This window comes from Aythya fuligula, chromosome 24, assembly GCF_009819795.1.
Source record: "Aythya fuligula isolate bAytFul2 chromosome 24, bAytFul2.pri, whole genome shotgun sequence".
NCBI lineage: Eukaryota > Metazoa > Chordata > Aves > Anseriformes > Anatidae > Aythya > Aythya fuligula.
The window spans coordinates 2,252,722-2,389,670 of record NC_045582.1 but is presented as its reverse complement, the minus strand read 5'-3'; the positions used below and the strand labels follow the sequence as shown (position 1 = coordinate 2,389,670).

The window sequence follows — 136,949 nt, the reverse complement described above, 5'->3', positions numbered from 1 at the left end:
AGGTAGGTAATAAGATCCCATGAAAGAGCTGAGCCTTCGCTGCTGCGGAGAAAAACAGCCGTACGGCTCCTGCCAGCCCAGGCAGCCCCACACTGCGCCCCGGTTCTTCCTCTGTCTCATCCCTCAGCCGTGCTCTGCAACATCTGCAAAAGACAGAGGCAAGTCGAGAACCCCAGCTCCTGCCACGGGCACCCTTCGCGATTTATTGCCTCCTAACAAGCAGGAGGAATGGGAAAATCATTGCAGAAGCCAGACCTGCCCGTTCTGGTTTTGATTTATACAGCTTCAGAAGGTACCTGACACTTTTGAGAAAGCCTGTTTTTACTTCATTGCCAGGTCAATTTATAGCATTGGTAGCTTTAAATAACCACTTCATTTTGGGGAGTATTGTTACGAACTCATATTTTAAATATTTTCTATAGCTAAAAATACAAATATCCTAATAGCACTCATATTAGTAACAGCAATAAATTCCTGCTCTACTATCTACTACAACAAGACTATTGAAACTGAAATATGACTGCACCTTGAATCATGAAGAAGAATCAGTAGAAAAGACTGCTCAGTATCTAATTCTCGTGTATTTCTATGGGACATAGGCAGCTGAAAGGAATAGCTGAGCCTGACTCACTTTGGACTGGAGTTTAGCTAAATGATAGAGCTTGGTTAACTTCATTAAAGTCTCATGTCTCACACAGGCTGAAGCTGTTTGCTACGCTAATGACAGCTTGATAGGACATGCTGCGTTTCAGGACGCACAGACTGCTATAGTTCTAAAGCCTGAGAATTATGACAGAAAAAAAAAAAAAGGTTCTGGGAGACCTGTCCCTGCCCTAGCTCTCCATGTGTTCTGTAATGGGTGATATTTCCCTTCAAAACGGGAAAATATAATGTATTTACTAAAGGGTTAGAAAAAAAGTTTGAAGCAGAGCTGATCCAGTTCCACACCTACTGCTTTTAGCCACACCTCACAATTATAATATGAAAAGAGAAGAAAAGAAAAAAAAAAAAAAAAGAAAAAAAAAAAAGAAAACAAGCAAAAGGAAAACAATCCGGTATGTGGCTGTGATTCCAAATAATAACAACAGTGTGTGCATGCTCATAAATGCTTCAGAATTGACCAAGAGGAAGCACGTTTCATGATGACACAATCTTGTTGCTGTAGTCATTCATCGAAGGGAACTCCCACAGGAAAAGGCATAAAGCTGCTTAGGGAAGGCTAAGAAGCTGCTCAGTGCTAGTCAGTCAAACATTGGGTTAGATCCATAACTGAGCTAAACATGAGTACCAGCCAAGGCCCTTTTCAATTTTTTTCTGCGTCCCTCAGGGGTAGTTCAGGGTGTGGTTTGGCCCAGCAAGGAACTTCTTACAGACCTTCAGGTGCAGATGGTGGTGCCAGCAGCATACACACCTCTTTCTCCTCTGCCAGACCCCTCTGTCTGGCTGCCGGAGGAGAGGCATCTTGGGGATGCTTCGGCGAGCACCACAGGGAAAGCATCTTCCTGGGTGGGAATGAGAAACAGACCATGCAAAACCTGAATGACCGTTTGGCTGCCTATCTGGACAAGGTCCGCTCCTTAGAAGCAGCCAACGCTCAGCTGGAAAGCTGCATCCTAGAGTGGCACAAGACAAAGTCTCATGGAGAGAGGCATGACTTCAACCAATACGAGCAAAACGTCACTGACATGCAAAGACAGGTAAGTCAGAGCTATACGAACTATGTCATTCTGTGCTCCTTTAAGGAATCTGGGTGCTCAGTTATGCTGATGGCTTTCCTTTAAAGAAAATTAAGTAAAACATTTTAAATGCTAGAAATAGAAATGAAAGTGGTAGCAGGAGCTGGGCATAAACATTCTTCGCCTCCACAGGGAGCAGAAAGGGGTATAGGAAAGTCTGGAAGGAGACAAAGGGGATTCTGCAAAGACTGATAGTATAAAGAGACTTGTGTGCTGCCAAGTGTTCATTCCTGTACATGAAACTGTGGTTTGAGCAACTATGTCTGGCAGAATTTGATCTTTTTGACTGCACATGTATTCAAGCAAATTAAAAAGCAGGCAAACTGAAGAGACTTCCTTCTTTCATGCACGCTGCCTTTAGACACTCTGTTGACTTTCGTTTCTTTGATTCTTGTGGCAGCAGACGATGAAACTACAGGAGTTTTGGGTCCTAGGAGTTTATGTAATCAGATGGAAAATACTTCATTGTAATTAAGGAAATAGCAGTGACAAATTCCTTGTGGATGTTTTCACTATAATTAAAAGCAGAATTTCTGGTTCCCGCCAGTAGTTAATATTAACGTTCAACAGTAACTCTTTCAATCTCCCAAACTCACGTGTCTTCAAATTTAAGCATAATATTAATCTGTATTCATAATGAACATACTTAGCTCTGTAACCATCTCTGTGACTAATCACTGTAATTAACTTTACATAGCCATATGGGGCAAAAAGCAGAGCTATTCCAAATGCGATGCTCTTGTTTTCCCCCTACTTCTTTTAATATGATGACTTGGCATTCTCAAAACCCTGAGAATTTTTTTTCTAAAGGGCTTGGAAATGGTGTTGTCCCACACATTTGCTGACAGAGGTCAGGGACTTAATCAAACTCCCTGCTCACTGCTAAATGTGTTGCCTCCAGGCAGAAGATGAGGCAGTCTGACCACAGGCAATGTGCAAGGAGAGCCAGAATTGTCATCACCTAGTTCTATTTTAAGGATAAAGAAAGGTCATCAGTCTCCAAACCTATCACTTAAGCGCTTTTTTTTTTTTTTAACTGATCCAGAGATGAATACTTGTTCATCAAGAACATAATGTGTTCGCGTTGATATGGAATTAACAAGTCAGAAAGATTTAGAAAGACGACACGACTAAAAGCACAATGCAGATTGTAGGAAAGCCCCCCTCCCTTTTGAATAGGTTATACTTAAAATACTTTTTTTCTAACACCGACTGAAATAGCTACGTGCTGGCTGCAGGCACCGTTAGACTAATGGCCATCGCAGCCAGTTTAATGTGGTGTTTGTACTGGAGAGGAAGGGCTAATAAAGGATTATTTACAGGGGACAATTCCATGATTAACACAAGATTTTCACTTTCTCTATAAATTATTGCAATTAGCACCATGACTGCCAGTAAAATGAGTGAGAATATAGTATCTAATTATTAACCATAATTAAATTAATTGCCCACAAATTAAAAAGGTGAGACTAATTTAGCACCCAAAGTGAATTTTAGACAAAATTTAGGAACCTTTATCCAATAACCCAGAAAGTGTGTGATGTCGTGGCTATCTAAACTTCGATGTGTGTAATCACCTGGGTCCTACATTTGGAAGCACTCTCTTCCCTGGGTGAATTCACGATGAACATGACAGGGCAGCAAGTTGCTTTGCTCCAGCCCCACTCCATTTTAGCCCAAAAGTAAAATAGCCTCAGTTCTTCAGGCATTCCTGGCTCCATTTTCACATAGATGCCAGTACAGCCTATGGTCATATTCAAGCATCTGGCCCTGCTAAAAATCCAAACTGATTTACAGAGGATTCAGGGAGGCAGGATCCATGCTGTGGACCAAAAGACATACGGCGTACTGAGGAACAAGCCAGCGCAGGAAGCCTTCCTGAAAAAAAAAAAAAAAAAGATGTTTTGAAAAGGAATTTGAGTGCATTTTGTATATAATAATGTATGAGTTCTTAAATAAGACATCTGTAAATTTGTTGACTGGTGTTAGTGATACATCTGTATCCACGATGCATGTAGTGAAGAAATCAGTGTAATTATAAACAGATAAATATCCACATCTGGAACGCGCTGCTAAGTGACACAGCAGCAGTCATACAACAGTTGGCAAAACAGTGATGACTGTAACTCCTCTGTTGGATTCTTTATTCTTTCAGACTGCACAGAGAGTTACAAAGCATCTATATATATTTCTATGTGTAGCTGTGTTGCATTGTTATGAAATGGCACAAAATCAAAGAACGCAAGTGGTGCTTTCTTACGGCCTCTCAGTTATTACCTTCCATGGTAGAATTTACTATTATCTAAGGATCGGTTCAAGAACTGCCTCTTCTCTGACAACAAATTTCAGGCAGCAACACTTTTACAGTCTTGTTATAGTTCTTTAGCTGGCCTCCACCATGTCCCAGGGCAGTATCTGAGGTGTGCTGCTAATCACTAAGAACGTACAGTTTGTTCTGTCTTAGAGATTAGTTAAAACCTTTCACAGGCACATTCTTTTTTTTTTTTTTTTTCTTTTTTTTTTTTTTAAGAGAGGTAAACTTTTGACACTTCAAGACAATTTTGTCGTTTCCTGGTGTCTTTGTGATTCATTTAGGTGTGGGAAGTTTTGATAAAAAGTGCTGAGAGCTCTCTAAATAGCTAGAGATATCTCTGTGGCCATAATTCACCTTGTTTCAGTATGTAAGCATCGAGTGGAAGCAGCTGCAACCATGCATCTTTTTCCTTTTTGGTAGGAGAGGACATGATGTCCCACAATCAGTAGTTCCTTCTAATTACGCATGAGGTTCTAGAGTACTTCCAAAGATTCTGAACGGAGTACTGAGATTTTCATATTCAGATTTACAGCTCAAAAGCTGCCTCACTTTAACGCGGACTTACAAGTCTTTTCAGCACACCGAGTACACTAAACGAAGGACGTGGTGCACTTTCTCTTTCACCTTTTGGAGCAGATTTCAACATTCCAAACCAAAATCAGAATGACAAATTAATCACTGTATGCTGCTGGAGGTTTCAGTATAGTGGCAGGTGAATAATTGACTGGATCATGACAACTGGCCGGTGCTGGTCTCAGAATGACAATCCGTACAGCTCCAGACTTAAGCACAAGAGGGGTCCTGTCCTGCTCATGAGTTGCTTCTATCATCATCATTACACCTCTGCATCTCAGCACTGATTCAGCAAGGTGTTTATGCACATGCTTATTTTTGAGCATATGATTAATGCCAGCATTTTAACTGTACTCAGACAGAACTTAATGTTGAGGAAGACAGTGAAATTATTCTGTAATATGCCATGAGATTTGTGTACTGTTATCCGTATCCTTTGCCTGCCCACACATAGTATGATTCCTACTACTTCATAGCCAGGAAAGACAAAGTAAAATAAAAAAATTAAAATTAAAATTAAAATTAAAAAAAAAAAAAGAGTAAGGTTATGGACAAAAATAGCAGAAACATCTAAGTGACTCAGGAAATTAAGTTTCTTTATCTATATTCCTTAAAACAGGACTTCCATTTTTCTTTCATACAAGCAGCAGGGAATCTTAAACAGCACAGGTTATTCATTGTCACCATGTGTATGGCAACACCAAGTCTGTTGGATTCTCTGTTTTGCAGATTGAGGATGGCAAGATCACCAACGCCAGCATCCTTTTACAAATTGATAATGCTAACATGGCATCTGAAGACTTCAGGCTCAAGTAAGCTCTTTTTTGGTTTCCTGATTAAGTATGAAAGAGAATTAAGCAACATTTCTTTTTCTTGAAAATGCAGTCTGATGCCGATTTTACTTTAGCTTTCTGGTGATACTGAATAAATAAAACCAATGTGGAACACATTTTTTAAAAAAAGGATAAAAAAAAGGATGTAAAACACAGAAATGATTGCTGAACAACCTTGAGTCACCCTGTTTATGATACTTAGTTCAGGTCCTGAAGAGCAGGTTTTACAGCAGACACTTGATACTTGTGACAAAAGGCATTTAAAACCATCATCTGGGAGTACAAATTAACCCTTCTCTGCACCCTACGCTTCCTTAATCCAGCCCAAATCTACTTCCTGCAGTTATCACTACTTCCATCCAGCTCCACAAGAAATACCTGTCCCTCAGCATCTTCTGCTTTGGGTTCTCAGTAGTTTTGCCACAGTAAATGGGCCAGCGCTTCCCCGGTTACCAGTGCACACTTTGATTGTTCAGGACATTGCTGAAAGACTTTTCAGACCATCTAAAAAGCCCAAATGCCTGGACTGAGATCTTCCAGGTAGATCTTTGCCCAGGAAAGGGATTTACATTTCTGTAAATCAGGCTTCTTAGGAATCATGAAGATCTCGTCTTATTTTTAATAGACATGATCAGTTATTGAAAATCTCACAGCTTTTGATGGTATTGTAGTAAATCTGCAGACTCGGAGCACTCCATTCCCAAAGCTTTCATAACTAGGTGAATGTTAAAAAGGAAAAATAAAAGAAAAATAACTAGTTCATACCATAGAGGAGCTGTGACAAGGAAAAAAAAATACAATAATAATAATGGAACACATCCACTTTTTAAGACTATTCAAGAATTTATCAAAGAATGTATTTTACAAACAGAATCTGTTTTCTTGGGTTTTTGTTCCCTACATAGAGGACTTAAGCAAGTCTACTTCTCTGTGGTACTGCTTATACACGAGGCAGTTTGTTCTCACTAAGCAGGCTTTCTCTGCTCCTTCCCCATAAAGGTACGAAGCCGAGAAGACTCGCAGGCAGGGAGTGCAGTGTGATGTTGAGAACCTGCGTAAGGAGCTCGACGGCCTGACTATTATTACAACAGATCTGGAAATGGAAATCGAAGGCTTGCGAGAAGAGCACATCCTCAGGAGGAAAGACCATGAGGAGGTAGAAAAAGTTACACTATCACACAAATCTTTGCTACTGTGTAATTAACTTTGAGTAAGATCCACAATCTATAAATGGGATTGATGATTCAGAACCCAACCATGTTTCTGACAGAGCCAACGAGAGTCGGATGAGGCACAAAGTTTGTGTGCTACTTTACCAACTAAATCAGGATTTCAGGAAGGATAACAGATTGCTGTATTTTCTCCCAGGCTCTTTTCTGGTCAGCTCCTCATTTGTCGCACACAGCTAATAATAAGTTACGTATTTGACAGAAATGTTCTCAGAAATACCTAGATCTATGTACATAGAGATTTGGATAAACAGGAAGCATTTCTGGTTGCTGTGGAGTTTTTCAGACCGCAGCCTTTCCCCTCACCTCGGGATATATCATTTCACAGTCACGGAGTGCCTGAGATGGAAGGGACCTCTCGGGGTCACCTTGTCCAACCCTCCGGCTCAGGCAGGGTCCCCTAGAGCAGGCTGACCCGAACTAAACAGATCTTGAATTCACAAAGGATCAAAACTGAAAAGAATGGTTAGCAAAGCCACGTGAGACTACTTATTCTTGTAAAACTCTAAGCATAATTAATTAGATAACACTCAATCCCTGTCAAAAAATGTGCTGCTGTCTTAATACAGAGCTACACCAGAGTAGTCTCTGTTATTCCATTTTATGTAATACCACTGTGGGACAGCATGCTGCTTTCACTTTGCTTGATCTGGTGTTGTTTTCAGTTAATATCTAATACAGAACCAAACACCCTACTCACTACCTGTGGATAAAGCAGAACAGGAACACAAGGGTTACACAGCAGCAGGTGAAACTTTCTTTGGCTGGTCCCCTTACGGCCCAGGATACGAACCAAACAGCTGTCATAAAACAGCTTTGGGAATCAAGGCAACCAACAGAGACATCAGCATGTCCAGCTGATCTACATTGCAGAGGCCGTGATGTCATGCCCAAAATGCTGCTTTGCCTGGACGCTTTTGAAAATGGTACCTAGCACATAAGGTTGTGCTACACCAAAAGGAATGTTACCGTACCTGCTCGACTTGTCCTGTAATTATGTTGTTTACACAGTAATTATATGTTTTAATCCAATTATTCCTTTAACAATTACATAGAACTTTTATATTACTCTCCTGTAAACTTCGTTATAGTTCCATAAATATTAACATACGGGGTAAGAAAGATGAAATTACTGTTAGATTTTCATGAAAAGTTCTAGGCTCATAACAGATAAATAAACTAAAAATCTCAGTGCTTTATTAAATATATATCTTCCAGAAATATAATTTGAACAGATCTTCTGCAATGATTTTACTGAGCTCTCTAGCACAGATCTGCCATGGAAGCAGGTATCAGTCACTGGTTTAAGTCATGTCGCAGTATGATCCATGTGTACATTTTCAAAATAGTGTTAACTAATCTGTATAACAGACTATTATAATGAAAAAAATATTGTGGGTATTTTGAGAGGATGGAACTAAGGAAAAAAAGCCAGGGACAAAACTGTTTCCCTTTTCATGAACAAGTTTCAGAGCTTGAGCTTGTTTCATCTGCTGATATCAACAGGATATGGAAGCAAATCGCTCATCACAGGACTTCAAAGTCAATGTAAAAGTAAATGCACCACCTCCTGAAGACCTAGCCAAGATTCTAGCAGAAATAAGACAAGATTATGAAGCCATAATTGAAAAGAATCGTCAAAGCCTCGACAGTTGGTACAAAGAACTGGTAACAGCTCTTTCCTGTTCGTTTCAAAGATCCCTGGTGCTGTACCTGACTGCCAAAATCAGTAAACTTTTCTCTTGTTTTGCTCCGCAGAGCTCAGCTGTGTCTCTGGCAGCAGCCCCTAATCCAGAACAGATACAGAGCAGTGAGAACGAGATCAAGGATCTAACCCGTACTTTACAGTCCCTGGACATCGAGCTGCAGGCACAGATGAGTAAGGTATCTACTGCAGACATCTCTGGCTGGCCACTGTTACATCATAAATTCATAGGACCTGCCTTGGACCAATTCTTTGCTTAAATTATGCCTAGTGTAATTTTCGTGTAGTTATTAAAGTATACGTGAAATTGGAATTTGGACCATACTTGATTTTGCCAGGATATGTAACATAGATTCAGCAACCATTGCCAGGATGTAAAAATTGTCTCACTTTACAACAAAATATGGGGAGAAGAAAAAGAAAATACAGGAGAATTGACTCCATTATCTAAAAAGAAGACAGATAATATAAATTTCATATTTACAACCCCTGTTATAACACGTGAAATATCTGAACTGTGACAAATACTGATGGGGAACCTTAAAGCTATTTCTTCAGCTTTTGTAGAGGTGAAACCTCACATATCCATGTCTTTGAGGTTTTGAAGCAATCCTGTACAGCAAAAGCAGGAACTGACAAAAAAGTCAGCAGTTACAGGAGCAACAGCTTTTGAGAATAAGCATTATGGCAGGGACAAATTACTCAGTTTTTGCCTTTCATTATGCACACACAACACAGCTTCATGATTCTGCTGTTTTCACGTGAATAGTCATGCAAGTGGCTAAGTGCTTAAATGACCACAACCTAAGTTTTGTAATCATCTGGCCAGAGACCAAATTTGCTGGTATTTCTGCATTATACCTGCTACATAAATAATAATCATAGAATTGTTATCTGCTGTCAGAAACACATGCTGGAAGACACCTTGGCTGACACCCGGAATTACTATGCTGTTGCACTTCAAAACATGCAGCAGATCATCTCCAAATGTGAGGAAGAGCTAAGCCAGCTTCGTCATGATATCAAGCAGCAAAATAACCAATATAAAGTTCTTCTTGGGATTAAAACACGCCTGGAGAAGGAAATTTCCACTTACCGCCTGCTGCTGGAAGGGAATGTAGACGGGTAAGGCAAAGCTGCCCTGACTGGAATAGATGAGAAGAGAGTTCTTGTTTTCAGCTTATTTATTTGTTTGTTTATGTTTAATCAAAGCTTGTGAGTTCCATGCTATGTGAAGGGCTGGTATTTTAATTTGATGGATCATAATACAAAGCTTGAGCCATTTAATATAATGAGAAACTTCATTCTGTGTAGTCTAGATTACCTAAATTAATATAACAATATATTTTTTAAAATAATTTCTACATTCCCACAGCATGTCTATCTCTGCTGAGGAAAAAAATGTCAATTTCAGTAAAACTCATAGTCATTTCCAATCTTCAAGACAAGTTCTAGATCAAAATGAAGCCCAGAGTGAAGTGCAAAATGAAGTGCAGCTGAGTTCTGCTCAGCCACCCGCAGCTGCAAGTACCAGCACACAAACCCACACAACGTGCCCCTGTGCTGAGGGGCTGCTGGGTTTCCCCATCTTTTTTTTTTCTTTTTTTTCTGAATCTCTGCATTCAGAAATCTCTGGCCCTCTCTACTCTTTGTTCTCCCACCTGATACACAGAGCACGGCTTATTTACACGAAATAGAAAAAGGAAGGTTAGCAATAACTGAGCGCCTCTGGAGGCAGGGCAATGGGGCACCAAGTCCAGGGCTGGGCATCAGGAACCAGGCAGGGACCTGAGCAGCTCAGGGCGTACGAGGAGCGATGTGCCCGTCCTTAACAGAAGTGATACTGAATGCACAAGGGGACAGCTTCAGCTGAGGGCATCTGCACCTACGACTAATGAAAAGTTTGTATACTATAAAAAGTCCCTTCTTAATTTCTTTGTTTTCATCTCTTTTCATATTGGTATGAGGCCTCCTTAGAATCAGTGAGTTGAAGGGGATGAATAAATTCTTGAGATGAGTATATTCATTACTTTGTCTCTGTTTCATTTTCTTTACAGGAAAACAAAAAAATCTGAATCGAAAGCTAAAGGTAAAAGTCCCTTATTTTGTTCTCTATAGTAGCTTTTAATTATTGTCATTTCCAATCAAATTTTACTCAGAATAATTTTCATCTTAAGGAGCTATGAAAGGTTTGCATTGCAATTAATTCTCATGTAGGCCACATTTGAGAATAATTTCAGTGATTCACCTGCGAAGGACTGCACTTCAGAGCACATTCTGCTGCGTCTGCCTGCTCACGGGCTGCTCTTCACACTGACCTCTGCCAGTGAAGCACTCTGTCCAGAGCTCAGACTCAAGCCTAAAGCTTTCATGGTATATGAGGAGGCAAAGAGACTCCATTTGGTGACTAAAACAGTCTTAGGGCTTGAGAGCAAACAAAATCTGCATGTCTGGAAACTCATATTCTGGTATGAGCATGACCTACAGACATGCAGGTTAATTTGCTCTGAAGTTAGATTTGCATTGGCTGGGATGCAGCTTTATTATTCATTTGCCCTGACCTGGACAAGGCCCAGGGTGACTTTGTTAACATTTCACAAAGAGCAGTAAGTATTGACTTAAAGGGAAACATGTAAAGATAAATCAGTTGAAGAAGCAGCTGGTAAATTACTGTAAATGAAGTTTTCCCTGCATCATCTCTTCTCAGCATTGCTTCTTGTATAATTAGCCTTTCATTTTCTTTCAGAATATGCCGGGCTGACCAATCGAAAGATCAAAGCAATTGTCCACGACAGTGTGAACGGGCAGGTGGTATCCTCCACCGTCAACGAGATCCACCAGCAAGCATGAAGCAAGAAGTCCTGCCAGCTCCTGGCTCCCCCGGCAGGCTAACAAGCAGCCTCTGGGAACTCCCCTGCACAGCTCGTGCTCTGCGTTGGTCTCGGTGTGTGTGAAAAGGGGATGCTGTAGTGAGCTCACTCCTAAACTGATCTGCAGCCTAACGCTGAAAAGCGCCACACAGAGCTAGGTAGAACTGATATGCTAAAGGGCTTGTAGTCATCACAACGCTGAAGACAAACTACTCAATGGAAATGACTGTCTGAGTTGGTAATATATGTATTATGCACATCTCACCGGGGCATGAATCTCCATCTGTGGTTCAGTTATTGCTCTGCAAATTAACTATAATTTAACGTGAATAATCTCTAAACTTTTCTCCCGGTCTTATGTCTCTTATCATATACCTCACTGCTGCCAATAAATCCTTTTCCATTACTTGTATTGGTCGTTGGTATTTCTGATTTTACTTTTTCTTAAGTATGCACCAGCCCCTGGCAGTGCTATTGACGCAGGTCCAAGGGGCTGCAAAAGCCTCATTGTTTCAGCGAGTACGAAAGTGGAAGGACACAAATAAGAACAAAAGCCGTGACGCAAGCTACAGGTGGTATTTATATAAGCAAAGCTATCAGACTTCCTTACATAAAACTTTTGGTTTGCACCATTTAAAACAGGGTTATCAGCAGTACTGTTGTAAAGTGCACTTTACTAAAATATTCATCCTGGAAACAATCATTTATTCTTCAGCTCTAGAGAAATTTTGTTCAACTATCTTGACACGTTTTCTTTCAGACTGTAAGTACTTTTCCAGCCACTCTCATACATTCCCAGTGACCTATTTAATTCAAAACACCATTTCAGCAATTTGCTTTCATATTAATGCTCCTTGGTTTTGTTGACGGGTTCTGCAGTCAGGACAGACTGGTAGATGCAGTGCATACCGTGCTGCCAGTGCTGGAAGGGGACAGGCCCAAGTTCTTCAGCCAAACCCACTCTTCCCCTTTCTCACGTCAGCCCAGTCACCACTACAACAGGAGACCCTAACAGCAGTATGAAGATTTCCAGAGATACACAACACTGAAAACTAAAGAAGAAAAAAAACCACAGTATTATTAGGACTGTTTAGACAATGGAGGCTGGAGAGCAGAACTAAGAGAGCCAAAATGGAGCACCAAGAGTGTCTGTATACGGATTTGCATTCCAAAGTCTGCATATAAAACAGTATGTTCTGGGCAGTCTTATATTCAAGAGTGAAATTGCCATTGTACTCTTTCATACCTACTCATAAGGGACCTTCATAAAGAATTCTTGCTACCAGCTTTGCTTTGAAACAAGGTTCACAAAAGAAAGTGAAAATTTCAAAGAAAATGCAGATTTAAAATAAACAAAGTCCATCTCTACAACACAAAGCACTCTTACTGGCATGTTAAGACCAGTTCATGATCCCCCCCTTGTCCCTCCTTCCCCCACTCTCCACCCTTGTTGCACAAAGAGATCCCGAAAGCATTGAATGGATTACCTAATGGTTTCTTTAAATTGGGTAAAACTTGTAATACAGGACTGGTAACTCTTGGCTAATTAACAATGTCCTTCCTTATGGCTTACCAGATCCAACAAGCCAGACCTGGTGTTTGTAGCATCTGGACAAAATGTGCCTAGGTCTTGTACGATTTTCTGTGCTATTTAGAGATACATTTAGTTATCAAATGTACACAGCCTATCGGCATTGCTGTGATATAAATAATTATAAAAACTTGTAAGTGGTTCCTTACTTCTAAATCAAAGCAAAGGATCTGTCCTGCACTAGGTTTTGATTGTGCTAAACTACAAGGAATGAAGAAAGAAAACTCAGTAATTGCAGGCTTTTACAGAACAAGCCTGTTTTTATTTCACATTCTCGTGCAGTGCGTTGGCTTCGCTCTGCCCGAGCATCCTCCCATGCAGAAGCGAGAGATGCACTCCCTGCACGCCTGTGCTATGCTCAGCTGTGGTGCAAACAGCACTGGCAGAGGTGTAAAGCACAATTTCCCTTCCACCCTACTGCTCTGAAGATGTTAACCTTCTCTTGCAGCTGTGTCACTGCAGCCTGTAATGGTCAGAGCGGTGTGGCTCACTACGCTGGCCTCACAGATCATGCACTTTACCAACATCATCACACAGCGGTGGCTCTAATACCTCCATTCAGACTGCTTTTAATAATTTAAGTAAACCAATTAGTCCTGAAACATATAAATATTAGTCACACTACACTCAATTTTCTAAATGAAGGCAGGTATTTAATGACAAAAAATGCTTATTCTGGGCATTTCTCCTGTCTTCAGAACGCTGCGTTTCACTGCAGATTTCTTTTTGTTGGACAAGTAATGAACGATACTGTGTCACTGGCCACGTGCTGCCCTGTATCTGGTGGTTATCCATCATTTCTGAATTTTGGTTCTGTGCCCTGAATAATAACTAATGATTCTAATATCCACCTCTTACATGCACTGTTCACATTCTCACAACACAGAGAGATGAAGTTAGGGCGATAATGAGCGGGATAGTATTATCATTCCCATTTTATTGCTTGAGAAATTGGAAAAAGAGATGACACAACTTGCTCAAGGCTGCAAAGAAAGTCACTGATAGCGACTAAATTAGAATTCATCACTTCACAGCTTCTACTTAGCTCAGCTATTAGATAATTTGACTTCCGCAAAGAGCCACTCTCGGTTCCAGCAATCCCTTCAGTACCTGATCATGCTGGAGAGATAATCTGACTGTTTTGTTTCAAGGGTGCACTGCTGGTCAAGACCCTGCACCTAATTTGATCACGTTCTTCAATTTACATGAGTCAGTAGCGCTACTAAAATTAGTCATGTAAAAAACATTATGACAGTGTGGGTTTGCTGATTTTGTGGTATTTGGGACATTCTAAAAATGAGACGCCTTACGTGCCTCTTTCTCTAAGTCTCACATCAGTGTCCTGAATGAAAGGAAATCCTCACGAGTGTGGTTCTGTATGACTTTATTTTATTATTTTAAATTATCTTGTAATTTTATTGTAGTTAAACTGTTTGAACAGTCTGCTAGCTGCAGTTTCTCAGTATTTGACATCCACAGAAGTGCTGTTTCAGTGTCAAGGAAGTGACTGACCCAGGCCCAAAAGAAATTGCAATTTTTTTGATTTGAAGTATCGTAAAAAATACCACACTCAAAATGAATGTCCACAGATAATATTCCATAGATGGAATAGGAGAGCAGAAAAATATCATTGGGAGATAATGTCATTTCTAAGTCTTAGTGAATGATGTAACAAAACTTCTGCAAACTGACAAGACAGAGGAACTTAGAGTCTATAAAAGGAGGCTGAAACCATCAGCATTCTCAAAACACTTCTTGTAGTTTCACCTGCCATTTAAGGAAGTCCTGCACTAAATAATCCTCCAACGTGATTTATAACAGACTTGAATGCACTCCAGAAGGTGTTATGACTCACAGCTCATTTCACTTGTAGAAATGTTAAAACTTATTAAGGTGTATTACAATATGCAGCTTTGGTAAGTGAATTGTTGATCCTCTGGAAGAAGTTTGCAATGAGGTAATGCAGTAATGGTTTGTGCTATTAATCACACATTCTTTCTGGTGATGTGGCCACACATTGGCAGGTTTGTTTCTTATTTATGAGCGAGAAACTTCTCTCGAATGCAAAATTTTGCTTTGTACCTGCCTTGTTAATACAGATGGAAAATTAAGCCAGTCATTTCAGTAAGAGAAGAAAACAAAATCTAGCATTTACAACACTGCTAAAAACACTGTTTGCATACTGTTATTGAAGCACGGAGAATAGGTGGAAGAGCCAGTAAAGCATTTCACAATGTCCACACCCTGACCTATAAAGGTGTCTAAAGTTTTGCTGTGAGATGCCTGTTCCTGTGTATGAATCACGTAGAAAAAGGAAGAATCTATGAACAGGAAAGCAAATAAGAATAATGCTGGAGAGGCTTGCACCCCCTGCCCTCCACACTTCCTGTACTATAAAGCAAAAGCATCTTAATTACCGACTCTAATGCGCACTTGGCTTCGTGAAATCAGAACTAATCTGGGGCCTGTTTTACTACATACTGATTCCTCTTCATTCCTTCCTCGGTATAGTTCTGTGTTTCTTTCCAAGTTACGTTTTAAAGATATCTTTAATTGTATAACTATACTGAAATGACCTATTTGAGCCATACATCTAAGGGTTGGCATAAAGGAATTGTTTGAAAAAAAAAAACACATTAAACACAAGTATCAATACGTTACAACTGTATTTTGGACTGTCCTTATGACAGAAACTTAGAGCTGACAAAGTACTAGACATGACCTCATGGTGAAACAGGTGCATGGCTGCTTCTTCTAGACATATTAAATTGCCTTTTGAATGTCTGAATATGCATCAGAAGCTTAAAGGCATAAAATCATAACATCAGCTGTGGTAAAGACGCTTTCAATAACTATCTAGACTTCAGGGGTAAATTTTTCTGCAGTGCAACGTCCTAAGGACAAGTCAAAAGGATTTAATTTGATAGGCTGTTATTAGGCTCTAATGAAAGCAACGAAAAGGAGGAATATAATTTAATTAAAGAAAACTTAATTTAATTTAGAGGAATAATTATTTGCAGCAGGCAGGGAAAAGAAGAAAGAAACAAGCCAACAAGTAGCTGACAAACTGTACAGTACTTCTTTAGTACTGATAGTTCCAGAGAAAAAGTACCCATTTTGGCTCAAATCTACACCTCCTGAATCATGCATGCAAGAAACTAAAGCATAAAAGGCATAACACAACTAAACTGGAAGCAACTCTTAGCAGAGCAATTTCAAAGCAGGAAATATGTAAATGCTCTTAGAAGCAGACAGAAAACTGTGATTTTAAAGTTACTGTAATACACAATAAATGTTTGTTCATTGTCTTTTGTATTATAAAAACAAGGAGTTCTGTTTGAGGAACGGGAGTTGTGAAAACTCCTTTGCTAGACACTATGAAAATTCTTTTGCTTAATGTAACAAAAAAGAGAACCCCCTCCCCTTCTCTCCTTCTGCATCTCAGTTGCCTCTTTTGTTCAAAGACACTGCTGCAAAGTTCATGTAACCATCTCCTGATAAGTTGCTAAACTAGTGTATCAACATCCTGCATTCCTGTCTCACGCTGGGCCAACATGACCAAATAAAAAAAAGAAGTTGAACCACAACGCGGAGGAAGACTACGGCCTTCATCTTCACGACCACCAGAGGGACAGAGACGACCCCCTAGCAACAGTGCGCGCAGTCGCAGAATATACCAGGATGTGCTGCGTAATCCCGGAATTACCAAGATATAAAAAGGGACCCTGGCGGGGGTGAGGTGCGCGCCGTTGGAGGAGCCGAGACTCCCCGGCCGCCCAGCGCTGTTTTGCTTGCTGTTGCTTACTCAATAAATTCCTTTCTATTATTAATGCAATGCTCTCTGAAAATTAATTAAGGGGGCAACTTATAACAAAATTTGGTGCCGTGACTCGGATGAAGGCAATCTGATTGAAAGACCTTCGGAGGGGGCGCCCCGCTGATTTCAGCGGCCTTCGCTAGGACTGCTTTCATTCAAATCCTTCACCGACGAACCCTAAATTCGGCAGCAAGCAAATAAAGCCGGCAACCCCTAGTAATCTTTGTGCACGAAGACCGAACGAAGACTCAGGAGTGAGTAAGTATAGGCCGGTGATCCGTTCGGTTGGGGTTGGGTATCCTGGAGCGTGTCGCTGTGAGACGTCCAATTGCGGACGAAGCGAGTGCGGACCCCTCGGTAGTGCGGTTCCCACATCCCGCGAGGGACTGGGCCACGAAAAGGGGGAAGCGATTTGTGTGTGTGTGTGAAGGCGCTCCAGAAGATGGGACAGAAGAAGAGTAAGCCTTCTGGTCCCATGGGCGGGGTAACATCTGATGTTAGGTTACCCCGGGATTAATGATTAAAAATTGGGAGGATTCCCCTTTTAGGCGGGGAAGGAATAAAGTAAAAATGATACATTATTGTGTTGAAGTTTGGGGTGGTAAACAGATTTGAGGAGACCACCTTTACTGGCCCGTATTTGGGTCCTTTGAAGATTGGGTTTGCCAGGCCCTAAATATTTATGTAAACTCAAAAGAACCTTTTAGTTTGGAAGAAAGTGAATATGCACATTTGTGGATCAGCTCGGAAACTCGAGCCAATTTATATCCTCTAAAAGAAAAAGGAGGGGATGGGAGGCACAAGAAAAACCGAGAATTAGAGATCCCAGCCCCACTGCCTCCCTATATTCCACCATCCCCACCTGCAGCCCCTCCGACTCCCGGGCTTCTTAATCTGCAACCCCAGGGGGATGCCAATAACAACTCTGATTCTAGCACTCAGGGATTAGTGACTAGGAATATGTGGCAGTCCCCATTAACTCCGGGGACGTCTGAGATTTTAAGAAAGAGACAGGAGGAGGGTAAGCGATCTTTAATGGCAACTGGCATAATGTTTGCAGCTGCTGAGGAATAATTCTAACTGGAATAATAACTGTACATTGTATATTGTATATATAAAAGCCCGGGCATTTTTGTTAAAGTGTTCTTTTATACATATGTTAATATGTAAATATAAGAACTGCCATTGAGGTGTATGTCTAAGGGAACAAAATTTGCCCAGGTATATTATCGGCTCATCAGGTTTAAATGTCCCCAGTGTAATTGTCTACAGGCAGTTAATTTACAGTGGTCTGTTTTTACTTGTGTATCTGTATATTGTGGATTTTGGAGGGATTGGGATTGACTAGTAAAGATCTTCTAGGAAAACGGTGGAATATTAACCACTGTAGATTACAATAGGAAAAGTTCAAAGCAAAGAAACCCCGAGGAAAAGCCTCCTAGGATGTATACTAACACATTGGAGGGATATAGTGGGCTGAGAGGGTACAGTGAGTAAAAGAGCCCTTATCAAATATTGTAATCAGTGGTGGCCACTTTATAAAGTAGAGGATGGAGCGGAGTGGCCCCTAAATGGAACTACTAATTATAACACCATACTACAGTCAATGTTGTTTTTGTGGAAAGAAGGAAAACAGGATGAAATGTTGTATATTGATGTTGTTTCAGCATCTTGGAGGGAAAAGGTACGGAATTAAGTTGGCCCCTGACTGAGCCTTTGATGTCGGCATTAGAAAAGTAAAGGCTAGAGAAAGATAAAGGAAGTGTTAAAAGGTTTGTGGAAAGTGTTAAAGGTATTCGAAGTTGAATGAGCAGGGAAAGGTGATGTAGGTATTATCTAAGTAACAGTCTAGAAGTTTTGGTATATTTGCATATTTGCTGTGGTGTTTGTTCAGTTTCCCAAGCATCAGGGAGGGGGGAACAGCCTGCTCCACCAGGGGCCTCTCCAGTGGCCGCAGGGGGGCTTCGGCTCCAGCGCCTGGAGCGCCTCCTCCCCCTCCTTCTGCACTGACTTTGGTGTCTGCGGGGGGGTTTCTCGCTCTCCCAGCTGCTGTTGAGCAGCAGGTTTTTGTTTGTTTGTTTGTTTGTTTGTTTGTTTTCGTGGATGTGCTCTCACAGAGGCACGGACTATGTTGCTATGGCTTGGCTCTGGGCAGCAGTGGGCCTCTTTAGGGCCAGATGAAATTGTCCCTTATCTACCACGGGGAGGTTTCTGTTTTTGTTTTGCTTTGTTTTTCACGGGGGCTGCCACTGCAGTTTCCCACCCCCACACCCCTCACACACCCTCAAACCTTGCCATCAAACCCAATACACTGGAGCAGCTAAATCATTACTGACTTGTAAAGCATCAGGGATTAAATTAACTAATGAAACCCTAAATGTGATGGGGGTAGAAGGGACTGGGATAACAGTGCCACTTTTGGGGGATACCAAGCTGAGACCAGGGGATAAAATGATCACTGGGCAATTATTGTATGTATCCAAGGCGGAAACTAACTTGTTGGGAAGGGATTTGATGATTAAATTGGGCATTCAACTAGTAAATTGTTAGACTGGAATAACAGTGTTATTAATGGAGTGCTCTCAGGCCCTGAGAGCAAACGTATATTCACCTCTGACTGGAAAGACCCTGAAATGGGGGCAGAAGCAACAATATAGGTGGACAATTTTACCTCAGGGGTTTACAGGGCCACCTATCTATTTGGGTAAATTCTAAAAAAGATTTTGGGGCAATTACAACCTCCCAAGGAGGTATTATTGTTACAAATATGTGGATCATTTTAAGGAAAATCGATACTCCCTGATGGGAGAGAAATGCTGAATAAAGTGATAATGAGGCAAATAACTGTTTTACATCAGAAGAATCATTGGGAGGTGCAAGCAATGTGTGATGTTGTTCTAAGAAAGCATGTCTGTGTAGGAATATATACTTCAGGGAAGCACACATGCAGAGGATGTACTATATGTCAAAGGGTAAATAAAATGGTCTTCTGTAACCTATCTAGAGGGGGACGGGAGACAGGGCTTTGACCTTTCCAAAGTATACAGGTAGACTTTACTGAGTTACTTGTTTGTCCTAATTGACCACGTGACTGAATGGGTGTAAAGCTTTACTGCAAGGATTAAAGCAGGCCTTAGAGATTGAGTGGGATTTTCACAGCCCTTGGCACCCCTCCTCTTCTGGAAAGGTAGAGCGAATGAATGGTGAAATTAAGAAACAACTAACAAAACTTGTGCTGGAAACTAAGGCTTCTTGGGTAAAATGCTTACCTCTTGCACTGTTAAACATATGGACGCAGCCCAGAACTGATATAGGAATTTCTCCTTTTGAAATGCTATATGGTATGCCCTATGACTTGGAATTGCCACTTGATCACTCTCAATTCTAATTAAGACTTGGAAAGAGACTTTTTTAACACCACTATGGGGAAGGCCCCTATGTTGTTTTGCTTACCACAGAAACGGCTATTCGAACTGCGGAGAAAGGATGGACACATGCCAGCTGTGTGAAAGGACCAGTCCGGGAAGGTAAACGGGAGGCAGCTCCAGGCCCTGACGACTTGAAGCTGACACTAAGGCGGACTCGATAAGTATTGTGTATTATCTGTGTATCGTGGGAAGGGGAGGAGGCCCTGTTTCGGAGGCTCCCTATTAGGTTCCCCTGAAGAACACTGCTGCTGCCAAGAAGAACTGATACCTTGTAGTTCGCTGCAACCGAACTGACAAGCGAGGCAGAGAAGTGAAAACGGTGGGGGACTGAGGGGTCGACAATTTAGATGGGCTCCGACCACCTCCTACGATACATGGGAGTCAGTATCATCGTTTTGGTCAGCTATGGGTCTGCGCATCCCCACCAGCCTTTTAAATGGAGCTTAATCAGATGGGAGGATCAATTCATCATCCAGCAAACAACGACAGCGGGTGCTCCCAGTTTCCGCATCACATTATGTGACCTGGCGTCAGTGCAGCCATGCTTTAACCTATCAGGATTTTATTTCTGCCCAAGTTCTAACCCAGGAAAGGGGTACTGTAATTATCCAAACGCATATTATTGTGCATACTGGGGGTGTGAAACCATTGCTACGGACTGGACACTCGGGGCTGGTCGGAATAAATTCTTACAAGTGGGATATGGGCCGCAAGGTTGTAACTGACAAGTGGATCCCCGTTACAGGTGGCAAGTGCATGGTATAGGGTATACAGGAACCTTCCACGGAAATAAAGAAATTTGCAAGGTTCTATATATAAATATAACAAACTTGGACGATACTAGCTGGGTACTAGGAAAATGTCAGATTTTACGAACACGGAACAGATAGGGGAGGACTCATACTAATAAAAAGGAGGATGCTGATGGGCCCCAGGCAGTAGGAACAAATGAGGTATTGTCAGAAAATGTCCAGGGAATCCAGCCTGTGGAAAATACTACAGTGCCAACCCTCGGCAGCCCTACAAGCTCAGGTAAAGCTGAGAATGATAACATAGTTGAGAATAACATATGGGGGGGTCATGAATGCCAGCTACCAATTATTAAACAAAACAAGCCCAAATGTAACAAAACACTGTTGATTATGCTTTAGTATAAGGCCTTCATATTATGATGCTATTGGGGATCCTGGGGAGCCCACCTGCACAAAGAACAGCCCTCTACATTGCAGTTGGGGAAAAGACATAAGGGTAAGACTAACACAAGTCACTGGAGGTGGTAGGTGTGTGGGCACGGTTCCTAGTGGGAAGTGTCACCTATGTAATACCATGGAGAATGGAAAACAATCAACCGAGTGGCTAATCCCAGCCAACAACGCTAGGTGGGTTTGTTCGTGAGTGGGCGTAACTCTTTGTCTATCACTAAAACTCTTTAATGCGTCTCGTGATTTTTGTATACAGGTGATAATTATACCAAGGATTCTATACCACCCTGAGGATTGTATGTATACCCAGCACACAGTGGCAAGTTATCATCTGGAAAGACGGGAACCATTCACGGCTCTAACTTTGGCCACCCTAATAATCCTGGGAGGAGCTGGAGTGGGGACCAGGGTAGCCTCATTGGTTAAACAAAATCAAGAATTTACTTACCTGACCCAAACTGAACAATCCATCTCGGCCCTGGAAAATCTATCAGGTCACTTCAGAGGTAGTGTTACAAAATCGTAGGGGATTAGATTTGGTATTTTTCAACAGGACGGGCTGTTTGCAGCCCTGAAAGAGGAATGCTGTGTATGCTGATCACACTGGAGTGGTAAGAGATACAATGGCAAGACCCAGGGAAGGGTTGGAAAAAAGGAAACGGGAGAATGAAGCCCAACAGAGCTGGTACGAATCTTGGTTTAATTATTCACCTTGGCTTACTACTTTATTATCAACAATAGCAGGACCTTTGTTGTTATTAATAATAGCACTAACTTTTGGACCATGTATTTTTAATAAATTGATTGCGATTGTAAAGGGATGTTTAGAAGCGGCACATCTAATGCTCATACATGCCAAATACGAGCCAATAAGTACCAACAAAGGAATCAAGGAAACATTAGTTCTTAGTAGCCAGGCATTGCAGAGATTCAATGAACAAAATGAGTAACTAAAAGAAAAAGGAGGGATTGTAATACACAATAAATGTTTGTTCATTGTCTTTTGTATTATAAAAACAAGGAGTTCTGTTTGAGGAACGGGAGTTGTGAAAACTCCTTTGCTAGACACTATGAAAATTCTTTTGCTTAATGTAACAAAAAAGAGAACCCCCTCCCCTTCTCTCCTTCTGCATCTCAGTTGCCTCTTTTGTTCAAAGACACTGCTGCAAAGTTCATGTAACCATCTCCTGATAAGTTGCTAAACTAGTGTATCAACATCCTGCATTCCTGTCTCACGCTGGGCCAACATGACCAAATAAAAAAAAGAAGTTGAACCACAACGCGGAGGAAGACTACGGCCTTCATCTTCACGACCACCAGAGGGACAGAGACGACCCCCTAGCAACAGTGCGCGCAGTCGCAGAATATACCAGGATGTGCTGCGTAATCCCGGAATTACCAAGATATAAAAAGGGACCCTGGCGGGGGTGAGGTGCGCGCCGTTGGAGGAGCCGAGACTCCCCGGCCGCCCAGCGCTGTTTTGCTTGCTGTTGCTTACTCAATAAATTCCTTTCTATTATTAATGCAATGCTCTCTGAAAATTAATTAAGGGGGCAACTTATAACAGTTACCAGTGCAGGAAAAAACACCACCACTTCTCTCCTTCCTTATTATAGAGACAAATAATATTTTTTAAGCCATTTCAGTGTCCAAGCTCCATTTCTTTGTTAATCTTCCCACAGAACAGTTTCAGAGCGGTTACCTTCTTGTGAATTATATGTTCCACTGGAAATAACATTGCCACAAAAACATAAAAACAGAAACAAACAGACAAACAAAAACCCAAAGGAACAACGAAAAAATCCTTTAATGTCTAGAGCTTTCAGCTCTCTAAAAATTAAGATATTTGAGTATCAGTCATGAAGAAAGGGGCAGCATTCAGAGGGGTAATGAACACGCCTATCACCACAAATTCAGCTTTTGGGATTTAGAAAGATAGATAATCCTCGTTGCCATTGCTTACAAGCTCCCTGCCGTACACAACGCTAAACTCTTTGTAATTACAGCTTGTGGCTGTGAAGATAAACACAGCTTCACACATTTGGCCGCAAGAGCTATGCAAAACATTTTTCTTCTGGACATAGGAACAGAAAAGTGGGTAGTATGTGAACTTTTGTTATGTAATACGCCACTTGCATTAACTGTGCTCAGCTTCCAGCACGGCTTCTCCAGCTGTAGCTGTAGCTCTTTTCAGAAGGCGTGTGGTGGCCTCTAGTGACAGCCAGCTATACACGCATTGCACCTCTGCTCCAAATGGCACGAAAATGGGACTGCTACGCCTACGGTATGACAGCAATCTGTGCCTTCTGTGCGATGCTTAAGGCTAATGGGGCATTTTTAACTGGACGTTTCTGTTGAAATATTGGTGTATTGCACATTCCTGAAATGACAAGGATTGCTTTCTTAAAAAAAGCTAGGGAAAAATTCTACACAAATGTGAATGCGTGCGATGCAGTGTGTTCATACACGGCTTTTATGGTGTACTATCAGTGTGTGTATATATTTGCACAGGGCCACGAAAATGGTATTTGCTTACTGAATCATACAGATAGGTTTGAGGTAGTCCTGTGTGGAGCCAGGAGTTGGACTCATGAGTGTTGTGGGGCTCTTCCAAGTCGGGATATTTCATGATCTGTGATCTCGGAATATCTGCTCATGGTTACTGAACTGTTCCAGCTTTATGCTAGCTGTAAATGGTTTGATATGACTGTATACAAACCACACATTTATGTTCACAGATGTTCAGTAAATGTTGCTATTGGCTGTTGCCACACCTAGGAAAAATGCAAAATTCACCGGCTTACTGCTTTTCTCAGTCCACCGTTGCACATGATTTTTACAAGGGAAAAATTCCTGCTGATAGACTTTTAGATTATATTAGAACTGATATTCATGATACTTTTAGGGGAGAAAAAGAAGAGAAGGCTCATTTGTATGGCCTGGAGCTGTTTTCCTTGGCACTGAAATCTGATTCTGCTCGAGGAGAGCAGCTAAGACAGGAAAGGCAGCTCCCGACTTTCATTTGCAACCTGTGGTTGGGGAAGGATGTATCCTACACACTGCCGTGCGCACCACTCTGAGATCTGGAGTACTTCTACAAGTATCACACAATTTAAAGGGATGTTTTAAATTTACCTCTGCTCAAAAGCTCACCACAGAAAATAATAAGGTGAGGTGTTTTGACGATTAGGATATTTTCACTGGACAAAAGATAAAAAGGAGAGGGAAATAGGGAAAAACTATATATGTGAGGAAGACAGTGTAAGATCTTGGGCTGCAGATGTTCAGGGCTTATGTGCCGCTGGTTAATTAGTGACATCACCTGGTCCTTGCTCTCATCTGATTTGGTTACGGTGCTTTTGGAGCTTGTCCAAGCTCCATCCACTCGTTCTGTGGGAAAACCTCTATTCTTTCAAAAGACTAAGCAATGACAATAGTGAGAAATCTTTTTTTCTTCCCATGAACTTTAGTCAGACCCATACATTTCCCATTTAGTGGCTCCCAGGTAAAAGAGACCAGCATGGGACATATCCTAATAACAGGTGCAAAGGGAAATTTCCTGCAGACTGCAGGGATTATTGCTCCCTGTAACTTCAGCGATCAGGGAAATCATGCTTTCTCAATCTATATTGCTACACAGTGCTCCTGGATCACAGTCTGCAAAACACAAAACACCTCTGTTTACTGTTTGCATTCTAGGGTGCAGCATTTGCATTAACAAATGGTGCAAATATACATTCAGGGTGGAGAATTGTCCTAAGAACTTTTTCAGTCTTTCAGGAAAAAATAAAAAGAAAGAATTCAAGATCTGCTATTGGTTCATATCTACATAAGAAAATTATTTAATTTTTTGCCCCGAAAGCTCATGTTACATGGTTTCCTTTGTTGTAAACTGGATGACATAAATCAGGAAGCAATGTCTTCTCGTAAGTAGGCTACGAAGAGAAGAAGGGGAAATTCTCAGTCACAGAAATACTGAATAGTGGAATATGGCCAGAATATTGAACATGGAATTCCTCTTCCTTGAATGCACTTTGTACAGTGGAAGTCTTTTTACGACATCATTATAAGAGATCTTCGGGAATCAAACTCTTATGGCACAAAACCCAAACTGAAATCAACAACGTAGTTACCAGGACTACTGAACGGGCACTGGATTTCACTGTGAAAATGGATCATCGCTAAAGCCCGAATTAAAAGGCTTTTCTTTAGTTAAATCCTCAAGTCAGCCAAAAGGAAAGCGTATGTTCCACCTAAAGGCTGCAGAGACACAGAACCAAAGCTGGGTGTGTCTTTTTTCCTTGAACTCTCATGACTGGTTACATATAACTTGTTAGTAACGGTGAGTAATACGAAATGGCATGCACACGTTATCAAAACCCTTCATGAGTTATCTTCATAGCTCTGTAATAGGCACTAAATGTCTGTCATATAGGCAAGAGATCTTCAGGACATCAAACAACTCACTGATGTTGCTATGGACATTTTGTTAGGACTCCACACCAACCCTTCAGACTGACCACACCACCGCAGGCAGCGTTACGCAGGGTTATCCCCAGGCTGTCCTCAACGGAAAGCGCACAGCGGAGTCTTGAGTTGGAAACTGCACTACCAAACTGAAGCACTAGCAAAGCATTAACAGCACCTCTTCCACTGATCAAAGCTGCAGATATCAGACAATATAATATTTTTGATGTTTCTCAACAGCTATTTAGATTATCTCCTGTTACAATCATTTCTGTGAATAAAAATAAGGCGGCCCCTATTCTTCCAGATAACACCTGGGCATAGTTCGAGTGGCAGCAGGAGCTATCAACCACTCCCAGCTGAGTGTAACTGTGCAGCTGTGAGCCATGACAAGTCAAATGCCCTCCAGCCAGCTGAGGGACACAGCCCACATTACATTTCTGGTACAGATACAGCCTTTCCTGTTCACTCTTGCAGTTTTCAGTGGTTTATATATTCAATGATTCATTCAACATATTCTGTGAAAATCTGGATTGAGGGAAAAAAAAAAAAAAAAAGGAGTAAAACCCACCTGTGGTATGAATTATACCTATACCAAACCTCGTAAATATTCTTACAGATATTCCAGGTTATTTTTTGGAAGGAGAAGCATATATAAACTGATAAGACCGGAGAAATTGTCAGTAAGCAAACTGGAGAAGAAAAGAAACAATGCTAGGGAAATTCAGCCTGGTATCTTTCAAAGCTATGTCAACTTGACACTATTGCTCTGTACATCCAGCTGGGTATGCCTTGAACACTTTTGCTTAAAATCAAGAGGATTTTGGAAGAAATAGGACTGCTGAAGGTTCAGCTCGACCTTAAAGAGCAGAGCCTGTGGCCAAGACAAAAGTCTGATCCAATCCTGTTGTCCATTTTTATTCAGGTCACAGTACAAGATGAAGTCAGAGCAAAGTTTAGAAGGTTTTATGTATTGGTGAATTTTATTTTGCTATCAATCTGAAATGTATTTTTTTATTATTCTTATGTTTCTAGATAGTCTCCAACTTCTATAAATTTCAAACATGTGACATTCATTTAACAACACATGCAGTTAGGTTTTGGTTTTTTGATATTTAAACTCTGTATCTGCTTCCCCATATGGAAGTACGGTAGCTGTTAATAGAAAGATTAAGAATTTGACCCACAAAAGCCAGTCTAGGCCTTTGATGACATCCTGCTGCATTTATACGCAAACATGAAAGTTAACAAATAGCCTTTGGCTTTTCCACAATGAAAGAAAGAATGAAACCTTCAAATGAGGTTTAGAAAAAATACCATCAAGGTAAATGGAAACTAATTTTAATGAATACTGAGAAGACAAAGCAGAATGTTTACTATCAAATAGGCTATCAGAAAATATTGTAAGAGATCCAGGCAGTGAAGTTCATAGCCAAGAGATGTAACCGTAGCAGGATATTTGCTGTATTCTTCTTACAGTTGTAAAGATGTAAGCTCTGCCCTGTCCTATCTAGTCTGAATGCTTTCAGTAAATAAAAGACCCACCTTGAGTTTCTATAGCAACAGCCCAAATGACTGGGCTAGTGTACTTTGATTTGAACTGTCATAAAAGTTTTTCAGACATTTATCCTTATCGGTTACACCCAAAGATGTTCAAGGTCCGAGACAATTCATACAGCTGAACAGCATCTTCATGCAAAAAAAAAAAAAAAAATCTGCCCTGCATGCTGATCACTGTGGTTTGGAGACGTGTACTTTCAGAACAGCTAACGATGACACCTTAACTCTTGCCTTGCTACAGTACTGTTTAAACTGATCTGTTGCACTGTGATCTAAAAGCAATTTAGCAGAATTGGTTCTGCGATATCCCAGGCTTGGCTGTTCTCAGAAACCTAAGGATGCTTCCAAGATACAATCCAATGCCCCCAAGCTTTGCGTCTCACCCATTTCCTTGCCCCACGGTGGAAGACCACTATGTTCAGCAGCTGCTTTCCACTAGCACAAAGAGCACTTGTTAACTGTTCTACGTGACTAGCTGTACATTAATAATACACTAAGTGCAGCAAATGCAGTGCCCCAAGGAACTACACCTCTGCTTTGTCCTGGTGCACACCTGCTACAGGCTTTCCTGCAGCACTAATAACCCCCTCAGCAACCAGCTTTGTCCCTTGCCTTCCATTTCATCTCAGCATTGTGCATCTCAAAAGCACGCACCACCCTGGCTTTAGGAACTATTAGAAACACAGCCCGTTGGGTTTCTTCGTGCACTGAACAGAGGCAGGTGGTTTCCTGGTAATGACTACAACACCTGTGTTTGTGGCAAAACAGCCAGCAGTGGAACAGGTCAGCTGGGGGTATCTTAGCCCAGCGCACTGACAGGGCAGAGGCACCCTTGCTTTGCTTTAACTCCAGCCATGCAGGAGGGATGGGAGCTGTGCTGGGAACAGAATCTCAGGGCCTTTTATCACTCCATGGATGTCAGCATCTCACACGTAAAATGAAGTGGGCAACCATGATGATTTATGATACTCTGATTATTTTATCTCTCCACAAAGCCATACTCTGCTTAGTTTCAACTGCACTGAAACCCAGTTCAACTTGTAAGGGTCTTCTAATACTCAGTGACGATACATTCAATGCAAGCTAACTACAATGCTGTTCATTTTTAAAACTGAACTCCACTTTGTGCTTACTAGGAAATGAATCAGCAGGGTAGGTACAGATGCCACCTTTCTAATAATTTATAGGCAGTTCCAAGCTGTCCTCAGGCCTAGACCATGGCTCACTCAAGAGAAATATATACTTGATTGAAGATATAAATATTTGAAGTCTCGTCACATATAGTCAACTCTTAATTTTATAAACTGCACATAGGGGTAAGAATTGACTTGGTTGTTCAAAAGGGCTATAGAGACAATGGGTGCAGATACACTGCTATAAATGATTCAGCAGTTAATTTGTTTTATCGTTTATTCAAAATGGTAACTAAGCAAGCCAAACTATCAAAAAAAAAAAAAAAAAAACACCACCCATTGCATTACCCAGAGTGCGGGGACAATATGCTGTGGGTTATTTGCGCTGACACCAACTACTTTATGTGTCAATAGAGGTGGGGTTCATGACATTGTGCTTCCTCTTTGAGATACAGTATAAAGGTTTACGGAGCACACGCCGTTCTTCACTTCAGCTGCTCTGTGTGTGTGGAGATTTAGCCCTTTCATTTGAAGAGGAAGAAAATGGCATTCTCTAACCGAAGCTTCCAGATGGGTTCAAGCACCCGCTTCCAAACTTTTGCACCCAGTGTCAGTGGTTTATCTGTTAGGAGCTCAGCCATCCAGAAGCTCCAGGCACCCAGCGTCTATGGTGGAGCCGGGGGCTATGGCACCCGCATATCCACTGGCAGCAGCCTTGGACAGAACTTTGGCAGTAGCTTCCACCTTAATGTTACTGGTAACGATGTGCTGCTCGCTGGCAATGAGAAATCGACCATGCAAAATCTAAATGACCGGCTGGCTTCCTATCTGGAGAGGGTGCGCTCTCTAGAAAAGGCAAACTCCTTGCTTGAAAAGCAGATCAAGGAGTGGTATGAGAAGAACGTCACACACGTAAGGCAGGACCACAGTGCTTACTTTAAAACAATTGAGGATCTTCAAAATAAGGTAAGATTTCATACAGCTATCTATAACAATATGAATTGCAATTTGGGTGGAGATGGGTAACAATCTGTTGTGTTAACCCTACTTGTTCAAATTGTAATTGTCTGACCAAGAACAATAAATGCTTTACTATGACCAGATACAAATTAGTGACAGATTATACATAGCTCATACATGCCTACAGATGTGAGTAATCTAATATGTGAAATACCTCAGAATGAATTAATTCTATTATATTTGCCTTAGGTGATTTTAATAGTTTTCTGACTATTAAAGTTTTCTGGTGATCAAGTGAGAAAGGGCTTTCATTTACATTAATTCATCTGCTGGATTTTGTCCTCCAGATACGATAAGTCCATTGGACTTACATCCAAAATCCAGACCCCTTTTATGCACTTTAAAGGGAATTTAGCTTAAACCCAGACGACTAACAGACTGCTAAAGTTTAGAGGATGAAGTCCGCATGCAGAATTAATTTCTAGGAATAGATGTGTCCGTTTATGTGCACAGATTCTCATCCTCTCCTTCTCCTGCCTCAGAACTTTTTTCTATTTTCAAGCAGATTTGCTTCTATCAGTACCATAATGTGCAGGAAAATATAATACATTGATAAAATAATGCATTTCTCAATACATCATCTAGATGCATTATATGCACTTCACTGAGATTATATATATATAATTTTCTTTTGAGATTAAAAATATTTTTGGTTGCTGATGCACATTCAGTTTCATAAATGCCAAACAAAGCTATCTTCTATAATATTTAAGAATCACTCGGTATCCATTGCAAGTCGTGCTGTCAATGCTTCATCCATTTCCAACCATTCCTTTCTAGATTAGTGCTGCACAGTTGGAAAATGCAAGGCTCGTCCTGCAGATTGACAATGCCAAACTGGCTGCTGATGATTTCAGACTGAAGTAAGTTGCATGAGCATTTCATACTTTCTCCTTTTTTCTGTTCATGAAAGCTTCTAGTTACATATATCAAAGCTGAGAAGTAAACCTTCTCTAATGCAAAGTTTAGTAAAAAGAAACATTTTAGGACTAAGGCAGTAGTAGTTATTGATTCTGTCATTTTCATCAGACAGCTGCGTTTTGGTGATGACAAAACAAGCCTTGTTTTCCAGGTTTGAGAATGAACTCCTTCTCAGGCAAAGTGTTGAGAATGACATCAATGGACTGCTGAGAGTTCGTGATGACTTGACTCTGACGAAATCTGATTTGGAGTCACAGATTGAAAATGTGAATGAAGAACTACTTTTCCTTAAGAGGAACCATGAGGAGGTGAGAGCAGCAGAACACTGTTGTGGAGAGCTTTTTTTGTCAGTGGCATACATAAACTCAGCCGCACTCGGAATAATGAAATCTTCATGAAGAATACGAAAGAATATTGCACTTACGGTGGGATTCAGCTCCAGATTAGCACATCAAAATTTAGGTGTCTATTCATATATTACCTATGTGAATGCTATTGCCTATGTTTCTGTTACAATCAACTGAGAGACCAACAAAATAGACATAACCTGGAGAATGACTCATCTTACCACAGAGCAAACACCCACAGGCTGCTCGGCTGAGATGCCCTCTGGTCTCTGCTGGTTGTAACAGGAGCTCGGCTCATGCAGAGATAGCTGCGAGTCAGATATCTGTACTGGGTATCTCCTAGGTTAGAAACTAAGCAGTGAAGGTTTTCTTTAAGAATAATTTATGTTTTATGAGTTGCTACCACACAAAAGCATGCAAATGGGAACTATGACTTCTACACTCATTCCATGGATCTGGTCCTGAGGAAATCATCTTTTTATAATATGTTTATCTATTATATAACATGTATTGCTACAGAATAAATAACGTTTTATAACGTTTTCTAGCATGGCAGGTAGTAAACAGTATTTACAAGGCGATTAAGTTATCTTGCCCTGAGAAGCAATTTAATAATTACTTCTATTTCTGTAAATTTTGAATTTCCTTCCAATATTCAGGACTGAAAGTTCCCTTTAGCTGATGCTGATACCGTGCTCTGTGTTGTAGGAAGTGGGCAGACTGCAGAAACAAGTGGGAGGCTCAGTTAATGTAGAGGTGGATGCTGCTCCAAGTATTGATCTTGCAACTATTATGGAAAACATGAGACGGCAATATGAAGAAATGGCAGAAAAGAACCGTCAAGAAGCCAAAGAACGATTTGAGAAGCAGGTAAGGTCAATGACTTAAACATCAGCAAGAACCTCAGTCATGTTGAGTTCTAGCTTACAGTCCTTCTATTTCTGTATTTCAGACTGAAGAACTGAACCAGGAAGTCGCAATTAATATGGAACAACTGCAAGAGCAAAAGGGAGAGATCACAGAGCGGAGACAGATCTACCAGAGTCTGGAGCTAGAATTACAGTCTCATCTGAACATGGTAAATAATAAACAGTACTTAAATTTCACAGAATTTCACAGAATTTTCTAGGTTGGAAGAGACCTCAAGGTCATCGAGTCCAACCTCCAACCTAACGCTAACAGCCCTCCACTAAAAGCTTGTGTTAAGTAGATAGCTACAGAGAAAAATACAGAAACCAACACATTTTTCAATCAAAATGTAAGGACAAAATGTATCCTCTTGAATAATAATACATCTCTGTTCTTTTCACCAACTGTAGAAGAAGGCTTTAGAAGACACGCTGGATGACACTGAAGCACGTTATACTTACCAGCTAAATCAAATACAGGAAGCAGTTGCCAGGTTAGAGGCTCAGTTGAGGCAACTCCGCTCTGACATGGAGGCTCAAAACAACGAGTACACCATACTGCTGGACATCAAGACTCGCCTGGAAATGGAGATTGCCACATACCGCCGCCTGCTGGAAGGAGAGGACAGCAGGTGAGGATACACGGGCACGCTGTCAGCTTCGGGCAGGGTGACAGCTGACAGCATTGCAAAGATGGTCTGTATTCATGGATGGTGAAAGTGGTACAGTCTGCTCCTTGGGAACTGGTTTCTGAAGGAAAAAAACTTTCTATTGCCCAGCTCCCAGCTGTAGATTCCAAGCAGGCTGCAGTTTGTGCTCGGTTTCAGAAGCTGCCGTGGAAGTTGGTTGAGTCTGTATCTGTCATCCTGTGCACAGGTACATACTGTGACTCTTCCTGAGCTGAGCAGCTTGATAGCTGTTCATACTCCATAACGTCAGTGATGGGACTTGCGATTGACTTTTCCATGACTATAATGACTGTAACCCAGGCTAGATATTTTTTAAAACTCCTTTAGACACAACAGGCACCTGGTCACATTACAACAAGGCAGTCACACTGACCTCCCGCAGCCTGCAATGGATTCTGTTCTGCTGTTCTTGTGTCACTAGCAGCCAAGCTACTAAAATATGTAAGGAAGTGCAAGTGAGCCCACACTTAACATCTGGATGCTCCAGTATCCCATATTCCATAGTGGAAAGAGCAGAGATCTGTGAAAGAGCACAGAGCAAGACAGGCAGAGTGATGTTTCCCACAAAGACTCTACCTGTTCAGCAGTTCTGGCTCAGGAACTAGTTGGGGCATATCTGCATGAGCTGAAGTTGTAGCACTGCAGGAACTGCTCTGCAGGTTAATTTCACCTACAGTTTATGCTTAACAAATTCTACTTTAACTGAGAAAACTCATTTAAACACATGGTTTCACATCCTGATGAAAGGGAATCACCTACCTGAACGTACAGGGAATGTACAAGGTTGTTTCTTTAATATATTAGGCACAATATATTTACATTTGTCAATTTATGATTTGAACAGGTCTGTCCAAGTGAATTTACCTGCAGAGGAGACTGAAAAAGGTACGTCACACGAACATACATATTTTTTGATGGCTTCCTGTTGAAATGTTATGGCATTAAGTAGCCTGATGTAAAACAACACAGTTTCAGAGCAAATTATTGACCAGTGAAATATTACGTAACATATAGCATGTTAGAAGGAAGATAAACCATAAACTGAATCTCCCAGAAGTTTACTTTTTAGTAACTGCATTGAAAAGATGCCTTTGTCTGTTTTCTCATTAGTGGAACTGCTGAGAGCACTATTTTTCTGTTAATATAGACTGCATTTTATTAATTTAGTGTTCAATTTCATTAGCAGAATCAAATAAAATTAAGAAGATCAAAACAATTGTTGAAGAGGTGGTTGATGGCAAGGTCATCTCCTCTGAGGTAAAAGAGATTGAAGAGAAGATATAAACAGCGCCAGCAGAAGCGAGACAGCCTCTGAGCTCTAATTACATCATTAAACTTTATACAGAGTCCAATCTAATTCTCCAATTCTCCCTGAAATCAGTGGTGGAAAAATGCCAAATTATCAAATCTCAAACATTTTTTTTTTTTGTTGGGGGTGTTAATAAAAATTATGTTTTGCATCAGGAAGTTATGAAGTGCAAGGTTTGGAGTTTACTTATGCAGTGACTAAATATCTTGATGAAAGAAAACACAGATCAGCCTGTTACAAATGTGTTATTGTTTCCAAGACAAATAAAAGCTGAAGTGTTAGTCTTCATTTACATCAGAGTCTTAATATTACACTTAAAGAGTTGCTCAGTATAAATTTGAAAGTCAAATGTCCTGTAGTGTGAATTTACTACAGCTTTGAAAATCATAAAAATTGAATTTAGAAAAATATCGACACAAGTCTTCATTACTGAAGTTCCAAAGCACTGAACTGGTGCAAGCCATTAGATGAAGATATGGGACAAAATTTGTTCATGTGCTTGACAAACTGGAAGTTTTTAAAAGATACCTGTTATTTCTGAAACCTTAATGGACAACTTATCAAAACTTTAAAAGGAAGAATTAACTTGATAGGTATGATATGCCCCCTATCAAATGTGCTAGTTTAACTGCAATCCAGAGGTTAGCAATCTATTTTTCTCTAATGTACTAGAACATTTAGAGTAGGTATTTTTAAAAATATATTAAAATGCTGATTCAGTGGATCTTTTCTGAACTTGAACTACCATCCAAATGCAATGCAGCCTCACTTCAGGAAAAAAATGATTTTCCAATAAATAAATGTCCATTTACATTTCATAATAAAATAAAATGTAAAATTTAATACGTCTTTTTATTATTTTCACTCTCTTTCATCAGGGACTATACCAAGCAAAGGTATTTCATCAAAAGAATATATTTTGCCTTTCAGTTCAGGAATAAGGAGTACCATTTCTGTTGAACCCCTCTCTATCAAAACCCACATGAAGCTTTTCCCATGCAGTACAAGTCTCCTATGCCACACCCAGATCTTCAGTCCAAGGAGTCTACTTTTTCCTCTTCACAACATAAACACAAAAGCTCTTCCTTTTGAAATCTCACCTGTCCAGTACATTATTTACTGTACATATAAAGCTGCCAAACAAAATAATCTTCTGCTTTCACAATCATGAGTCACTGATACCAGGCTATCACATCATTTCTACACAAATGCTTTACTTAAACCTTTGATCTACTGCTCATAATACAGGTCTGCCAAAAAAAAAAAAAAAAAAAAAAAAAAAAAAAAAAAAAGCATCTGTACTTTTAGACGGAGGTTAATTAAAAATGAATAAATTTCTGTTGACAAATCCAGTGGTATAATGAAGCCAGGACAAAGAAAAAGCAATTTTCCATTTATCAAAATAACTTCAAAAGGGAAGTATAATGATTTGGAAGGGTTTCCATGCCAAAACTTGTAACCTGCAAGAGCTATCTTTGATCTTTAGATTTACATTATAAAAGGCACAAAAAAAACCTAGTCAGGTGTTTCTGTGATGGTCTTTCATGTCCAACTGCATTAGACTTAAAAAACCATCAGTGACAAAAATGCAGTTGTAAACCATCGTGCTGTGAACTTACACAACACCCTCAACTGAGTTGTCCTGTGAACCCTAGGTAGAGGGCAGCAGGAAAAGACCTACGGTCAGATTGATTTGACAGCATTTATAATTTCTGCATGGACCACACATGGATCCATACATCATAAAGGCTGAGGAGCAGACATACTGTTGGAGCACCATGGATGAAAGGTGCAATCAGTGAGCCACTGCCAGACAGAAGTCTGATGGCTCCTTCTTCTCTCCCTGCACTTGAAAAGGTGTCTGGAGGTCCTTTCTATCTCTTTAAGCACAAAGAAGATGTTGTAAGAGAAACATTGGTTTCGGCATTAGATGGGTATTTCAATGACTAAAGCTTTAGGGAAGAAAACAACTATAAATTATGTCTAGTGTAATCAAGAATATTTTGTGTTTTCGTATTAATGACCAAGCTGAGGATCACTGCTTGTCCGCGTCTCCCCACATACAAAAAGTGTTGACCGTTTTTCTAACTTCTTATCAAACGCACCGAGAACACTAATCCGGCAGAGGTTCATGCCAGAGAAGTACTGTGAAGAGAAACACATTTCTGACACGCCAGGAAGTCTGATATGAAAGGCATCATTCTACTGCCTTAAGCATACTTCTACAATAATAGCCCCAAACCAAGAAAGCAAAGAATATGTAATGACAAAAAAAATTATTTAAGATGGATTTAAAAGTGAAAAGAAATTTCTGTGCTCCATTACACATGGCAAAACATTATCAGGATGTCTTAGCTCTACTCCACCCATTCCTCCTCATACAGCAAACACCTGGAGGGTGCCAGATTTCTGCTCCCATGGGCAATTTAGATTTGCACGCATTATTTAGCTTGGTCAGGGCATACTAAGCTTACCTCCTTCCCCCCTCCCCAAAGAAGAGAACAGGGAAAGAATGAAGAATTTTGGTAGGAGGTGGGGACTGCTGCTGCAACACCCACGACATTCCCTATATAAAGGCTTAACGGTTCCCCGCTCAGGTGTCTGCTGAGCAAACAGAGCACCTGGAGCACCATGGCCCTTTCCGTGCGCACCAGCGGCGGCTCCCGGCAGTTCTCCTCTCGGAGTGGCCTTGGCGGGGGAGCTCTGCGGATGTCCAACGCTAGCGGCGCGGGAGGCTTCGGTGGCAGCGGGCTTGGCTTTGGTGGAGGAGCCGGGGGAGGTTTTGGTGCCACTTCTCTGCTTGGTTATGGCTCCAGCTTCAGTGGGGGATTTGGGAGCAGCTTAGGTAGTGGTTTTGGTGGGGGGTTTGGCGGCGGTGGAGGTGGTGGCTACGGCAGTGGCTTAGGCGGTGGTTTTGGGGGAGGCTTAGGAAGCGGTTTTGGTAGCAGTTCAGGTGCTGGTTTTGGAGGTGGCTTCGGTGGTGGCTCAGGTGCTGGGTTTGGAGGTGGTTTTGGTGGTGGCTCAGGTGCTGGGTTTGGAGGTGGTTTTGGCACTGGTGGCGGGGGGGATGGCGGCCTTCTTTCCGGCTCCAAAAAAGAAACGATGCAGAACCTCAATGACCGTCTGGCTGCTTATCTGGACAAAGTACGATCTCTGGAGGATGCCAATACAGAGCTGGAGCGCAAAATCCGAGAGTGGTATGAGAAAAATGGCCCTGGAACTGGTGTTCCTGGGTCTGGGAACGACTACAGTAAATATTATCCAATAATTGAAGATCTTCGAAACAAGGTAGCAAAGCAATGTACTTAATGCATCTTTGCATTTGTAATTCACCTAATAATAATTGGAGACAAATAACAAATTTCTTTCAGAAACCAAGCACAAAATTCTTCTATGTTAACGACTCTTGTAATAATCCTCCGTCACACTGCACTAGTACGTGCTGAATTTGTCTTGTGTATTGACCGCAGTTCTGTAGCTGTATCACACAATGCTGTGACATGACTTGGTTTAACTGGAATAAAGGAGAAGGCAGTGATAGAATCCAGTTGTACTAGCTCTTGTTGATTGAAGTGTTTGCATTTTAGCAAGTTTCATGTTTTTTATATTACAAATTCAGTTCCTGAAGCTGAGAGACTACCTGGCAAGCTCTTCAGAGATTACAAACCACAGAACACAAACGTGTATTCTTCCATTAAATGAAACATTCTGATTTGCGAAGTTGAAAATCTGTCCTATATATTTTCATATTTAGCAAATTCTATGAGAGTCTAACAACTTCCTTTTATTACAGTCATATTTAAAATTACAGTTATGTAGAAAGCTCTATCGATCTGCAAAGCCACTAGGCTATAAAATCACTCTCTGGACATTGCTTGCATTCCAGATCATTAATGCAACTATCGACAACGCAAGAATCATTCTGCAGGTCGATAACGCCAGACTGGCTGCCGATGATTTCAGACTGAAGTAAGTGCATTGCAAACTTGTAATAAAAAAAATACAATACAAAATACAATATACTATAAAAATAAAAAAAAATGTAATATTGCAAAACCTGTCACTATTATTTTAAGGGAAAAAATCCTATGTATTTAGAAGTATCTCATTGCAGAATATGTTAATTATTAATATTGTAATAGTTTTGTGTATTAAGATTTCATATTAAAAGCTATATAAGCACAGAGTAAGTTTGCATTTGACCTCATCAACCACATAAAAAGCACATTTAATTACTTTCTTCACAGATATGAGAATGAAGTGGCTCTTCGCCAGAGTGTGGAGGCTGACATCAATGGTCTGCGCAGAGTTCTCGATGAGCTGACCTTGACAAGAGCTGATTTGGAGATGCAGATTGAAAGTCTGAATGAAGAACTGGCTTATCTTAAGAAGAATCATGAAGAGGTACTTTTTTTATTTCTTTGTATATTCATAACAAGGTAGATGGAAGTGCGAAACATCAAATTATTCCCTTATTTATGCCAGTGGGAGTTTCTTGGTTCCATTATTTGGTTTGTTTGCTGTTCTGAGTTTGCTAAGAGAAGGAGGGAAAGAAATAGGCACCCAAGCTATGGGCTCTAGATGATGCAGGATTACTGTTCTTCTAAGTTCTGCCACTAGAAATACTGCCAGGCCATTTCTCTAAGAACGCAGAAGATATCTTCATGTACACTCAGGGCTTATGGAGTGCTGGCCCCAAAAAGTTGCTGTTCTCTTAGCTCCTGGCTTAGCAGAACTAAACTTTTCACATTTTCCTCTTGACAAATCAACTCAGATGCCAGTTGCTTGTTTTATTCTGCCTATACACTACCACCACAGCAGTCACTGTGTTGCAGAAAGTTGATACAAAATTTGCCATTAAAAATTATAAAGGAAATGGGAGCCAACTCAGATGCTTATCAGTCTTCCAGTTACTATTTTTACTCATAGCCTAGGTGTACAGGCTAGAGAAGAATCAAAAAGTTAAATAACAAGACTATTGAGACAAATGGAACAGACAGGCAAGATCTTTATTAATACTTCACTGTTTTATATTCTTCAGAGATGAAATAAAACTTAATTAGGAAGGATTCTTGTTGCAGAAGAATTTACATCACTCCTATTTCTCTATACATATTTCTGGTAGAACTATTTTGCCTTTCATTAACAGAATCTTTTATTTCTAATCTCTCCAGGAGCTTCAGGGCTTCCAGAGCAATGCAGTTGGCCAAGTCAGCGTTGAAATGGATGCTGCTCCAGGAATTGACCTCACCAAGCTTTTGAATGACATGAGGGGACAGTATGAAGTCATCGCCGAGCAAAACCGTAAAGAGGCTGAAGCATGGTTCAATGAAAAAGTAACAGCCACATAAATAGCAAATGCAGCCAAATGCATGTAAAAGAGAATTGAGTATTCGAAACAGGAGAATTACAATCTGCTTCTTGCCATTTCAGAGTGGGGAGCTGAAAAGGGAAATCTCCACCAATACCGAGCAGCTTCAGTCAGGAAAGAGTGAGATCACAGATCTAAAACGGACTCTCCAGAGCTTGGAAATTGAACTACAATCCCAGCTTGCCATGGTAGGTTGAAAGGAAACTGCTAACTTTACAATTTTCCAACTTAAAAGCATTTTTTATATCTTGCACTATTCTACGGGATTAGTGACTTGCATTTATTTCCTATTAAAATCCACACTCTTTTAGTTCCTAAATAGTAGTCATATATATATAATTGGATTGCAAGTAGCATGTTATAAAACAAATGAGCTTTTATTTTCACATTCAGCAAAGTAGCAGCAAAGGCCAATTACCAAACTAGTATTTCAAGAAAAAAATAAATGTCTCTAAGTATTGAGGCCATAGTTACTCCCATAAACTGTTTCAGTTGTCTTTGCATTTGTAAAGAATCCTGTTTTCCTCAGTCAGATTATTTAAAATCCTTCTTACACAGAAAAAATCCCTTGAAGACACTTTAGCAGAAACGGAAGGAGGTTACTGCGCTCAGCTTTCACAAATGCAACTTCAGATTGGGAATCTGGAGTCTCAGCTGTTTCAGGTCAGGGCTGATATGGAACGGCAGAATGCAGAGTATCAACAACTTCTAGACATCAAGAGTCGTCTGGAAATGGAGATTGAAACCTACCGTCGTCTGATGGATGGCGAGTTTGTGTAAGTAAATAATTCATATAAAATATCTGTTTTACTTTCTGTAGCAATATCCTTTCCAGGAAAAGAGAAGAGGGATAAACAAGTGCTATGTTCACCAGAAGACAGGAAAGCACATACAAAGATTCCGAATAATCAGCTCTTCTTTACAAATACAACAAATGAACCATTTTGCTCAGTGATTATATTAATCAATGAATGGCAGCATGAAAAGGGAATAATACACGTTCTCGTGCACCTGACAAACATTCTGCAATATAGCATGTCTCTCATTCATTTTTAGGAGTGGAGGACAAGGACTCACATTTGAAAGCTCATCTTTGACAGGGTCTAAATCACAAACACAATCACTGGATTCTTCTCAGGGTAGGTAGAAATCAACTGAATACATATTTATCTTACAGCTGTTATAATAGTTCTGACCATTACCATTCAAATAAATGTGTTCCCATGTTAATTATATGCACTGCTTTATATAACCATTAAAATTAGTAGATACAGAATCATTAAGTACTCATTTAGAATTCTCAATACTGTCTGAATGAGGGATGAAATGTCCCAATAATATTATTTCTAAAGTCATTATTGTAAGTAAAATAATGTATGCTATTCTGCTTAACTACATCATAGAGTTCATCATAGCAAGTAGCCAATTTAAAAGGAAAGAGGATATAATTGTTGATGCAAGGCATGTTAACAATTTCATAATTCTTTTGTCTTGTTTATGCTGTTTAGATCCTACCAAAACTAGAAAGATCAAGACAATTGTTGAGGAAGTGGTAGATGGAAAGGTTGTTGCATCCCACGTTAAGGAAGTTGAAGAGAAGATATAAGGCACAGCCTGATATTGCAAAGGATCCATTCATTCCATGTTGCTTTCAAAGCAGAAGTGGATAAATAACTTTTTTCATTAGTATGAAGTAAAAAAATAGATTGGCTTTTTAACTAAGATTCTTTTACATAAAACATGCATTTTCATTCTTAGCAGGCATGCAATGTACTTTCTACTTCAGTCTATTGGTGTTACCTGCATTATTTTCACGGTGTTGTTTAATTCTATCATCAGTTCTTTGTTCAGTAACTAGAAATGTGATACAAACGTTAGGCATTCATTTAGATGTGCTTCTCTATATTTTTGAGCTAAAATAATTTCGCTATTCTAACCTAATTTTCCAGATTTCTTGGCTAATAAAAAAGGACTCAAAAAGCTTTAAGGTATTAGCCTCCTTTCATTCTTCATGTCATAATTTAAGACTGTAGATCCTGAGCTGTATTTGCCATTTTACTCTCATTTGCTCTACCATATATTGTGCCTATGGTACAGTGCACCCCATTTTAAGAAGTTAATCCAACAGTAGAAAAAGCACATGCTAAAAAAATACTGTTTACATGTGGGATTAAAGGAATACTTGATACCATACAAATTAAATATACCAATTTACAGCAATACAAAAGATTAAGAGGGAAGTTTTTTTGCAATCAGAACAACGTAACGTAGAGACCACAAGTTCAGTGGAAAAGAACCTATATGCTGGTTTCAAAGCAGCTACAAATGTTGGTTAGATGTCCCGGAGTGCCATCTGGTGGGAGCCCAATACAATATTTTGAATCCTACATTGGACTTCCGGTTGTCCAACTACTTAAAAGAACCTCTTATCCAGAACAAAATTAGGAACCAGAACACAATCCCTTTACAATATATGTCAGTCTTTTTTCTTGAGACAAAATGTTGACAATTTTTGTGTGAATACAGATACGAGTTACTGTGGCCTCTTACATGCATATCATTGTTTCTCTACAATACAAATGTTCTCGCATTCTATCACATTCCTTAAACAATTGATTCAAACTAAAATTTTTATGTGAGCACGGCTTTCGTACCGCACTTCCTTTTTCCCCTTTGCAAACCCAACCACTAGCATTTTTCTGCTTCCTGTTTGGAACCAATAAAAGGCAGGGTAGTTAAAACAATAATCAAAGAACTGGTAGAATCACATCTAAAATCCATTCAGTTAAATAAAAACCAGTGTGATAAATAACACAAAGAAATTAAATACAAGATTCTTCAATATATGTCAGTATGAAGAGGGAAAAATGTGAAACCCTCGAGTAAATGCACCATCTTCAGCAGTATGAGGAATTAGTTTTCTAAAAGCACGCAACTCAAATGTACCTCTTTAATTTCCCGTTAAAAAACAGTGCTAATAAGTAAATGAAAAGAACGTAACTACAAGCAATGTATTTCAATAACATTTTTCTTGCTGCAGGCTGTATTTTTATTATTAAATAAACACTACATAAAATATAATAGTGATAGCAGAAGTAGACAAATTGAAGTTGTTTATGTAGCTGCATTTGATTAACAAGAGTACCATTACAGACAACGTTTTTAAAATACAGACTAAAGGAAATTTTTTTCTCCTCCTAAAACAGGACAGCATTTGTCATCTTTCTTTCCTACCCTAAAATTTTCTCTTGTGTGGAAAAACTGAAACCACAGAATCTTCACCATTATTGACAGCATCTCCATTCTAAAGAGAAAAATGTGTCTCTTTTGCCTTCCTGCACAGACATATGTATTTTCATTATAACTGTTTATAAAGAAACATGAAATCTATCCACCCCTTATTCCATACCATTTATGTCATGCTCAGGTTACACTCTTTTCCATACATTCTAATTAGTCACCTATAGTAGTCATGGTAGTGGTAACATACAGTATTATATAGTAATTAACATGGTACAATTCAGTTCATGGGCTATTCTCACCCAGTATTAAATCTCCTTGTGGTACACACCGAACCTCTCCGTTCTTTTGCATCACCCACCAAGTGTATCCAGGTCCCTGAGCAAAAACAATTCCACGAATAGGTTTGCCTTTTCCTGAGGCAGGATTAGCCCAAACTGTTTTACCCAGCTTATTTCTTACACGCACTACAGGAACTTTATCCCCATCTACAGTACGTAACAGGTTTGATTGGGCAGGTCCAGCTCGGTTGGCAGATCCCCTAGTATTGACTAACCAGGGGGCCTTTGCCAAGTGCGTATCCCAATTTTTGAATGTCCCAGCGCCCATTGCTTTCAATGTAGTCTTTAACAGTCCGTTGTATCGTTCAACTTTCCCGGAGGCTGGTGCATGATAGGGGATGTGATACACCCACTCAATACCATGTTCTTTGGCCCAGGTGTCTATAAGGTTGTTTCAGAAATGAGTTCCATTGTCTGACTCTATTCTTTCTGGGGTGCCATGTCGCCATAGGACTTGTTTTTCAAGGCCCAGGATAGTGTTCCGGGCGGTGGCATGAGGCACAGGATATGTTTCCAGCCATCCGGTGGTTGCTTCCACCATTGTAAGTACGTGGCTCTTGCCATTGCGAGTTTGAGGGAGTGTGATGTAATCAATCTGCCAGGCCTCTCCATACCTCAGGGGCTGCGACTGTGATTGCTGTGAAAACTTTCGCATCATTAGGAATTCAAATTTCCGAATTTCAAACACGCATTTGTTTTAATGTAGATTATATTTACACTGAATAATCATGCACTTTACCTACATGCACAATCATCCTGAATTTAATATTATGATCTAAAAAATAATTTATATATTATTATATTATAAATTGCTTAGGATATGTAGAAACCACTCCAGCGATGGTCTTGTGTGAAACCAAAGCAGTTTGCAATCCCAGTAACATTATCACAGAATCCAAATAATTGACATATGATATCTAAACTACAAAGTTAACTCTCAGACAATACCTGTGATAAAATACAAACTTTGAGAGTAGCTAGGATTGAGAATTACATAAAACCTAGTGAAGATACAGTTGCTTACACCTACCTTAAGGCTTCAAGCATGTCGCAGCTGGATGTTCCCTTTACACCTGGAAAAAAAGAGGAAAAAGAAAGCATTGGTGCCAATTTATTTTTAAAAGCTTTTAGAAATGTTATCAACTGACAAAATTTTAGGTCCGGTAATAATAAGATTCATCCACAGACACTGATTGAAGCATAAATTTTGGTTTGTGTGAACAAATCCAGTATCCCTACAGAGCTCTGTATATTGTGTTTCAAACTGATACATTTCTGGGTTCATTTCTGGATGCTAGACAGCCCTGACTTTGTCTGATGGAAGCAGAAGTGATTCTGAGTCCCAGGGAACTGAAAACAAACTGCAAAGAATCAACATTGTGATGAAAAGAAAAAAGGAAGATTTTAAATTACATTTAAAAGTTCTTATTTACTTAGATACATAGGCTCTTCCTTTCAATGTTTGGATTCCTGTTTGTTTGTTTTTTTCCCTAATATGATTGTTCTCATACCATCAATGAAAAACACTGTTGATATTTTGTTTTTAGAACTATGGAAAATTAGAGTGATTAACACAGTTGTAGAAAATGTAGTGGACAACAAAATGTTCTCATCTCTACCCAGGCCAGCAGAAGAACAACCAGCTAAGAAAAATAAAATCAGTACACAGGATCCTTTTACACATGCCAGCAGAGAGAGTCAAGAACAAGGAAGCCTTATGCACACAAGGAGACTTTTAAGAGGTACAATGCTTCAACTTCTTAAAAGGAGTGTCTTGTGAAAGTTTACTGCCTTTTTTCCCTCATTTTACTGATGCACATTCTAACTTGGAGTCTAAAACTGCATTCTATTTAGCAATTTTTTTTACTGAAATTAGGACTTTTTACTGTCTCATACTCTATATTACTGAAAAAAAAAAAAAAAAAAAAAAAAACTTTGAAAAATTGGTAAGAGAAATACTTAGTAGACAAGATCATTGCAATTGTCAGTACACAGCAGTTAAAATAAGCCAGGAAATGGATAATTATTTGTAGGAATTACAGAACATCAGACAACCTTTGCTTTCTACCTCTCCCGTAGCTCTGAGGAAAGGCATGAGGAGCCAACAAAATCCGCCCATTCTGTGAACTGAGCCCCCTGACACAAGGCAGAGGTACTGTAAACACCTTCAGAGACGAACACACACCTTTTCTGACAGCAGTTAGCTACGTTTGAGGTATTCATTCACCAGAATTTCTTAGTGCTCTGCAGAAAGGGAGCCAAAGCCCCCTTGCCACAAGGTGTGAAAGCATTCCGTGCCGCTAGCGGCGCTGGCTTCTGTCCCTCCTGTGTTCCTGCCCACAGAAACACAGAAGTGTCGGGTGAGAGGATGCCAGGAGCCCAGCTTCTTCTTAAAGCAGGACAATGCCCAGCAGCACAGCAGGTCAACCACGCTTTGCCTCACTGAGCCTTCAAGGAGGGAAATTCTGCATCATCCCCAGATATCTGGTGCCGATGCTTCACAACTGCTTGGCAAAGGCACGTTCCAGCAGCGCTGCCGCCAGCGCAGGGGTCCTGCTGGGAAGGTGTCCTCTTCCCTTTCCCTGTGCGACTGCACTCTCATTCTGTGCAGCTGCAATTTTGTCCTTTGTTTTGTATCTCTTAACCCCACAGGTTTTGGCATTATAAAAAAACTAGGTTACAGTGCAACAAAAGCATAAGGACACTGTATGAATTCATTTCAGTACATAATTTAGGTATCATCATTTCACTGCTGCAGAAGAGACATCTTTGCATTATTAAACATTTTCAGAAAGGACTGAAAGCCCCCGATCTTCCAGTGCTTCCTCAGAAATAAAGCTCTGCAGCTTTAAAATTTGCCTGTACTTTCCCTCTCGTCTCACTGCAGGCAGGGAAGGCTCTGCAGCAGCCGCCTCACCCTATCAATAAGGTTCGGGCAGCCAAGGTGGAGGATGGGAGGGGAATGGAACTGTCCCAGCTCCTCCGTGAGATCAGGGCAAAGTATGAAACGCTCATCACCAGAAATCAGATAAAGACCATCATCTCAGCAAGGACCCAGGTAATGACTTCATGCAGACATACACCTTCCAGAGCAAGGAGACAACCCTTGTCTGTACAATTCCTCCCTCGGCCTCTATGAGGTACAGTATTTCCTTTTCGATGCAGCATATTTTTGGGGAAGGGATTTTGATTTTACTGCAGTAAGATTTGAACGAGAAGATACGGAAAAGGTTTTGTTTAGGGTATGAAATTCACACTAAAGGAGCGCTGTGTAATTCATCCGGATGCTTTTCTGTACCTGCAACAGTGATATTGCTGGGATTTAAAAATGACGACATATGCAGTAACACAGTAACCTCTAGCACCTTTCAGTTATCCCACAGGAACTGAGAATCTTGAAAATCAAAGGCGATGTAAAGAAGCCATGTATATAAAGAAAGCTTTACTGTTTTTAGCACCTATATTAAAGAAAACAGCACCTTTTCAGGAACTGTTTTATATTGTTCACAGTAAAGCTGTCATACTTTTAGCAAATATAATTTGTTCTTTCATACAGATTTATTAAATGCTATAAACACATAATGCTACTGTTTTAGATTTACACATAAAGCATCTCTAAAACCTAACTGAACTTTGAAATAAAATGGAAAAACAACTTACAGCCATCAAATGCCAAGAAATTCAGGCTGAAAATTAGGTATTGTATCACCCTGTTGTACTTAGGCACTGCAGAAATTCTGGAGGGTTTTGTTTGTTTGTGTTGGTTTTTGTTTTTGTTTGTTTGTGTTTTGTTTTTTTTTTTTTAACCACAGGCCAGATTACTGCTGTAATCTGTCTGATCTACACTCTAATCCCGTGGCAACTATAAACCAGATGGTTAAACCGTGTCTGTGGTGATGTTTGGCACACAGGAGCCAATGTGGACCGATACGGTCTCATCACATAAACTCTGCAGTACCCAGGCACAAAAGGATAGCCAAAGATTACTGAGAACTCACTTGTGGATTAGTCAAATCTAGAGTTCCCACCACAATGATGTCATGACAAAATTACAGTAGGTTAGTATACTAAGGAGGAAGGGGGGAATTGATCTTATTTTACTTGCTTTGTAACACCTGAATTAAAGTTTATTTTCTTAGAGTTGATGGCATCGTGAGAACCTACATAAAGGTCTAAAATAGGCAAAAGAGCATGCAGAGTTTCAAGTGCTTATGGCACCTCCACCACTTGCAGTAAAACTCAAAACTGTAGAGGAAAAATAACTTCCATAAGATAACTAATTATTCTAGAAGTACAACGCAGTAACATACAATCGAAATCAAAGATGAGTTCAAATCTAAAATGACCCCACATATGCTTAGGGTTGGTTAAAAAAATTATTTGTAATAGGAAAAAAAAAAACAAAACACATTTACCTGTAAACACAACGCAGTGCTTAGTTGACTATTCACTTTTTTTTGTTTTGTTTTGTTCTTAGAACAACTTTCAGGCTTAAGGATGACAAATTATCCCAAATAATGTTTTAGATTAAGATTAAGCCTAGGACAACGAAAAGTTATAGATTTGGATATTTGAATGAATGGAGGTGCTTGCTCCAGAACAATCTGAAATCTAGTCAATGACTACATTAGGCAAAACCATAATTACAGCTATTGTCAACTGGAATGCATCCATGCAAGCAATCAAAAGCATTCCCTTTCTACAAAGCTGTTCCTTGAAACCAAAAATACATTAAAACCAAAGAATGTCATTCAAACATGGAACTGTTTGCAGGAACTGACTGCAGTTCCTTTAACTAACTGCCATGAAGTTAAGTGCGCTTACTCTAGAGGAGGATGAGGTCTAAACACAAATGGTTAATTTGTACTGGCATATTTCTACAACAAAAAGTTAGGGTTCAAGATTTAGCCAGCTACCTCCCACCAAGCACAGCAGGATATGGACTTCTGCACTACATGGTACATAAAATATCAACTCACCACTGTTAGCTCTAACAAATGTATGTGAATCTTAAAAAAAAAAAAATCCCAGTTAGAGATTTTTGTCTATTTCATTTTAATATTTTTAAATTATCTTCTTTTTTGTGTATACATATATGTATATAAATAAATATATATATATATACACATATATATATATCTCCTGTAGCTAGAAGCAGATACAGTTAAAAGAATGGACAAAGATGCAGAAGCGTTAAAGGCAGCCAGAGCAGAACTCTGTGAAGCCAGGCGGCAGTGGCACCATATGCAGATCGAAATTGAATCTCTCCATGCTGTGGTAAGAATCATAAAATGATAGTCAAAATCTCCTGGAAAAAACAACTATCTTTCTTGATGTAAACTATTCACAAACCAGTTTATGGAAGAAACATCCACTGTACAGCAGAAATACAACAAACACAAAAGGCAGAGCTTTGCTGGGGGTTTTCAGTTTGTCACACAGATCACTACCCCACAAGCAACAACCAAGTCAACTGCTCATGTTTTAGAGCACCGTGCATCTTGATTAAAAATCTGTCATTTGATGGGTAACACAATTCATATTTCCACTTCTGCCAAGCATGTATTTGCATGGTATTCCCCCACCACGGTCCCAATTATTCTGCCTAGCAAACTCTGATCAGGTTTACTGTAAAAACTTTTTCTGAATGGTGGACCAAATTCATCAATGGATTTGTGACAGAATACATCAGCCATGTCCTGAGTTCTGTAATATATTTAAGAGAACAGAGCACTCAGCTTTCATGCTGTACTTAGCTGGCTATCGTTCTAACCATACAGGTAAAACCAGCGATCTGCAAAATCAATGATAGTGAACTGGTGGTACAACAGGTGGCTATTTTGTTTTATTCTATCTTAAATTATTACAAATGTTACTGGAAAATATCTCAGCAAAAGTTTTACCATAAGAACTATACCCTTGATCCTAAAGAATATTCTTAAAAGAACTGATATAAAAATACATTGTCTGATTGTTAAGTGTATATAGCATCCTTACAGGCACACTTTTCAAATCTTAAAATATGAGTTAAATTTAACAGGAAAAGGGTTTGGAGCGTTCATTACGTGCCACAGAGCAGCAGTACCACATGCAACTACAGAATTTAGAAGCTGAGATTGAATGTTTAGAGAAAGAGCTACAGGAAGTGAGAAGAGGTATTGAGAAGCAGCTTCGAGAGCATGAAATTCTCCTGAACACTAGGATGAAACTGGAGGAGGAAATAGCAACGTACCGCAGTCTGCTTGAACAGGAAGAGAGCAGGTACTTGTTGATTAGAGAAACTACTCAGATTTATCTTCCATTTCAGAATTTCCCATTGAACTAACCATCAGAACTGTAAATACATGAACCAATCATCAAAAAATTACAGCATAAAGTCCTTAGAAAGGTTTTCATTGTAACTCAGCTTTACCATTCCATACTTTCTGGATGCCAGCAGCATGTTGCAGCTAGCAGCAAGCTTCCTGCATCCTCACCCAAGGCACTGCATGTTAACGTAGGCTTTGTATCACATCAGCTGCTTGACACGGGTTCCATTTGTCTCAGAGCAGAGATGAAGCAAGTCCGTGTGTGTGAAGTTCCTGGAGAGGAGTTCACATCTCGTCCCGTGATGGATGCCCATTTGCATGCTGAATTCATGTCACTCGGTGCCATTCCAAGTCTGTGAGGTCACACATTTGGAGAGCCTACACGTTAGGACGCTGCTTAAGAATAAGTCTTCTTGGGACATTTTCCAACTCGTTGTCCCTGCCCCTATCCCTGGTACACAAACACCAGTAATGAAATGTAGACTTGAGCGAGGCAGCTACACCTCCATCAACAACAGAGGATAAGGAAAGGGCAAAATACTGCACTCTGCATGGATATCTGAACTAAAGCAGGCACACCGTTCTGACGCCTTTCAGTGGACACTGCCTCCCTTACTCATTTCTGCAGAAAACACAGGTTTTTAGTCCAGCAACCTCACACAGCTGCATAAGATTCCAGACAGGGGAGTCAGATTTAATGCTTCTAACTCTGAAAATATACACAATTCAGTATTAATAATATTAAATAGCTCTTCCTGGCACACAACCCACTCATGAAGAACTGCCAGAAAATAACAATGAAATGACACAAACATTTTCAGTAATTTTCTTTAGTTCTATGCTCAGAATAAGAAATCCTAACAAATAGTTGCTACAATCAGAGCTTCTCATCTTTCTCATATTCTAAAATTTTACACAGTTGCCTGTACAACAAGATATAAGTTAAAGTAATTCAACATTATTTGATGCTTGTAATAATTTTTATTTTTGCAGGTATCGTTGCTCTATACCTAATCAAAAGGATGACAAAAAGCCTACCACTAGCAAGATTACCTTTATGCTGCCTTCAAGTGAGTTTTTTAACACTCCCCCCTTAGGGGATTATGGCCTTAAAGAGGTTTCTAACTACAGACAAATTAATGGATATTACAGAAGGAACTTCTTCCAATAAAGCAGGAAGAAAAACACCCCCAGGTCCTGTGCCCTGACCTTACTCTTCTGCATACATGGTATATTTGCATTTTCTTTTATAGATGGTGTAAAGAAGCATGAAACTGAGAAGGTGGAATTGATGACAAAACAAGCAGTCCTAGATGGAAATATTATGAAGGAAAGTGCTGAAGCTCATGGCACTATACAGTAAGACATACATGAATTTAACAAAATAACAATTAAATGTAAATCGTGGGCATTATACATCAGTATCTCTGACTTTTCTTTTACTTAGCATCTGTTCTATCATTCCTACACAGCAAGGAAGCTCCAGAGTAGCAGTGGTACTTCTTCACTTTATATTGAATGGAATGTTTTAACAATAAATTAAATTTTAAAGTTCTTTTTATTAGCATTTACTTCATGAGCTAACAATGTCATGATGATGCTTCTAATTGCTATTCCTGTCAAGAATGAAACTATTAATAATTCATTTAGTTGAGACTGAAAGTAAAAGAGTCCATGCCATGTTTGCAAAGTCCCTGTGGGGCATATTTATGCACATAGATTCAGGCTTGGCTGCTCTGACTTGCTACTTGGAACTCCTACGTTTTGCCAATTACCGTACTAGAGCTTGGCTCCTCAGTGGGCATGTGAACGTTTGTTGGTATGTTTTATTCTTCTTAATTTTGCTAGCACTACATTGCCTCATTCTTTTATTTTCTGCTACTCTTTTGTAGACTAGCATTTAACAAAACTTTTAAAACAAGCTGTAGCATACCCTGCCACTAAAAATTAACTATAATGAGCTATTGAACACAGAAATTTAAAAATTGATGCTACCATATGGTCTACCGTACACATTCCACACTCGGAGCTTATTTCCATCTCACACTTTTATTCATCTTCCACTCAGTGTCTGACAGATCTGAATGTGGCTGCTTGGCCGGGCAGTTTACTGACCTGTGTAAGGCCCCCAGAATCAGACTTTTAGATTGAGATCCTGAAATAAATAGAGGATTACATCAATAGGATTTGGGTGTCGAAAGATTATTTGAATCAGATGGGTTTTCATTCTCCATATTTTACTTCTGTCCCCTTTTTTTTTCTTCCTTTTTAATTAATTGTAGATTTACATTCTGAGGTTTGGATCTGAACTAGATTTTTCTCCTCCCTGTTTTGAAGACTTTCAGATGCAGGAATTCAGTCCTGCCCGATATGGTACAGAGGTTTTGTACAAAGTATTTGAGGCTGGGTCCTAAACTTTCTCCTTGTAAGCAAACGCCCGATGTTCTCAGAGAAATGGTTTTGTATCAGAGGCTACATAAAAATACAACAGCAAGAATATAATGAAATACCCAGGGGAATGAAGCTGTTTAAAAAAAAAAAAAAAAAAAGAAAAAGATTCAATCTGGTGCCTAGTTTCCAATATAACTTGACTGTTACATGGTTTCTCATCACATTTTAAAAGCAGACCCGAAGATACATCTTATGTACTGCCTAAAGGATCATAAACACATTTGCTTTTTTGTTTCAGAACAGAAAAAGTGGATGAAGTTATTAAAGAATGGGAAGGTTCTTTCTTTAAGGACAACCCACGCTTAAGGAAAAAATCAGTTTCACTGCGCTTTGATCTCCACCTAGCAGCAACCGATGAAGGATGTTTGCACACTAAACAGAAAACTCTTCCAGACATTGAAGTCAGGCTGGTAATGAGGAGGTCGTGCAGTATCCCTTCTATCAAACCTTAACCTACAGCAAACTAACCCAAAGTTCATCCTTAACGGGCTCTGGAAATAAACTGTAGATGGACTTATATGGCCTCCTTCTGTCTTGCCACAGCTATGAAATCTTACTAAGTACTTTAACACAACAAAAACATACAAGTCTCTTAAAAGAAAGGGAGAAGAGCAAGGGAGTTAAGATTCCAAGAAACCTAACTTCTACTAGTTTTATACTCTGGGTACAGTCCTTTCATTTTCTCATTATTGTTGTTGTTTTGTAGTATTTCTCCAAATATTAAAAAATTAAACTATGACTTTATACTTTGACATATTCTGTCTTTGTAAGAGAGAACTTGTTTTCTCCTTCTGGAAATGAGAACTGCATATTTCATTCTCTTATTCAATATTGCATATGTACAATGACTGATGAAACCTTGCAATAATTTATATCACAACTGTCATATTTGAAATATATTTTAAAACACTTTCTAATAGCAAAAAAATTACATGCAATGATGCTCTTAAACTATTCACAACATGTTCTTTTAAAAGTAGCTGGTATTTTAAAATATTTTTAGACAATAACTGAGCAAAAATTTCTTTCCCTTATCACACAGACATTTCTTAAAAGTGTTGTTGCAAACAAGTATTTTAGCCATATTGTTCCACTGACTTTCAAGCAGTAATTTCTATCAAAAACCAATCATTATCTTATTGGTCCGTGCCCATCTGTACTACAACTTTCTTAACTATATCAAGTAAAATTATACCCCTTAACTGTTCAAAATTAAGGAGTCAAAAAACTTTTTTTTTTTTAATACTGGTATTTCATTCATTTTTGTGTGCTACAACAACATGAATTAAAATATCTTCAACAAATTCCTGTTTGGAAAATCTTTTAGGTAAATTGTGCTTTTGATCTCGTACATAATAGCAAATCAGTAATACACTGGGATACAACTATTATGGCTACAACTGAACGGACAAAGCAAGGGCTACTTATTCAAAGTAAAATTCTACCAAACCCATTAAGTATCCCCTACTACTACTCGAAGTAGCTAAGGACACGTACAAAGTGCAGTAGATGATCTTGCATCTGTACACAGAAAAAACAGAAATACAAACTCAAACATACCTTATGACGTTATGAGACAAATTTTATTAAAAATAAATAATGGTATTAATGTAAGAACATTTGTTTTCAAGGATTTGTAAGAGGTATGGACGTCACAAGCTCTCACTGACACCATTAGGATTGCAGGGGCTCAAAATCCACAAAAAACATATACAGTATTTGCAGGATCCACAGCAGCATGTAAGATTTAATTTGTCAGTAATTGCCCTGTTACTTACGGCATGTGTTAAAAAACTGATACTGCAAATTCCTCCACTGTTAAGTTATGCTTCTATCTTCTGTTAATGGTAAGAACAATGCATTTATATTGTCCATGGTTCTATACCTACTGTATAAAGCTGGCTAATTATCATTAACCTTAAAACTAATCTGGTGTTGTTAATACTTGAGTATTTGGCATCCTGAATGTAACAGCCTGCCCTAGTACTTTCACTATGCAGCATTTTTTTTGTGCTTATAATATGTACATTTTACGATACTTGAATTTAAACTAAGTTTTAATTGCTTTCAGGCACTTTAAACAGGGATACAAATTTACCAAAGTAAATGATAGTAAAATAATAAAAATAATAATAAAACTGAGTTTGCCCATGCATATTTTGTGAGTTTCTATGTGTCTATTTTGAAAGGGAATGAGTGAAAAAGAAATAGAAAATAAAAGTTGGAGATCAGAAAATCCGTAGCACTGCAACTGAGCATTTTCTAAAGCTCTCCTCTGCAGTTAGTAAGACCTAAATTCCCTAAGAGACTTTATCAACACATGTAAGGTGAGCATCCTCCTGCTACAAAAATTTCTGGTAAATCCAGTAACCTCAACTAGATCTAAGGCCCTCTGCTGTGAGTGCTGCACAAGAAAGATCAGAAGATGGCAGCTGGCTTACAAAATTTATGATCTAAAAAAGAAGCTGACAGGCAAAGATAAATAGCACGTAAGTATGTAACAGAAACTTAGCTTAATACACACACCTTTAGAACTCCTTCGGCAGACTGCCTTGTGCAGCTAGAGCTTGCACAGGCACATAACAATTACCATATAAATACACGGAAGGCACTGCCAGCTCTGCAGTAAACAGTAACGGAATAATCTTACTCACAGACATGTTTTTTTCTTTAGCCAGTGGGTGTTTGGCTTATTGTCTGACCCATGGTACTTCTTGGTGTTCCCTCATCTCTAGCTTAACTCTATTTTTTTTCCCCTGATGATAGAAACTTCATTCAGCATAGTACAGAGCACTACTCTGGCCTCAACTTTGCAATAAATCCTACACATTTTTTAGAGTTGAAAAATTATTGTGTATCTATAGTAGTCACTCTTATCTGGGAACTAAGCAACTAGAAAAAATTCACACATATTATTTCAACCATGCAATGGCCTGACCTTTCAGTTCCTGAAGCCATCTCCCTGACTCCACCGACAGCACAAACACATCCTGAGCTGTCCTGCAATGAGAAATGTATTCCATCAACATGAGGTTACCATGATTTAACACTCGATTCAACAGCTCGTAAAAATATACAGCTTCTGTTTGAAGTTTGAAACAACTGGCATAAACCCAGTTATCCTGTTTTATGATCGTGAAACCTGAGGCTAAAAGAAAAAAAAAAAAGACTACAGAACATTGTAATAGCTGGTTTCGTTAACACACAACATTCTGTAGGCAGCCCACTCTTACCTGTACAAAGGTTTTTTTCTTCACGTGGGACTTCCAGACACTGACTTTGTTAGCTACATTAAAATTTGTTTCTACTCTAAACCGGATTCAAGTGTGCATCCTGGCCCTAACTGTATTTTCTCCCTTTACAGTGCATATATAGCTGGAGATCTTTTGCACTACTCGCAAAATCCTTCTTTTCAAATTTCAAGAGCTTATGTTTTTCCTAATAAACTACTCAAACTACTCAAGCTTCCACTGGTGTCATCGTGAACCTCATGTGGGAGTAGGAAAAAGAAGCACTCATGGTAACATCTCACCCTCATCTTCTGTAACTTTGCAGAATTCAAGACTACAATACTGAGGACTCAATAACATGGCACAGAACTCTTCACTGCTGGGCTGCTAATTAAATCCAGACCAGCTCAGCTATTGCCACCTATTACCTGCAAATGTCTGAGGTAAAAATGAGTTTCATCGTCTCTAATGAATACATGTCCTCATTACAAAGCTTATGCAACTGTTGCTAATTAAAATAGTTGAATAAGAGTGAAATAGTTGGAGCCCCCTGATTAGAATGATAATGCATAAACAAACCTATTAAAGTACATATGCTATGCAGTATATTAAAATGTGTAAAGGCAAAAATTTATCACTGTCTCAACATGGATATTAGGCAAGTAGCAAAATAAAAAATGTAAAGTGCATATATGCGAAAACACATATAAAGATCCAGAATTATTAGTGTGAGAAACTGAGAAGCAGTAAAACTAAATGACCCTATTCAATATTTCACTAACCTGTGCCAAATTATAAGGTAATGCTATCAACAATAAATGCATTTTAATACTACTAATGTTATTAATAAATTAGAGATGAATGCATGAAGCAGTCAAAACAAGAAAACACTAGGCTATTTTTCACCTCTTCTAAGTATTTTCTCACCTTTTCTTTACAAATGTTCTGTCCACACGAAACTGGTACTCAAAAGATGCATGTTTGGCTTTCTGGAGATCCTTCCAACTTTTACATTCTTTCCTAATCAAATGGAAATCAGATCATTTTACTGTATTTCAACAAATTGGCCACAGATAACATGCTGTAAGCTGATAGGGGCAGAGTTCCTGGCTCTTTATTTGTTCATAAAAGCGTGCTTATTGAAGACCAAAAGCAAGCTGGGCCAGCCAAACTGCAGGCATCAAGAAGCAACGGGCCTAATTTGCAGCAGCTTCATATCATACTGTTTCTTCTTTTCCTCTTTTACTGTCCTTTTGGATTAGGTAGGTATGATCTCTTTTTGTTGGAAAAAAAATCAAAGAGATTTCTAGTATCTTTTCAAGAATCTTCGATGTTTGTCTTTCCTTCAGCTGCCACATTCACTAGGTGCACCAAATTCATCCCTTACGTGTCTGTAACTTGATCTTTCTAGCCATATGACAGTATTTCAGCCCTCAACTTCATTTTCATTCTATGTTCAGTGTTTTCACTGTACGAACGACTCCTATATTGGACACTGAGCTCTGCCATCCTTCACATTCCTCCATCATTCAGAGCTGCAGGCCTTTTATTTGCAAGCCTTTTACCTCATGGGATTCCTTCACGAGCCTTTTACCTCGTGTGATTCCTTCACGATGCCCACAAACCGTTCTGGATTACCCCAGCTCTCCTGGAATTATCTGTGCTGCAGCTCTCAATCTCCTGCGATTCAGCCCAAGCGTTTGAGGTGGTCGTGCTGATTTAGTTCTGAAGCACAACCCACACAGGCTCAGAACCCACACAGCCCCAGAACCTGCAGTCCTTCCCACAGCCCTCCTCTAGGCCTTCATCAGAGCACAACCTGGCGTCGAAGCACAGAAACCTCCCCGGGTGCCGCACCGGGCCGGGCCTCCCTCCACAGGGACACCCTTTCGGGGCCGAACCGCCCGTTTTGCGCACACAAACAGCTCCTGGGCGCTACCGGGCCGCCTCGCCTGCCCCTCGTTCACTCTTTGACGGGGTTTATCCAGGGCCAAGCCCCGCACTCGCTGCCCCGCACCGGAGCCGCCCGCGTCGCCTCAGGCGAGAGGCGCGAAATGGCGGCGGGCACGAGGCGCCGACCGCCCCTCCCCGCCCGCGCCGCAGATTCGCCATGGGGCAACGCGGCTCTTGCCTCTCCCTGCCCGGCCGCGGTGACAGCGGCGAGGGTGGTAGAGGGCTGCCCGGCACGAAACGGGCTCGGTGCGAAGATGGAGGGAGGGCGGCCGGTTTCTCTGTCGAAAGTGCTGAGAGAAACGCGAAGGCGGGGCGGCGCCTCCCTGCCGGTAACGGCGGGGCCCGGCCGCACGCCCCGCCTCAGCGCAGCGCCGTTGCTTTCCGCGCCCGCAGATTCGCCACGGTCTTTCCGGGCCTCCGCTTAACCCCAGCGGGACGCGGCGAAGTCCGGGGCTTGGCGGGGGCTTAGGGGCGAGCAGCGCAGCCCCCAACGACCTTTTCCAACGCGGCTACCCGCGGGCTGGAGGAGGGCGGTGGCTCCGTGTCGAAAGTGCAGAGCGGAGCGCGCAGGCGCTGCCCTCGCCTGGTGGGGAACAAAGGGAGCGCGGCCGGCGGCGACCGGGTGAGTGGCGGCGGGGGGGGGGGACTTGGGGCGGCCCCGCACGGCTCGGTAGGAGGCCGGCAAGGCCTGGGGAGCGGCTGAGGTGGGGGCGCTGAGGGGCCAGGCCCCGGCCTCCTTCCCGTTAGAGGCGGCTGGGGAGGCCTCAGCGCCCCGCACGAACCGGAGAGGGGCTGCCCGCCCTCAGGGGGCTCCTCCCCGGGGGGCTCCCCCTCACGGGGCTCCGTCGGTAGGCTCGGGGCCGCCGGTGCCTGGCGGGCCCTGGGAGTGGCTCTGTGGGGCCGGCTCCGTTCCTCAGGGCGCTGCCGGCCTGCTGCGGGCCGTCCCGGAGCCCCCGCGGAGCTTCGAGGCGGAGAACGGCGGCGGGTGCGAAGCTGAGGGGGTGCCGCCGGGCTGCTCGGAGAAACGCCGAAAAAACAGCATTTGGTCCTAATACTTCATTCCTAGCCGCTGATGGGCTGGTTGCTAAAAGATTAAATACGGTCACCTCTCACGGTCTGCGCTGCTGGCCGGCGTGGTCATTATTTTTTGAACTGTTTGAAGGAGCTGCTATTTAATCTGGTTATTTATATATTTGTATCTGAAACTGGCTGTATAAAATGGCTGGGAGGGGGGAGAAGAGATGCTTAAAATCTCTTGGCATAGACAGGTTTTATTTTACAGCTCTTTAAGGCCAGATTCCTTTGAAAGTATATTAATTTTTCAGTGAATGCCTTAATTTTCAGAAGTTTTTTTGTCTTTATTTCAAAATTGGTCAACTTTTTTTTTTTTCTTTAGTAAAGATAAGGGAAGGCAGAGGTTTAATATTTAATAGCGTGGTGTTCTTTTGTTTTTCAGAATTACAAATATAATGTCAGGTGGCTGAAAATTTGACTATCAAAATGTCAAGTAAGTTTTCAGATTTTTTTTCCTTTGGTGAACCTTTAGGTCTGGTTCAGCAGAACCTGTTCGTGAGATAATCCTGTTATTCCTTGAATGAAAGGGAATGATAGGAAATGTAGTTACTTCTGACCAGACTCATGGCCTCAAAGCTTGCTGTGGCTTGTTTCTGGTGCACCAGGTGTAACTAGAGCTTAGCTTGCTGCTGATTCTCTCTGAAGTCTACATTAACACGCCAAAGACTGATCGAGTCCAAGTACTTGATTTCATAGAAATTGCAGTTATTGCAGCTTCTCTGAAATCCTGCTGTTTGCTTATTTTCTTTCAGTTTATGTGTACATAAATGCATTTCACATTCTTTAATCTCCTGCCTAAATAAAAGACTGGCAATGGTGTGGTCTTAAATCTTTTAAATTCTTCTATCGCTTGCATTACACTCTGCTGTGAAAGAATCCAAAGTGTTTGGGAGCAGACTCTCTGTTTTTTGTAAATCACTTAATGTTTGCCACAGTGGATGCCTTATAAAAAAAAAAAAAATCATTCAAATTTTCAAGATTCTTTTGCTTACATTTGTATCTTAACAGAAAGGCCATCTTATGCTCCACCTCCTACCCCAGCTCCTGCAACCGTAAGTATAGTGATTTTTCTCATTAACACAGATACCTGGTAAAATTGCCCTTAGTAATTTCCAGAGCAGTAATGGTGGAGTTGCAGCACCTTCCTGTATCGGGAAACCGCACTAGTTGTATTTCATTATTAATGTGGTATGCACTATTTACATTCATCTCACTTTTTTGGGCACTTTCTGAAAGAAAAGCTGAATAAACTTATTTATCTTTATGGCCAGATCCTGCAGATACTTTTTTTTTATAAGCAGTTACTAGGATTACTTACACATGTAGCCATTTTAACTTAGGCAGATAACATTGGACTCTTGGTCTAAACTTATGTTTGCATCGGGTTACAACAGTATACTAGAATAGTTAAAAACAAAGCGATATATTTAATTCTAAAATTTCCTGGTCAACTTGTGGCCAAACCATGAGCAAGCAGGGCATGCCTTTGTGCTTCTGTTGTACCTAACCCATTTTCAGCAGAATGCAGAAGTACACAAAATTCTGTTATATTGGCTCAGAATAACGAAACACAAGGGTCATCTTATTCAAGCTTCTTGAAGTCACTGATATTTTGGAGTCCAATGCATGAGAAATACCTTAATTTATAATAAAATAGTGTGGAATGCCAATTAGGAAAATGCGGGAAGTTTTGAGTCCTGCCCAGTTGCAGTCATGCATGTATGAAAACACACGGAAATAGCATGTTGTGGTTAGAAAAGCACCTGAGAGCACATGCATCTCTTGCATTTGTTTCTAAGCAGCTTGCATTTTAAGAGTAATACTTTCACATGGAAAAAATATTAATCTTTGGTACAGAGGAATAAGATGCTACATTGAAATTCATTCTTACCAAAGAGAATTTGGAAACTGTTGTCCAAGGGTGTCCCTGGTCTCTGCATCTGGGACAAGAACTGCAAGAAGGGATTTAGATTAAATGTGATGCTTTAAATTTACTGTGCTATACTTTAAAGGTAGTTGAAAATATCATGTATAAGTTATGTTCTTAAACATTTACAGAAATAAAACATTGTTTTGCATAGTTTGTTCAGAGTTTTCATTCTGCATGCAACTTAATAGATTTGTGCCGCTGTTAGAAGGAATGTGATGGCATCCACTCTTACAACTGGATTCCTGCATACACGTGTGATTCCTATGGGACACGGTGTGGATACAGATGTTAAATGGTGTATACTGACGTGGTACATCATTTAGTCGAGTTAGTAAGTCTTCAGGAGGATACATGAAACAAAAAATTCAAATCTTTGATTAGTGACATACATTGCTTGTCTTTCATATGTGTTTTGTATTACTTTAGTTGGATACAGTCCTTGAGATGATGGTCTGTGCTCTGTTAATGCAAGGTAGAAAGGAAAAGGAGACACACATTGCTTATTCCTCCACAGCCACTTTGAGATCCTGTAGTCAACAAAGTTTCAAGATTTCTCCTTAAGTAGCATTACATCTGAAGTAACAAATCTCCATGTAATGCATGATAGCTACCTTGTAATATTTAACTCCTATTTTGCTTAATTCTTTTTGTGCAAACGGAGACTACCATTGTCATTTTACTATGGGTCAGTGTTACTGTAACACTATCTTTAACAAAATCAGATGACATCTTATTAAATAGTGAATGTGTATGTCGTCATCACAGGCATACAAACTGAGTAAATGTCAACTGCTGTGACTGAGATTCTGAAAGCTGGGTAATAAGGCATGTATTTGAAGGCTGACTGTTACAGGATGCTTTTATTTCGTACTTGTATTGTTAAGAAATAAAGTGACTACAGTATGTCTACATACAGTTGAAAGCTTTGCAAGTTAATGTAGTTTAGCTTACAGGTTATTTTTGTTCCATGTTTGTATCTGTCATGCTGTAGTTCCCTGGAATACTGAACTTAATCATAGAATTTCCACAACTGTAATCTAGAATGGGTATGTGAGCAAATGAAATTAAGACTGCTGGAATGTTTCTTACTAGGGCTGAAGCGGGACTGAAGTGTGAGTCACGGTGTAGATAACACTCAAATTCTGAGCAACACTGGAGGATAAGTCATTATGGACTGGGATGAAAGGACCACCACAGTCAGGACCTAATCACAATCACTGTTCAATAGCTGATCCACTTTTTACAACAGAACTTGAATTGTGCATGACAGGAAAAACAAAATTAAAAGGCTGGAGCAAGATGTGTGAGAGAAGGCGAAGGACAGCGAACCTTCTGGTACTTGATTGTATGTAGATGACAGCTAACAAGGGATTGTAGAGAAATCACGTTTTTTTTTCTGCCTTACGGGATGTGAGAACAAACTGATCCACCTTCAAGAGTGGATAAAGATGTGTTGATTAACTCCTGAAATAATCTCTGATTCAGTGGTCAGTTAAGATCAGTTTGTAGCTTCTAACCTGTAGATTGTATTTCAGTGCTTCCTCAACTCTGCCAGTCTGCAGCCAACCTCACGAGAGGCGGACGTCTCAGTGAATCGTCATCACTCTTGGTTTTTCTAATCCCACAGTTCTACAAAATATTTCAATTTGCAAATAGCCAGTGAAGTCTTTCAGTGCTGGTATTGCTGCACAGGTGGTGCTCAGAGATTTTCTTCCTGCCTATTGACAGCATCACGCTTGTTGGAAAGGTGGATGAAAAGCAGGCAGGGATTTTCAGTTACAGTAGATATTGACTTGGGATTTTTGCCCCATTCCTGTGTGCTGTGTTGCCTTATAAGTTTAACCCTTTGGATATGAGGATCTTCATGAACTTCTTGGTGCCTTATTATACGTTGGAAAGTTTTACTAGGCATGAGCAGGATTTATGGAATACTTGTTTAAACCAGTTGCACATCTAATAGAAATAAACCCACCAACTTTGGACAAAAATTGTAGCAACGTATTTGCTTAAAATCCTGTTTCCTTAATAGGTTTGTATTGGAGTAAGTTCTGTGTGTTGAGAAGGTATCAACTGCTACACCTCATTTGCTTGTTTAAACTCTGATTGCTTTTGCATGCCATATTGCAGTTCACTTTCATTTCTGTGTTTTCCTCGTTTGAGCTCATTTCTCATTCGTGTTTTTGTCTCATTTGTTTCCATCAGCAAATGCCCAGCACACCAGGGTTTGTGGGATACAATCCATACAGCCATCTGGCCTACAACAACTACAGGCTGGGAGGGAACCCGGGCACCAACAGCCGGGTCACGGTAGGAGAATCAACTATTACATCATCCGGCAAACAACAGGAATTGACCAGAAATGGCTTTAGAGTTAGGTTCTTCTGAATCTTGGCTGATGCCACGTTTTTCTAAAAACCAAAATTTACCTCTGATTTTTACTCTTCACCCCTATCCCTTCCCATTCACTTTGAAACTTTTTACAGGAAATGGACTTCCATTTGAAGAGGGGGAAAGAATACGTGGTAATCATGTATGATGCAGAACTCCAAAGAGACAGACTTTGTGGTCTTCAGTGACCACTGCATGCTTAGGGAGAAGGTCTGTAGTGTGGGCACAAATTTTCCTTGGAGGGAGCTGCTATTTTTTTCTTATTAAGGCTTATTGGCACAAAAGTAAGGAAGAATACTTTGCAAACTAGGGTTTGTTAATAGTATTGCATCATACTATTGAGCCGTGCAGGAGATGTAAGCCTTTATTTTTCTTTCCAGTCTTAGTCTGATATTAGCTGTGTAAAGTCCCTAGTTCAGAAATAATTGTTTGAACAGAAGTGTGATGATCATCAAATAGAATCCTTTCAGATCTTCTGTTAATCTGTAGGTGTGTAGAAAAGGGATGCTAAAAACGTTTTTAATGGAGTAAATAGTTAGCTGGAGTCAGTTTGTGACAGGTGACAACTACTTTCTAATACAGGTAAAGTCTTGAGCATTAGGTGTAGTCAAGGAAAAAAAAAAAGAAGACTGGAAGCACATGGTTTTCATAACTAACAACAGAAGAGTAAACCCCTGATATTAAAAAAAAAAAAAAAAAAGTTAATTAAAAGTTTCTTTAATTTTCCTAGTAAGATTTTTCATGTAAAAATTTCAATCTTAAAACATCTGCCTTGTTCAGAATATGGTATAAGGAAAGAGTTTTTAAAGGAACACGTATATGGTACCTTAAATGAAGTATACTCTTAGAAACCTTCTTTCTAACTTCATATATGAAGTTCATCTGGTTTGTTGAAATGTTTATGGAAAAAGACCTTCCCCATACAAGCTGAAACTTGACTGAACGTACTGTCTGAACATATTTTTCTTATACAAGAATAAGTTTTTTCTGAGAACTTTCATTGTTTCTGTACGTCATAAGCATATACAGCCTTCTGTGCCATGCATATATCAGTATATGTATGGTGTCTTTAAATTCCTGTTAATTTAAAAGCATTAAACAGTTTCCGTTAATGTTTTTCAAACCCATTTGTGTGTGTATATATGTATACATTTTGGTAATGCATATACCTCATGTACATTATTTATATCTATACGCAGTTCTGTATGCATTGTTTCACAGATCTCCATAAATTCAGCAAAGCAAAATATCAAAAAGAAAAATCTGAAAGCCGAATACTGCACATTAGCCTATATGGCCAAACTCCCATTATTTGTTTAATCTATGGCTGTAGTTCTGAAAAAGCTTGAAATTGCTTCATTTTTATTTTTTTTTTTATAAAAATGGTCCCACTTAATAAAATGGAACTCCTTGCATGTCTAAGCTCTTGAAGAGCGGAGGTTTTCAGAACCTGTGGTTGGTAGGGACTACAAGCTCATTGCTTTAGGAGAAGAAAGCCCTGCCAGATGTTTTGTAGATTGAGGGGACAGGAACAGGTGGGTGCAGCAGCTTTCAGTCAGTAACAATTACTGCTCAGTGTCTTTTTATTTAGTGCAAGCAAGGTGCTTGATGTTGTACAAACCTAAAGGAAGATGCAAGCACACAAAGATATTGCAGGCTAATTTGGACAACTACAGTACAGCTTGGATACTAATAATGCACACTGGTGGATCACTTGCATAGGGGTGTTTTTTATAATGAGTAGTTTCATTTGCTCTGAATTACCACTGGCGTATTTTGTGGACAAACACATTGCTGAAATGATTTGCAAATGAAAAGACATCCAGATGTCATGATCCTATCTTCACTCTCTGCCCCTCATCCCACAGTAGACACATTAAATTTGTTAGAACAGGTACAATAAATTGCTAACCAGAAGTGAGAAAAGCAACCTGCTGGAACTGGTGTTTTAATGGAAATTTCTAAGTTGTGCTTTTCAGTTTTTAGAATGTGGAGCCGATTTAGATTTTTATCTAGTTGCTGTTCTGTAAGTTTACAGATAAAAGGACAAATTTAGATTGAAAAAATATTATAATGAGGACCAGTTGTAGTACCTGTTCAGTTCTTTTTTGTGATGTTGCTTGCTTCTTGGAATGGGGGCGGAGGGATGTTTGTTTCAACTGCACAAGAATGAATGATTTCCAAAAATAGTGTGTATGGAAACTGTCCAGTGAGTACATTAACAAATGGATTTATTCGGTTCTTTCATAGGCTTCCTCTGGTATTACCATTCCAAAGCCCCCCAAACCCCCAGACAAGCCCCTGATGCCCTACATGAGGTACAGCCGGAAGGTGGGTATACGGTATCGAACAAGTAATAATAAAAGTTAGCGTTTGTATGTGCTAACGATTTATTGCTGTTATCTTAGTTTCAGCTTCTAAACTTTTACTTCTAACAGCCTGCACATTCTTTTAAGGGAATTGTAAAGTACAGATGCATTGCCCTTCAGAATAATGGCAGCAGTAGTCTGTTCACACAGTTGCCAGTTGCTGGGGGGAAAAGGTTTCTCTAAAATGATAATTTACTACCACTGTCTCTGCTGACAAGGATCCACCCTGCCACATTCAGAAGTTCCTGTGACTTACTGACAGAACTTTTTTTATAAAAAGGAGATATTCCTTGCGGTATACTGGGCTTGGTACAGTGCTGTAGCTGGACTGAAGAGTAGCAATGAGTGGACTTTGCATGTTCTCCTTCACCAACCTAGCCTGTGGCAACGTTTACTTCGCTATTCTGTGAACTGATTGACAGAAAGTAGGAGAGAGACTCTTGTGGAGTCTGGAATCTGATTGGGCATGGGGAGGGCATGCGAGCCTGTCTGAAGCGGGTGAGCCAGAAGGAAATTCTTCTACCTCTGGTAAAGTATCTTTACCAGCCTATCTGTCTTAGGCCAAAAAATCAACAACAAAAAATAAAAGTCAAGTGGCGCAGCAAGAAATAACACTGGCAGCTCTCTCCTTTTTTTTTTCCCTATAAAGTTAGAAACCTTTTTGGTGGAGTCAGAACTTGTTGGAACTCAAATTGATCAGCAAGACTGAAAAATAATGTTGCATTCTGATCTGAAAAGCTCAGTGCTCTTTATCATAATCTACTGCTGGATGTGTTTACTCAGTAGCACTTTTTTTTTCCCAGAGATGCAGCGATGTGCATTTGAGAAGAGAATTAAGAGGGTTAAAAGCAATGTTCTCATGAAACCAAAGCCATTTCAGCAATTGCCCGTTTCAGTGACTTCCTGCCCCAGAAAATAATCGAGATAGTTTAGCCAGACATTCCTAACTTAATCCTGTTTTTCATGGTGGTTCCAGAAAGAACACTGAGATGACAATATAAAATGTTTAATTTGGAAGTATTTAGATATCATTAGTAAAGCTCCAGCTGTTTCTGTTAAGGTCTGGGACCAAGTGAAGGCGTCCAATCCTGATTTGAAGTTATGGGAAATTGGCAAGATTATTGGAGGAATGTGGCGAGATCTCACTGATGAAGAGAAGCAAGAGTATTTGAATGAATATGAAGCTGAAAAGGTAAATGGAAGAAATCTGGGATGTTTATTACAGCTGATTCTTCTAGGAACTGGTCTGAGAAGAAAAATTCATCTTACCCATGCAGTGGTGTATGAGGCACTCACGAGACCCCCTATATGTAACTTAATGGAAGTATGTCCTGACACGTCTTTTAGATTTTTTTTAAATAACTGTACATCAACTGTGACTGGTCAGTTTTTAGACCTAATTCAAAATGAAGTATTTATAATTGAGTGTCGATTTTAACTGTTTAATGAATGGATTTGATTGTACAACATCAGTGTTGAAAAGATTGTCTCAACACCAAAATCCTCTTTCAAAACTGGTGCTCTGCAACTACTGCTATTGAGTCATGAACGTGTTCATAAAAGACTTCCAGTCACGTAGGGTCTGGTTTCCATGGTGTATAATCTGGTGTAACTCCATGGTATGGCATAGTGTTTTGTTTCCTAGTAGGAAAATGCTACCATTTTTAGGGTTTCTTGCATTTGTGTTGCTTTTTATTGATCTTCATGACAAAGATGACAGCTACATCATGTGTCTAGGTTGGTAAGTGTTGAGGACTTTTACAAGACTGTGATCCTAAGCTACAAGGGGAAACTTGTCCACCTGCTGTCTTGTGGTTAAGCCTGGTAGGCATCTGAGGTTGTGTACAACCTGGTCAAACCTGAGAAACTTGGAGCTGTTTTTATTCCAAGTCAATAGAGAAGTACTTCAAAGCTGGATGCTCTTAGTTGAAACAAAATCAAGGAATTCTTTTTCTTTTTTAACTTGGTAACAGCACTTAGATTGTAAGCTCCTTGGGGCAGGGGCCTTCTTGTTTATATTTTTCAACTGCCTAGATAGGTTTCCAGTCCTAATAATAAAGAAATTGACACCCTTAGGTACCTGCACCAATATCACAGATATATCTTATATTTCATTGGAAATACCTCAAATCTCTGTACAAAATCTAGACCAGGCAAATTTTAAATGACATAAAGCAATTCAAGGGGAAAATATTTCAAAGAAGGTGAAAATAGTGATGCAGTCCTGCTACCAGGAGACAGTAGTCTGGCTGCAGCATTCTGTATCATCCCAGTGCAGGGATGGATCAAAGAATACAAAAACATTAAGTGATTTTGAAAACTGGTTCATGGCATACTGGAATAAGGAAAGAGAAAAAAATTGAATCTATTATGTAGTTAGAAATACAAAGAATTAAGAATATTTTAAGTCAACTTATTTTTTTTATCAAAGTTCTGAAGTTTGATTTTGAACTTCAAAAACAAAACTCTTGTAAGACCTCTCAAGCTATTAAAACATGCCTAAAAGCCCAACTAGTGTTTTTAAAAACATGACTGTGGAAGAAGTTCTAATTGGTTAAAAAAAGAAATCAAGAGAATATGATCATTTGTGTATCCGCAAGATAGGTCCAAATAGATTTGTCTGTATATAACTACCCGTTGAGTTGCACCTAATTGTGTCAAGTCTGAAATTGCCATGTGGTGCAATCAAACAATATTGGTCACGTTTCAGATAGAGTACAATGAGTCCATGAAGGCCTACCATAACTCTCCTGCATACCTTGCCTACATCAATGCAAAAAGTCGTGCTGAGGCTGCGTTAGAAGAAGAAAGCCGACAAAGGCAGTCGCGCATGGAGAAAGGTGAACCTTACATGAGTATACAGCCAGCAGAAGATCCAGATGGTAAGCAGAAAGAAATCTGTATGCTCATCCAGTGAGACAGCCTTATTGCAAGGCCTACAGCATAGAGAAATAATTGCCAGATATGGAAAATTATCTCTGTATAGCCTTCACAGTGCTTAACATGACTTCCTTCCTATTTCAGTACCTTCAATACTAATTTTCATGATCACACTTTTATTTTGTAGAGCCAGCAGCTGACTTTGTCTTGTTTCCAAAAGCTAAGGTGGAAAGGCAATGATAGAAATTATTCTAGCCCTTGATTCGGTGTGAAGTAATGCTTACAGTTCAAAAGAAATCAGTCTGCTTAAAATTCTGCGATGGCTTTAACATGTAAATTACAAGATGATTAGATGCCTGATTTAATCCAGCCTGAATGCAATTTTGTGCTTTATTACCAGAAGTGCATACTTGTGATAAGTAGAGTTCTGGTATGATTAAGAACACCTGAACTCAAATGTCATTTGAGATTGTTTAGAAAAGAAGAGTTATCCTTGCTATTGACAAGTTGATGAGAAAATTCTGCAAGTTTATTTGACTGCAAGGAAATGTACTCCACCCAGTGGGAAAAATTAGATTCATATAGTTAACGTCTACTTCTAAATTCATGACCAGATACATACTTGTTGAAACCTGAGGGTGAAAAATCTACTCAGTTACACCCTCTTTTTTTTCCTCCTTTTTGTAAAAGCACACCCTTGAGATAAAGCCTGTGACAAAGAGCACTTGCCTGTGTGAGGTAACTGCAAAATGTATGTAAATATATTTAGTGTTCCAGTAGCTGGCATTTTAGAACTTTGTTCTGTTCCATGCTGCCTGGGCCAAATTGAGTCAGGCAGAGCCAGCTGACCTAGCACTGAGCTGGATCTGCTCATACTTGGGATGAAATGGCAAATTCTTCCCCATGGCAGAAATGCTGCTGTCTGTGCTGCATGTCACTAGGATCAAGAGCTTGTAGTGTGAAAGGAATCTTGTTAAGAGGACAAAGATGTTTACTAAGGAGACTGATTTACTTAATATTTCTTTGTCTCTTGCAAATCTATTGTCTTCCCACTATTTTTTCTCATTTCACTTCATTTAATCAGGTATCTCAATGGGAAATTGAACGTAACACTTTAAAATAAAGCAGGTAACTAGTTTAATGAAAGCTTCTTCCTTGGTAATGTTTTCTGGCTTGATGTATTAAGATTGTCTTCAAGATCTCTGTGAGTAGTTGGAGAGTAAATTCCATTAGGAAAACTTCATGTGAAATAAATTCAGCTTCTGGACTTTACTAAATGACCTCATTCTGAAAGACAATTCAGTTAACCTGCCAGTTAATGGATTTTAACACTCAACTAAATGTGACTTGTATTTACAGAAGTTTCTTCTATGTTTATTCCCTCACCAATAGTTAATGCTGTTTAATTACTCTGCTTTAAATTCTACTAGTTAGACTTCAATTTCTAGAGCCCAAGATAGGTTCTTGATACCAAAACTGCAGATTCTGGTTTGACTTTTTTTTTTATTATATTGAAAAGCTTTACCTGCTCTCTGAACAAATACAGAAAGTCACAGCATAGCAAGCCCTCTGTCTTCTACATGCCAGAAGCTTTTGGGTGCTGCTAGGTACAGGAAGCATGCTTTATAGTTTCAGATGTTTTGTTCTGCTTTGTAGCATCAAACTTCATTTTACTTCTAAAATGATTACCTAGTATAATCCATAATGCTGTAGTTCATGTTAAGTTCTGTATCTATTGTTCAAGTTTAGTATCTTGTCATTAATTGGAAACTCTTTTAATTTGGTCAGGGGAAAAAAAATTGACCTGTTAAATTCTTCTATCTTCTTGTATAGTTTATCCTCTAGATGCATGTCAAACAAGACTGTTTTTCCTGGGCTGACTTCAACTTCTTTTCTCTGCAAGAAGCTGATAAAACAACGAGCTCTTGACCTATGTGCATGTATATTTTTTCTCCTTGAAGTGTATTTTTTTTCACTAGCTGTTCTCAAAGGAAGTGCATTTGTACCCCCCAAAATGTAGAATACAGTTATTACATTAACTGAAAATTAAATGTTACATTGCTTCACGTTTTCATCCCTCAGCGTTTCAAAAAGTAAGCCATTTTGATCAGTGGTACAAAGCTCATTTATAGAGGAATGTCTCCTTTGTTAGTATTGTGACCTTTTATTTTTTAGTGGACTTTTTTTGGCATCATGATTAACCAGGAATGGCTTTTTTATTTAATGTATTAATAGCCCCTCTTACTCTGGAAGCAAGAAATAAGTTAATCTACATTTCAGACTTGTGGGAAGATGCATGTAAAATAGGTGCTGTAGCTGTGCCAGGGTGAATGGCGCTCAATCCTCAAACTCTTTTCTCATTACATGATGTTATTTAATCAAGTACTTGTTGGTATGAACTTTGTGACATGACAAACTGGTGTTAGGGTTTTTTTTGTGGTTAATTACTGGTGACATTGGTACAGTCAATTAGGCTTGACACTTGCTTTGTGGAATTAAAGCAATTGCACTTAAAACTCTTGTTTCAGATTACGACGATGGATTTTCTATGAAGCACACAGCTACAGCTCGTTTCCAAAGAAACCATCGTCTCATCAGTGAGATATTGAGTGAAAGTGTGGTTCCTGACGTCCGTTCTGTTGTCACTACAGCTAGAATGCAAGTTCTTAAACGCCAGGTTCAATCCTTAATGGTTCACCAGGTAAGGATAAATGATACAAAGGCAGCTAAAACTTAATGGGGTTAGGCTGTACTCCAAGTCTCAGATCATTTGATCATCTACATGACTATTCTTGTTGGGTGTCAATGTTCTGTATGCTCTAAGAGCTAATCTCTGGGTTTTGTTGGGAGTGGCAAGATGTGAGGCTTCACCTTTTGTGCTGTTTTGTTAGTCAGAATTATGTTAAACTTGTCCTTTAGGCCATCTTAAGTACTAAATCCATAGCTCTTCATTATTAGAACCTTCTCTGTATAAAGTAAATCTTCAGTTTAATAGGTTCTGATAGTTGTGGCTTTCAGTTGGCTTATTACTGTAATCTTGGTTGTTACAATCTTGTATCACAGTAAATCCTATTGAAACATTATTCCTTGAAAAGTAAATGTATGCAAAGAACTCTAGTGAGATCACATTTGTACATTCCAGCTAGCTTTGAATGGGCATACGCCCATATTTTCCAAACAAAAGAACTTTGTCAGTATAGTAAGTATACGTGTAGGCAAAGAAAACTGGAGTTTGACCAGAATAAGATAGAGATTTGTCACTTTTTTTTTTTTTTTAAATCACAAGATGGGGTAGAGCTTCCTATTTCTTTGAATTGTGGTCTTTCTGCATTAGAGGATGTAACTGAAGTGTCACGTGTGTACTATAGTGTGTATAAAATGAAAGAAAATATGTAGATTTAGATGATAAACTGTTCACCTTGACTCCATAATGTTTAAAATTTTATAAGAGGTCTAACAATTGTGAATTATTATACAGACCTATTTGTTGTTCATGCCTTTTTTATATGAACTTCTTTGCTATTGGGTGTTAGATCTAGGAAAACATTTTGGGATTAAGGGTGTTTAAAGCATGGGTACATGTTAAAACATTGGTCTAAATGTTTTTGTCCAGTTCTTCAGATGACTGCATAGTAAGCTTCTTACCATTTATTTATTTCCAGCGTAAACTGGAAGCTGAGCTTCTGCAAATTGAGGAGCGCCACCAGGAGAAGAAGAGGAAATTCTTGGAAAGCACAGAATCCTTCAATAATGAGCTCAAAAGGGTACAACTCTCACTTTTCTCCACTTATTTTGAGGAATCTATTAGTCAACCATTTATATAAATACTCTGACTACTTCTGTTTAGTTCTGTATTGAATTATTTATAATTAGATGGCTGCAGTGTCCTAGGCCTGGTGAAGTATGTGGGTGTTAATGCACGGCATTTTTATTATTGCATGTTCCTTCGTTGACCTTTAGTAGTTATATTCAGCCAGTACAGTTTAAAAGTGCCTTCAGGCTTGACTGGTTGAGTTTACTAGGGAGCAGCTCAACGAAAGTGGCCTAAAGCCACTAAAGAACATATTTCTCTGTCCTTGTTTGCATTCAAAAACAGGGCTTAGGTTGTTTCTTTAGCCCCCCCCCCCCCCCCCCGCCCCCCCCCCCCTTTTTTGATAATAAGCTTATTTCTCCCTGTGTGGTTAGTGAAGGTTTTAGTCTAAACTCTGTCAAATCAAAATAGTTATGCTGCATGTAGAAATACTGAACTAATAATAATTGGGTATTCCTGATACTTTGTTTTTCATTGTAACTGGGGTAGTAAAAGAGCTTTTTTGTTTGTTTTATTTGCTAGTTATGCAGTTTGAAGGTAGAAGTGGATATGGAAAAAATTGCAGCTGAAATTGCTCAAGCTGAGGAACAGGCTCGCAAGAGGCAGGAGGAAAGGGAAAAAGAAGCAGCTGAGCAAGCTGAACGCAGTCAAAACAACATAGCAGCTGAGGAAGAACAGGCAACTAACAAGATGGAGGAGAAGAAAGAAGAGGAGAGTGCTCCAATGGAGACAGGTAACTGTATTTAAAGAGCAGTTTAAGAATCCTGAAAGGATTGGCTTTAAAGTATCTCTGTAGAGGCTCAGCATAGCCAGGGAGGCCCTACACTTCTGTTGTTAGTCAGAAGGCTTCTTCAGAAGAACACTCAGAAGAGTCAACTTCATCTTGGTGAACACAGGTGTTTGCTTTCTTCTCATTAAGTTGTTCCTTTTTAAAAGGGTAGAGGATATCACAAAGCCAGTATGTAATGCTTGGTGTTTAAATGTACCCAAGAAAAAAAAAACATGATTTCTGAATGCCTTCTAAACCTAACTCATCTCTTAAACATGTTAGCTAGGAATGACTGAGAGTGTTTCCTTGTCCTACTGTCAACATCTAGCAAGGATGCTAGGTGACAGTGAATCATTGCTGAAACAGCATAAGGGAAAGTGGAAGAGTTGAATTCTAGTTTAATGAGGTGCAATGCTTGGTGTCTGGACTTCTGAGGTCGGGCTGCAAGTGACTTTCAGGATGCCATGTGGCAGGACCGTGTACATTCTAAGTACTGAGTGGTCTTTCAGAGCAGTGCCTCTACTGCACATTCTAAGTAATAAATAGGTGTTATGAAATACTTGGATTTACTACAGATTCTTTTTCTTCCTAAATTTTAATCACACTACCTAAATACATAGGTATATAAATGACACTGAGAAATATTTTATTACAGAAGAGCCTCACCCAGAAGAGAGCACAGAAAACCAGCAGAATGGTGAAGAAGGAACATCTACCCCAGATGATAAGGAGAGCGGCCAAGAAGGGGTTGATAGCACTGCAGAGGAAGGAACCAGTGACAGCAACACTGGTTCAGAGAGCAATAGTGCAACAGTTGAAGAGCCTCCTGCAGACCCTATCACTGAGGATAGTGAGAAGAAAGAATAAACATTGACTTGTTTCATGTGTCTCTTTTTAATGAAGTACTGTTTTGATTTCAAAATGTGCTAAGCAGCTTTTGTATCTTCCTTGCTTGTATCACTTGTCTCCAAAGGATATTGGGTTTTAGTAACACTTCGTATTATCAGCATAGAGACTTGAAGGGCCCTTTAGGGGCAAAGGGTATCTTACAACAGGCAGAAAACACCTCGTATAAATACAGTGATAAAATATGAAGAGATACTACTGTTTGGAATTTCTTCCCCAGAAAGATAACTGTTTTTGTTTGTAATATTAGAAATCAGGATTTTTCCCCTCTTTCTAATTACATGCCCACAGTGGAAATGCAGTTTTCCTTCAAGGCCCTTCTTGTTCAGTTGTGGCTGAATGAGATGCAGATGGGCATCACCTCTCTGCTGGGTTCCTCTTGATCTAGCTTTGCTGGTGGACTAACAGCCCCCACGCATCTCTTGATTAGGGTAAGGGAATGTTACACTGGGAGCTGGGAAGCTTGTACCACGATCACAGGCTGATGAAGCAGCGCAATTGAGAAACATGCGGTTAATTGTACTTGCCTTCTAGACAGGGTCAATGTTACTGAGGCATCTTAAAGTTGACCTTAGTATTAAGTGATGATGCATAACCCGTGTACTTTCTGTGTATAACCTAACAAAACAAAAACCACAGCAGCCTAGCACAAGTTACCACAACTATTTCTGTTCTTGCCACCAGTGATGTCTACTGTAGCTCCCCAGTTCAACAGTTGTAAAGAAAGCTTTCATTACTCCTAAATAAGGCTGCTGCAACACTTGGACTTGTGTTTTTTTTTTTTTTTTTTTTAAATATAATCTTTATTGTATGAATAGAGTAGCTATGCAACACGGAAGGAATCTTGCTCGTGTTACGCATGCGATACATCTGGGGATACATTTCCAAATGATTTAAGAGTGCAGTTGTCTTGAAGTATAAGAAATCTAGAGGATTTTTTTTTCTGTGATACAGGATTATTTTCAACAACAGTCTTTGCTCTTCTCCACTATTTAACTCTTATTTGCTACTGAGATATCATAATAGGACCTCAGCCAGAGATCTGGCAAAATACAAAGCAGGAGAATTGAAACATGTTATCTGCTCTCAGAGAAAGTAGTCATGAATGCAACGCAAACAGTAGAAAACAGTAGTTCTGCTTGCCATGACCTTTCAAAACTTCTAGGAACTCTACAAAAGTATTGAAAATGCTACATTTTGCCCTGTACAAACAGAAGTCCTAACTGAAAAAAAAAAAATACAATAGATACAAGCTGTTCTGTCAGTTTCCTACTGTAAGAGGACACATGACGCATATGCTTCAATAGTGTGTTTTTATGGCTGTTTTATAAATTTCCAACTGTAAGAGAACATATGATGCATATGCTTCAATGAACTAGCGTGTTTTTATGGAATAGTGGGTATATGAGATGGTATTGTTTTTTTAAATCCTTTTTTTTAATGGTCTAAAAATAATAAAATCCAACTTTTTTTTTAAATTTACAGTGGTCTGGTTCTTGTTTCCTAAGGCAGTGCCTGTATTTTATGTATGGCTTTTATCAGATGCCCTCCATCTTAAGGCCAGAAGAATGAAAACATGGAACTCATTATTGAAATATGTTAAATATGAAAAGCTATGCTGCGGGAGCACTTTGAAAATCAAAGCAAAAAAACTGCTGAGTTGCTGTAAGCTTTTGTTTAAATGCTAGCTAAGTCTAGAAGGAACTCTGGTGACAGCTTTTGACTTTAAGAGCCAGTGAATAGGGGAATTTGTGGAGGAAATAATACAAGTAGTGATGAACTTGTGATCTTTTTTCCTGTTAGCTTTTAACTGCCACAGTCCAAGTTGACAAAGCATTTTCACATTACTTTAAACAAAGTGAAATTTCCACCCCAAAGGGCTGTAAGGCTTATATGTACAAAAGGAATGATATGAGGAGTAAGATGCACTTATGGTCCTAATACTTAATAGCCCATTTTTATGACTATCTGCCATGCATTCTTCCTGACTTCACAAGATTACATGAACTGATTTGCATGTTTCTGCTTGGAAGTGGTTATTGAACAGGCATTACAGTGCAGTCTCGTGTACATATTAAAGAGGCTCTTCAGAGACGCTGCCTCATAGTTTACAATTTTGTTTCATACTCCCAAGAGACGTGCACCTTTCAGCAGCTGGTGCTGAGTCGAAGTTCTTTGTTCAGTTGCCTCCAGTAGTTCTTTTTGTGTTGGTTCTTCTGTGAAATTGTATAATTTAGTGCAGTTCTACAGAACGGATTTAGATCTTACTGTAGATGTCAGGACAACCCTGCAAACAAATGTGTCAGTCTCAGGCACTGCACCCTGTGGGCGAATCTGAACATGCTTGTTCAAGTGCTGAGGGAGAATGTGTATATGAACAGTCAAATCAATTCCTATAGACAGCATTGCAGCTTACTGAAATGTGCAAGCATGCGAGCGCTTTTATCTACCAGCGACAGCTGGAGAGAAGATGGTTGCAAAGCACAACTGGAAACAAAAGCAGAGAACTCAGCAGTGGAAGCCTTCCCCTTAGGAGCAGTCACACAATGAGCTACTCAAGCGAGAAATCTTGTATTTATCATCACTTTTTAAGGAAAAAATAGGAGTTCTGATACTAGTGTGTTTGAAAAAAGGTGTTACCTTGGCTATGCGGTTTGGCTTCAGTTTCTTACGAGGAAACCGAAACCATGGATGCTCCTTAATTTGGTTTATAAAAGAATTAAAACAGCGAAACCTGCCTAAAAAATTAAGTAATTTTTAGTTCAAAATCCCAGTCTCTCAGAACAGGCAAGTTGTTCTCATCATTATCCTTAATGTGACCACGAAGGGGTTCACGTGGAATCCGTTCGTACAGAAGTAGCAGGAGACTCCACACCTCAGGTGATGTGAACGCATGTTGTGCAACAGCTTTTATCTGTGCAACTGCCTTGTTTTTTGAAGACTGTTTGTGTTTTTCATCTGCTCCATATTCTCAAGGTATATGTAAATAACAGTAATTATTGGCAAAGACAGGGTGTGTTACAGCTAAGGGTGTGTACCCAAATGAGTAGGTGTCATCTTCAAGGGTAAAATAACTTTTCCAAGCACACGAAAACCTGAACAAATGCCCAGTGTGTAGTGTTTGAAGCACTGACCAACCCCAGTGATGGCTGGCAGAGGTGCAGAACTCCCAAAACCAGGAGGTGCCTGCGAGGGACATGAGCATCAAGGACCAGGTGCGGAAGAGGGGCCCAAATCTCTGCCTCTGATCACTGCCAGCTGCTGATGAAACACAGCACAGCATCCCAGCACCGCCTCCTGTCTGGCTCACAGGCCAGGAAAAGGGAAAGACTGAAAAGCACGGGGAGCTGCACAGGGAGGGAATTAGGAGCACCAAGAGGAGACAGCACAAGAGAGCTGGGGGAGGCGATGGAGTACGGGGAAGACCTAGGAGAGCTGCAGCCAAGGCTATGGCACCGACCCCACAAGAAACCTGGTTCCTCTGCTGCGCTCCTGCAGTAGCCCTGTCTCACCCCACGCTCCTTGGGCTACCACTGGGGTCAGCTCCTAGGAGAGCCTGACGCCTGCTTCCTATCTCCAGTTTGCTGGCTACCAGGGGCTCGAATGGAGAGCAGCCAACTGGAACTCCTGATGGGCCAACACACTCACCTGGAGGTCCTCAGGTGGAGGACACCAAACCCTCCCATGAGGAAGACAGAATAGATAAAGCCCACCAGCTTGTTGTGCTGCTTCTGCTGTTGAGCTTGCTGGAATTAGCTGCCTGCCTGCCTGCCTGCCTCCTCCTTCCTCTGTTTTTTTTCCTGTGCTTTGTTTGGAAAGTGGGTGCAAGCTCATTGAGTGCTGGGGTTCCTTCTTCCTGCAGCTGTGGTGAGTGTCCCCAACTCCTCCCAGGTGGGGGCAGATGTGGGTGCAGGCAGCAGTGTGTCTGTGTGCCCTTGGAGGTGTGGGCTGAAGTCGCCTGCAGTGGGCCTGAGCCATCTCCTGTGAGATGTCTGAGAGATGGCAAGTCTTTCACACCCACATGGGCCTGACAAGGAAATGAAGAGGCAAATCCAAAACATTGCATCATGGTGAGGGTGTTATTTTCTTTAGTTTGTTTTTCACTTCAAGAAAAAACAGGCTTTTTTTGAGAGTGACTCATGCTTTTTGACCTCTGACATCGCTGCTGCTGCTCTACATTTTGCTGTTTGGTTTGTTCTATAGGTAAAATCAAGTAGGCAAAGGTTCTCTTTTGTATTTGGCAGTTTTCAAAAATATGCTTTTATCTCACCACACACACAAAAAAAAACCTACTTAAGAAGCCTTTAAAAAAAAAAAAAAAACTTTTTCTTTCTTTTCCCTGTGTTAATGTAATTATCAGATTTTTATCACCCCCAAAACATTCAGACCTACAAAACTGACCTATAACGGTTACATAGCACGGAGCGGGCCCTAAAGGGTAAATGTTGAAATGTATTTAGATGCTGAAAACCTTTTGAGGTGCCTTTTGAGTTTGTTTATTTTCCAAAAGCAATTCAACAGGTCAACTACCTTGTTCCTATTGAAATCCACATGACTTAGTATCTCCAGAACTTTGTGCACCTAAATACCATTTTGAAGCATTAATTTGCATATGTGGTTGAGGTTAGATCCCCAAGAAAGACAGAAGTCTCATGTTTGTTCAGCAGTTAAACGTTAAATATAAATGGCAAAACTAAGCAAGAGTTTAAAAACATTACCTGTATCACAGGGGATAGTCTTGCAAAGCTAATCTCCTTCAAGCAAAATGAGGACTTCAGTTGTAGGAGCTCTGCTTACATAAGGGATTATCCCTATGACAGAAAGGAATAAAACGGATTAATAGAGCTTTAGATGGATAAAATATCAAAGTAAACCAAACTGGCACAGACAGAGGCCAGGGCAGCTTGCTGCACGTAAGGAAATTGAGCTGCCATTCAAAGCATGATGTTGTGGTGATGCACAGCAGCTTAGAGGAAGCAGAAAAACAGTTTCCCCCTTAAGCAAAGAGGGCAGGTTAGGGGAACTGATTCCAGAGCTTTTTGACAGTGAGGTTAACCCTGAGACAAGCACACTCTTGTTGCAGTCCAATCTGAGTTGTGGGGAGATCTCAGCTGGCAGTAGTGGAGCTTCTGGGAGGAGGGGGATATGCTGACAAGGAGCAAGCTTTTCTGGGCTAAGGGGGAACAGGTTCTGACCATCTCTGCTCAATTCAAAGTGGGCACTCAATGAGATCTCTTATCTGTCCTGTGCTGTTTTCTCAGTTCCTGCCAGCTGTCAGTGTTCCACTCACAGCTTCTGTGTTTGCCCTGTGTCAAGGACTCATTGATGCCTCTTTTCTCCTCGTCTTCCTCTCAAGTTCTGTCCTAAATCCCCACCTACACAGGCTTTGTTTTTAGTTTTTGGATTTTTTTTCCAACCAATTTATCAAAAGTTACTTAAAGCAAATGCCTTCAGATTGCCCATCAATCTAAAAACCCTGTGCTGACACAGTGCCATTAAAACTGCACTGCCTTTGCTCCTTTGCTTGCTTCTTTTCTGTCCTTTTAACTCTAGGTGTTATTGGTCCTGCTGACAGCTGGAGGATTGAGAAAAATACTCCTTGTAGATTCAAAGAACTGGTGCTGATTATGTGCATGTCAAAGTACATGGGCTAGAACAAGCGTTGCCACCAGGTGTCTCCCTTAACTTCCCTGTGACTTCTCTGCCTGGAGATGGATTAAGAGGAAAAAGTCTAGTGCTAGTAATTATTACTGTATTTTGTATAATATCCAGCAAGTGTCAGCCAGGCCTAAAGCAGCAGTAGGTATTGCAGGATACACTTTTGTTTGTTTGTTTATTTCACTGTGATCAGGGCATTCAACACAATTACCTAGGCTGTGAATTTAACTTTCCTCCACCTTGTAAGTCTGCTGGTTATACTGACACATAAGAAAATGCATGCAAACACATTTACTTGCATGCCTCTGCTTGTGTCTGAGTGGCAGTTATGGATTTCTAGCTTCATATAGATTACAGCAAATAGAAATGAAACCCATTAAAAAGAAATTAGAATCCATCATCTCTTTCTAACAAGAAAGAGCTGTAATGAAAAATGTTTTATCTGTAACAAAGGGATGCCTTGGGAGGCACTGAAAGAGGTTGTTCAAAGACAAGGTAGCCCACAAGCACACGGAGTAAAATCCTTTACGGGGCTGTGTAGCTGAAGCTTTAGAGGGTACCTGTCAAGAGAGAGGCTCAGTCTTCCAGCACTGCCTTCATGAAAGGACTGGCAGTTTGAACCTCTCAGTGTCTGCAGAAATTCAAAGATCGGCACTTTTAAGTTGCTCTTGGATAAATGTGATCAAAGTGAAGAGGAAAAAAAAAATTTCCTCAGCATCAGCAAAAGGTTTGGATGGGCTGATCACAAGAAAAAGCCCCATTAACAATCCTGCAGCCTAGCATGTGTTGTCTGCTGCTTGGGAAGGATTTAAAGGAAAAAAAGGCATCCTCTTATTGCAAGGATGACTTGTTCTCCTACAGATACTGACATAAATTCCATTTTGTTCTTGGATAACTTGACATGATCCTGCTCAGTAATTCTGCCATTGTTGATTCAACTAGTCAACAGAGGTAACTTACAGTTACACTGATTTAACTTCCAGTGTGAATCAAGGTCACCTTAATTCTGGATATAATTGTCTTTATGTGGGCTTAATGCAGTTTAACTAATCCACTTTAGTTCAAGCACATTAATTTATCAATACATGCTTGTACACCAAAAAAATAATCGAAAATCAATCCAAAGCATAAGGTTTTTTAGTAACAGTTTCAGGGACTTCCAAGCGCAAACATTAAGTAAGTGTGAAAGTTCTTATCAGTGCTTTGTACCACAACCTGCCTGTTCTGCTGAGGAAGAGCAAGATCTCGAAGCAAAGTAACAAGCATGTTCTAGCAGGGCTGCAGACATGAGATGTAGGTGGAATAGTGAAAACATCTGGGTTTGTTGTCACTTAATCGTAGTGTATTTACAACTACAGAGCTGGGCTCTTATTTTTCAGCAAGGCTGCTGCTGTGTGTGAGTAACCTGCAGCATCCTGTGAGCAGCAGATGAAGCCGCCTGCCATCACCCAACCTCAGTTTCTCCCTTTGGTAATCTATTGCGCTTGGAGTCACGTCAAACTGCAAACCGCTCTCATCATCTTACAGACATTGCACTCAGATGCAAACTTGCAGCGAGCTAGAACGTGGTTTTTGTCACTGGCTTGGATTTCAGCTTGAGCAGGAACAATCTTCAGACTGCTGTCATCGTCTCATGGTTGCTTCTCTACTGAACTGGGTGCGATGCTCCACATCTGTAATTCAGCACTTACATAACAGACAAGACACCACTTCTGCTAAGTTGCTTCCATTTTGGAAAGGGGACAGGGAAGTGTGGTGTTTAATAAGCCCACCACTGTCAGAATTGTTTCTTCTAATGGTTAGAGATTGAGAACAGGGAATTCCGGATTCGAAACCTGTCTCTGCTGTCTGTCCTCAGTGACACATTCTTCATACCTGACAGAGCAATGCAGGTGTGAACGTTGTAGGTGATGCTGTACAACTGTGGCAGAGGCAGCTTTAAGCCCTCTAGGCAGCTTGGACATAAATTGTGATTGGTATGCTGCAGAAGTGCAGTGTTTGATCATATTGGAGAGAGGAAAAGAGCTGTAATTGCACTCCCTTCTCCCAGGCAGAAACGAAGCAAGTCCGTTTCACGTTAGGCTGACTGCAGCCAGAACTGTTTGTGCCTTGATGGACCTTGCAACAGCTGATCAGGGTATCAAGGTTTTAAATAGTTAATCAAGTGCTTTTGATTCCTGGGTTTGAAGTCTGCTCTATGCATGCAGTGTCATGGATGGTGGGTTTTTATGGAGGGGGCTGCTGATAACCAAACGGAGATAGCTGCAAGATTACACGCTTGAAAGCATGGATGCTAGTTCTGGTTTAGGTCTGTCTCTCACTGTTTTTGTTCTTGGTTCCCTTCTTTCACTTTGATGCTTTTTTTCACAGTCCTCAGTTTTTTTCTTTGCTTTTTTTTTTTGAAGTGGTTTTGCAGTTATTGGGCTGCTGTCTTATTTTGTTGTTAAATTATCACATACCGCTTCACTTCTGAGTTATAAAAGTCTAGAATTGCTGTAAACAGCTAGTTTCATCTTACATTTTGCAACTCAGCTCTATTTAAAAAAAAAAAAAAAAGCGAAGAAAAAGACATTTTAAACGTGGCACCAATTCTGGAGTTTAAAAAAAAAAAAAAAGGCCAAATGAGGTAGAGGGACTGTAGCAAGAGACACCACGTGAAACATCAGCACATTAGGTTTTTTGTTTGTTTTGTTTTTAACATCAGGGATGAAGAATGTCAGATATCTGTGACAGAAGACTGGACGAGCTCTTCTTGGAGAAACTGGCAGGATTGTTCCACGTTTCCATATGCAGTCATCTTCCAAAGGCTGCAGGGGACTGGTGTTAAATCTCCTGCCTTTTGAGCATGGTGATGCAGGCTCCCGGGAAGGATGCTTTCCATATGGCCAGCTGACATTTCAGTTCTTTTGGGAGGCCTAATTACATCTCTACCCTCTCTTACATCTCTTTATCTCCCTGAACAATTCAGTGGTCACTAGTGCTTGATATCCCTTAGGAACTTACTGGCAGTTTGCACAATGGAGTGGGAACAAAGTATAGGGAAGGCTTGAAAACCCCAGGCATAACCAGTGGTCATGCACCTTCTCTGACATCTTCCTATTGTGCCCCAGGAGTTTTTCTTCCTGTTTCTTGTCTCTTTGCCTTTTCTCTCCTGTCATTCTCGCACAACCACTGCCTCTGTTTCATGTTACTGCAGGCCCCTAAATATAAAAATGGACCTGGTAATGTGGGCAAGCAAAACAGAGCAGATCTTGCAGGAAGGCACCCAGCAATGACCTACAGGGTTTAGGACCAGCAGCATATGGGGCAGTGACTACCCTTCATTTTCTTTGCACCTCAGCTTCAGCAGCCAGAGGTGCCTGTGCTGCTGACAGCTTCACCTCTCCCCTTTTGCTTGCATCTCTAGGTACTTTTGCCTTGTCACAGCTCAATTCCTTGACTGCAAGGTGAGGAAGTAGTTTTAGTGCAGAGCAGATGCTAAACTGGTCAAAACGTGTTTTTCTTGAGTGGAAAGAAATGCCACCACCGTGACCTGATGCAGGCGTGGAGGAGGTGAATTCCCAGTGACGCCAAGCATGTGCCCTTCTCTCCTGTGGCTGACCAACTGGCAGCAGGGGCAATGGTGTGTCCCTGACACAAGCCTTCCTGCTGCGCAGATTGCTTCCTCTGCTGGCTGAAAAAGAATCTGATAATAACCTCATAGTGAGATTATAATCATGAGATTTTTTCTTTCAGGGCATCCCCTAAAACCACTCTAAGAACTCCTCTTGGTGATGAATCCCAGCTCGGTACTGCTCTTAATGTCAGGAATTTACTTACAATTTCACTTCTGCTATTTTGTTTGCTTGCAGAACAACTGTGTTAAAGCCCCCCCCCCCCCCAGAGTAAACCTACTGACTTCAACACATGAACTTTCCCCGCATGCCTCATGAACGTCAGCTCAGCAGCTCGAGAGTTGAAAGAGGTTTTTGGACAGGAGGCAAAACACGAGGTGGGAGATCCCAGGGCTCTTGCTTTTGCGCTGCTGGGCACAGCAGAACAACAGAGAGGTCAAGGTCCCTTCTCAGCGTAAGAGGGATGTTACTGGGAAGTGGGCACTTGAGCGACATTCACCCTTAACTCACCAACTTCTGCCTGGGTGACCCTGGCTTCCTACAGCAATGGGGAGAAACTCTCCTGGTGCAGATCAGCAGAAGAACAGATCAACAGAGCTGAGAGCAGGGGGAGCACACTGGCGTATTTTGTTCAGTGCACCACGCTGTCTTTTCCCGTGGCAGGTTGTGGGGATGAGGGACAGGTCAGCAGCTGGCAAGGGACCTATAGTACCCGAATTCAACCTGTAATGCTTTGACTGGTATGCAAAACCTTCTAATGCTCAGCCTGGAGCTGGACTACAGTAGTGTTGGTTTGCTTACCTGGAATTGCCAGCAGTTCTTGCGCAGCTCCGTGAGCCAGTACATGAAATACGGTGTGGGTGATATCTTGTGCGGCCACGGGCAGAGCTGGATGAAGCTGCTTGGAGTCCCACCTGCTGAGAAATTCTGATGTCACCAAGTCAGGTTTCATTACAATTCGCTTAAAACCAGATTAATGAAAAATACATCAAGGCTTTGAACTGGGGATGTAAAAACATGGTGCTTTATGCTTTTTTCAGAATGAATTATGAGTGCTGTAGAACCTTATGAGTCCTGCTTTCTAATACCATGCCCCTGTTACTCTGCACAGCCTGTGTGTGCTGGCCAGGCACCATGCTCTGTGAGGCACTGGGATCCTTTTGGTCTTGGGTTGTTCATATGACGTAGTTAGAGGAGAGACAGCAAGGAGACCATTTTATAACCAAGAGGTAAGCGTTAAATACAGGAGCTAGTATCTCCATTTCATTGCAGAAGGAGTTGCAATTTAATGTCAGGTAAATTCAAGATGACGTTTCAATTCAGCTCAGCAAATTCACTGTTTCGGTTCATGTGGAACCAACCTGAAATGAAATCTCCTTCTGAGATAATTTCCTGTGGAATTTATTAGGAACTTCATTTTCTTTTGAGAACTTCATTTTCTTTCTCTTTTGAGAATCGTTCATATTGATGAACGATTTCGATGTAGCTCTAGTACTGTGGCCTGGGTGACAAATTTTATTACAAATTTCCACTCTTTTTCCATCAGAGGCGACAAGAGTGATCTAGATCCTAACATAAGACTGAGAACACCTAACTATCTTTTGATTATTTTTTTTGTTTTGTTTTTAAATAGTTGATCTTTACTGTAACAAATGTATTTTGGTGAGCAGATAGCATAGTGTGACTATCTGTGCATGGATGAGGGCCTGAGAAGTGTAATATTTGTTCAAGCAGAATCACACGTTTGTAAGAGATAGCTCATGGGGTGCACATATTAAAGGGTATATGTCAGAAACAGAGTCACAAAGGCATGAAATAGACTGCAAGTATACCCAGTCAAATTAAGCAGGCTTTAATAAATGCTTTGGGAACTCCCTAGGTATAAAACATGACTGTACAAGAAGATTCAGTGTCATAAAGACATAGCAAATTGTTTATTTTAAAATTTTCCAGTTCTGTCTTAAAGGAAACAATTTACTTGGACTGGCTCTGACAACACACAACTTAGCACATACTAGAACTTTGAAGCTAATGCCTGGGAATATGCACAAAAAACAAACTGCAAGCCATCTGCCTGCCTCCTTCTTCTCATTGTATTTGACTTCAGCCACTGTGGATCTGGAGGCACGTTTGATAAGACAGCCTGGTTCCCCTCTCATGTAGCTGTGTAAGTAGAGTAAATCTAGATGATCGTCTCTATCTTTACACAACCACCACTCCCACAGACAGCGCTGAGACTGTTTAAAGGCTTTACACCCACCATTTCTGAGTATTCTGCCTGTACCTGAGAGAAGTCTTTCATCTCTTATCCTTCTTGGCGGAAGTGGTTAGAAGACATAACTCTCAAAGGCAGCGTACCTGCTTGGATAACTGATGAACAAAAGGAAAATAGAGCAATAAATAGGCACAGAGATGTGAACTGCACCTGCCTACACAGATAAGTCAAAAGCAAGAGTATTGAAAAGCCAGTGATGCATGCTTAGACAGAGCTAAGGGAAGTGCAGGTCACCTTCTGTGAAGCCAAATAAATGTTGATAATCTTCAGGTACCTGACCTTGGGTGCGTCTGTGGGGATCCAACACCCTGCACGGTGTGGAGGGCACGTTAAGGACCCCAGAATGGAATCAGGACCACGGTGGCACTCGCTTCCTAAGAGGGCAACAGTTAGATGGTATTTAAGTGAAAGCTGGGCTGGCATAATGTTTTAGGGGGACTAAACTGCAGAAGGATGTCTGGGTATGTTCAGAGACCACCCACAGGATCAGTGACTTCAGATATATTTAATTTGGCATTGAAAGCTGGGAAGTGACAGGTTCTGCTTCAAGTTGAAGTAATTAGTTAAAGGCAAGGCAGCAAATCATCAGTAGTTTCAGGAGCAGACTCAAATTTTTATGTACTCAGATTCTAATCAAGTCCTGTTTTAGCTCTGATTAACCATCACGCTATCTTAATATACGTACTTCCCACAGTATTTTAAACACAACCTTCAGATCTTGCAGTGCTTAACTATGCTAGAGAAAATCAAATCTGCTCCCCTTAGCACCACATAATGTTTAATTTTCTCAAGAGCCACAGACTGCCAGACTTTCAGGGGTCATGGTGTTTTAATGTTTAGGAGAAGAATCCTTCACTGAAGAATTGCAGCTTGGCTGGCTAAGGGTACTTGCAGAGAGCAGGATTCTGCCGTGGGAAGTTTTAAGAGCAGTAACACTGCAGTGCTGGTGCTGATGTAACCAAGCAGTTCACCTAATGCAACTCATCTGCTCCTTGGAACACATATCCCATATAATGATCAGATTATTTGGTAAGACACTGATCAGATTCTCTTGAAAAGCACAGGCATTCATGAGAGCCAGACACTGGCTGCCCAGCACAGATGCATCTTATGATAGCTACCCAATTACACGATTATTTGTCTGATGCAGGGTAAACATTATCTCTAGATCAGTCAAGAGGTAACATAGCTACAATAGGGTTTCTTTTTTCTACTCTTCTGGTTACGCTTCTACCTGTTAGAAGAATCAGTTCCAAGAACAGGCATCCACCTTGTACAGCCACAAACCAAAAGCCACTGATTCATATTGAAGATGATCCATTTATGAAGAGGAATAGACAAATCAACCCCCTGGCAAAGCAGGGACCAGAACTGCCAGTGCTGCAGGTCCTCCCAGGGCTGTATGCTGAGGTTTGAAACTTCTGCAGTAACGTGATGCTGAGGAAGGCACAGGACCACAACTGTGCAAAACCTTTTTGAGGAAGATGGTGTGTGCTGATACTTAGCAGATGGTAGCGCGAAAACACCAAAAAGCAGAAAGAGGTGGGGAAGTCCACTTGCTTGGGAGCTGTTGATTGTCTAAAAAAGGGTGCTGCAAGCATGTGAGAGACGGGAAAAGGGATGCCTGCTGCGGGCAGTTAGAGAGATTTGTTACATGGTAGGTGAGCACCTTCCCTAGGAAGGGTCTAGCAGAAAAGATGGAAACTTCCCCCTTTCCTACAGCATCAAGCTCTGACAGATGAAACAGGATCTATTGTGGGGAGAGAACAATAAAGGAGACTCTTTCCTCTTGTCCGCTTACCACAAATTCTCATATTCAGGTGCAAAAGCAGAGTCTGCTTCATTTTATTGAGTTCTCAGTAAAAAAGTGTGTGTGCTGGTGTGCGTGTGCACAGCCCTCAGCTGGAGGCACTGAGGAAGCACCTGAACACATCGTGTGTCTGAAGGGAGCACAACTTTCCTCTGCTGGTGAGAGCCCGAGGAGAAGGAGGAGGGTCTTCTAAATGTCACTGACAGCAGGGCACGTCACTGGCTTCTTGCAGAGCCGCAGGAAGTATAAAAGGCAGAGCTTCCCAAAGAGGGTCTCTGGCAGGAGCTGCTGCACGCCGAGGCTGCGCCGGGACGTACGATGCTCTCACTAACCTTGTGACTTCGTTTCTGTTTGAAACAAGACCATGGACAGTGGTGAGTACCCCTGCTGCAGCCTCTGGCTTTGCCTTCAGCCTTAGGAATGAGGACGATGCCCAAATTCATGCGCTATGACACAGGGATGAAGCACTTTTAACCGAGTAATCAATACAAAAAGTTTTATTCTTCCTCGCGTGTACTATGAACAAAAAAAAATCTACTCAAAACTGTCTTTTTCAAAGGCTCAGCAAACTCAAGTCATTTACTTCAGAAACATTAAAAAAAAAAAAAAAGGCTTGGAGGGAATTTCAAGGGGGCTTCTCTGACCCAAAGCAAGTGAGCTCTTCTCATATCATTCCTATTTTTTCCATGTTCCTTTAAATAAAAAAACCTGCCATCTCCTTGGTAATATTTTAATTCTGTGAATAAATCAAGGGATTGAGTTTATTCTTCGCTAAACTTGTCCAATTTAAGGCAAACTGTCTATAAATGAATATCTTTACAGCAACCACAAAACTTTGAACTGTTCTAAAATCTGTGGCTTTGCTGGAGCTGGGGTCTGCATTCCAACAGAGTGCTCCATCACCAAGCGCACAGAGCAGAGCAAGTAATCGAGAACCATCAGCTCTTTGGCACAGGACATCTCCATTAGCCCAGGATGCACAAGACTCATTTCTGTCTCTTGCAGAAAGTTTTCAACATTTTGTTATTTGTTATCGTCACTTCACATCCAGTGCTCTGCAGGCACCGACTTCACAGAGCGTGAGTGGGTGGTGGGCTGTAGGCGGCAAACACTGTGGGTCAGAGATGTGGAGATGTGATACAAGCTCTTTTCTTTAAGACTGTATGATTTATTCCTTTGTTTTATTTTGTTTTCATATTTGCAAACACTAATTCCAGGGTGAATGAGGGAGATGCAGGGAAGAGGGACAAATGTAATAATACCTCATGAGGGTGAATTAAACTAGATCAACCAAAAGGGGTTTATAACACAACTAATGCCAGGCAATGGGGACAAGAGTTGTAATAAGGATGGTGAGAGGGACAGGATGGTAGCCACAGAGTTCATTCCAGTAAAGCCCTACTCCACATGCAATGAATGGTCCTTTGCCATAATACGGAACAGGAGGGGTCTGCCTTTCTTCTGGGATATTTTCAAATCAAAGCTTTGAATTAATTGGGATGCGAGAGGATTCTCCATACATTTCAACACTGCAGCAAGCAGTATGAAGGCAGGTGCAGATGTCCTGTGTCAAGCACTGCAGACACAACCAGACAGCCTGTGAATGCTGAGGTTTGAGTGCCTAATTCCCTGCAACTGCCTTGGGCTGTAGCACAACAGTAAGGAGTATTGGACTCCCCATTTTTTGAAGAACTTGTGAAATGGAGATGCAAAACTTTAACTCATGAGATATCACGGAGAAAGCTAGCCTCGTATGGTCAGGGAAAATAACCACTTCTGGTATCTTTGTCCGGTGTTTCAGCCTCCAAACTATTCCTCACCTTCCAGGCAGGGCTTTCTCCTCTTGGAAGGTCTGCAGTGATCTCTGGATTAAGCAGAGGGGGTTCCACTTGCAGTATCCAAATGTAAAGCAACAAACCTGTGCTGAGTTAGGTAGGGGAGCTCATGGCTCTCAACCTGACAGTGATGAAAAGCAGCTGGGGGGTGCAGTATGCTCCTGCTTGGTGTAAAATGGGGTACTGGACCCCACGGGATCCACGAGGCAGGAGCAGGGAATGGGAAGAGGGAGTCTTCTCATGGATGCATCCTCAGAGCTTCTAGCAATCAGTGGTTTAGGAAATTCCTGAGCCAGAGGCTGCATACAAACCAACGTGTCATAACCCAACTGGAGCTGTTGGCCATATATCACAATTTGTGATCTCGTTTAAACTTTTGGCCCTGTAACACCATGAAGTTGTGTTGTAGGTCTCCTGTTTAATGGGAGACAGCTGTTAGTCTGACCTTACTTAATTAGTAAAGGCTATCTATGACAGAAAGATGAAAAAGAATTAGTGAGAACCTGATTAAGAGTATGGCAATTTTCATGCTTCAGGTTCTCTGTCCTATTATTGTGTTTCAAAAGGATAGTCCAAAAGAAATATTTATCAGTGTTGGAATATGAACAACATTGCTGTTAGACAGTTGTATACGAAAGATCGGCTCACCTGACGACTTTTTAAAATTTGCTTATCTCTGTTTATCTTAGCTTTTGATTCACAGTTTCTTAAAGGAGGTGGAGACAGATAACCAACTTCTACACAAATGTATGAATGTAGGAAATAGAAGTAGTTCTGTTATGCTCATTTCAGCAGTGAAAATGCTCATCTTTCCTTTGTCAGTTGTGAGAAACACAGGGGAAAGAAGGGGGTAGCAGGCACTGAGCAGTTAACTGCCAGAAGTCATTATATTATTTAACTATGATTAATTCTTCTCAGAAATATCCGGTTCTTTCCCCAAAAGCCTGATGGTGAAAAGGCATCAGAAACTGGTGTATGGGTACAGCTATCAATAGTGCATTACTCACTGCCTACACGTGCGCTAAGATACTTGAGACTCAAACTTTTACTTTGCAGTCCTGGCCAACATCAAAAACAAATAAATAACCACAGCAGGTTTGCCTAGCTTTGCAGTACTCACAAAAGCATTTCTGACTCTTGATTTTCACATTGCACATCCCTCAGCACCAACAGAGGTGAGCAGCTGCTTCCCCACAGTTAGAGCTGAATCCGTTTGGGAAGAGCTGACCTGCAGAACAAGAGGGAGTCCCTCGTGCAGAAGGAGCCCCAGTGATTCCCTCTGCAGGATTGCTTGTCCTGTTTAAAACATCCTACTTGGTTGTGTTTCTGCTCCTCCTTCCACCTCTGGGGAGACTTTCCACCAAATCCTTCTTGCTGTCAGAAGTTCTTCTGCTGTTACTTAGCAATCATTTCTCTTTTTTCCTAATTCCATGCTTGAATCTCTAATTCTGGGCCTATCTGTGGGGATTTGCTGCTACTACTGCTTATTTTATCTTGCTTAAGATTGGCTCCTGATGCTGACTGAGATTCAGATAAACTGCATGGGATTCATATGTCCAAACCTACAAGCCCACGCTTCTGCCACAGCGTGAAATGAACCGTACCATGACTGCCTTAAAAGCATTTTCATTCCCTTTGCTATCAAGGGAGCCTAAGCAATTAAGCAGATGCTGATGGCTAAAATAAAGTAAGATGAATCCCAGTCTTTGTGCTTACTCCACGGACCAAGATTTCCAAATGTGACCTGCTGCTGCCTGATCTCTCCGAGCACTTCCATCATCAGTGTCCATCTGTGAGCGAAGAGGTGCAGACACAGGGCAGTTTTAAGCAGCATTCAGAACTGCTGTCACAGGAGTGAGCTGGTGGAAGTCATCTCCTCACTGTCCATCTGACAAAAGCTGTGCTGGGATATTCCCGGAGAGCAGAACCCCTTCCCTCTTTCTCTTGCTCTAAGCAGTTCTCCTTTCCACCGTGTTTTCCCAGGACGGGAGCGTGCTTTTGAGAAGTGCAGCGGATCAGTGCACCACCAGGGCTGGGGGCTTACTCAGGGCTTTACAGCATGCATTGACTCATAAACTGTAATTTTTTGTTGTTGTCTTTTTGTAAGTAAGGTTGTTAGTTCAACTGTTTGCGGGGACTTTTGAGAGGGTTTTTTCTTCATATTTTGAGGAACGAAACTTTACGAAAATACCCGCAGCCGAGAACTGCCAGAGGCAAGAAAAAGTAAAGCTACCTAAAATTGCCCATTTAACGCCAAAGCGGGTCTCGTTTCCTCTCTACAACCCATTTGCTTCTGCTCCCCTCTCCCTTCCCCCACCGCCCTGGACTCCTAAGAGCAAGAAGTGAGTTTCATTCAGTTGACCTGAAACCAGTGACTCAAGGACCTGCTCAACAAAGTAGTGCGGGAGACCACGAGGCTGAACTGCATCACCAGTTGTGCCTCTGCAAATGCGTAAGCTGAGGTGGGGGGGCCAGAAAGAGAGGAAGGAACAGTGCAAGCTCTTTTTATATTGAAAATAGTTTGACATTTACGATACCTAAAACAGCAACCGAGGGAAAAAAAGATTGTGAAGTTCTTCAAAGGAATGATACTTAGCTGAACTGTTTCAGAATCGTTAGTTGAGTCACTCTGCTATCAGTCCCGTTTCGTTAGACACTTCAAAGTGTGCTTAAGAAACACCTCACTGCTGCTAGGCATTCAAGATTTTTCAGTTTAAGCAGGGGCTGGACTGGCCCTGGGAGGTGAAGGGAGATGCAACAACCAACAGAAAATAGTACTGCACTTGGAGGGCAAGAGCCTGGGGATGGCCGTGTTGGTGCATCAGCCTGGCACTAGGAGGCACCGTGGTTGTGCTCTTTGTGTGGAAAAACTGAGCAGAGAACGATTGAAGCTGATGTCCTTCCCGTGGGGGCTCAGGGTGGCTCTCCTTTGCCTCCTCTTTATACAAATTCTCAGGAGTTAACTATTTTTGAGGCCTCAGCCCATGACAAACGGGGCTGACAGTGGCCAGTAGGGGTAACAATTAGTAGACCACGCTAATAAGACAGTGGTAAAGATCATTTAGGCTCCAACAGTTGTTTTCTTTTCATAGGGTCAGAGACCCCATGCCGGTGTCCCAGGTAGCGAAGGCTACAACATCTTAGGCTTTCTTTAATGTGCTGGGTAAATTTAAGTGGTTTGGGCTTTTGGTGCATTTCCTGTGTGTGATATGCAAAAGTTCAATAAGCATCTTTAAGGGAGAGATGGCTACATCAGGTGCTCACTGAAGCTCTTCCTGCAGTCTAGGACTGGTCAGACCGCAAGACACTGGACAGACAGAAGCATTTAGCCAAGTCTCCTCCTTTCCCCTCAAGCTTAATCTTGGCCAAGCTACCTTGACATACCCTCCTCCTGCACTAATGAGGCACTTCTACATGTTTTAGATTCCCCCAGGAGGATTCAGAGGTGAGGGGTCTAGTAACATAACTAAGCACCCAGGAGCAGGAGGATACATGAGGAATTTAAGAGGTGGGGAGGAGGGTAACAAGGCACAAACTTCTACAAGGCCTAATGGGAAGCTCATATACAGGCCCTAGGGAATGAGAAATACGAGTTTTTGCACATTTCACCCATGCATTGCCCCTCACGTGTAATCAAGCATCTGCAATCACAGATGCTGATGTAACTACTGCTGTTCTTACGATGCTTTTATGGTGGGTGGTTACTTGAAGTAGTACAAATTCATTCTCCTGGTCCAGTTCAGTACCCGAACAGGAGACTGGCAGAGCAGGGAAGGGTGTGAAGGAGCTCTGCAAAGAAACAGCAGGCAGCAATCCAGACCAGAGCTGCGTACAACAGGCTGCTGAACACCAGAAGGGCAAAGGATTCAGTGCAGTTGAACAAACAGGCTTATCTGTAGGAGGAAGGCATGCTCATTAGGGGAAACAGGCAGCCAAAAGCCAGAGGGATCTCCTGCCTCTGCCCCAGCCTTGCTCAGTACTCCTGGACCAGATCATCCATGGGGAAACACAGGGCTGCTGTGCAGGGAACTAGCTGGTGCTGAGAGGGCATCTTAGGATGAGCAGCACAGAATCGCAGAACACCCTGACTTGGAAGGGACCCACAAAGATCATCGAGTCCAGTTCCTGGCTCCACCCAGGACCACCCAAAAATCAAACCATATTTCTGAGAGCAGTGTCTGAACGCCTCTTGAGCCTCAGCAGGCTCGGTGCTGTGACCACTTCTCTGGGGGGAATCACAAGCACGATGCTCAAAACAGGAGATGCCAACTCTCCTCAAGGAGGGACACGTTCTGCTCAGGCCAGAGCAGACAGTGAGGGCTTTCTCACAGCTGCCAAATCACCTTCTAGCTTGGGCAACTTTCAGTCACAACTGCCTGAGGTAGATGCTGGCATGTGCTTTAAATAGAGAGAAGAGAAAGCTTTCACTGGCCTCTCCGTCTCTGCTAACCACAGCAGGAAGAGCTGTTTGTCTGAGATTGCTCTCACCATTATCACATCTGGCTCTGAATTTAATTTTTCCCCCAGCTGTCAGCGTGCTGTGTCTCCACATCCAAAGGCAGTGCAAGCCAGCTCTGACATTTAGATAAGCAATAAATTTCAGCCAGCTTCAGTTATGTATATCCTGCAGGGAGATGAGCTTTCCTGTTCTGCAGTCCAGTCACCTCTCTGTCAGGGAACAGCTGGGCCAAATTTATTGCACTCACAGCTGTATGTTTTTACATGTGTGTTGGGTATGCTACACCCTTAGCTCAGATGGCAGCACAGGAGACTGGCTGCTGATTGTGCCTTGTAAAAGCATGAAGCTGGAGGGGGAGGGAACGACAACTAATTGAGGAAAAAAAGTCTAAAATACGATTTGTTACACTATGTGCGAGTTAACTGTCTTTTGTTATCAGCCTTTATAGATGAGACTGGAGGGGCCGGATTTCTGAGACTTAATCTATGCTTGACAGTGACTTGTTACATGACCCTGGGCTATCCTGTTAGCATCTTCATTGCTTTTTTGTTTATGCAGCTGTGGAGAGCTTTGCAGGGTTGAGAATGCCGCGGTCAAGTATGCTACCACCGCTTTTTCAAAACAAGCATCGTGTGGAAATCCCTACTTAAGTGCTGATACTAACACAGTGTCTCCTTCTTCTGTAGGTAAACAGTTAAAGGTCACCCTTGTTTTCAGCCTTCCTCTAATATTTCAGGTAAGATGTTGAAAACAACGTTGTTGAAATCCAGCCACATTTGTGTTGTGGGTAAAGAGAGATCTCAAAAACTTTGACACGCAAAACAGCAGCCACCCACAGCCTGGAGAGATCCGCAGGGGACAGGGCTGCTCATGATCAGAGCCCAGCACGTTTGGAGGCGGGTGGTGAGAAAGCAGAGAGCATTGCTAAAGCATGAAGAAAAACAAACTAAAGAAATGCAAACAAAGAACGAACAGAGACAACTACCCAGACCGATTCTAAGGTGGTGTTTTCTGTTAGAACCTGTTTCCATTATAGCAACAACATGAGCATTTTCAGGAAAGATAAAAATATCACACGAAGAGCACTTGTGAAAAGTCAGCTCGGTGCTCTTCAGAAGTACCTGCTCACAGGGCTGGGCTGTACCTGCTCTAAGTACTGAAGAGCTGACATGCCCAAGGGGGAAGAGTGCAGCTGCCTCGAATGTGGCATTCATCTTCTGCCTGTTCCTGCTCAGTAAATCTGAAGCAGGAAGGAGAAGCCCAAGCACCGAGCTCTGCTGTGACCTGCTCCTGAACCACGGGCCTGGCCCCCAGCACTCGCACTCCTGCAACCACAGGAGCAGCCTCAACCACGCCATGGTCCCCCGCTTGGGCTCTCTGAGAGGCTCAGCAAGGCAGGGAGGGTTTTGCAGCCTGCTTCTTTTCCCTTTCACTTCTGGTGGCATGCCTCCAGATAGCAGGCAGGATGTGGTAAAAGCCAAGCCTACCTGAGATGGAGAGTGTGCTGAGATATTCGGTGATAACATGCAGAGGTATCCAGGGGAAACCTTTCATCTCCCTGCAATGGAGAGAAGGTACTGGAGACTAATAAGTCTCAAAAAAAGCAGGGCACAGATACCACAAGCTCAGTCTGCCCTGTAGATTATGTCAGTGTAGGAAGATGAAACGAGAATAATCAGAGCTTAAATCAGGGGCAGAGGCCTGTGAATGAGACACCAGCAACTCGTCCGTGTCAGCACGGTAACAATTTCCTGCTTCACTCACCGTGTTTCCTCACGGTTTCATTGACACCTCTATAATTTAGCAGGGAAATAAAAAAATAAAAAAAAAAAAAAACAGCCAAGGGAGGCTCCGGCTTTGTCTTCCCACAGAGCCCTTTGTTCACACCACTGGGTTAGTTATTTTGCAGGCTCACCCCTAGCTGGGAGGGAGGGAGGAGAAGGCAGAAGGACAAGGAAGCCCATGAGAACACCGGTGCCAGGTTGCTGCTGGTTACAAAACCAACAGTTGCACCCCTCTCGTAGCACTTTCACAAGTGAGAAGTGTGTGTGAGCACCGGGAGTATCTCAGATGGGGAAGGGAAGAGAAACTGAACTTAGAGAACACCTAACGAGTAGGCTCGGTCAAGAGGAAATTTTGCCCCTTGTGAGAGAAGAACACCAAAGGACATGTTATTTTTCCTATTTTACCTGACAACCTTGTACATCCAGCTGTATGTGGGTCCCAAAACATTCTGGAAAACAGCCACGCGTTTGAATGTCCTCAGGTGTTGTTTTGGCTGAGCGCTAACATTTCTCACTGAATTCCTGTAACGAGCCCCAAAAAAACCCCAAGCCCTACATACTAATCCAGAAAGTTCTCAGCCACGAGACCCTGCCAACTCCAATCACCAAGGGAACTCCCTGGGACTTCTGTGCTGGCTGTGGCTGGGCAATCCTGCTGCTTTATCAACCGGCATCAGGCCCTCGGCCTGACACCACACACAGCGGGGCAGCGGCCGTGCACCCACAGTACCTGTCTCAATGCGCCTTTTTCTCCCCCCCTTTCTCTGTTCTAGTTCTGTTCTGGGAACAACGTCACTGATGACTATGACTCCAACACCACCATCGACTACACCATGTTTGAGACCGTGTGTGAGAAGGAAGAAGTCCGTAACTTCCGCGCTGCCTTCCTCCCAGCCATGTACTCCCTCATCTGCTTCACGGGGCTGCTGGGGAACGGGCTGGTCATGGTCACCTACATCTACTTCAAGAGGCTGAAGACCATGACAGACATCTACCTGCTGAACCTGGCCCTGGCAGACATCCTCTTCCTGCTCACCCTCCCGTTTTGGGCCACGAGTGCAGCCACGTACTGGTGTTTTGGGGAACTTGCCTGCAAAGCGGTCTATTGCATCTGCAAAATGAGTTTCTTCAGCGGGATGCTGCTCCTCCTGTCCATCAGCATCGACAGGTACTTTGCCATTGTTCAGGCTGCCTCAGCCCACCGCTTCCGTCCCCAGATGATATTCATTAGCAAGATCACGTGCGTTGTCATCTGGCTCCTGGCCTTCATCCTCTCAATCCCCGAGCTGGTTCACAGCGGTGTAAATAACCCAGACAACCATCCCCGCTGCTCCATCATTGCTAACGACCTGCAGACTTTCAACACTGGCATCAAAGTATCCCAAATGGTCTTTGGCTTCTTATTTCCCCTGGTGGTCATGTCTGTCTGCTACCTCATCATTATCAAAACATTACTCCAGGCCCGCAACTTTGAGAAGAACAAAGCCATCAAGGTGATCATTGCCGTGGTTATCGTCTTCATTGTCTTCCAGCTGCCCTACAACAGCGTCATGCTGGCCAAGACCATCTCAGCCTTCAACCACACCACCTCGTGTGAGGAGAGCAAGAAGCTCGACATGGCAGACGACGTGACCTACACGCTGGCCTGCTTCCGATGCTGCCTCAATCCCTTCCTCTACGCCTTCATCGGCGTCAAGTTCCGCAACGACCTCTTCAAGCTTCTGAAGGAGCTGGGCTGCCTGAGCCAGAAGCGCCTCTGGCAGCTGTCTGCCTGCCGTGAGAGCAAGAGGTTTTCCTTTGCCATGGAGACAGAGACAACCACCACCTTCTCCCCGTGAGGAGAGCTCCAGGGAGGCTTTAACCAAGCTGAAGGCTGGCGCGGTTTTGTACACTGCTTCTATTTTGAATTACTGATAGAGGAAGACCTGCCACTACTTTAAGAAAGGCAGCTGTAAGAGGAAAACCAAGGAACCTCCCCGTATTCCCCTCAACGATCATTGCTCCATCCATTGCTCCTGTGGATGGAGAGACTTTGATAAAGCTATGACTAATAGTAAAACAGCGGAAAGGGAGACCAGTGAGTCTTGAATTTCTCATGCCATTTCACCTTTATTTTACTCTTTCCTAGTCTAAATCAGAAATGCTCAAAATAGAATATTTTCCTTAAAAGCAACCAATAGCAAGAGAGACAGACATGCAACAGAACTGTTTTACAGCTGAACTTCCAAGAGCATTGTCCTTGCTTTGAATGTTGCATTTATTAAGACCACCTAGTACTCTCCATACATACAAAAATGATGCACTGATTCAGCATTCATGACAAAACAGCACCAACGGACTCAGCCTCCAAGCATAACACAATATGCAATATAAGCTGTGAAGTGTCCTAGCACGCAACTCTCAGCCCTGCCTTCCCTATGAAAAGTGAGAAATTTGCTTAACTAACACCTAATCCATATTTGGCATGATATGCATAATTTCAATAGCTATGCATACGATTGTGGCATCTCAGGTTTGTCAGGAAAAGAACAGCCACTTCGCTTTTGCCTGTAGCAATGATATCTGGTGTTTCACCTACAAGGAAGGTGCATCCTAACAATCACAAGTTATTGCATCCCAACATTGACTTGTATTCTTTAGAAAAGCTGCTTCACTTTAGCAATAAAGCCTCCTTCAGCTTCTGAGAAGACATCTGCTTGCACAAGGGCTGACACAGGGTTAGCTAGCAAAGTTTAGATTCAAACTTCTTGCACAAAGACAAGTTAAAAGAACCAAGTAACTGGTGCCTCCCCAGCCACCAAAGGTACAAACTTGAACTAAGAAACAGATACTTCTGCACCGATCCAGTCAGGTACTCAAAACATTATTTTTTACCGCCTAGCCATTCAGCCCATCCAAATGTCATCGTTACTACTGACACGATGAGCAAGTCTTTACTCACATGGTTGATATTAAAACATGTGTTTTGGCAGACTGGTGCAGGAATGCTCAGCATTTTTACAGATTCTAGCCCGGGACAAGTTTGTATCTGTTTCTTAAGGAAAGACTTAAATTCAGGATACAGTTGTGCCTATGGTCCTACCACTGCTATTTGTCAGTATCTGGAGCTCACTTTTATCTAGCTTAATCAGCTCCTGTGGACGCAGTCTGCTGATTTTCACATACGTGTGGGGGCTCTCTGTGCTGTTGCTTGCTGACCTCAAGAGATAAAAAACACAAATGTGGGTTTTCTTCTCCCTTCCCAACCAATGTGTCTTTCTAGAAGGACTTTTGCAGCTGTCTTTTTATAAGTCAGATACGTATTTCACTTATAAGCTACTGAAAATGTGTTTTGCATTCATACTGGCACTTGTAATAAAGAAGCCATTCACTGCAGTTTGATTTAATGCAAAGGATGGTCATAGCGTTGAAGATTACTGCCAGGGTCATGTACTTGAAAGGAACATGGCAGCTGAACAACAGATTATTGTCATGTAAAACAAGACCTTGAAAAGAAACCCTGAATGTTATGCCAGTTGATGCATTTACTAGAAGAATGAAGATTCCTATGGACAGACAATACCCTGGGAACTGCTGTTACAGGACATCTGAATGTCAACTGGGGAGGAGTTGCTGCAATTGTTTGTGCATCTGTTATTGACTAGCACGCTCTAATCCCCACGGCACACAGCACTCCCCAGAGTCAGACATCAATGGCAAAAGGTCTTGGCCATGAACTGTTCTCGGTGCTGGGCAGGAACCTAACTCAGTGGACATAGCATGCTCACCTTCCAGAGCAGCAGTTGAACAGTTTTGATTTGGGGAACCTGTGAGGAACATTCCAGTGGACATACAGAGCCATGCAGAGCAAAAGAGACGCCTGCTAAACAGACACACTTCTTTCAATACAACTCATGGAACCATTAGGAGACATGCAGGGAACTTGCTGGATCATAGGTCAAAAACCAGAGATTTTGTTCTAAAGAAACAACAAGATCAGCCTTCAAAGAGAGATTACAGTTAGCTGGTTTTGAGATAATGCTGCCACTTACACAGCTATCTGACAATCATCTTTAAATAAATTCTCCTTCCTAAACCCTTTGGCTCAGGGATGTGGGATATTCATTCTGCTCTGAGTTACCTATGTTGAGTGACAATCCCATCCAGTTGTTTCAAGCATTTTCTTTTATAATGGCCACGTAATAAATACATATGCAAGTGCTGCTTCTCTGACATATAAAAGGGGACGGTTAAGACTGACACACTGAATAGTCATTTGTTCTTGTTTTTCCCCTATAGTCCTTGCACAGACAAGGCGCTTGGCTAATAAGAAGTTTGCCAGAGTAAGGCATGCCTATAATACAGAGTCTTTTTAGTTTTCTTCATCAGTAACAATATACTCTTGATATGTATTCATACATGTAAAGCTGCTTTTCATAAAAAAAGTTAAATATGTACACGAATGTACCCTGAAAATACACTGCTTTAACTGAACCTTTTATAAAAAATACACTCACCTAAATTATTCTAGCAAGGAAAACTGCTCCAACAGAAAATGCAATTGTACCCGACTCCTGTTTAATAAAAGCCATTCCCCTTCTACAAGCTGAGAATTTTCTACGTTTTTGTCAACCAGATGTATTCTAAATAGGAAAACATGCAGCTGCCTTTACAAGAATGAGAAACTAAAGCAGCATGTGGGACAGCTGCATCTGGTGCCCTCTCAACAAGACAGCAGTGACTTCAGAGTGCATGGCTCATCTTAATGTTTAACAGAGAAAATAAGTCTGCCACTTGATGAAACATATTAATGTTGACCTAAGATCCTAACTTGAGATTCTCTACTTACGTCTGAAAACTGACTGTATTTTGCTACTTGTGGAAAATAAATTATAACAATTTAAAAAATACCTTTGGTTTTTCCCTTGTATTTCCTGCACAGGATGTATCTTGTGTGTACCGTAACAGTTCATATCATATCCTTCTGATCCTGCCAAGAGCTGTTTGTTGATCACCCTAGCTTGAAATCAGTACTGCCCCGCAGGGGAAAAAAAAGTGTAAAACATTCTAATTTTAAAAAAATGTTAGTGTTCCTAATTATACAGTAAACAAGTCACCAATAGATTTAGTAGTGGCGTTTGTCTTTATTTTTACTCTCAAGTTGATTGCCTTAACACTGCCCCAGCATTGAATATACCTGATGATTTTACCATTCTCTTTTAATTTAAAAAGTCAGTAACGAAAACACCCCATTATTGTGCAAATTGCTCACAGGGAGAGGCAGTAACCACAGCTTAAAAACCTCCGTACACAGGCATAGTAGCAACTGACTCATTAGTTGAGATGAGCTGCCCATCTAACCCAACTCCACATCTCAAACTGGCCGATGCTGCATGATGAACGCACACAGACCATTTCTTCCTGACCTCCCCTGCTAATATAGCCCCCAAGGTACACAGGGATGGTCCTTACCCTTTACAAAACCGTCTTATAACTGCAACCATGGAATTAAAGAGAACAGAAAACGAACCTCAGAGAAAACCAAAGATGTGACAAACGTCTAGCTTAACGTTTGAGTGCCAAAAGTAAGGATCATTTCTGCTCTCACTATACAATGCACATTTCTCCCTAGAGAGAAAGTATTTGGCTAGTTTCAGCATCTGGTCCAGAGGTTCAAGTAGTGATAAGAAGCATCTCAAGATCACTGCACCGCAATACCACTCTAGATAATAGGTCTAAACCCAAGGCTCCTTAAATAAACATCAGGTCTCGCTCACCACAACTAGGTCAGAAGGCTCCACTGCTCTGGAATCCAGGGAACTTATCTATACAAGAGACACAGCCTGCTGAAGCAGGAGCTCTGAACCAGACCACACAAACCATGAAACAGGACTGGAGTTGTGAGAACGCTGCTGTGCTTACAGCAACTCCCTAACAACTCCCTACGCTTCTCAAAAGTGACTGTAAATCAGACCTTTAAACAGGAAAGTTCCTGAATTTTAAGAAAGCAGATTAGAGCTTACAACCCTGATTTAAACTAGTAAAACCCAGCCCACCAGGCAAGCACCCAACATCACACCTTAAACTATAAATGCCCCAGACAAACCAGGCAGAATCTGTCCTGCACAGAAAAAGTACATTTCCAGGATGGATTTAACCCATTTTTGTAACTTTCACCAGCAAGACAGAAAAATAAACTCTTCATTGCGGGGAATGGACCAACCTCAGTCTGAAATCTTTACAAATTCAATTAAAAAAGCCTGGTCCTCGTTACAGAAGGGGGCCATGGTCTGTAATAACCTAGCTCAAAGAGTCCCACAGAGTCGTGTGGACTCCTGGTGGTTCTTCTGACACCTTCCTGCTCTACGTAAAGCATCACTGCTCGTTGCTTCTCCTTTCTTGCCAGTTCATTGTCACTTTTTTTTTTTTTTTCCACTTGCTGGAGAATGAACTGATGAACACGATGGTGAAGGGGAACATTCTCCAGGCACAGCTGTGGTTGCTGATGTGCCACCTGGGTAGCTGCGGGAGGGAAGTACTCGTAACCCTAAGAAAGAATGAGCTGAGGCAAACAAACCCTAAAAATAATGTATGTGGGTGATGAGGAAGGGTGGCGTCACTCTGCAACAATCAGGGTAGCTGAGGGTGGGCTACAGTTTCCTCTCCCCACATCTTCTTTTATATGGAAAAATAAATCAAGCTCCTGCTCTTGGGGTGGAGGTGTCAGTTCTCAGGGGAGAACTTTTTTCATGGCCAACGATTTTTCCCCCCCAGGTGTCTCCTCAACCACCGAGGCAGTGACCCTTCTTCCCCAAGGCTGCTACTGATGGGTTCCCATTCCACACCAGGGTATTTCTCCTTTCAAGCTGAGCCATCACAGGATGGTTCTGGGGAAACTGAAATCAGCTGAGGTCTCAGCTGCCCCTTGTTCATCCCATCACAAGCAGCTTCGTGACCTCCAAGTGGGTAAATCCTGAGGAGACTGAAAAGCAATGACCTTTTTTATGGATTAAATCAAGGCAGGACCACCTCAGAGCCTACTGTTGTGCAGCTGACATAGGGGGAAAAAATGACTAGATAAACTGCATCATGTGGCATTTAATGACAGCAGCACAAACCACTGCCAGACCACCTTACTACAGCTCCTGGGGTGGTGAGAGTATGCTTTGGAGGGCTGGAGAAGAGAATTATCCTTTTACACAATGAACCCTCTAGCACTGGATGTGAAAGACCATAAAGACAAAAGGCACACAATGGGATGGGACCTTACAGGGTTTTGTCAATTTTTTTCTTACACACTCCCCAAAACTGTCAGCTTATTCCTTGTTTTAGTAGCCGAATGCACCATACCAAATGACAAGAATGAGAAAGGAGTAAGAAGATGAAAAGAAGGAGGTGGCTGACTAGAGAAATAAAGATTACCTAGCAGTATTTGCTCTCTGCCTTTTTCTGCTTGAGTGCCTGAACCTCCAGCCTGGCACTGAGCTATTCGACTCCAAGCAAATACAACCAAGGTAGCTTCCATTTTTTGTGTGTTTCCAGGAGTGGTACAGCAAAGGGAGAGGACTTTGGGGTCTGATCCAATGGTCAAAACTTTGGACGAGAGCTAGGAAATGTAGGTCCTCTCCCTGGCTCTGCTACTCAGTGACGTGAGTCAGTCCTGTACCTCTTCCCCAAGCACTGAAGCAGAGATGGTAACGTCACTTTGCCGAAGCAGCAATAGGAGAACTTAGCTCTATTACTAGTGCCACAGATAGGAGCCTTCCCACTCCCTTCTTGAAACAGAAAAGCAGTCCCAACACGCTCAGGTTTTGCAGAAACTGCAAGTTTTCAAGTGCGCACATGCAGGGTTGTGAGTAGCGGGCTAGCCTATTTTCAAACTGCACGGGAAGTTAGTTTTCACTTTCACCTTCCCGTAAGACCCCAGTCCTTCACAGAGCTGAGACCATTACCGGAGCAGGGAGTGAAATCTTGGTAGCGAACAGCACCTGTCATTGCCACAGCTCGTTACAAAAACCTTATGCAGGTCTTGGCAAGTACAGAGGCTTTTGGTTCATCTCCACCACATGCGTGGCAGGTTCAGAGCCAATCTAGGCATGATCTCATGTATTTGTCATTGCTGAACCCATGCAAATCTTCAGCTTGCAGGAACTGAAACTCTAACTTCCCTTCTGCTGCTTTGTTTTTTTAATTCAATTGTCTAAAATAAGATAGCGAGCAGATATTTACTTTCTTTACTGACAAGCCCTGTTGCACAAAACCCTGATTTCTGAGAGATTAAACGCTTGACTGGGAAATTTCTGTGACTGATGACCAATTCTAATGCCTAAAATCATCCTCCAAGCAAAGAAAAACCTAAATCATCTCCAGTGCCATAAATAGTCCAAGAAGCATTCCAGGATTCAAAGCCTGCGCACATCATCCTTTAACGAAACCAGAGCTTCTCCCACGTATTCTCGTTCTTTCTTCTTTAACGTGGCCTAAAATGCACCGAAAGCAACAGAAACCTTCATGAAAAGTCTTTGCATTACCTTGGGAGCTGGCACGCATTTTTCATGCTATGCAACATGAGAGGAGGAGAGGCAAAATCCCAGTGGATATATACATGCAACCAAGCGTACTTCTGAAAAAGCACAGGAAAGAGAAGCTACTTACTGTGTTTTTCCCTATGTGCTGACAGTTTCATTGGCTTTGCAGCCAGAGCAGATGGATTTCGTATGTCTGTTAAGGCTTGAAGAATCCTAAAACTGCTGCAGAAGCCCCGGGTAGTGGCAGGACCGTGACAAATTCACTGACCTCAGCAGTCTGTGCCTGTCCTGGAGGTCACGCAGCAGTGTAAGCCTCAAGAGCTGTGCTCCTCTGGGACAACATCCTAATTTGTACCACTCTAACCGACAACTTCAAGTGGCCAAGTGCTTCCAGAAACAGAAAAAGGCTTTTAAAAAAGGCTCTTAACCTGCCACGTAATAAAAAACAAAATCTTCACAAGTGACTCACGAGTTAAAGCACCTTTTCCAAAGACCCCTTCAAGCCTTCATTTCCAAGAAACACGAGTCCTTTTACATGTTTCACACACCCAGCAAAGGCAACCCATTTCCTACCCAACCATCTGAAAATGAAGGTGCTGAGTTGGACCTAGAAAAATCTCTGTCTGACCAAGGTTATCACAGGTTACTTCCTCAGATTTTGATCCTGCGGGCCTCGTGCGGTCTAGAAATTAAAGTTCGGCATTCTGGTTTACCAACTTTAATTACAAGGAAAGTCAACGTGCCCATACCCTGCTGAAAATGGTGACTGGTGGCTGCAGAGGCCTCCCGCGCTCCAGTTCCTTCATGTCAGCAGGTAGTCAGCACAACCCGAGACTTCTGCAGTACCCACACCGTTCTGCATCTTATTATCAGGGAATCAGCCATCTACATGCGAACGTTAATGTGGAAGGAGGTGTGAACACACACACGTGTTCAGGTTTGCATGTCTCCCAGCAGAACTGGTTTCAGATTCTGGGGGCTATGGCAGCAAAATTCAACACCCCGCTAAATCTCGCTGCCAGAGCTGCACAAATAGAAGCTTATGTTTTTAGGGGAGAGTTGACTGATTCCCTTGATGATAACACGTTTCTTCTTCTAACTTTTGGCCACACCAAGCAGTGAGAAAGAATCTCTACCCCCGTGCCAGGGCGGGGAGGGGGAGAGGGAAAAACAAGTCTCTTTCTGGATGACTAACACAGCCAGCAGCTCTTGCCACTCTGCTCTCAGCCCTGCTCTTCAACGGGGAGTTGCACAAGGCTCCTTTGAAGAGGTTAACACCTTCTCAGTCGATTCTCTTCTGCATTGCCAGAGGGTCACAGGTAGCTCTAATGCTTGTGCTCAAACTTGACAACCCGACCGCACATGGAGGTGAGCTTCCGCAAGAGTCACGGAGCTGTACTCCAGCAGACACAGCTCACACCAGGTGCAAGGTGGCAAATAACCAGATCTTCACAAGAGTCATCAAAATGTCTTCGCTGCCAGCAAACCCAACACACCCATCTACCAGCAAGCAAGCCCTCACTGCCTGGACCAGCTAACAGAGCCGCGAGGCGTGCTGTCGGAGACCTGGAGGCTGTTTGAAAGCACGCTGCAGGCAAGAAACATCAGAGGAGGTCTTCGAGCCATCAGAAACAAGACCTGAAGTGCTGTCAGAGCCTGCCTCCCCAGCTAGGCATCCTGTTTGGGCCACAACGAGGGCTGCAGCCGTGGATGTGCACCCGCCTGCTGCTGGTGGGGCACGGCCCGTCATCCTGCAGCCCTGCACGCAGCTCTGCTGCCATGCACGACACCTCCAGCAGCAGAGCCAGCTCTGCTCCTACCCGAGGGTGGTGAGACGATGCACCAGCGAGGCATCGGGGCTGCAGAAAAGCTGCCCCACTCTGGGGGTTTAGGGCTTCTGGTACCTGCCCGCCTTGGAAACCTGCTCCTGAGCCACTGTGGGAAGCAGGCGATGCAATGCGACGTGGTCTGAGCCAACACTTCCCAAGCAGACACGTCCCTGAGCCACAGCCCTTGGGCTGGCACCACAGCAGTAACTTCTCCCTGGGGAGGTTGTGTCTCTGTCCCACGGGATCGCAGTTTAAGCAGCCTGCTAGGCGCAGTCAGACCGTGGTGTGTCTTGGATGTGTTGCATGTGAGGCATACCACACCTTCCCACCTGCCATGCAAAATGTTTTTGGGTGGAAAAGTGCAGGGAGAAGTGGAAAAAGAGAGCTTGGATGTGTCCGGTCATTAGACCTGATGGCTCTAATGACTGGCCATGCCTTACAGATCCAATACAGCACTCTGGAAAGAAGGGAGCAATCTCCTTGCCAAGCAGTAACAGTGATCTTCAGCTTGGAAATTAATTCCCTTTATAATCAGTAACATAAAAGGAGTCTTTCCTTACAAGGCTTTTCCCCCTGCACATGAAGTTTGTCAGGCACGGCACGTGCCCTGAAACACACTACAAACTGAAGCCTCAGTGACCAGCAACCAAGATGAAAACAATTCCTCCTCCTTCCCTCAAGGGGAAGCTATCTGAAGAGAAAAAAGACAGATTATATGCAAAGTCAGGTAATAGAAGGCACTCTGACAACCTCCTCAGGCACTAGAAGATAACCTCTAGAAAGCCACGACAGCACAGCTGGGCTCCAAGCAACCCACATCACACATGGAGCAAGTCCACAGGTCCCAGTCTGTTTCTGGTTCTGGTCACCATACAGTACTGGTATCTGTCTCAGACCCCTGTCAGTAAGCTGTGATTTATTTATATTTCAAATAAATAAAAAAAAAAGGGCTGCATGGACATTATCTCCCCCACAACCCTCCCTCCAAGTTGCTCCTCTCGCCTCTTGCTTCCAGTAACCCAAAAATAAAAAAGCATACTGTTCTTGGAAGAAGCCTTCCAGCCAAACCTCAGATCTCTGCGTGAGCAAGCAAAGACAACCAGAAAAAGCTGACTCTTTGAGAGATGCTGCCACCGCGTGGGAAAGGCTGAGAAACGACTGCTCCATCACAGCCAGCACCATGCTGCTCCCAAGGCAGCCAGGGACTCCTGGAGTAAAAATCTCGGGAAAAGTTATCCTCTAAAACAAAGGCGGGGCTTCAACAAGTACTAGGGAAATCAAATCGGAGTCCTCTGTGGGCCAGGCTAAAAATTTTAGCTTGGTTTAAATTAAATATACTGGAAGTGCTTTTAAAATGGCCCTGATCAACTCTCAATCAGACTGCATGTCTTTTCTACAAGATTTCAATAATCCTCTTTAAATTCTGTGCTCCCTCACCTAACCTGTGGAGAGCTCAACTTCTTTTCTGTTATCACATATGGCTCCAAAGCCTGCACTTTGGCAGCAGCCCTTTGAAAACCAGTTGCCTTGAACATAACAGCAACTTCTACAAACTCCCACAATCAGCCAAACCCCTTGAGCCCTACACTGCTCCCACATCCACTACCAAACTCAGCTTCAGCTTCTGAGCTCTTCTACATGACCCAAGGAGTACAAGTCGTCATTTAAGCCAAGACTTCAACTAGCTCTTTGAGTCATCAGGTGTTTTTATGCAGCAGCTGAGAACAAACTTACCGGGGCATAAATTTTACAACGTTAAAAAAGCCACAGCAGTAGAACAGAAATTTCTACATTAGATGGTGTGTTAACTGCTAAGTGAGTTTCCAGCTTCCCTAAAATTCCACCATTTTAACAGATTGTTGAGTTTATGGCACAGGCGATTTTCAATATTTTTCAGCAAAAATGCATGTGAAAGCTTACAGAATTAGGCTGTTTCTTACACAGTGGGGAATATTTTTAATTCAGACACTGGTGGCCAAACCCCTTAAACACTGCTTCCATGAAGCCTACACTTGCAATACGGATGGGACATAATTTACCTTTGTACACTATTTTTTAATGTGGTCTGATATGGGGACAATTGCTACTTTCAACACATTTAAAAACCCCTCCATCACGATACATTAACTGTGCTCAAAACCAGAAGAGGCCCTGCGATACTCCATCCTTCTCATCCACGCCATCCACCACTGTGGAGGGACTCCAACACCCAAAAAAACATCGCAGGGTGCATCACAGGGCTCTGAAACATAGCTCATTACCTCCATTTCACCTTCAAACATGCTAATTGCAAACTGAAACCTTCCTGGCTCCATGTGGGTTGGCCTTGGTAGTGCCTCTTTCCTTTGTCTGCATAGAAAATCAGTCCTTTCTTTGCGGCTTTCTGTAGAAGTTACATGAACAAAAACAACTAAGATTGCTCCACCTATGCAGCTGGCTTTTACCTGAAAGGGATACAGCCCACAGTCCACACTCCACCCACAAAAACCTTAAAGAAATAAACATACAGTGACATAAAATCTGTTATCAAGGAAAGTTTCTCCACACCCCCATACAAAAACACTTAAGTATTTTGTTCTCCGAGATGCTGCCAACCTCCTCCCCACGCAAACCAGAATGGGTGCAAGAGATAAAGCGTCAGACATCCCCTTTAAGGCTCAACACTAGACGTTATCCAAATACCATTAAAATCTAGGAGACGTGCAAGAGGCAAGGAATTCCTGCTGTTTTCTAAAAGATGCCCAAGCAGACTGAAAAACAAAATTAGCAATGCAATGATAAATGGAATTAATAGCATGTTTGTGCATGACACTGTTACAGCAGGAAAGATTAGCTTGGAGTAATTGAGCAAGAACTGTCCTTTAATTACACCAGAACTGCCAGTAGAATAGCCAAGGTCACATTTTGAGCACGAGTCTCTTCCCACTGCTCAGAAAATGTGGATTTTATCACTGATGGCAAACAGCTAGGTGCAGGGCCAGGCACTGCAGGGTAAGCTGCTGAGACAACAGGGCTTGAGTGGGTTGGCAGCAGGGAGCAGTGTGACTGTTTGCTGTGCTGCTGGTCCAGCTGCAGAGGCTCCAACCTCCTCCCACAGCTTTTAGCAAAGTTCCTCAGCCCGTGAACAAATGCCAGAGGACTTGAGAAGGTTGCTTCCCCTCTTACCTGCCACAGTGCTGTTTTCTGGGGTCTCTTCTCCTGGCTGAAGCTCTCTCCACTGTTGTGGTGCTCCTGGACACTGCGCATCCCCCGGCTTTCCCTGCAAAGTAAATGTGCAAGAGTATTGGTTCCAGGTTTGACAGGCTCTGGACAACAGTGCAAAGCCACTCTGTAGTACCAGGGCTTCTGTTAAGCCTCCCCGTCCTGCCATTTCAGCTTTCTAGGCACTTCGGTGCTCTTCTAAGCATGCCCATGGTTGACTGCACAGAAAAGGCTACCCAGCACCTGCAAGTAGGTGGACAACGCACCAAAGCGATACAGAAACCTCTCAATTCCAGCTTTAACTTTCTAACACTTGCTCTATGCTCTGTCTCTGCCCTGGTGGTTCACTTTGCTGAGCAGAGCACTTGGCGTGCCCTGGCTTTGTGAACCAATTCCTCCCGATTTCAGTGAGACCCAATCACATCTTCACCACAGGCTCTGAAGAAACAGCAGCCTGAGGGATGACAAATGCCTCAGCGCAGAGCCTGGCCCTTTTGAGATCTGTTTCTGTGAGATCTGGTTCCCTTCCCAGCTTGCCTACACATTCCCTGCGTGATCCTAAACCAAACACTGTGGAACAGCAGGTCTCAATCCCATGCTATAAAATGGAGCCATTAACACTTAATTTCTCTCATCCACCGTCTGCCTAGATTGTAAGCTCAGTAGGGAAGACTCTGCTCGTACCGCGCCTAGCATGAAAGGGCCTCCAGATGTAAGTGAAATATAAAATAATAAAAATAATTTAAAATCCCCAGTAGGCAGCTGTGGAAGTAGCAGGACAGAAGAGAAACACATGCTCGCCTTTTAATGACAAAAATAAACACCCTCCAGGCAGCGAGGAGGCTGCTGAGCCCCATGGCCGCGAGGTTTCTCATTGCTTTTCTGGGATGGGCTTGCAAACCCCCAGCTCCAGATCCCACCAGGCAGGTCGAGATCCCATTAAATGCGGTCTTAAATTAAAAGAGGACTGAATTAGACCAGGTATTAGGAGGAATTCTTCACTGTGGGGGTGTGAGGCACCGGGACAGGCTGTGGCTGCCCCATCCCTGGAAGGGCTCAAGGCCAGGCTGGATGGGCCTTGGCCAACCTGGTCTGGGGGTGGTGTCCCTACCATGGCAGGGTTGGAGTTAGATGGTTTTTGGTCCCTTCCCACCCAAACCATTCCGTGGTTTTGTGATTTAGGGGAAGAGCGGGGACGGTCACCACTGCCTGTGCGACTGCATCCCACAAAGACCTTGCAGCCAAACCACACGGGGACAAAACGGCACTGCCAGAACTGGTCCCAGCGCCCCCCAGCCCCAAAGACACCCCACCTCGGGAGCCCCCATGGCCCCAGAAGCCCCCAGCCCCAAAGATGCCCCGGGACTCCCCAGCCTGGTCCCACAGCAGCCACAGGCCCGGCCCCAAAGCTCTGAAGACCCCTGAGCCCCTCAGCTGGGCCCTGGAGGTGCTGCAGCCCCCAGCCCCTGAGCCCCCACGACCCCCACAACCCCCTAAGACCCCATGGCCCTGCAAGACCCCATAGCCCCCATAAACCCCAGGGTCCCCCAAGACCCCACAGCCTCTCCAGCCCCCTTCCCAGCCCCCCAAAGCCCCCCTCAGGCCCCTCCCGAGCCCAGCCCCGACCCCCCCCTCACCTCAGGGCCGCCCCCCCCCCACGCCTCCCGCCTTTTTCTCCCGCCGGGCGCCACACGCGCGTGCAAGCACGCGCCCCCCGTGCACACACGCAGCTGTGCCCGCGCTTGCGCGCTCGTGCAACAACAGCACGTGCACGCGCACAGGTGTGATTGCACGCGCAGGCGTGCAAAAGAAGCACGCGCAGCACGGTGCACGCCCGTGCAACGCCACGTGCACCCCCGTGCAACCACACGTGCACGCCCTTGCACGCACGCACGCGGTCGCGCGCGCCCCGCGTGCGCGCGCCTCGCCCCTTCCCGCCACCGCCGCGTGGCGCCCCCTGGCGGGAAGCGCCGCCAGCACCGCGCTCCCCGGGCACGTGACTGGGCGTCACCATTCCCTCCGCACCGGGGGGGGGGTCACGCGGCCCTGCGCCGTCCGCCTGCGCTCGGGGAGCTGCGAGGGGCCGCGCGTTCCCCCCCCTTCCCTTCGCAGTTTGGAGTATCCCGAGGCTTTAAAGGGCCGGGCCGGGCGGGCCCAGTGGCACTGCTCAGGGTGGAGCTGGTGGGGTTGGGTCTTGTACTCTGAGGCCTGTCTGGGCTCCTTTTCAGGGAACCACGGCAAAAAAAAAAAAAAAAAAAAAGAAAGCGGCTCTAAGATAGGCTCTTGTTGGTCACAAGCAGTCTGTGGGGCTGTGTTGAGGTGGTCACAAGCACTTTGCGGGGCTGTACTTGGGGCTTGAGCGGCGAATGCCCTGTAATGGCGAGGTTGTAGGTGACAGGAGCAGTGAGAAGCGGTCAGAAGGAGCTGGAAGGGAAAGGGGCAGCGCTGCAGGCACCTCCTCGGGGCTGGTGTGGGGAGAGCTGAGCTCTGAGAGCCCCCGATGTGCTGGGTTGGGTCACTGCTGTGCCTGTAGTAATATAGTTGTAATAATCTATAAAATGTCTGTAGTAACATAGCTGTACTGAGTCACTGCTCAATCTGTAGTAATATAACTGTCTGAGGTGAGTCACTGGTTAAGTTGTAGTTATAAAACTGTGGTGGGTCACTCCTTGTTCTGTAGTAATAAAACTGTGGTGGGTCACTCCTTGTTCTGTAGTAATAAAACTGTGGTGGGTCACTGCTGGACTTGTAATAACGTAATGGTCTGTGCTGGGTTACTGCTGAACCTGTAGTAATATAACTGGCTGTAGTAAGCCACTCCTTAACCTGTAGTAACAACAATCTGTAGTGCATTGCTCCTGGACCTGTAGTAATGTAACATAACTGGATCACTACTGGACCTGTAGTAACATAACAGGCTGTGCTTCTTCACTGCTGGACCTGTAGTAACATAATGGGGTCGCTGCTGGACCTGTAGTAACTGCTGGGTCTCAGGGATCGAGCCCGTTGTAGGCAGAGCTGCCAGGTAAGGCTTATCCAGGTCTCTCTCATCTCAGAGCCTGCTGGTGAGAAAAGCACAAAGTAAAGTGCTGCAACTTGGTGTTACAGCCGTGCTTCCTGGGTGCTGAGGGGCAGCAGCTGCTGGGGTTGTCTCTGAATTTTTTTGTGCTGTGGTTGCACCTACGATGCTATCAGAGCACAAATACAGAGCTCTGATAAATGGGGAGAGCCTTATTGCACTTGCACCCCCGGTCATGCAGCACGGGGCTGAATAAAATGAGAGAAAAAGCTTTAAATAGGAGAAAAAAACATATTTTTTAACGGGCTGTTCCCTTTCTGCGATGCAAATCGCTGTCGGGTGCTCTCCCGAGCTGCATGCAGGGGGTGTCCGGGAGGCTGTACCTACACCTGCGCTTAATTGGGGCGGCTCATCCCGTGCCCATTAGCCACAAACCGGCCGCCAGGGGGAAATCCCGGCCGGGTGAGAGCCGTGACAGCCCCCCCGGGGCGGGGACCAGCGGCCCCCGGCCCCGCTCCCTTCCTCCTGCAGCCGCCGGGGGGCGGCCCCGGCCCGCGGCGAGCACCGGGCGGGCGCGATCGTTCCCCGCTGCTGAGCCCCCGGGGGCCGGTGGGGTGCTAAAGGGACCGAGCCCCAGCTGGTTCTGTGTCTTCCCCCCTTTCTCTTTCCCACAACACTTCTAAATCCTTCTCCGAGCTGCTTCTCGTGTTCTGGGTGAAGTGGAACAGCTTGGTAATCTTTTTCTTCTTCTTTTTTTTTTTTTTTTTTTTTTTTCTATTTTAAAGGGTCCAAAAAGCTCAGTCTGATGCCTGGGTGCTTCGCGAGCTGGTGCTGTTGCCTCCCCCCGTCTTGGTGCAGGCAGTCAGATAATGCACAAGAAATCCAGGAACGAGTCATTCTTGGCAGCAGTCGGTGTCTTCTCTTAAATGCAGGCTTGCACCATATAAATCCTGGCTCTGTGTCCTGTCAGTGGCCACTGAGGCATGATTTCCATTTCGGCAAACAGCACAGAAACAGCGAGAAAGCCCAGCTGGGGAACGAGGCGGGGGAGCCACGCTTCACATTTCTCCGGTGCCTTCCACCCAAGGCTCTCACAGCCCCTTAAAAACGAGGGCCAAGCTGCAAGTGTGTGTTACGGGACAGGAGCAAGTCGGTGATGCTCGGGTGTGTGTGCAGGGCCTGGAGCTGGGCATGCACTTCACTTCCCATGGCATGAGCTCATCCTCGTGCCTGTCGTGCTGGCACGCAACCGTGGCCCTTAAATTAACAGGGAAGGAAGTAGTAATGCAGCATTTCTGCTGTTAAAGTGAATAAATAGACCATGACCCGCATTCGGGGCGCTAGAAGGGCACTGTAGCTTGAGCCATTTGTTTCTTGGCTGAGGGCTAGGAGCTGATTCTTGTGCTGTGAGCTGTAACATCGTGGGTAATCCGCAGCTACAGGCAGGAGAGAGAAGAAAGCAGGGGCAAGCAAGTGCTAATTCACAAACATGCAAGGGAACAAAACCAGAGGCAGTCGGTCTTGTCCTTGTAAATGCTGAGCATCCTTTTGGCTTGTTTTGTTTACCCGTGACACATTTTTTTTGTCAGCGCCATGAGAAAAGCGCTGAAATTCCCGATGGCAAAATGCAAACTGCAGAGGCCAGCACGTTGTGCCTGGCGTGTGGGTCAGGCCCGTTCCCTGCTGCCAGGGCACAGGGCGAGATACGGGCAGTTCTCCGGGCTGGTGGCACCGACCGCCAGGTTTCCCATCCTCCCTCCTTTGGCGGTCACGCGTGGAATTGCAAATCTTCCTTTCCTTGAAGCTGTGACCCCAGGGGATGCCTGAGAGCGACAGCGAGAACAACCGTGGAAGTGCTAGTGAGCTGCTTGCTGCTTTTCCTCTCCTCAAGGCAGCTTATCTCCCTCCCAGGAGGATGCTGCAGCTCCATTAGAGTCCATTAGCAGCTTCCTCTCCTTTTGCCTTGGGGTGAATTTAGGGCAGGTGTTGTTGTGGCAGCCCCAGAGGCTGGAGCTGCTGCTCGTAGCACAGCTCGGGTGTGCAGAGGAGCCGGGCTCTGCCACCAAACGTGCCCTGCATGTATCGGGGCCGTGTCTGTGCAGGAAGGAACTGTGGGGGCCTCTTCTTCCTTTTCCTGCAGGCTCGGACGATAACAGACGCAAGTAATTGAGAGAGAAGCAGCGATGGGCTTTCCCATGTAAAAACCAAGAGGTTTTGCCCCAAATGGTGTGTCTGGTGTTTGCCTGCCCTGCAGCAGCAGGCTCAGGACACGAGAGCTGTGCTGTTGTCTGTGCCACCAAGTTATTAGGGAGCTCTCGTGGAGCGTGAGAGCCTTTGGCATCACTGTGCAGAGGGCAAAGCGTGAAAAGAAAGAAGTGTTGTGCCCTGTGGGACAAAGGGGACTGTCCTCGTGCTGAGGGCTTCACCCAGAGCAGGGAGATGCCTGTCCCTGAGAAGTGTCACGGGTAGGAGCGATGCTGGTCCGTGAGCACCGGGGCCGTGCAGCCTCTGGAAGGGGCACGATGGAGGCACGGAGAAGGCACGCGGAGCATTTGGCCCTGCTCTGCGGATGTGAGTAGCCTGCCATAAATATCAAAATGCTTTCAGTGTGACAAGTGTCAGCAGCTGTGAGTCAGCCCATTGCCGTGCTTCCAGGCAGGCAGACCATGGTTTCATTGTCTCTGGGTCCCCTGGAATGTGAGCCACACGGGAGCCCACCCGGGCTGCAGACAGAGGCAGAGCAAGCACCTCCTGAGGTCCCGGCACGGCACCACTGCATGCCAGGGCTGCAGGGGATCCGGGTGGGAAATGTCACCTCCAGGTAGCCCCTGAGCCCTTTGAGGGTGACCAGCACAAGGCTCCACGTGGAGGACGGATCCCCAGAGCATCCATCCTGCTGGGAAGATGTGGGACCAGCTGCCGAGGGAGCGCCCGGTGGCTGCTGCGGATTTCAGTGGGTGAAATCCACCAAAAGCAGACAGAAAACACACGACGTGCCCCTTGGTGCACAGCTGCAGAGAGGTAGCTGCCTGCCCTCAGCACGGCCCCCGCAGCCTTCCAGCACTGAATGCTTCCCACTGTCTCACCGTCCTTGCCCACTTTATCCCAGTAAGCCCACAATAATCAGCCTATTCTTCTCTGGCTCCGCTGCTGCGCCCATCCGGAGGCCCTCCGCACGTTTTGGCTCTACCTTTCCCCTTCCTATGCCGTCACCTCTTTCATTCTTGCTCACCTGCGCTATTATCAATAGCAGCTGCAATTAACGTCGCAGGCTGTGCCCGGAATCCTCTCCCTATCCCAAACTGCAGTAGGGCTTATAGGTTTTTCCGTTGAGCAAATATGGGTGCAATTCACTCGAATTGCCAATTCCTATCAGTCACTGGCTTGGGGCACTGCAGCAAAAGCAAACAGAGCTGATTACAGAGAGGAAAAGCAAGTGTGGAAAGCAATTGTTCTCGTTGATATCACCTTGATAACGAAGACGCCAGCTCCAAGACAAAAGCTGTTTCAATTTTTTTTTTTTTTTTTTTTTTTTTTTTTTTTGCCTTGGGGTTGCTGTGGTGTCATTCCTGGAAAAGGGAAAATTGGTGGTATTAGCTGAAAAGGCAGCTCTCAAAGGCAGTCCTCTGGTCAGGCAGAGTGGGAAGAGAGGTTTAATTTCCTTCTCTCCTTCCACCCACCACGAGACCTCAGGCAAATGTCTCACCCCAGAGAAGAAAACTGTTCTGTGATTATTTAGTTGAAAGCTGTCAACAGCTCTAGCTCCGAGGCTGGTGTTTCTCCTCTTGCAGCGCTGGCTGTGTGCAGAAACGGGAGGCTGCTGGAGCACAAATACACGCAGACAAGCGCGATGCCTTCGTCTCCGCTCCGTGCACCACCTGCAGGCTCTGGGCACGGCCTTGCAGCAGGTCCCGTGGGGTGAGCAGCCCAAATGACCACCTCTCCCAAAATCTTGGGGCTGAGAGCTGTTGACCCTGAGCCCACCAAACTGACCGCAGGTTTTGCCCCGATCCCTCATGGCTGGCCATGCTCTGATTTCTCCAGCGGCTCGTGTTGGCAACTTCTCTGCTCCATAGCTCTGGGAATCGCAGTGGATTATCCACAGGTCTGAAGGGCCAGCCAGCTGAGGGTTGGAACCTGATTATATTTTAATGATGAATCTTCCCCTGCCATACAGGAGCAGGCCACGACCAGTTCAGTCTTCTCTGGAAAGCCCTGGGATTTAGTGCTGATAGCTACTGGAATGGCTTCAGGTGGATTATTTTTTTCAGGCAGCATCTCCACAACCCTTTGAGCACACACAGGACTGTGGAAGCACCTCCTGAGCGCTGCTAACGTGCACCTTGGAGGTGCCCTTGGTGTTTTTTGCACTAGCCTCTCAAAAAGGAGATCCCCAGCTTGCGAGAGCCACCTCGGGCAGCCCAAGGGTCCCGAAGGACTCCGATGGCAGAGGTGGGCTCTGGGACCAGCACGGGTCGAGGTCGGTGGTGCTGAGCGGCGAGGAGGTGGCGCTTGGTGCAGCACCAGGCAGTGGGCATCCAGCCCCGTGATTCACACCACGTCTGACATCGCTGCGGGATTGTTCACTGTGGTATCCGGGGTGGGTCCCAGCAGCATCTTTCTAAGGAAAATTTTAGATGCTGACATCGCTTCTGACGGGTGGGTGCTGCCACGTGGGGCACCTTCCCGGAGCATCACACGCCGCAGCAAGATGGAGACGTTCATTCCCATTTCCCTCATTTAAATGAATTGAAAGCTGCTTTTAAGAAAAGAGCCTGCTGCTGAGAAAAGAAGGATCCAGCCTCTAACCCTTTGCACTTCAGAGAGCAAAACGCAAGCAGCAGTCGCGTGCTGTGGGGAGCTTCCCTGTGCACTTTTGCTGCCTTTATTTTCCCCGACCTCTGAGAAAACACCCCTGAGAAATCAAAAACGTGTATCCTGGATGGCAGCAGCTGAGATGTGCTGAGCAGCATCTGTCTGAAATCCTCAATGCCCTTTGGGGCAGTGAGCCTGTGGATGCCAGTTCCATTTGGGGCTTCCCCATCGCTGTTTGGTGCGTGGTGAGCTACCAGCGAGACCCAGGGCTGGACAAAAAAGGCTTTTCCTCTATGCTCAGCCCTCAGGGAGGCAATTCCCCGAAGGATGCCAGTGGGAGCCACCCACTGCTGCAGGGCACCACAGGACTTCGTCTTCCTCTGCTGGCGTCAGTGGTTTTCCCCACCTGGCACCACCGGCGTGCGGAGGCAGATGCGGGGAGCTCCCCTACAACCCAGCCCGTGCCTGTGGCTGCTCCTCATCTTCCTCCTGCACATGCATCCGCTGGCTCGGGGACCACAAAGAGTGTGGCTGGTGCATGGGACAGAGAGATCTGGTCCTGCCCTTTTGGGTTTAGGGGTACCCCTGACCTTTTCCGAGGCTCCTGGGCATGGCGTAGGCTTGGGTGTTCGGTCTGAGGTGTAGAAAACAAAAAGTCCTTTTTCAGTAAAAGGCGGCTGATTAACGCACCCTGCGGGGATGCGCGGGGCTGCGTCACTCTTCTGAGTAAAGGCGTCGTGGTGTGCCAAGAAGGAGCTGACTCACCTGCCCGAGGCTTAGGAAGCAGCCGGGGCTCGGCACCACCGTGCACGTGGCTGCTGGAAGCAGCCCTGCGGCGCTGGGTTTGGTGGTGGTGCGAGGGGCTGCCCCCCACCAGGCTGGGGTCCCCCCGTGGCCATCACAAATACCATCCAACGCCCTGTGCTCGGTGCTCCTGGGGCCTTCTTTGGCGGGTGGTTCAGTGCTCCTTGTTGTTTTCTTCAATTCTGGAGGCCCCAGGGAGCAGCAGGTGGTTTCCTGCCCAGATTTCCCTCTCCATTGACTTCTGACGCACTGGGCTTGGTGCTACAGCACTTCTCGAAGGGTTGGTGAGGAGAGGATGGAGCCAGGCTCTTGTCTGTGGTGCCCCACCACGACGGGAGGCACTGGGCACAAACTGGAGCACGGGAGGCTCTGTCTAAACACCAAGAAGCATGTCTGTGCTGTACGAGTGCCCAGAGGTGTTGGGGTCTCCTTGGAGGTCTCCAAAAGGTGGTGTACCCAGAGGGACCCAGCCTCAGTCAGTCTGAGATTGTGGGGCTCTGCTCATCAGAGTTTTTTTTCTCTGAAGCCCATAGAGGGAGATGCTCTCAGCACCAGGACACAGAGAGGAGCCTCCCCAAAAAGCAGGCTGGGGGCTGTGAGGGGCATTCCTGGGGCTAGGGGCACCTGGAGGAGAGCCCCCTGTTCCCCTCCTCCTGCACAACCTGAGCGTTTCGGCCCCAGGCCTCCCCCATTTGGCTCCCCTGACCCTCAGAGCAGCTTTTTGGCTTCTTATTAGGCAGGAAAAACCTTCAGCTCCAAGCAGAGGTGGCAGACGGTGAGACTTTTTTTAACCTTTTCCCCACATTTGCACGTGGGAATTCCAGGGAAGCATTCTCAAGTCTTATTCATAACCAATATTTGTTCCTTTGAAACGGCTCCTTTCGGCGCGGTCAGCTCATTGATACGGGGATGTTTGGTTTGGTCAAATGCCAGGAAGATGTAACCGCGCATTTATAAAACCTACAGGACCCTGAGCACGTGGCTGTCTGCCTCTTGTTACCGAGACAAACTCCCAGTGTCTTCACAGCCTCCTTCTGCTGGGGAGGCCAATCTGTGGTTCTCTCATGGGCATTCATGCTTAAGGACAAAACACCCCGAGTAAATTCACCTTAACCTGGCTTGTCATAAGGATAAGAGCCCTAAATCCAGCAGGTTTTTACACCTGTGCAACATGGGGTGCTTGGTCTGGCAGGGACAGCACAAGTCACCTCCCCGAGCACTCTGCCCACCTCGTTAGTTCTTTCCTGTTGCTCTTCCCCGCACACAGAGAGTGCAGAGAAGATGGAAAGGCTTGGCCAAGGAGCCACGGAACGTCTTGGCTTCGCTGCAAAACCAGCGAAATCAAAGCCAGAGGAAAATGTTTGCTTTTTTTTTTTTTTTTTTTTGCTTTTTTCTTTTTTCTTTTCCTGAGGGGTCTTGCAATATCTCCACGCTCGTGTTTGCTTCAGCGCTCAGGGAGGAGTTTGCAAGTGCTGCGGCAAAACAAGCCCTTTCTATAGCAACTGGCCCCTCCAGGCCATCTCGGGGCGCCTTGCACAATGGGGATGGAAAGGCACCGAGAGTCGCGAGTGTTTGTGTTGCAGCCTGAAAGCAACATGAAAAAAAAGCAACACGGGATTTCAATTTGGCTTTAAGAGTGCCAAGAGCTGTAACAACCCACTGCCCAGCGAGGAGGAATTGCATCACTCCGGGACTGGGAGGCCTGGGGCAAACAGACGGGAGCTTAAAGCACAGAAAAAGGGCTTTGCTTTTATTTATTGCTGAGCAGTAGGGAAAGGTGTCAGGGAGATGGAAGGGGGCTGTTTTGGGGGCACCCTCCCAGCACTGGCGGCTCCTTGCTGAGGCTGGGCGCAGTCGGACAGGGCAGGGTTGCTCCTGGATTTTCACAGCCCCGTCCCATTTTCCCAAAGGAGCTGTTTAACCCCGAACACGGCATTTCAGGCTGCTTAACCTGGGTCGCAGGCTGCAAAAATATATCACCAAAACCCAGCGCGGGCTGCAAGCCATGGATCAGAGCGTAAGGGCGCCTTGATCCACGGCCAGAGCCCTTCCTCTGCCCCCACCGCTGCCGTGGCAGAGTCCGGAGCTCCTGCCAACACCACGGTCTCCAGAGGTGCAAAGAAGAAGAAGAAAGGCTCCAGGAAGAAGGAAAGCGGCCGGGGGGCTGCTGCTGGTGCAATCCAGCAGCCGTTACGGGAGGAAGGGGCTGGGCTGGCAGTGAGGAGCTCTGTTTACCCAGGGACGTAAAAGGACGGGAAAAAACAACTGATAATAAAGGAAAAGCTGGAAAGGCTGTGAAGTGAGTTCAGGGAGTGAAAAGGGTGGGAGTTTTTATGGTGTGTTTCCTGATAAAATCGGACATTTCAAAGGGTCCCTCAGCGGTGTGGCAATGCTGTGGCATGCCGAAAGCATTTATAGAATGGTTTGGGTTGGAAGGGACCCTAAAAATCATCCAATTCCCACCCCCTGCCACAGGCAGGGACACCCCAGACCAGGCAGCTTTATGGGCAGCAGAATAGGCAGTTCCCTTGAAGAAGGGTATTTTGGAAATCGGAGTTTAAAGGTTGCTGTGTGGCTCCGTGCCCACTGAAACTGGAAGAAACCTTTGAGCCAAAATGCACAGCGATCCAAAAAGACCCTTGGGGATTGTTTATCATCATCCATCCCGTTGCAGGAATGCTAAATGCAGCAGTCACGCCTGACTACTTTGGACTGGACGCTGTGCAAACACCAGTTGGAGACACGGTTGCCTTTATATATATATATATATATATATGTATATTTTTAATCTGCTCCCTGCAAGTCAGATAATTGCTCGGAGGGTGTGGGCAGACCTGGCCTTTTTTTAGATTAGGCAGCCCCAGAAGTTTACTGCCACCCTTTCGCCAGACGTGATGGGAGATCGCCCGCTCCCCTTTGCACCAAATTGGACGTGTCTCGCCCATAAACACGGCACCTTTGCCACAGAGGTGGTAAAATGGGGCCAGGGCATCGCCTCTTCCACCTCTCCCACCTCTCCCACCAGCAGCCAGCCTGGGGGTGCCTGGGGCAGGAGTGGAGCAGAGGGGACCCCGGCCAGGCTGCAGGCCCCTTGCCTTTGGCCTCCCGGCGCTGCTGCCTTGTGCCCTGCGTCTTCCCTCTCGCACCACACCTGGCCCCCGCCGTGCCGCACCCTGCAAAGCTCAGCCCAGGTGGGAGGGACCCAGATCCCTTAAATCCAGGGCTCCCGGGGGAGCGGGGCTGTTGCAGGCTCACCCTCAGGCTGCTTTCATGAGATCGAGGTGCTGCAGCAGGAGCTGCGAGCAGGAGAGGGGACAAGCAGCTGCAGCACAGGTACCCACCGAGAGCTGGCTTCTGCCTTTTGCACTTTTTTTTTTTCTTTTTTTTTTCTTCCGAAGCCCTTTGTTTCCTTCAGCCTTCCACGCCGATGTTGTTTGTGGTTGTATTGGCTCCTCTCTTCCCTTCCATCCCTTCTCTTCCTCCCGCTGCTGCTTTGCATTTAGCTGGTGATGATCCTTATGCCTTTGGAGAAATTTGGTGCTGAGGTGGTAAATAAGCCCAGAAATGGTGCTGCCCCAGCCAACAGGGACCAGGGGGTGCTCATCCTGGCCAGGAGAGCTGCTGGCCCTCGTGTTGGTGCTTAGTGCTCAGGATGGGGTTTTGGACCCTTATCGGCGATCTGTGGCTTGATTTCATTGGCAAATCCCTCGCTATTCACCTTGAGTTGGAAGCCTATTTGGGATTTCCAGCGACGTTTCTCGGCCGTGCCTCTGTACGAGGGGTGGAGGTAGCTCGCTCCCCCTGCCTGGAGCCGCCGCAGCCTGCAGGATCGTGTGCGTGCATGTGTGCACCAGGAGAGGCTGCAGCATGGTGCTGGTGAGGCTTCGGGGCAATAAAAACGTGGGAAGAAGCCTGCCTGGCTGGAGGCAGCGTTTTGTGTTGGGCTCAGGAGGAAATTCACCGTATGCCTGAGTCACGGGGAGACCCGGCTGTGCTTCCGTAACCGCTGGAACTCAGCGAGGCCGAAGCATCGCAGCTCAGCTCGGTCCTGAGATGCTGTTAAACCAAATCCGGCATCCTGGGGGTCCGTCCTCGCACGAGAGGGGAGCGTGGGGCTGGCTGCAGGGACGCCGTACACGCGGGCACGGCGGTGAGGGAGCAGCACGGCAGCCCGCGTAGGCGGTGGGTGCGAGGCGTGACGCAGGGAGGGCGTCCCGGCCCACCCCGGGGTGTGGGTGCTCTTTGGCCCTTGGGCCCAGGAGAGCAGCACGGAGCTTCACGGAGGCTGCAGGCGCTGGGATGAGCGTGAGCCCAGGGCAAAGCACAGGGTGGTGCGATTCAGAGCGTGGCCGTGCCTCCAGGCCAGGGGATGCAGGGCTGGATGCTTCCTGGGATGCCCCTGGGGATCTCAGGCACGCAGCATCCTTATGAATTGCTCTGCAGAGCCCACCGTGCATCAGCTGCCGCCCTGCCCCTTCCCGTAGCACCTCCGAAATGCAGGGAAACAGCCTCCCAAATGCTGCAGCTTTCATCGAAATAACGCTGCTTAAAGCAGCCCCACCAGGGGACTGCAGGGAGGCTGCCTGTGGGCTCAGGGGGGGAAAAATCCTTGTTGGTGTGTCTAGAAAGTCTCATGTTCCTGTAACACATCACAGGCATTCCTAGGATTAGCTAACCCAGCCTATTCTGGGACAGACCCCTCCTCCAGAGATGCTGTCCCTGCTGCTCCGAGCCTCCCGTGCCCACCGAGAGCTGGGGGCAAACGCCCCTGGGGAGGGGGAGCAGCTCTGTGGCTCCTTCACCCCACCCCGAGCCCCTGCCAAGGGGAAGGAGCCCCCCTGGGAGGGGAGAAAGGAGCCTGGCTGCAGGGGGGGAGTTACTGCAGCAGCAATTTCGACACTGCTAGCAACCCTCCTCACCCCAGAGACCCCTCCACAAGCCCAAAATGTTGCTGAAGCAGCAGTGGGCTCGGGTGGTTGGCAGGAGGGTGCTGGGGGGGTCGCTTTGGAGCGAGACCCCCTGCGTTGGCCAAGGCCACCCAGATGCTGTCCCCATCGTGGGGCTGCAGGGCTGATCCTTCACCAGGCGCTGCTTGGGCTTCGGGGAGGCTTTTTCTATTATTTTTTTTTTCTTTCTTTTTGCTGCGGAACTTCCCAATCCTGCTTGTTTGAGCAAGGAAGGAGGAGGGCGTTGTTTGGCAGCTGCCCCAGCTCCCTCCTGGACGGAGCGAGCTGCCCCAGCGCGGGCACCAGTTGCCTCCCGCACCCGGGTGCTGGCCCCCCCTGCGGCTGGGGGGGTTGCTCGTATTTGCTACGTGATACCTCTGCTCCCTCTGCCACACAAGCAAAACACTCCATAACCATGGCGACTGTTTTCCTTGACCTCATCAGCACGCCCTGCTCATCTAGGCAAGCCGGCAGCAGCCCTCGTAATGAATGATTAAGCCGGGTGTAATGAGCTCCGCAGATCCTGGGTGTCCTTTCCACTCCTCCTGGTGGAGCAGCCTGGTCATCGGGAGGCTCCCAGGGCTTGCCACGTCAAGGAAAACCACCCCGACCTGGCAGCTGGCGTGCTCTTTTGGGGTCTCTGCTCAGACAGAGACCGGCTCGTATGTCTCGGCTCTAAATAACCACGCTGGGACATCCAGGGCCCTGCTGCGGGGCTGGGATGGAGGCGGTGGCGCTGGGTGTCCCCACGGAGCTCTGCACGGAGGGACCTTGCTCCACGCAGGGCACACGGGGCCCTGCTCCACGTGGTGGCTGCAGCCTGGCCGGGTGGGTTTGGGGAGCAGCAGCTGCTGCGTTGCCTGTGCACGATGTGCTGGCCACGTGTAGGACCTTATCTCACAGCCGGGTTGTGCCCAGAGCAGCCCTGCTTGGCTGCTCCTTCCAAACCCAGCCCCATGGGTGCCCCCGCTCCGGTCCCAGTCCCCAAACCCTGAGCTCGGCTCCTTTTTAGGTCTGGGAGATCGGTGTTTGCCCAGGCTCCAGGAGCTTCCCGGGCTGGGGGCGATGGCAGGATGGGGTCCCCCGGTGCCAAGGAGCGTGTCCGTCTGCACCCAAACCCAAACCCTGCGGCTTGTCCCCTTGATCACCAGGGGAATTCTGTTCCCAGGAGTGGAAGCTCTGCCATTTCCCTTCTAGCTGTGCTCGTGGCCAGCTTATTTCCCTACCCTTGCTGTCCTGGTCCTAGCCCTGCCAGCAGCGCTCCTTCCCCGGCGGTTCTGCGCTGCCAGCAACCCTGCGCTGGGGCTGTGCCAGCTCCCCCCAGGGATTTCGGGTTCCTCCTGGAAATTCCCGGTGCCTGTGGGCAGCTCTGGCTTCTTGGTGGCCACCGGCAGCCGACCTCCCTCACCCCAGCCTCTCTCCTCCTTCGTTCCTCCCGGCCGAGCAGCCAGCAGCAGAGGCTCCGGGTTCTTGCGAGGAGCCTGGGCAACCTCTCACTTTAAACAAGGGAAGGGGAAGGAGGAGAAATGTGGTTTGGAGGTTAATTCTGGCAGCGTCAGGCACGAGGAAGATCAAAAACACAGGGCAGGAGTACAAGAGAGGAGGGAAGCTGTTGCGTGCATGCTCCTGGAACCCCCTGAGAGTCCTGGTTCATGCACGCTGCACGTTATTTCTGTACCTACTTAAATTAAAACCAGCCTTGTCTTGCGGACGCTGACTGGAGCCAGGCAGCTCTTCTCCCCAGGGGAGAATCCAATTTTCGCTCCACCGAGCTCATGTTTTTGACCTGGAATGACTCTTCCTTTTTTTATTTAACCAACTCTCCCTCCCAGCCCTGCGCTGCGCCGTGCTCCTCGTGCCCACGGTGTCACAGCAAATGGAAAGGAGGAGGGGGCAGGCTGCTGACCACCCCTAAACCCAATGCACAGGGCAGAGAAAACCCAGATGGAGGGGACGGGGGACTCTGTCCCCAGCCCCTTTTGCACCCTCTGTGCCTCCAGGTTTGAGCCCAGGACTGCTGAGGAAGAGAAATTTGTGGGTGCTGGCAACGGGGCAGCTGTCCGGGAAGTCTGTAGCATTAGCACACTGTCGGTTAAAGTTCAGAGATGCTATGTGCCTAATTGGCAATTAAAGGCACAACAGCAGCCTCCCGGGGTGCTCTGCCTGCTGCAGCACAGCTCCCGTTGCAGCACACATCATCGCTCCTCACCTTTCTCCTCACCAGCCTCCCGGTCCCGCAAATCCAACCCGCCAGAGGCTCAGGGCGCACCGTGGGTGCTTTCTGGGAGGAGGCTAGGTGGCTTCGAAGCACTCTCCCTTTCCACACCCGTCAAAAACCTCTCCCTGCTCTTCGCAGAGCAGTCATGGGCATGACTCACGGTGGCTGCCCCGTGTGCCCGGCGCTGCCGGCAGCAGCGTTTTGCTCCTTGTCCCCTGCCCTCGGCGAGCTCCCGCTGCTCGGGGTGCCCCCCTTTGCGGCGAGCAGAGGCTCCCGTGGGGCTGTGCAACCCACGGAGGGCAAAACCAGCACCAGCCCCGTCTGCGTGAGAGCGCTCAGCACCGTGCTCAGCAATTAGTCACCGCTTGGCAGGCGTGCAGGAGCGGGTGAGCGCCGCGTCCGCCGCCCACGAGCTGCCCGGCAGCGATGTGTCTCGCTCCTAATCCTCTGACTCCATCCTTAATCGATGCGAGATAACCGGGCGGATTAGTCAGCCTTTCAAGACTGGAAAGGGCAAATATTGGAAGAGGTATAGCCCACTGTTTGCGTGCGTTACGCAGCAGATCTGTGTGGGATACGAAGGGGAGAGCCCCGAGCTGTAGGGTTAGCTCGTTTCTGGGATGGTTGGTCAGCAGCTCTGGACATCCCCCTGGTGCTGCCCTTTCCAGGGATCACCGAGGACAAGCAGAAGCTGGAGGCACAGAGAATGTGCTCAGCTTTTGTCACTGAGCACCGTTGTGCTGTGTTTTGGCTGCCACGGTGGGGACGGAGGAGGCTGGATGGGTTTTCTTAGCCCGAGACAAAAGCGTGAGGTTCCCCCAGCACACTTGGCGGCAGCGAGTTTTCGCAGGAGGGGGAATTAAAAATACATTCAATCTAAAACGAGGCCAGAGAGCATTCAAAACATGATAGCAAACACTCCCAGAGCAGCTCCCTGACTGAGGAAGCCCCACATGCAGCCCTGGGGGGCTCGGCTCGTGGCGTCCCAGCAAAGAAAACCGCAGCCTCGATTCACGCCCACCCGCGGAGCATCGCTTCGGCAGGCAGCGCCATCCTGCCGGCCTGCTGTAAGCCTCCCCGGCGTGGCTGGGGGTTCCCTCCTTGCCCTCGCCTCTTTGGGTGGCTTCTGAGAGCCAGGACCCCTTGCCGGGGCTGTCGGGCTGATGCTGAGCTTCGTTGCTTGCCACGAAAACAAGCGCCGCGCCACTAAAGCAGAAGGCGTTTAGTTTTTCAGGCTGCTGAATCCTGAAAAGCTGTTGCGAATTAAACCTCCTTGCACTTGCCCGAATGTGCCGTGACACCGCAAGCGGAGGGCTGGAAGGGAGTGGGAAAGCGAGACCAGCATGGCTTGGTTTTCCTCCGAGCGGGATTCCAGGTTCGCGCTCCAAATCCCCGCTTTTATAGACTTTTCCACTGAAGTCGGCTCCTGCCCTGGGCATGCCTTGTGTAACCGCTCCTCTCTCCGCATTCCTCAGATTCTTCTGCTGCTGGAGACGCTGGGCTGAGGGAGAGCCCCGAGGTCCCTGGGGGAGACGGGCACGTGGAAGCGCACCCCGAGCTCGGAGACGCAGAGGAGGAGGAGGAGGATTTGGGAGAGGCTTCCCCTGGACTCCAAGCTGCCAAACCACAGCGCCGAGCCATGTCACAGGTCATCCAAAACCACGTGCTGCGCGTTGGCCAGACCGTGCACATCCCCTCGCGGGAGGACAGCAAGTGCCTGCACGCGGCGGGGTACGCGGGCTGCTCCGCGCTGCCAGCGTCCTACTGCTACTACTCCACGGGCAGCTGGGCTGACCCCAAGGCTGTGGGGTGCCCCAAGGGATGCCTGGTGCCTGGCGGGGGGCTGTATGGAGCCCACCCTGTGCTGGAGCACTCAGCTGGAGCTCAGGGGCAGCAGGAGGCCTCCCCGGAGCGAGCCGGGGTCCCTCGCCAGCCGCCGCAGCAGCAGCAGGGGGACGCCGGCACGGAGCCTGACGCGCACCTCGGCTCTCCTACCTTGGACATTTCAATAGAGAGCCTCAACAAGCTGATCCTCGAGATCGATCCGACCTTCCAGCCGCTCATGTGCAAGCCGGTGAAGGACACGGCCCAGCCCGCTTCCCAAGGGGATGTCACGGCCACCAAGAAGCACGAGCCGGAGGTGATAGGTGAGGCAAGAGGCGCTGCTGGCGCGGCGGGGCCACCAGGGCTCGGACCTTGTGAGAGCTGCTCACGAGAGGTCTGTGGGGCCTGGTAACATCCCCCTGTCCCCAGAGGGTTTGGTGTTGTGTGGGTGTGCTGCGTCCTGGCATCGGGGTTTGGTGTCAAAAACAGGCTTTGGGTACCCAGCTTCGGTCTGGTTGCTTCTGCAAGGTCTCTTGTCCAGCTAGCTCAACAGGAGCCAAAAGAACAGCCTTTAATCCAACCTGATATTTCTTTTCCTGCATTTGGAGAAAACACTTCTCATGAATAATGGGGCTCTCAGAAAGCTCCTGGTCCACGTTGATGCCATCGGGGACCAGAGACGGGCCCTGACCACAGGAGCTGGTGTCCATACGTGCCCGACCTCACAGCAGAGCCCTGCTTCTATGGAAGGGCAGCGGAGCCTTTCCCTGGGTCACAGCAGACCTGTGGGACATGAGGATTTGAAGCCAGATTTCCAAAGCCCCGGGCTAAGCTACCGATGGTTACACAACCATCCTAGTTAAATGTTCCCCGTCCTTTTGCCAGGGAAATTCTTTCTCCAGGGCTTGTGCACTCCTCCGGCAGCACGCCTGGCATGCATAACGCAGAATGGCAGCAGCACAGGCACCCACCTCTTGCTGCTCTCACGCCTGGGTGCTTTGGGAACGCTTCTGCATCGCTGCCATCCCCACATCCCGAGCTGTGCCGAGTGCTGCGGCTCCTGCTGTGCCTCCCCTGCAGTGTGTGAGCCACTCGGCGTGCCGTGCACAAGGTGACACAGGCAGACAGGGAGCTGCATGCTGCTGCTCACGTTCCGGTGTACCGGCTGCCGGAGCACACATCTGGGATGTGTTTCAGTGCCTAAAGATGCCGTCTGGCTGCCTCTGGAAAGCCTGATTGCCCAGCCGCGTCTTTAGACGCCAAAATACCTTGAGAATCTGTCTGCAGCCCTCGTTCCGGAGAAAGGTCAAATGAGAGGATGTTACAGACAGGGAAAAAAAAAAAAAAAAAATTCTGTTCTCCCTGATCCCTCGTGGCTACTCCTGCCCAAGGAATGTGGGGTTGGGGGAGGACAAGGTGCATGACATCGGGCGCGGTGAACTCCAGCTCGGGGCAGCCGATAAGCCGGAGCCTGGCGGTGCGAGCGCGGTGCGGGGCTTTGGGCGTTGCTGAAGCAGCTGCAGACTGTGCCTCCTGCTCCGCCGAGACACAAGGGCTGGCCTTGCAGATAAAGTGCGGTGACAAAGTGCAAGTTCAGCCCTTTGCTCCTCCAACGAGCACTTGGAGGAGACCTGGATGCGTCTCCGCGACGCATCGCGCTCGGGGGCTGCCGCCCGAGCAGCTCAGCAGGTAGCGTGCTGGTGGCATGCTGGTGGTTTTCAAAACCTGGCTCTGAGTGTGGGACTGAACATCTGGAACTCTGGCCCTGAACTCGGTGGGAAAAGCCTCCCTTCAGCTTTCATTTTCTTTTTTATGTGGACTTCCTGGTGCTGCATTGCATCCCTGGCAGCCGGGGGAGCGCCCACAGTGCCCAAGCGTGCGCTGCTGTCCCCTTCCAGCCTGGCAGAGGGGAGCACAGAACTCAATCAGTTGATGCGAGGGCTGGAAGGAGGTTGATGGTGCCCAAGGATATAGGAGAGGGGTTTGCTCTTCTCTGCTGTTTCCATAACAGACACTGCAGCAATCCCCAACAGCTGTCAGTTGCCTCTGGTGCTCACCCTTCGCTGGAGAACCAGGGAGCAGTCCTCCTGGCTCGCGTGACAGCCAGCCTTGGTGCTTCTGGTGCTTTTTGCCACTCCCTGATGCTGAAAAACTTGCCAAGATCCTGATCAAATATTTGAGGTTTAGCCACACCTGATAAGCAGGAGCCTCGGCAGGAGGCACGGGGCCCCGCGAGCCCAGCGCGGAGGCGTTTCGGTTTTTATTTCTTTAAAGCGCAATGAAAAGCCTCATTTATTTTCCCCTTTTGAGGGAGGCTTTGACAAAAAGTGTCCGGCCAGGAGCCTGCCGTACATGCTTGCAGTACGTATGCTATGTATACTATGCATATATACGATGCTTTTCCTGCTTTTTTTGGGTGCTCCTCGCATCACGCAGCGGCGGCAGCGCTGGGCGAGCAGGAGCGCAGGGCAGCGGCGAGGCACGGAAACTCCGCTGCCGGGAGCAGCTCTTGGGTGCTGCAGCAAAATGGATTTTCCCTCTCCAAGAAAGGGCGCGGGGAGCCTTCCCGAGCCCCACGGCGGAGCAGGATTTGGGAGCTGCAAACAAAGCCGGGCACGTTCAGACCAGACGCGAGGCGCGCGCCGCGAGCGGGGAATGTGACGCACCCGGGAGCACCCTCCCTGGGCGGGCGGCGCGCTCGCCATCACTGCGAGCCCCTAGAGCACGGCTGCCTGTGTCTCTTGCTAAAAGCCCCCTCCGAGCTCAGCCAGAAGGTTTCCCTTGTTCAGGGAATCCCAGGTGGACAGCCCTGCGCAGGGAGTCCTGAAACATTTATGACGTTTCCCTCTTGGCTTAAAAGCAACGAGCCTGAGCGCAGCCTGCAGGGCCTGGGGGGACCCCAAGCCCTTCGAACCACATCGCCCTCGACAAGCAGCCCCTTGCTGGGGGGCTGCTGCTGTTATATGCCTTAGTTTAGCTTCTCTCCTTTGTACTCTGTGCACCATTGGCAAAAACAAAGCAGTTTGAAGTCCTGGCAATGGATGGAGGTGTTGGGGGGAGGGGAGCATGTGCCAAAATAGCGTGGTTCAGGGCTCTTCTCACCCTAGGGCTCAGCACATCCATGGCTGCTGTGCACCAGGGTGCTGGAGCTGGGCTTCCCCTTCTGGCTGTGAGTTTTGCTGAAGGTCTTGGAGCACGTGGAGCTCCATCAGAGGCATTATTTTTAAACAAAGGCAAGCAAAGGGGCTCGGAGACACGCTGCCAGCCCGGCCAGCCAGCCCACCCCGTCTCCTCCACACAGCGAAGCTTTGGAGCTTTCCACGGGTGAGCAGGGCCAGGCGGGACGGGCACCCCCGAGCCTGATGTCACCCCGGGGAGCAGCCAGATGTTTTTCCCTTGAGTCAGGTACAAACGGAGCGGCTGCCGAAGGAAACACCCACCGCCCACGGCAGGTCTCGGCAAGCGCCGGCGTGCGCACCCGGCGAGGGGGGAGCTGCACGGGCAGACGTGGCCGCACGTAACCCCTCCTGCAGCCCGCCAGCACCTGGGTGGGACACCACGGTTGGGTGTCGGGGCAGAGATCGGCCCTCATCGGGTCTCCAAGAAGGCCGGCGTTGGTCTGTGCCTCCCGTAGAGGCAGCCCTGTGGTGTGCGGGGAGGGGGCAGCACCTCGGCACCCCCTGGGGATTGTGAACCGGAGCCAAAACGGACAGGGAGGTGAACAGAGAGGTGTGTAACGAACCTTGCTCGGGCACTGAATCATTAACAGCCTCCTCTTTCTGCCTGCAGACATTAAGTACATCGAGATGACGCCAGCCAGAGCCAAGTGTACCGAGGTGCTGCAGGGCTCCTCCAGCCCCTTCTCCAGGTCCCCCCAGAGCCACGGCTTCCTGCCCCCGAAAGGAGCACCCAGAGGCAACTACACGAATGGCAGCGTCGTTTTCTCCAGCCCAGCAGGGCCCGAGAGCCCCAGGTTGGCCCCCCCGGGCTGGGCTGGCTTCCAGAGCTGCAGCAAAGCCTCGGAGAGCATCGCCGTGCCCCTGCACTGCGCGGCCGGCCAGCAGGACAGCATCTCCTACGGCCCCGGCGCACTCGGCACCTCGCCGGGCTTTGACAACTTGCTGAAGCCCGTGCACGTGGTGAGGGCTCAGCAGAGGACCAGCGGGGTCTCGCAGCTCTCCATGAGCCCCAGCTCGGACACCAGCTACGTCTTTGGGAGGTGAGCACAGCCTCGTGGCCCTGTTCCAGGCTGGTGATGGGGGTGGAAGGGGCATGGAGCTGGTACCTGAGTCGTTTCCTGAGACCTTTTCCCACCTCGGGGTGGGAGCTGACACCCAGCAGGGCTGGCGTGTGGTCTCTGGGCTGCTCCATGCATCACACCCCAGCCCAGCAGCCCCCCCTGATCACCTTCACTCTGTCTCCCCCCTGCAGCAGCACCCACTCGCTCCACAACGACGACTCCGATGCCGCCTGCCCGTCCCCTGCCGGCTCCATGGGCAGCCCCCAGCCGCCTTCCCCGGGCATCAGGTCCCCCTCCGGAGAACCTTTCACCCTGGCTTCCCACCAGCCCAGGGCAGCCTGCTCCACCAAAACCAACGCCAGCCTGTCCCAGAAGGGGCAGGCCAGCAGCTGCCCCCCCTCCATCCTCAACTCGGCGGCCGACATCCCGGTGCTGCTGGTGAACGGGTGCCGGGAGCAAGGAGATGCGTCCCCCCGGTTGACCTCAGCCTCTCCAGCCTCTACCAAGCAGAGCTCTCCTCCCAGCCTCAGCCCAGTTTCGGGGCTCGGCGGCATGAACAACGCGCTCTCGGCACCAGCTCTCTCCTGCGTCGCCGACAGTAAGTCCCCTCCTGCCATGGGGCAGCTCCTGGGGAGGGGGAAGGAGCCCTAAAGCTGCTGGGAAAGGGGGATAAATGCTGATTTCTGCTCTGCGGGTGATGGATATAAAGGACACGAGGTCCTTGCTAGAGCTGGAGAGCCTCAAAGTATCCCCGTGGTGTTGCCGGGCTCTGTGGGGGTCTCCAGCTCTTTGGTGACCCTGCACCAGCCATGGGGTTCCTCCCGTTGGCATCGTGGGGCAGGATCTGGTCAGCTGGAGGCGATGCGGATGCTCTTATTCATAACAGCTGAGAGCAAGGACCATAATTCTGTCATTTTGTACTCATTTGTGGGCCTGGAACGGGCGGGGAGGAGGGGTCAGGGTTCCAGTTCGCTCTGGAGGACATCTGAAGATACCGAGGTTTATAAGGTCCCTCATTCAGGGGCAGACAATAGGGCTATTGTGCTCCGGAGGAGATTAGCAGAGGCAGCTCTCAGGGCAGAGGGTTTTAATTGGGATTCTCATGGGAAAAGCAGGAGAGCTTTGCGGGTCAGATCCTCCGTGGGTGTAAATCCTCATGGTCCAGCGGACTTCTGGGCAGCCTGGTATGGCCGGGAGGGTCATCTGCTGCCTCTCCGTGCTCCACCACGGCCTGCCAAGGATAATTACGTGGAAATGAACCATTGTGAGGAGTGGGGAGGAAGCTCTGAGCAAAAGGATTGAAAATCCGCTTCAGCCCTGGCCGGCTCGAGGGAGAAATCCCTCTGCCAGGGCTCGTCCCTTCTCGGCAGCGTCTGCTGCGAAGGTCCTCGTGTCCCCAGCTCTGCCTCCCGTCCCTTGCAGGTCCCCTCGGGGCTGGCCAGCCGACCATGAAGTTTGTGATGGACACGTCGAAGTACTGGTTCAAGCCGAGCATAAGCAGGGACCGAGGTGAGGCGGCGAGCACGGGGCAGCCCCGCACCCAGAGCTCCCCGGAGGAGCTCGGCTGTCACCCCACAGTGACTCGGGGAGGAACCCCAAGGGCCCTGGGAGGTGCTGGGTGTGGAGAGAGCCAGGATGGGTCTGGGGGGCTCAGAACTCCCCTGCGTGCCCCTAAAGTCCAGAGAAAGCTGCCTGGCCCTCCTGTTTGTTTCTGGCACTGCCGGAGAGCATCAGCAGGGCGCACAGAGCGGGATATGGGGGTCCCATTCTGCTCCGCTGAGCCCCTTTTGGTGCTTTGACAGCAATCCAGCTGCTGAAGGACAAAGAGCCAGGCACGTTCGTTGTGCGGGACAGCACGTCGTACCGGGGCTCCTTCGGGCTGGCCATGAAGGTTCCCGGCTCTCCATCCGGCACCCAGACAGGTACAGGGGCTCGCTCGGGAAGGTGGGGTTGGCTACGGGGGTTGAACCAAAATAAGCCCAGCTCCACGGTGCTGAAACAAGCCCAAAAGGTTCAGAACATGCCTGGGTGGGAGATGCAGGCAGCACGATCTGTGCCTGCCCATCTCCTCCCTGTGCCAGCACCGGCTGCGGGCACCCTGGGGACCCTTGGGTGGGCAGGGGCGCAGCGGCCGTGCTCATACCGGTGCTGACGCTCTCCTCGATGTCACTTGAAGGTGAGGACAGCAGTGAGCTCGTCCGGCACTTCCTCATCGAGTCGTCGGCCAAAGGGGTGCACTTGAAAGGAGCCAGCGAGGAGCTGTATTTCGGTAAGGACAAGGAGCTGTATTTCGGTAAGGACGGGGCCGTCACCAGGAGCGGGGCTGTGCCGCAAGCCAAGCCCACAGGGGTGGGGGAGAGCCCTCGCCCTTCACCACGACGCCCCCAGACAGCTCTCCTGCACCCTTCTCCCTTCTCCTGCGGTCATGGGGATGCTGCTGCCAGAGTTTGCATGGGTGGGGGAATCGGTGGCGCACGGCCCCGCTGACGGGCAGCTCTGTGCTGTTGCAGGGAGCCTCTCCGCCTTCGTGTACCAGCACGCCATCACCCCGCTGGCACTGCCCTGCAAGCTCTGCATCCCCACCCGAGGTAAGCCACCGAGGCGCAGGGTGCTGCGGGAAGAGGGGGGGCGACCCTCCGGTGATTGCTTTAAGCGGCGCGAGGCTCCTGAGTCCCTTGTGTCAGAAGGAATTTCGGCAATGCAGCTTTGGCCCGCGGATGTCAGAGCTCCCGTTTGTTGTCCGTGCAGATCTCGCTGATGAAGACAGCCCTGACTGCGCCCTGGAGCCCGCGCTGTCCCTGCTGAAGAAATCTGCTGGTGAGGAAAGGAGCAGGCACGGGATGGTTGAGCTGGCAGTAGTTTGAGCTCTGGGCACTCACACATTGGGTTTAGTCCCCACGTATCGAACACCGCCCTTGATTTTTGGGCATCAGCTCTGACACTGCTCCCAGCTGGAGCTGAAAAGCTGTCGCTGCAAACCAGCCAGCACCCCAGTGCCCTGTTACAATGCTGCTCTCCTGGCTTCATCACCAGGCTGGGGGTGCCGCGGCTTTTCTTCATGTCCTCAGATCATGTGCCCACAAGGCAACATGATCTTTCTAAACAAAGGACAATTTTTGTCCTCATGACAGTGAAGCAAAGCTTGCAAAGGCAGTTCTCGAGCTCCCGAGGCTCATAAAAGACCCCAAAGTCTTTTAAATTAGCCCAGTTTTAAGCAGCTTCTGATTTCTAAGTCTCTCTCCTGATTCCCTTCAATCAGTGCACTGAACATCTGGAGTTTCTCAGAGAGGGACCGGGCATTTCGGGGCTGCTGAGAGCCACTGTGGGGTTACGTTGATGTGGGACCTGGTGGGAGATGTGCTGGGGGAAGAGGTCTGGGGTCTCTGCTGCCCTGGGGTGTGCAGAGCCCGGCTGGGGGGGCTGCAGGTAAGGACAGAGCCACGGGGAGGATGCCGTGCCGACGGGTCATGGCACAGTCACGGGAATCGGCAACGGCTTTGTTTTGCTGGAAATTCTGGAAAATCAGTTGGCAAGCTGCAAAGTTTAGCTTGACCCAGAACGGGGCCTTTCAGCAGCGCAATCAGCCCGAAATGTCATGTTTTAGGTTGGCCTTAAGCTGTTAGCTGGCTTGGGGTACTTCTGCTTTTCATTAAAGGAAATATGTAATAAACAGAAAAAGAAAAAAAAAAAAAAGAGAAAAAAAGAAAAAAGAAAAAAGAAAAAAGCCAAATCTGACATTTAGAAACCAGAAATTAAATGCTCTGACTTTTAAAACAATTAGTACAAAGGATTAGAGTAAACCAGAATAAACTCGCGAAGAATTTCTGAGTCACCCCATCTTTCGTTCGCATCGCAACAAATCTGACCCGGGGACGTCAGCCCCGCTCTGCGGGACGGTGCCTCCGTGCTGGGCACGGGGAAGTGCTCGGGGGGGATGTGGGGGGATGTGGGGGGACACGGCCCCGTGCTGAGCCCCCTCCTCGCTGTCCCTGCAGAGTGCAACGTCCTGTACCTCAGCTCGGTGAGCATGGAGACGCTGGCAGGGGCTCCGGCCATCCAGAAAGCCATCTCCTCCACCTTCGAGCTGGAGACGCTGCCCACGCCAACCCTGGTCCACTTCAAAGTGACGGAGCAGGGCATCACGCTGACGGACATCCAGAGGAAGTAAGGGCTGCGGCGGCGAGGAGCAAGGGGCAGGGGCTGGCGGCGCACGGCACCGCGGCTCCCTCTGGGCGCACGCCGAGCCGCCAGCTCGCAGCGTGCCCGGAAAATCTGGCCCGCGAGGACAAACCCGTGTTGCAATCGTGGGCTGGATTGGCCCCCGTGTTTGTAGCAGGGAGCACCAAGCTGCTCCAAATGCAGCTGGTGGCGCTGGTCCAGGGGTCCAGGGGCTGCGCCCCAGATGCTTTCTTCCAGCCTCCCCCCCCCGTGGAGAAGCGCTTGGATGTGCACGTGCCCGCTTCTCCCCCCAGCTTTGCTGGGCCCTTCCCTAATGCCACGCTCTCCTCTGTCCCCGCAGGGTGTTTTTTAGGAGGCATTACCCCTTGGCCACCGTCAGGTTTTGCGGGATGGATCCGGAGAACAGAAAGTGAGTGTCTGAGAGGGGCAGAGCGGGGCGAGCCCCCCCGGCGGGCACAGCCCTGCAGCCCCCCGTGTGGGTGGAAATGAGTGAAGTGTCACTTTTCTGAGCAAACCCCGTTCTCTCCTCCCTCCAGGTGGCAGAAGTACTGCAAGGCCTCCAGGTAAGCGCTGCTTGGTGCAAGGCTAAATGGGGGCACCCAACCTGGGCAGCCCCAGGACCCGCGCTTACAAACCAGGGGGGGGGCAATGAAATGTGGTGGAGGGCTGAGATTTGGGACGGGGGGGAGGTTTTGGCTTTGCTCTGCGGGGTGAGGTGGGGAGCTCAGCCACACCGCTGGGCTCTGCGCCCCCTGAATGGGACCCCCCACCCAAGCCCCCTGCCCTAACCAGCGGCTCGCTTGCTCCGGGCTGAGGAAGTGAGCTGATATCTGGCTTTACCTTGCGCTCGAGCAATGTTTCACAGCTGGGGAAGCCTTGCCAGAAAAGCTTCTCCCGGCTGTTTTTCTTCCAAGCAAACGTGATTGGGGAGCAGGCCAAGGTGGAATTGCTGGAGCCGGGATCCGCGCGGCGGCCGGGGCCGCTCGGAGCGCATGCCTCTGGATCCCTGGATGCGAGCTAAAGGCATCTCCCTCTCCTTTCCCCCAGGATCTTCGGGTTCGTGGCCAAAAACCAGACGGATTCGGAGAACCTGTGCCACCTGTTTGCAGAGTACGACCCCGTGCAGCCGGCGTCGCTCGTCATCGACCTGGTCAGCAGGCTGCTGCCGGGCCTGTAGGGGACAGAAAGAGGGGACACTGCGGACTGGCGGTGCCCCCGCACTGCTGCAAGGCTGCTTCCTCGCCTTGTGCCGCCTGCAGGCTGCGTTTCAGTTATTTATACATTTGGTCACGTTGAGATCTCTGGTAAAGACTTTGTCCTGCGTTGGGCTCGGACATTTTTCCCCAGTCCCCCCCTTCCAAGGCATCCAACGGGAGCAGCGCGCGGAGCCGTGCCCTCCAGGAGCGAGCGGTGAAGCAGGCAGCAGCGATCGCCCTCCCAAAATTATGCCACCACAGGGGGACGGGGGACAACAGGACAGCACCAGCAGCATCCCCAGATGGAGCTGAGCTCCCAGTGCAGCACACTCAGTCTTCATGTCCCCTCCCCATGGCGAGGGGAGGTCTGCGGGGCCCCCCCCATGACAGCAGAGCAGCGTCAGGAGGCAGCTCTGCAAGACGAAGTGCATGAAATCACCGGGCCCAGCCGAAAAATCCTGCTTCCCTCAAAGACCCAGCAGCATTGATGGGCAGGAACGTCAGCCCAGCGGGGGTTTGCCTGCTGCTGGTAAATTCTCTTTGCTCTTTTTTTTTTTTTTTTTTTGCAAAAACGAGCGCTTCCAGGCCACCTCAGCACCGCGGCCGGGCTGAGAAGTAAATGTTGACATTTTCATGACAGTAAAACATTGGGGTTTTTGGAAGTGACCTGCCTGAATTCGGGCCAGATCCTCGGATGACGTAAATTGGCGTCGGGCTGTGGAAGTCGGTGCTGCTGTGATTTACACCAGCTGAGGCTCCGGCTCCTGCCACGGCGGTGGAGCGGGGTGGCTCCGAGCCCACCACGTAATCGTCTCCCCCCCAGCACTTGCTTCCCCGGTACCTCTTCCCTGTGCTAATTTCAGAGCGTGTGCTCAGCGACCCCGCTCGGGGTGGTGTCAATAAACCAGAGGTTCATTTATCTGACCGCAGTCGCTGCAGTGACTTTGGCAGCCGAGGGCTGCGTTCGGCTGCCTTACGCTGCCCAGCCCATGTGCGTATTGCTCAGAAAAAGAGCTTGCCATCCTCCAGCAGGACTTTGAAACAGCACCCAGCTGAAGGGGCAGAGGTGAACGTAGCTGTAGGAGTGATGAGAGCTGCAGCGTGGGGCAAGGGGGAGCACACCAAAGGCTTTGGCACCCCCGGCTGTGCGTGTGGCTGAGCCCTGAGCTCTCCGTTCAGCCCCCCAAAATGTGCAAATATCAACGTCAAGGCTTAAGGGCAATCGCCCCGGGATGCTCAGTGCTGTTGTGCATCCCTCAGCCCCTCTGAACGCAGCCCCTGCCCTCGCCACCCCCCCCCCCCAAAACTCCAGCACCCCCAGGAAGGGCTCAGCAGCGCAGGATGGGACCCGCTGCAGTGCGGGCAGCTGCCAGCAAGGGGCCCCAGCACGATTCTGTCCGTCCGTCCATCCGTCCGTCCGTCCTGCCCATCAGCCAGGAGCCATAAAGAAGGGCCGAGCCGCCGCTTCTTGCCGAGCTGTTCTCATTAAGCTGCTCTTAATTACGGCGGTGACTGCTCACCCCCGGGACCCCGCGCTCGGTTATGCAACCTGCGAGCGAGCACCACGTAACTCCCCGTATTTATGGCCGTGCGGCTCGCCATGGCAGCGATAAGCACAAGGGGAACGGGGAAATTCAGAGGCTTTGGCTTGAATTTCAATGCGTGTGAGCTCTGCTGCTCCGTCGCCGCCAAGCCGGGCCCCCTCCGCTCCCCTTTCATCCCAAATCCCAAATCCCAGCTGCGCACGACTCCGGTAACAGACCTGCGGGGTTTATCGGCTTTCTGGGGGAAGGGGGCACGGGTTGCTTTGCCCCATTCAAACCCAGATCGCTCGGGGACAGGAGCAGGCCTGGTTCCAGGCACCGTCTTCCACACGTGGAATTTTTCCTTCGCCGAAAACCCTTTTCCAGGGAAGCGCAGCGGGAGCACGGGGCCGGGCGCTGCGGGGGGGAGTTCAGCCAAAACCACCTGGATTTAGGGGAAAAAAACAAACAATTCTCTGAGCTCCTCATGGTTTCCAAAGTTTGTCCCGGGCTTCCTGGAAGCGCAGCTCTGGGTTTTGG

At 45.1% G+C, this 136,949-nt stretch overlaps 7 protein-coding genes and 2 long non-coding RNA genes across 12 annotated transcripts; 8 read left to right on the top strand and 1 right to left on the bottom strand.

Moving 5' to 3' along the window:
- The first annotated feature begins 1,248 nt into the window (after positions 1 to 1,248).
- KRT23 (keratin 23) lies at positions 1,249 to 11,419 on the top strand. The gene is made up of 8 exons (XM_032202760.1): positions 1,249 to 1,697; positions 5,353 to 5,435; positions 6,456 to 6,612; positions 8,192 to 8,353; positions 8,444 to 8,569; positions 9,295 to 9,515; positions 10,448 to 10,479; positions 11,137 to 11,419. Exons 1-8 carry the CDS (start codon positions 1,281 to 1,283, stop codon positions 11,238 to 11,240), a joined length of 1,302 nt encoding a protein of 433 aa, XP_032058651.1. The 5' UTR covers positions 1,249 to 1,280; the 3' UTR covers positions 11,241 to 11,419.
- Positions 11,420 to 16,785: 5,366 nt separating this feature from the next.
- On the top strand, positions 16,786 to 26,196 carry LOC116498618. Its single transcript, XR_004254189.1, has 3 exons — positions 16,786 to 16,926; positions 24,037 to 24,038; positions 26,184 to 26,196. It is a non-coding gene; the product is annotated as an uncharacterized LOC116498618 (long non-coding RNA).
- A 2,805-nt stretch (positions 26,197 to 29,001) lies between these two features.
- LOC116498366 (keratin, type I cytoskeletal 20-like) lies at positions 29,002 to 33,771 on the top strand. Its single transcript, XM_032202594.1, has 8 exons — positions 29,002 to 29,424; positions 30,259 to 30,341; positions 30,551 to 30,707; positions 31,455 to 31,616; positions 31,699 to 31,824; positions 32,066 to 32,286; positions 33,188 to 33,228; positions 33,527 to 33,771. Exons 1-8 carry the CDS (start codon positions 29,002 to 29,004, stop codon positions 33,625 to 33,627), a joined length of 1,314 nt encoding a protein of 437 aa, XP_032058485.1. The 3' UTR covers positions 33,628 to 33,771.
- A 2,512-nt stretch (positions 33,772 to 36,283) lies between these two features.
- On the top strand, positions 36,284 to 40,953 carry LOC116498365 (keratin, type I cytoskeletal 12-like). Its single transcript, XM_032202593.1, has 8 exons — positions 36,284 to 36,940; positions 37,539 to 37,621; positions 37,900 to 38,056; positions 38,827 to 38,988; positions 39,086 to 39,211; positions 39,582 to 39,793; positions 40,080 to 40,162; positions 40,532 to 40,953. The coding sequence occupies exons 1-8, from the start codon at positions 36,284 to 36,286 to the stop codon at positions 40,627 to 40,629; spliced, it is 1,578 nt and encodes a 525-aa protein (XP_032058484.1). The 3' UTR covers positions 40,630 to 40,953.
- A 2,218-nt stretch (positions 40,954 to 43,171) lies between these two features.
- LOC116498369 lies at positions 43,172 to 56,057 on the bottom strand. The gene is made up of 4 exons (XR_004254175.1): positions 55,521 to 56,057; positions 54,302 to 54,363; positions 43,635 to 43,677; positions 43,172 to 43,241 (listed from the first exon to the last, which is right to left on the bottom strand). It is a non-coding gene; the product is annotated as an uncharacterized LOC116498369 (long non-coding RNA).
- KRT222 (keratin 222) lies at positions 44,317 to 52,606 on the top strand. Of its 3 annotated transcripts, XM_032202598.1 has the most exons (7): positions 44,317 to 44,346; positions 45,492 to 45,662; positions 47,753 to 47,881; positions 48,645 to 48,865; positions 49,906 to 49,982; positions 50,166 to 50,271; positions 51,602 to 52,606. In XM_032202598.1, exons 2-7 carry the CDS (start codon positions 45,567 to 45,569, stop codon positions 51,813 to 51,815), a joined length of 843 nt encoding a protein of 280 aa, XP_032058489.1. In that variant the 5' UTR covers positions 44,317 to 44,346; positions 45,492 to 45,566; the 3' UTR covers positions 51,816 to 52,606. The 3 variants fall into 3 exon arrangements, with proteins under 3 accessions (XP_032058489.1, XP_032058490.1, XP_032058491.1); XM_032202599.1 differs by lacking the exon at positions 44,317 to 44,346 and having other exon boundaries at positions 45,599 to 45,744; XM_032202600.1 differs by lacking the exons at positions 44,317 to 44,346; positions 45,492 to 45,662 and adding an exon at positions 46,509 to 46,662.
- Positions 56,058 to 57,103: 1,046 nt separating the features above from the next.
- On the top strand, positions 57,104 to 73,911 carry SMARCE1 (SWI/SNF related, matrix associated, actin dependent regulator of chromatin, subfamily e, member 1). 2 transcript variants are annotated; one of them, XM_032202595.1, is made up of 11 exons: positions 57,104 to 57,168; positions 58,003 to 58,053; positions 58,629 to 58,672; positions 61,753 to 61,857; positions 64,189 to 64,269; positions 65,368 to 65,499; positions 67,018 to 67,189; positions 69,716 to 69,888; positions 70,850 to 70,951; positions 71,521 to 71,731; positions 72,423 to 73,911. In XM_032202595.1, the coding sequence occupies exons 2-11, from the start codon at positions 58,047 to 58,049 to the stop codon at positions 72,632 to 72,634; spliced, it is 1,239 nt and encodes a 412-aa protein (XP_032058486.1). In that variant the 5' UTR covers positions 57,104 to 57,168; positions 58,003 to 58,046; the 3' UTR covers positions 72,635 to 73,911. The 2 variants fall into 2 exon arrangements, with proteins under 2 accessions (XP_032058486.1, XP_032058488.1); XM_032202597.1 differs by lacking the exon at positions 61,753 to 61,857.
- A 12,483-nt stretch (positions 73,912 to 86,394) lies between these two features.
- CCR7 (C-C motif chemokine receptor 7) lies at positions 86,395 to 95,946 on the top strand. Its single transcript, XM_032202983.1, has 3 exons — positions 86,395 to 86,404; positions 93,011 to 93,060; positions 94,882 to 95,946. Exons 1-3 carry the CDS (start codon positions 86,395 to 86,397, stop codon positions 95,944 to 95,946), a joined length of 1,125 nt encoding a protein of 374 aa, XP_032058874.1.
- A 29,140-nt stretch (positions 95,947 to 125,086) lies between these two features.
- TNS4 (tensin 4) lies at positions 125,087 to 134,867 on the top strand. Its single transcript, XM_032202523.1, has 12 exons — positions 125,087 to 125,594; positions 129,061 to 129,490; positions 129,703 to 130,109; positions 130,934 to 131,020; positions 131,314 to 131,433; positions 131,688 to 131,780; positions 132,022 to 132,099; positions 132,260 to 132,328; positions 133,507 to 133,675; positions 134,031 to 134,099; positions 134,227 to 134,253; positions 134,738 to 134,867. The coding sequence occupies exons 1-12, from the start codon at positions 125,087 to 125,089 to the stop codon at positions 134,865 to 134,867; spliced, it is 2,187 nt and encodes a 728-aa protein (XP_032058414.1).
- The last annotated feature ends 2,082 nt before the right edge of the window (positions 134,868 to 136,949 follow it).

What these genes read in the sequence shown, in the direction of transcription:
- KRT23 (XM_032202760.1), top strand. Translation starts at nt 1,281, where the DNA reads ATGAGTACCAGCCAAGGCCCTTTTCAATTTTTTTCTGCGTCCCTCAGG. An exon ending in TCTGAAGACTTCAGGCTCAA is followed by an intron (nt 5,436 to 6,455) that starts GTAAGCTCTTTT and finishes TTCCCCATAAAG; the next exon opens with GTACGAAGCCGAGAAGACTC. An exon ending in ATCTGAATCGAAAGCTAAAG is followed by an intron (nt 10,480 to 11,136) that starts GTAAAAGTCCCT and finishes ATTTTCTTTCAG; the next exon opens with AATATGCCGGGCTGACCAAT.
- LOC116498366 (XM_032202594.1), top strand. Translation starts at nt 29,002, where the DNA reads ATGGCATTCTCTAACCGAAGCTTCCAGATGGGTTCAAGCACCCGCTTC. An exon ending in GCTGATGATTTCAGACTGAA is followed by an intron (nt 30,342 to 30,550) that starts GTAAGTTGCATG and finishes CTTGTTTTCCAG; the next exon opens with GTTTGAGAATGAACTCCTTC. An exon ending in AAGAACGATTTGAGAAGCAG is followed by an intron (nt 31,617 to 31,698) that starts GTAAGGTCAATG and finishes TCTGTATTTCAG; the next exon opens with ACTGAAGAACTGAACCAGGA.
- LOC116498365 (XM_032202593.1), top strand. Translation starts at nt 36,284, where the DNA reads ATGGCCCTTTCCGTGCGCACCAGCGGCGGCTCCCGGCAGTTCTCCTCT. An exon ending in TTGAAGATCTTCGAAACAAG is followed by an intron (nt 36,941 to 37,538) that starts GTAGCAAAGCAA and finishes CTTGCATTCCAG; the next exon opens with ATCATTAATGCAACTATCGA. An exon ending in TTAAGAAGAATCATGAAGAG is followed by an intron (nt 38,057 to 38,826) that starts GTACTTTTTTTA and finishes TAATCTCTCCAG; the next exon opens with GAGCTTCAGGGCTTCCAGAG.
- KRT222 (XM_032202598.1), top strand. Translation starts at nt 45,567, where the DNA reads ATGGAACTGTCCCAGCTCCTCCGTGAGATCAGGGCAAAGTATGAAACG. An exon ending in TCATCTCAGCAAGGACCCAG is followed by an intron (nt 45,663 to 47,752) that starts GTAATGACTTCA and finishes TATCTCCTGTAG; the next exon opens with CTAGAAGCAGATACAGTTAA. An exon ending in TTGAATCTCTCCATGCTGTG is followed by an intron (nt 47,882 to 48,644) that starts GTAAGAATCATA and finishes TAAATTTAACAG; the next exon opens with GAAAAGGGTTTGGAGCGTTC.
- SMARCE1 (XM_032202595.1), top strand. An exon ending in CTACCCCAGCTCCTGCAACC is followed by an intron (nt 58,673 to 61,752) that starts GTAAGTATAGTG and finishes TGTTTCCATCAG; the next exon opens with CAAATGCCCAGCACACCAGG. An exon ending in TCAATAATGAGCTCAAAAGG is followed by an intron (nt 70,952 to 71,520) that starts GTACAACTCTCA and finishes TTTATTTGCTAG; the next exon opens with TTATGCAGTTTGAAGGTAGA.
- CCR7 (XM_032202983.1), top strand. An exon ending in GCCTTCCTCTAATATTTCAG is followed by an intron (nt 93,061 to 94,881) that starts GTAAGATGTTGA and finishes TCTCTGTTCTAG; the next exon opens with TTCTGTTCTGGGAACAACGT.
- TNS4 (XM_032202523.1), top strand. Translation starts at nt 125,087, where the DNA reads ATGTCACAGGTCATCCAAAACCACGTGCTGCGCGTTGGCCAGACCGTG. An exon ending in GCACGAGCCGGAGGTGATAG is followed by an intron (nt 125,595 to 129,060) that starts GTGAGGCAAGAG and finishes TTCTGCCTGCAG; the next exon opens with ACATTAAGTACATCGAGATG. An exon ending in TCCATCCGGCACCCAGACAG is followed by an intron (nt 131,434 to 131,687) that starts GTACAGGGGCTC and finishes TGTCACTTGAAG; the next exon opens with GTGAGGACAGCAGTGAGCTC.